This window comes from Rhinichthys klamathensis, unplaced genomic scaffold, assembly GCF_029890125.1.
Source record: "Rhinichthys klamathensis goyatoka isolate OS25496 unplaced genomic scaffold, OSU_Roscu_1.1 h1tg000111l_1, whole genome shotgun sequence".
Taxonomy (NCBI): domain Eukaryota; kingdom Metazoa; phylum Chordata; class Actinopteri; order Cypriniformes; family Leuciscidae; genus Rhinichthys; species Rhinichthys klamathensis.
The window spans coordinates 12,251,118-12,369,830 of NW_026606649.1; the positions used below are offsets into that span (position 1 = coordinate 12,251,118).

The 118,713-nt window shown below is 39.3% G+C and overlaps 2 protein-coding genes, 2 long non-coding RNA genes and 1 pseudogene across 5 annotated transcripts in view; 3 read left to right on the top strand and 2 right to left on the bottom strand.

The window, feature by feature from the left end:
- LOC130087763 (uncharacterized) overlaps nt 1-491 on the top strand; it is a 3,249-nt gene extending 2,758 nt beyond the window's left edge. Inside the window, exon 3 of the long non-coding RNA XR_008807386.1 lies at nt 318-491. This is a non-coding gene — a long non-coding RNA (uncharacterized LOC130087763). The remainder of the gene's footprint in view (nt 1-317) is intronic.
- A 21,474-nt stretch (nt 492-21,965) lies between these two features.
- Nucleotides 21,966-22,753, bottom strand: LOC130087764 (uncharacterized). The gene is made up of 2 exons (XR_008807387.1): nt 22,183-22,753; nt 21,966-22,141 (listed from the first exon to the last, which is right to left on the bottom strand). It is a non-coding gene; the product is annotated as an uncharacterized LOC130087764 (long non-coding RNA).
- A 22,597-nt stretch (nt 22,754-45,350) lies between these two features.
- pard6gb (par-6 family cell polarity regulator gamma b) lies at nt 45,351-96,699 on the top strand. The gene is made up of 3 exons (XM_056254515.1): nt 45,351-45,660; nt 52,674-52,896; nt 95,007-96,699. Exons 1-3 carry the CDS (start codon nt 45,586-45,588, stop codon nt 96,014-96,016), a joined length of 1,308 nt encoding a protein of 435 aa, XP_056110490.1. The 5' UTR covers nt 45,351-45,585; the 3' UTR covers nt 96,017-96,699.
- On the bottom strand, nt 88,748-88,863 carry LOC130088028 (5S ribosomal RNA; annotated as a pseudogene).
- Nucleotides 96,700-98,214: 1,515 nt separating the features above from the next.
- On the top strand, nt 98,215-105,638 carry bloc1s4 (biogenesis of lysosomal organelles complex-1, subunit 4, cappuccino). 2 transcript variants are annotated; one of them, XM_056254517.1, is made up of 5 exons: nt 98,215-98,569; nt 103,092-103,163; nt 104,401-104,502; nt 104,591-104,730; nt 104,828-105,638. In XM_056254517.1, exons 1-5 carry the CDS (start codon nt 98,264-98,266, stop codon nt 104,880-104,882), a joined length of 675 nt encoding a protein of 224 aa, XP_056110492.1. In that variant the 5' UTR covers nt 98,215-98,263; the 3' UTR covers nt 104,883-105,638. The 2 variants fall into 2 exon arrangements, with proteins under 2 accessions (XP_056110492.1, XP_056110491.1); XM_056254516.1 differs by having other exon boundaries at nt 104,591-104,725; nt 104,824-105,638.
- The last annotated feature ends 13,075 nt before the right edge of the window (nt 105,639-118,713 follow it).

A 118,713-nucleotide genomic window follows, 5' to 3' on the forward strand; every position in this document is an offset into this window, starting at 1 on the left:
ACTTAACAAAACAATACAAACAATAACAAAACAATATAGCAAAAAGCATGCATAATTATGGAAAAGAGATGATTACAAAACACTAACATTTTTTACAACGTTTTTAATGTTTGTAATTATCTTTTTCTAAGTTTGTAGTAATCTCTCGAAATATATTTGCCACACTGTGAGATTTGTCAACTTTTTGATCCTAATTGGTATGCCTCATTTTGTTATGCAAGTTATCTGTTGCTAAATATGACAATAAACGTGACATTTCAAAGTAAAATTAAGAAAAGCTATAATCTACTGTATAACAATGTATAGTTTTCTGTGAGGAAACCTCTGAAGCTGATCTCCTGACCGACTTCTCCAGTCCAGGCCTTGCGATGCAGTTAATGGAAACCAGACCCTTCTCGTCCATCTTCCACCACTGACACCTTGTAACACTCTCTGGAGGGGTGCGTGTGTGCACACGTTCACACCCATATGGTCCGGCAGGGGAGCTGTGGTCAGGAGAGTCGACCCATTTTCTGACTTTCTGCAGAGTCTGCAGGCTGTTGGCTTCTTTAGAGCAAGGGTAGACGGGGCCCTCGGCCATATGGGCAGCCCCCTGTTTACCCAGTGGACCGCCCCATGGTGTGACAGTGAGCTATGAAGGTACTCTCAGCACCACATCTGCACATGAATCAGGGGTTACCCTGAATCTGAATGCAGCACAAGAAAGCCTCACTATATTGATCATACCTTTGGGATATGTTCTAAACCACTAATTTCAAAATGTTACGCGTAACTCGTCCTGAACCATTACAATAACAAGTTATTGAACTAATGGCTTTCACCTGGAAAACAATAAAATGGAGACTGAAGGAGGGACCTGAATCATATCTAGATACCATGATTTCAAAACAACAATCTTTTTTTTTTCTTAGTTTCACTTTCAAGCTTTTTGTTTTTGAGTGATAATTTTTCAGATTCTCTGTGTTGTTTTTTATTAGTTGTTGCTTTTCATATATATTATATATAGTGTCCTGTGCCCTGTATTTACATTACCATTCAAATGTTTGGGGTCAGTAAGATTTATTTAAATGTTTAAATGTCTCTTGTGCTCACCAAAGCTGCATTTACATTTTTAAACAGTTTTGTAATGTTCAGCCAGAGTTTGAGTTTTCATGGCCTATAGTTGGCATGCTCCTGTTTTTCCTTTGTCTTTGGGGCCATTTACACAACATCATTTTTAACTAAAACCTTTTATGCGTTTTGGCGGTTCATTAACACGGCAACGCCGTTTTGGTGGCCTGAAAACTTTTGAAAACAAGATCCAAAGTGCAAGTTTTGAAAATGATACCGTTATTGTTTCCGTATAAACTACAAAAACGCAAATTTGTGAAAACGCTGAGTGTTCAGTATATAGGGACGTGGTCATAGGTGGAGCGTGGTTTAGCCACGTTTCAAAAATTAACGGGACTTGGGCCAAAAATGCACCTGCACCTTTAAACTAAATCTAGTAATAAAATGAAAATGTCGATTGCGGCATTAAATTTAGATCCGCTCATGTTGCAGCACACTTTTTACGCGTTTTACAGTGTTGCGCACTATAACCAAACACACATGACTCCGTTGAGCTTATGAATGCAATGGCCAATCAGAGGCATTAAGATTAGTAATTGCTGAAACGCTGGAGTTGTGTTCAGTGCGTGAGCTGAACTCTGAATTCTGACTGAATTCTGCTCTCTTGCAAATACTCTCATCATAAACGATGATAAACAGATTTAGTGGTTGTACTCTTGAGAGCGTTGAAACTAATATAAATAGTTATTTTCTATTTACAACGTATTTTTGCAGCGTTGAGCAATGTAGCCAATCACAAACATATTTGATGATTTCTTGAACGCAATGGCCAATCAGATTTAAGTTCGAATCCCCTCACCACTCAAAACGCCAGAGTTTTTGTCCAGCGCTGAGATCTGCACACTCAATTCCTCTCGTTATAATTTAACTGTAACAAAAAAAGTGTAGGCTAAATAAGATATTTATTGTACAGTCAGCTTGTGAGATCGCAATTAATTAAGATGAGTGATTGACAGCCTCGTGATTATGAAGCGAAGGCTTTTATGCATGCTTTCTAGGTGATAATCTATTCAGAATTTGAAGAATTTGTTTTTCAGCTTTAGGCAAGGCAATGGTTAGGCTATTTATTATTCGAACTGGCTGCCCTTCCAAATCATGCTTATGCTTGCCTGTTCAAATTATAGTGGTTTGTAAACATAACCATTTTAATAATGCTGGGACGTGTAGGTTGTTGATAGGCGACACGTAACTATTTCACCCTCCGCCTATGCACGTCGTGTTTCTTTTCAAATTGACATCGCCAACTACTGGCCTGTCAGCATAATACAGTCGTTGTTGTGGAGCCGTGTGAACGAGGATCATTTTGACAACGTTGTCATCTGTATGTGAAAAACGCAAAGGAAACACTTTTCCGTTTCTAGTAAACACCCACCCTTTTCCTTTGTTCCAGTGTCTAGTTGGTTTCCATGGTTTCTGATTGTTAATTGATCCATTTCACCTGTGTCTAGTTAATTTAGCTAATCTTTGTGTGTTTATTTGTTCTTTCAGTTCATTGTCTGGTATTATCTTTGTGTTATTTCCGCAGGAGCTTTTTGACCAAGCAACAATCAGGCAGCCTAAGTCATATCTGACAACTCTCATGTGTTGTTTTCAGAGTTTGAGTTACTGAACTCAGGAAAGAGGTACAGGGTTCCCCTGTGCAAATACAATAGGTATAAGCGCTAATTTGTTTCTCTTTCAATTAAGCTCATAAATGATCAGCGATGAACATGTGACCATGAATTTAATGTAATGTATTGTATATCTGTAATTGAATGTTATGTAGGGACATGATATGATGCTACTTTTGTACAAGCAGACTTTAGAAAATGGTGAATTGCAATTTACACAGCTCTTTGAGTAGCCTTAATGTTTTATGTACTTTTTGTCTTTTAACTGTTTTTAACCATGTATATACTGTATATCTGTGATATCTGTGATTGAATATTATGTATGGACATGATATGATATTACTTTTGCACAAGCAGATTTTAGAAAATAGTGATTTGCTATTTGCACAGCTCTTTGTGCAGCCTTAATGTTTTATGTACTTTTGTCTTTTGTGTTTGTACAATGTTTTAACACTGTACCTCTGTTCTGTCTTGTTGTAATCTGTTTGTAGCAATCTCTTTATATCCAAAACTAATTTCTCCTCGGGGAGACAAATAAAGATACTTTGACTTTGACTTATTTGTTATTTTAAATATTTAAAGAGGCATTTTGAAAAGTAGAAAATTAAAAATGGGTGTAATTTTACATCTATGGAAAAAACAAAGAGCGTGTGAGAGAGTAATGGAAACAGAGAGAGGGATTCTGGGAGGAGAAGGAGCAGACATGAGGGTTGTGTTTACCTCTGTCCTCACGGGGCCTCTGCTATGTGCTCTCTCTCTCTCTGGGAGCCACGAGGATTTCAGGGAGTTCTAGAGAAAGGTTGGTGGGGGAAAACGGGATGAACAATGTTCACTCGTCCACTGCACTCTTTCAGCTGTGCTACCCCTGGCCTGTTTTGTTCGCCGGAGGCCGCTGTGAAACCCATTAAGAAATGGCAAGTCAGGCCCCAGTGAGACAACAACACAAACCCCTTACCCCCACACCAGCTCCTCTGTACCCCAAAACCCCTGGCAACAAAGACGAGGGCAGGAGGGGAGCGAAGCGAGGGAGAAAAGAGGAGGAGCACTGAGAAAGAGGAGTGCACGCTTCAGTGGCTCCCGCATTCAGGCGCCGTGGCCCCGCGCTGCGTGAATGCGGCCGAGTGTTTTCAGTTCCCCAGCACACTTTCACCTCGACGTGTCAGAATAAACCGTACAAATGAGCGCAGGAAAGTGACAGGCTGTGAAAGACATCCTGAAAAGAGGGAGAAAGGAAACAACAGCACAGAGGACAAAACTGGAACGAACATTTTCAAAATGTACCCAGAGGAAAAGTGTATCGCTCAAAGTTTGCTCTTTCAGAGCTCAGGAGACTTAATGGAGTACTAAATTATCTCTTTTTCTTTTTCTGAGAAGCACGAAATTCTCATTTGATCTCTTTTAATCTATCATTGCTATCACTGAAGTTAAAATATATCTCAATTGGATTTCTTTATATGTAAAATCTGGCATATTTAAGCACAGTTTGAGACATTGTTGAGATTTTCCTTCTAATATTTTGAAAGAAAAGTATCAGAACAGATGTATTTTTCACAGGAGAAATACCTGAGAAGCATGGAAAGGTAAAAGTCTCAATTGTTCTCCATTTTATCTAACTGACTAGGAGAAACAATTGAGATGTTAAATATATCTCATTTTTGACTGATAATGTGTGAAATCTCTAACTTTGCAAACTTGGGTGTCTTGAACGAAATGAGCACAGTTTGATATGTTGAGATCTCTTCTGATACTTAAATGGAGACAGTTTTTTTCTTATAAGAAATAGAATAAGAAAAGTCTCCATTTGATCTGCATATAATCTCATTTATGTCTAGGAACAATAGAGATGTTAAAGAGAACACTTTTGATTGCAAACATTGGTATCTCGGTATGATCTGAGACACTGCTGAGATCTCCTACTTTAAAGGAGAAATTGAAGTAGGAAATGTCTCAATTTTTCTTCACATAATCTTAGCCCAGGAGCAACAATTGAGATAAAATAGAGTTAAAATCTGTCTTTTGATTTCAAGCATTCTGGCAGAGTTTCAGACATTGTTGAGATCTCCTCTGAAACTGTAAGAGACACATCTCACACAGAGGTCTTTTCCACAGAATAATGAGATGGTAGTTGAAGATTGATAAACAGACATGGCATGGATAGAGGAATTATGACCAGACTCCTGTGAACATATGGCAGAGGACTGACAGAGGAAAATGACCACATGGAAATGGCCACATGTTTGTGCAGGCCTAATGGAGAACACATGCAATAGGCTACTTTAATGAGCCCAAACAAGAAGCATTTAGAGACAGCATGGAAGTGATCAGAGCTACACAGTGTTTGGTGGTCTGTGTGTGATACAGTGGCTGTATTAAAGGGTTTGTAAAGTGCCTACGACTCTTGAGGCTGAGAGAATGAGGAGTTAAAGACTCTCTGGGAGTCTCTCTGTCTCTCTCTCTTCTTCCCTAAATAGCAGGGCACTTATTTACGGCCCTGAGCTTCTGGAGATTTATGTTGTTTTGTTGCAGTCAGACTGGCGGTGTGGGACGTGTTTCAGCTGGCTCAGACAAATACACAGACTGCTTAGATTAAACACTGCTCATTGGAATATGACTCAGGCCCACCTATACACACACTAGCCACGGTGTGAAAAATTAAGAAATGCTGGCAAAATATAAACTTAAAAGCATTTAATTTTTACATCTAAAAGGTTACATTTAGTTTATATAATGACTGCAGAATCAAACTCTCAAAATCAGCCCAAAATCTATATCTGATGAGCGACACTGGACGTGATGAATCTAAAAGATGAAAAGAACGTCTGATCCCCCCCCCCCCCCCTTTAAATTGTTTTACATTAATCTGCTATTCAACACCTTTACAACAATAGCTGCGTTTTCGTATTCCGATTATAGTCGGTTTTCAATCCGAATGAAAATCCACTATGTAAACAGCTCAATCAGAATACAAAATGCCCCAAAAGAGGGGTGGGATAAACCTTTCTAACCCATTTGATAGAACATGTAAACACTTGATTGAACTGAATTTCTAAAAAATTACAGTTAACTTACCATACTCTTGTGGCCTTTCATCTTCACGATGAGTCTGTCACAGATCCATTGCAAAAGGAGGTGTGTGGTAGTGTGGTTGTCATTTAGTACTGTATTTAGATTTACAGTAGGCTACTATTTCCCTAGCCTGGGAAAACCTAGACAACTTCCGGCAAATTTGCTCTGAAAGTTAGTCTGGCAAAGAGCTCATTCAAGCCCATTTCCAATCCGTCGAAATCGAGGCACCAATCAGAAACGTTGGGGCGGGCTTTACACGATGATGACAGCGCTGGGATTTTGAAGCAGATTTTGTAGCCCACATTACAAAGATGGATGCCGCCGTCGAACATCACTCGTTCGAATCAGCTATCGCGTCTGTTTTAAGCGATTTGAACGTTTCTTTTGGTTAAAAAATACGTCATCTCCTTCATCGCTCTGATTGGTTTTAGGTCTATCCGTGACGTCCGTTGGTGACGGCCCTCTGGAAATGATTTGTCTATGACGCGTTGCCAGACCATAACTCAGTTACAACTGAGAATGGTCTGGTTTTAACCAGGCTACTATTTCCCCAGAATGCATTGAAAATCTACAGTAAAATACTGTACACAGCTTATACAATAGGAAATTGTTGAGAATACAGTAACAATACTGTGAAAACAACTAAACGTACAGTAACATACTTAACGCAGATTCTACAGTATGGGAACTGTTATAGGATACAATAATATTACTGTGAAAACAACAAAAATCATTTACATTTGTATACATGTATACTCAGCAAAAAAAAAAAAGCAACATCCTTCCGCTTTTAAGATTTTTTTTCCAGCAAATTCTGTTTATTCCTTTATTTGGTGATAGTTGGATTATTGTTTATTTTGAAATATATTTTTGTTACTTTTATTTCTCTATTTGTTATTGACTGCCTAATTGGCGGAGTGTTTTTCGATCATTTTCTGCTGTCTGTTAACTTGATTGTCTACTCTTTAATTAGTGAACAAACAAGACTAAATTCATTCTGGCACTCTCACACACTTACATTCTCCTTTCACATACATATATTTCTACTTCACTTTGCAGTTGGAGAGTCCTCAGTTTACTGTGCACACAATTTTTTTTAACAATCAATAGCTCTCAGACACAGCAGAGAGCACAAAATAGCTATAACCCATGTGGGACTCCATCCTTGCAGCTCCCCTTCAAAAAAGAGGTAGGCTGGTGGGCAGGTCACTTCCTGTCCTTCGATCGACTTTCACGATCAGCTCTGCTGGATCCATGAGGTGAGTAATAATGTGTGTGCCAGCCGCGCCCTTGTCCTGCCATGAGTCTCTGCTGCTTACCTGTCTGACAGCAGGTCTGTCCCACTGAGAGCTCCCTCCTTCACATCTTTATTAGTCCTATAAATCTACCGCTTGGATCTGGGCTGCTTTAGGGGACTGATTACTGTGTGTGTGTGCATGCGTGTGTGCATGTGTGAGATCAGGTATACCCTACGTTATGGGCAGGGGCGTTTCCTCAGAGGAGGCAAGGGAGGCAGTGCCTCAAAAAATTGGATGAGAAAATAATCCATTTTACAAAAATAAAATAACACAAATATTACGAAATGTGACATTAAAAAGTATATAAATCACTAATTTTTCTATAGTAACACTGTCCAACAGTGACACCAGCAGGTAAAGGTACAGTGGGAGTCCGTCTCTCTCTCTCTCTCTCTCTCTCTTGCAATATTAGGAATTAAGGTTTGCACAACAGTACTTTACTGGGAATTGGGTATTGATTATTGATTTAAGAAAGGTGTTGGAGATTTATACTGGTAATAATGAATAACTGGGTATTGATGGGAAAGGGCAGAACTGCAAATTCAGTAGTATTGACAGCCAGCGCAACAGCAGTATTGATGAAGGCAAAGGCAGCAGGAGTGGGCCCTGTGCAAAAACGTATATCACATGAAAAGTTTCTGTATCTAAAAAATATTGTATCGATCAAAAGTTTGGAACAATTAAGATATTTTTTAAATAAGTCGCTTGGAGTCCTTGGCTCGACCGACTGAGTTGATGGCATGATCAGTAAAGACCTAAGCGGAGTCTGACGGCCCGAGAGGCAAGGCGACACGGAAGGACCCAGAGACCAAGGCAGAGCCGCGGTAATGAGCAGCCGAGGTGTAGCCAGGGTAGGTGAGGACTGGGGAAGGAGGAGCCAATGGAGCCGCAGGGGTGGAAGTCTGTGGTGAAGGTAAAGCGACAACGGGCCGAGGTGGAGCCAGAGGGACGAGGGAGTTCGGTGGAGTCGGAAGGACGAATAGGATCCTTACACCACGTTGGAGCTGAAGACCGGGAGGTTTAAAGTGCCCCTATTATGGAATTTTGAAAATGACCTTTTATGTAGTGTGTAACATAGCTCTAAGTGAATGAAAACATCCTGCAAAGTTTTAAATCTGAAAGTGCACCGTATATTAAGTTATTGTCTTTCAAAAAGTAAGAGTCAACTCTGAGTCAATGAAATGAATAGTTTTTTCAAACGAGTCAAAAGCCGTTTCGTTGTGACATCAAGACGAAACATTAGCATATTGCCCACCCACTTATTAACTTGAACCCCCTCAAACCAGCAGCTAATTCCTGTGGATACTGGACAGCATCATGTCCAGAAGACCCTGTGCTCTACAATGTGAAGGTAAACTGCCCAAGGACGAGCATCTGAAGAATCAGTGGTAGGGATGGGCGATATGGCCTAAAATCCATATTGCGATATACATTGCAGCCTCTTGCGATAACGATATATATCACGATATATAAATTATAATAGAACCATTTCAGAACAGGTTAGACAGACCATAAGGAAAGCCAAACTGCAAAATGTATTTGTTTTAAAAACATTTATTATGCAAAACTGTAATTATAGAACATAATGTTGCAGATGAATAAAATTCAAGTACACTAGCTGCAGAGACTTTAACAAAGAAAAAGCTTAAAGTATTGGGTTTATTTCCTGTAGTGCACGCCTGTTTCACACATACTCCGTGTGCGGTGGTGTGCGGCACAGGAGCAGCACGCGCTATTGTGCTTTCACATATGGTGCGTTTGCAGTGCGCAACTGATCTACGGCTGTACGACAAACAACATTAATCCTCTATTTTTTATTTCAAATCACTATTTATATTATTAGTGTCTTTTATAAAATAATATAAAAGAGTTTCAGCATTGTGATTCTATTTGTACACAGACAGTAGGCTAGTAATACGCACTCTTTCACAAGACTTAGACTATTCACGTTTAAATTTATAACACTTAAAAACGTATTATTACTTCTATATACACTCACCGGCCACTTTATTAGGTACACCTGTCCAACTGCTCGTTAACACTTAATTTCTAAGCAGCCAATCACATGGCGGCAACTCAGTGCATTTAGGCATGTAGACATGGTCAAGACAATCTCCTGCAGTTCAAACCGAGCATCAGTATGGGGAAGAAAGGTGATTTGAGTGACTTTGAACGTGGCATGATTGTTGGTGCCAGAAGGGCTGGTCTGAGTATTTCAGAAACTGCTAATCTACTGGGATTTTCACGCACAACCATCTCTAGGGTTTACAGAGAATGGTCCGAAAAAGAAAAAACATCCAGTGAGCGGCAGTTCTGTGGGCGGAAATGCCTTGTTGATGCCAGAGGTCAGAGGAGAATGGCCAGACTGGTTCGAGCTGATAGAAGGGCAACAGTGACTGAAATAACCACTCGTTACAACCGAGGTATGCAGCAAAGCATTTGTGAAGCCACAACACGCACAACCTTGAGGCGGATGGGCTACAACAGCAGAAGACCCCACCGGGTACCACTCATCTCCACTACAAATAGGAAAAAGAGGCTACAATTTGCAAGAGCTCACCAAAATTGAACAGTTGAAGACTGGAAAAATGTTGCCTGGTCTGATGAGTCTCGATTTCTGTTGAGACATTCAGATGTTAGAGTCAGAATTTGGCGTAAACAGAATGAGAACATGGAACCATCATGCCTTGTTACCACTGTGCAGGCTGGTGGTGGTGGTGTAATGGTGTGGGGGATGTTTTCCTGGCACACTTTAGGCCCCTTAGTGCCAATTGGGCATCGTTTAAATGCCACGGCCTACCTGAGCATTGTTTCTGACCATGTCCATCCCTTTATGGCCACCATGTACCCATCCTCTGATGGCTACTTCCACCATGTCACAAAGCTCGAATCATTTCAAATTGGTTTCTTGAACATGACAATGAGTTCACTGTACTAAAATGGCCTCCACAGTCACCAGATCTCAACCCAATAGAGCATCTTTGGGATGTGGTGGAACGGGAGATTCGCATCATGGATGTGCAGCCGACAAATCTGCGGCAACTGTGTGATGCCATCATGTCAATATGGACCAAACTCCCTGAGGAATGCTTCCAGCACCTTGTTGAATCTATGCCACGAAGAATTGAGGCAGTTCTGAAGGCAAAAGGGGGTCCAACCCGTTACTAGCATGGGGTACCTAATAAAGTGGCCGGTGAGTGTAGATTTATATATTAAGTTGCTCAAGCAAGTGGCAAAACATTTATACATTTATGTTAACATCGCAAACATTTTAAATTAAAACATACATAATTGACATAAACAGCTCTCTCATACCTTTTCTTTTGCATTTAAATCTTTTTTACAAGAAATATTGCAATCACAAAGAACTTGTTTCACGAAGAGACAAGTGCATCCATTATGTCGCGTTGTTGAGGTAATGTTACTGTGTAGTTTCCTTGCTTTAATTACCCCAAGCTTAAAGTTAAAAAGAAAATGATTGAAAAATAGTATATATATTTTTTTACTATATTAGTAAAAAGATTACTATATTTTCATATCAATCCGTGTTCATTTTGACCATGAACCATGCGCTGTCACTTTAATTCAGCACGTGCAGCACAGCAGAAATAGACTGTGTGGAAACGATCACTGCACTGCTGTATACACACCGCTCCTGGAACGCATTGCCGCACCGCATCCGCGTGCAGGCCGGTTAACATGGGTACGGAAAAAATATATAGCCTACATATGCACTGCAAACGGAATATGTGTGAAACAGGCGTTAGCCAGAACTGTTGCCCATACAGAGTATAGTTTGCTGCTGCTCGTCGGACGGCTTAAATCCGAACCAATGGATGTTGCACCGGTTTTTTTTACCAGCTCCTCCGTTTCGCTTTCAGCCATGTTTACTCAAGATGTCGAATACGATGATGCGTTGCAGCCGTTTGCAGCTCGTGGCTCTAAATTTTGCGGGTAGATTGCGTCAACATGCATTATCGCGATACTGCAATATAATTAAAATCCATATCGTAGACCAATTTTGTATCGTTTATATTGCATATCGTTTATATCGCCCATTACTAATCAGTGGTTAAAATTAATCTTTACCACAATACCACAGCAGTATAATCCAAAACTTTTGCGGTGTACCCTTTATTTTCCTGACGACTGTTTCTCAAATCTAGGAGTTCAATGCAGGATTCGCAAACCGCTTGCTCTTGAAAGATGGTGTTCAAAATACTTAGTTTTGAGTTTTATATTGTGTTGGTCTCCTGCTAACTGGTTAACTCACATTATTACTGAAATACTTCTGCTGATCATTTGTGGGCCACTATTACCTAAAACTATCTATTAATGCAGATTGTCGTTCTCATACTTTGAGGAAAGATTAAGCATGGAGCAAGATTTGGAGTAATGTTTTTTGTTACATCGGTCATTCATGCTAGAGCTCGGCTAATGTATGCACTGTTATTGATACAGTTTCCACATGTTCACCGCGATAAATTAGAAAAAATACTCAGCAAATAAATAAGTACAAGTAAAATAATCGGTTTGTTGATGGACATGCACTTGTTAATGCTGATGGTGAGGAATTATAGTTGCAACATCTCATAATGTACCTCAAACTAAGTAGTGTATCACTGAGAGAGACGTCCTCCTCGAGTCGTCCTTGCGATGGAGCTTTGGGTTGACTATTTCTTCCAATGTATCATCATCGGACTCGCGCTCGAATTGATATGGTAAAATGAGTCGGCAGAGGAGAAGGAGCCGAGGAGCTATACCGCACCAGCATAGCTGACACCGAAAAACTGGATGGCTTACATGGATGAGGAGGGAATTGGAGGCTGAGTGGGACGATGGAGGGAGGGAGACGATCAGCGACAATGGAGACTTGGCGCTGTGCAAAACCATCAGTGACAATGAAGACCTGGAGCTGGGCAGGACCAGTGGTGATTAAAAAGACTTTTGAGTTGGGCAGTACCAGCGTCGACGATGAAGCTTGTCAGACGATGAAGCTTGTCAAGACCAGCGGTGATGAAGAAGACGTGGAGCTAGGCAGTACCAGGGACAACAAAGGAAAAGACTGGAAATTTGACTGGACCATCGAAGAAGGAAGAAGTTCATGGGTGCGGAAGAGGGTGGGAAGTGGCTCTGCCGAATCCCAGTCAATCAAACACTCTTCATCATCCAATTCCACTAAAACTCCCACAGGCATAGATATATAAACCGGCTCGCACACCTGTGGCTGCAGGCTCTGGCTCAGTTGCAGGCATTGGCTCAGGCACAGGGTCCATGGGGGTAATTTTCTGCAGTGTCAGTGAATGATGACCTTAACATGGGGTGTGCACACTCCAGACACTAGAGAATGGCTTCTCTCCATGTCCTTCAAGTCTGGTAAGTCTGTTGGTCTGTAATAATTAGCTCCAACTCACTATATAGATTTAATAGTCTCATCATCAACATAAGAGCGCAGGGCAAGCTGGCAAATGCGAGTGGTGTTCTCCAAAATAAAGGAGCTCTTCACAGGAGAGGGCGATAAAGTCAGCTGCTTGATTTTATTAAGCCTCTTTTTTTTTGGAAACAAATTGTTTTATTTATTTTTTAACATTAAGGGTTTCCCGTGACACAAGCTGATGTTCGAAACCGCATCAGCAGTAAAATCAACTTGCATCTGATATGTTTTAGTAAAATTCGAGAGAAAACCAGCAAAGCATGTCATTACCTGATCGTCCTCTTTAACACTTCTTTCCTTGCTTTTGCCATCTGATAAGGACTTCTTCCAGGCGTAGTGTGGCTGCTTGTTTGTATCATTCATCCCTTGAGATGTTTGCCGCCTCTCATCTGCCATATTGACCCAGACTGGCTCGTAGTACAGCACACATTTTCTGCGAGAGCTTTGATGTTCTCTCTCTGAACAGTAAGCTGCACTCACAAACAGCGCCAGCTCGGCCTGCATGAGGGCGTCTGGAGACTGACGAGGTTGTCGTGATGATAATGAAAGCGGGCCGCACTGAACAGAAGATAATCTAGATGAGCCAGACGGAGCTCCTCAGAGAGTGGGGGAGAAAGTCCGAGAGGTAGAGAGAGAGAGAGAGTAAAAAAAAGGAAAAGAGAGGTATGTTTGTAATTTACAGGAGGGCAAAGAGAGAGCTAATTAACCCTGCTTCCTCACCATGTCACAGGCCCCTGGAGTATCAAACAAGAGGAAATGGTCCTCTACAGTGAATTAGACTACACTTAGGAAAAATAAACTCCTTTGAGTTTCAGAAATGAGTGACTATTTAAAACTAACAGGGAAGAGTCGTTTTGAATTTGAATGAATGTGCTTTGCTTATTGTTTTTGATTTCAGGTTGATAACACACTTTGTTTTGTGTGGTTATTATTGGCAGACTAGGAAATGTAAATCATTGAGGTTTTAGTGTTCATGTCACTAAATGACTCATAGTATCAATGGGCTTGGTCTACTTGGTCTTGGGCAACTAATGTCAGAGCTGAGGCCTGGTGGTTACTGCATGTGAGCAGTTGTGATTATGCTAGTAATGCAGGTTGGAAAGGATTTTGGATTGAAATAAAAACTATTGTGACTGATTTGGAATAATCACAAATGATTCTAATAGAGTTTGATGTTAGCATGTTGCTTAGCTAATAAACATAAAAAAATAAAATGCACAGACAAATATTGGGAAAAATTGTAATTGTCAATACTTGTTGGTATTTAATGAAATCCTTGTGAAAATGAAAGCACTTAATTGTATTGCATGTGCACTTGTGTACTTCATATCTTAAAAGTGTATGCTTAAAAAAACAGTACTTGCAGATAATATATAAAAGGCTGCTTAAAGGGACAGTTCACTCAAAAAAGAAAATCAAATTCTGTTATCATTTATTCACCCTCACAACATGACATCATGACTTTGCGTAAACATACATGTCACTTTCAAGTCAAGTGGCGTGTTATCTATACGCATTTTGAGCTATCCGCGTGTATGTCCACGCCGAAACGAACTGTCATCTTTTATGATGTCTACGCCATTAAATGTCCGAGTGATTCCGCGTGTATGTGTACGCCGTTAAATGTCCGAGCGAAACGAAGCAAAATCTATATCTACATCTGTGGAGCGATATTTTTTTTCCTAGGATGGTAGGAGAAGACTCATAAATGGTATTAACCCCAGTGACGGGTAGGTTTAGGGACGGGGTTGGGGTAGGTCATATATTTATATATACATAATACAGTAATGTAACGTTAAGTCAAAGGCGTTGATAAACACGCTGAAAAGCGATTATGCGTGTTGATAGCACGCCAAAAATGGAAATACGAATTGGCGTGTCATACATACGCCATTTCATGAGATCAGTCTGACCCTCAAGTTGTTCCAAACCTGTATAAATGTCTTTGTTCTGCTGAACACAGGAGGATATTTTGAAGAATCTCGACCCCCATTGACTACCATAGTAGGGGGAAAAAAATACTATGGTAGAATTTTTATTTTTGGGTGAACTATCCCTTTAAGTGAACTTTCATTACTTTTTTTAAGTCACTTTTAAAAAGTGTGCACTTTGAAATTAAATCATTATATTTTAATAATCTTTTGTAGTGCTTAAAAGTACAATTATTTTGATATCAACTAACATACTAAAGTACATGTAAAGTACTTGATTATTCTACTTTAGTGTCTTATTCAATTTTACATTAAAAAATGTATATTTAAATTATGTGTTAAATTGCAACTTAACAAATACAGTTCCAATAGAAATGACATTAAAGTCAATTTTAGTTTACCATAAATGCTTAGTACATTCGGCAGTACACTTTAACCATATTTATTTAGATTTTCAAAAAAAAAATGAAATTGCATATAATGATGTACTTAATTCATAAATGGGTCAAAAAGTTCAACTAAATGCATGTATTATACATTTAAACAATAATACATTTTCATTCAATTGCAATGTGAATTAAGTGTCTGAAAACATTACATTCATGCACATAGTATATTACTTCTATAATAAGTCTGCTAAACAATACAAAACATTGCTGAACAATACATTTACAGTATCTAATAATCTTGATTAATTTTCATTTCTATACAGTTGTAACATTTCACAAACAACATTATATTTATAAATTAACATTAACCTAGACTAATAAATGCTGTACAAGAAAAATGTTCATTGTTAGTTTATGATACCTGATGCATAACGTTAAAAAAACCCTCAACCTCATAACGTGTACCATTTCCCTCAACTCCTGGAGGAATTGTCACACTACATTGTAGGATTGCTTTCTCTATGCACTGCAGCATGCATGTGATTTTGCATTAGAATTTGACCTAAAGAGCGTGTCCGAGGCTCTCTTTGTACCCATCATGCCTTAATTGAAAGACGAGTACAGAGAGCAATGTGAAGGATACCTCAAGAGAAAGAGGAAGGCATATCTGAGATTGTGTAGTGCTGTTAGTGTTTAATGCTCACTCCAGTGGCAGACAGACCCACTGCTGTGTGTTCCACACATCCTCCAGCAACAAGCATCCTCATTACCATGCCTAAAATTACCCTTTGACCCCTGCTCCAGATGGCTTGTGTTTTCATTCTTCGGGAAAAAAAATGGAGAGTGTTTTGACACCATCAGGCTTCAGGCACGGGAACAAACCCTGACAACGGCAAGCTAGACGCGGCTTCTAGACATAATGTGCGCTGCCGCTTCTCTTGCCTGAGCGTGTGCATATCGTTACTGTTCATTAAGAGAACAACATCTGCATGCTGTTTGTTTGTTGGCAATATGTACAATTGGGAAAATATTCATAAATAATGACCTTGAGCTTGGGAAAGGTACTATACAAATAAAACATGTTGCTTAGGCAAACATCACAATTATTATTGTGCAAACAAACCTCTAACCCTAATTATTAAACTTTGACACATGACTCAACTTGCAATTTTTGTGCTAGGGACATGATACCTCAAATCATGTGACGTGTTGAGAAGTGCTGGTGCTGTTACTTTTCTAAGACTGTGATAATACCCTGATCTGGTGCTCAAGAAACATTTCTTGATTACCGATGCTAAAAACAGTTGTGCTGCTTAATATTTTTGTGGATTTTTTTTTTTTCCAGGATTATTTGATGAATAGAAAGTTAAAAAGAACAGCATTTTGTAAATATCTTCTCTGTCACGGATCAATTTAATACATTCTTGCGACATACAAAACCCAAATTAGGCCTATTGATCAGAAGTGTACATTTCTGTATATTTTTCTTATAATGATAAACGATTATGCCACATAACTCTTATCCTTAATGCTCACCAAGGTTGAATTTAATTGTTCTAAGAGACAGTAAAAACAGTAATATTGTTTTTGTTTGGTTTTTTTACAATTGAAATAACTGTTTTCTATTTAGAATGTAATTTATTCATGTCATTTTCAGCATCATTACTCACTCTTCAGTGTCACATGATCCTTCAGAAATCATTCTAATATGCTGATTGGCTGCTCAAGAAACATTTATTTATATTATCACAGTCAGGACATGTTTTATGAAGGATATGAATGTCAACAAGCAGGAATTTACTCTTAACTTTGCCATTCAATGATATAAAGCTGGACTTTTTGACTAAGCAAATACAACCAATGCTCCATTTGTTCTTCTACGTGTTGAGACAGTGAATGCTCTTCACAAAGGATTGTGCCAAAAACAAAGAGGTCCCATTCAAAAGTCTTCTCACGCCATCACCGCTTCTGTTTCATCCCTCCATCAGGACAGACCACGAGCGCCACGGTGAAGAAGAACTAAAGTCAGTGGAGCATCCGCTGAAATGTGGCCCTAATCACAGCGGCCTGTGTAAGAGTATGAAGACGCTGAGATCATCCATATGCTTTAAACAAACTCAAGGTTTTAATCAGGTTTTCAAAGAAAGGAAGACATTTTTCCTTCCTCTTTCGATTGTAATCATTCTCTCCCACTAACCCCTTTTTGCTTTTGCTGACGTTCAGGAATGTCTCTGTGTGTGTGAGTTTGAGGGGATATTTACTTCTGAAAAAAATGGTAAAGAACAGCGTCTTCTCTCTCTGACAGGAATTTCTCACAGAGGATCTTTCATTCTTCTCCTTTGGATACGCATTCATGTGTGCAGCTCAGGGCAGCTGGCCACAAGTTCCTTTAAAGTCGGCATGAAACAGAAGTTGAGATAGTCTTTTCTTCCCTATATGTGAAACGGCTTCTTGATCAAGAGAAATGAGGGCGGGGCTTGATTCGGTCCATTGGGAATTGATTGGTTTGCTACTGCTGTGATGTAATGTGATTGACAGGTTGTCCCGCCCTCACGCTATAAACACATCACCAGAGAAGAGAAGTGATGTTGTTGCAATAGGGAAGGGGAAGTTGTTTTGATAAAAGATAATTAATTGATTGATTGATTAAAGAAAATAATAATGTGCACAGATAAATCGTTTGTAATAAATACTTCAATATTCCACCCACTCCCCTCCAAAAAAAGAAGAAGAATGATTTCATGGTGACTTTAAAGCGGCGTGTGTAAACTATCAGCTTGTGCAGCTGGCTGGACGAATCACATCAACACAAACAATAAAACACAACTCACTGCGACACATCATCAAATTTAAAGTAAAGTCTTCTGACATGACCAGTTATCAAAATATGACTCATTACATGCAAATTGGTCTGCGTACTGTAATCCGGTCTCTCTATGCCCTAGATACCTGCACGTGAGGAGTAACTAAATATTGTAGAGGAATCTAATTGTTTCAGAGGAAAGTGAATGCTAAACATCGCTCATGGCGCATGTCCCGTTCCTGTCAAGGATTATTTTGGTCTACTAGCATCAGAGGCACCAAGCCAGAGGAAAATGTTATTGCTCTGTTATTGCTTTGTGATGCTCTTCCACATGAGGCATATTGGAGTTTCATTGAGGTTTCTTAGTTTCAGATGTTTGTCTTTAAATTTCTTAGAAATTAAAAAACAAGAGACAGTTGTTGACATAGTAAGTATACAGAACTAGGCCTATACATTTAATTTGATTTGCACAGCTCAAAATTTGGTCTCGGGAGATTTTGATAGGATACTTGGGAGGTTGGGATACTTCTTTCTAAACTCCAGAGGACACAGATGTGAAATTCCTGGGGTCTTTTTTTATGATAAAAAAGTGTAGACTATATATACACACTACAGTTCAAAGATTTGAAATGATTAAAATGATTTAATTTGTTTTTTTGTTTTTAAATTTGAGGGAAGTTTTATTCTTTTTGGGAAATTAATACTTTTATAGCAAGGACGCATTAAATAAAAAGCGACAGTCCTAAAGACATTTATGCTTTTACAAAATATTTGTATTTCCAATAAACGCTGTTGTTTTGAACTTTTTATTAATATTTTATATTCTATTTAAATAATCCTGAAAAAAATCTCGGCCTATCATGTTTTCCACCAAAATTTTAAGACGCACAACTGCTTTTAACATTGATAATAATAATAAGAAATGTTTCAATAAGCAAATCAGCTCATTAGAATGATTTCTGACTGGAGTAAATGACTGCTGAAAATATATATTGGCACCCAAACTCGCAATTTGACAAGATTGTTCTTACCCAAAATATAACAGTATTTCACATTAGTTTAGTAGTTTAGTTTAGCATATATCAGTAGGCCTACTTATTTCCAAGATCAAAGGGATTTTTTTTTTTTTTACCAGGCTAGTAACTTTAAATAAAAACTTCAGACCATGTATTCCTATGTAGATTATATTCCAAAGGTCTCTAAAAATATGCCAGAAAGCCATCTCCTGGTTTTATGTGGAGTTTTTTGTCTGATATGTGCTTCATCTTATAGGATCTGTCTCCCCCTAGTGGCGCGTAAGTGGTTCTTAAGTTTCTCAAACAATCACATGAGGAAAGAATATAAATATTTAATATTTGATTAAAACAGTGCTTCAATTTCATGGTTCATCAGGGTAAAAAATAAGTTCCTCAAAATAACACTAGTTCTTCTGTGTGCTGTCCAACACAAGCGGTAATCTGAACCCTCATTTCAAACATTATCTATACGACAGTCCAGTATAACGTAATGGCATATTTGTATGGATTTTGTAGGCACTAAAATCAATTATGGAGCCACAGCCTTCAAGACGAGCTCCTAAACGCTGATATCCCTAATGATGAGCTTCCCGTCGCTGTTTACAGAGTCCAGCAAATGCCTATTAGGGCATGACTGCAGGGGTCGAAGCCCCTTAAACTTGTTTAATCACTCTCTGAGACCAGTCAAAACAAAAGTGGGATGCAGATCCCAGATCAGCCCTGGTCTTATAACTATTACTTAGTGACAAGCCTGACTGACCCTAAGACAGTTCAAAAGTCTCGACATCAGCAATGGCAATCAGAGCATTTCACTCTGATCTCTGTCTTACATCTCGAGTTACACATAAAACGTGTATGTGAGCCTCTGTTTTGGCCTGCGTTTTAAAGGAACACTCCGACTTTTTGGGACTTTAGCCTATTCACCTTATCCCCCAGAGTTAGAAAAGTCCATACATACCTTTTTCATCTCCGTGCGTGCTATAAGTCTGTTTGACGCACCCACCGCTAGCCTAGCTTAGCACAAAGACTGGATGTAAATGGTTGCAGCTAGCATACTAATCCAAATAAGTGACAAAATAACGCAAACATTTTCCTATTTACCTGTTGTGATTTGTATAGTCACAGAGTGTACAAAAAACGAAGTCACATGAGACAGACATATTTTAACCGTATAAATACTGGGAACTATATTCTCTGAAGGCGAAGCACTGCTACTTGGGCGGAGTGATAACCGCAGCACCTGAGACGCGCCGTGGTGAGGAGCAGAGAGCGCGTCTCGGGTGCTGCGGTTATCACTCCGCCCAAGTAGCAGTGCTTCGCCTTCAGAGAATATAGTTCCCAGTATTTATACGGTTAAAATATGTCTGTGTCTCATGTGACTTCGTTTTTTGTACACTCTGTGACTAAACAAATCACAACATGTAAATAGGAAAATGTTTGCGCTATTTTGTCACTTATTTGGATTAGTATGCTAGCTGCAACCATTTACATCCAGTCTTTGTGCTAAGCTAGGCTAGCGGTGGGTGCGTCAGATAGAGTTACAGCACGCACGGAGATGAAAAAGGTATGTATGGACTTATCTAACTCTGGGGGATAAGGTGAATAGGCTAAAGTCCCAAAAAGTCGGAGTGTTCCTTTAACACAGCCCTCTGGGGTTATAAGGGGCCCCTGCAGCAGTGTAGCAGAAGGCCAGAAAAATACATTACGCAAGTATGCAAGTGCAAATGCAAATGTTTCTTTGACCAACGCATTGTAAGCATGGGGCTCTGTTAAACATCCTATAATTTACTCACCCTGAAGCCATCCTATAGGTGTATCTTTCTTCTTTCATCTATGTCAGCTTTATAACGGGAGTGAATGGTGTCTTGTTTTTTGAAGCCCAAAAAAGGGCATCCATCCATCATAAAAGTAATCCATACTGCTCCAGGGGGTTAGGCCTTCTGAAGCTGATGCGTTTTTGTAAGAAAGATATCCATTTATATAACTTTAATCACTAGCTTCCGATAACGTCCGTCCGCGCGTTCAAGAGAGTCAAGTTCCGGCGTATGACCTATAGGTGAGAATAGACGCTTGCGGTCAAACAAATAGGGCTGGGTAACAAACTCAAGCTCCTCTGACATTTCTCTTTAAAAATTCTCGTTTTAGACTTGTAATTTGTGACCTGTGTTTTGTTTTGCTCTGTCCTTTGCACTTCCAAGTTCGTCAATACGTTATGTGTCGGGCTAGAGTTCACTCTTTCGCTGGAACTAGACTCGCATATAGCTACAGCTCAGAGGTTGGGTCATAAAAATTACACCATAATCTATTATTAGCCTACGTACCAGTCATTTAAAAAATAATAATATTTTTTTAAGGATAATAGCCTAAGCCTTTTAATAGGCTTTGTTTTTGTTCACATTTCCATTTTTATTCACAAAATTACAGGACAAGCATGAATTTATTTATTTATGAAGAGACTGGTCACTTTTCAGGTTACATCATAAAGGTTTGTCCAAAAAATTGCAATAAGCTTTGTGCTTTGTTACTTTTGATAAGAAACAAAGTCTCAGCTTTCAAATTCTGTATACATTTTAAGACAAATTTCAAACAAAAATAGCCTACCGTTTAATATGGCGCGCGAGATACTGCCGAGTGAACAGATCATCCCTTCCTCTTTACTATGTTACAGAACAAAATAAACATACATGGACATTAGAAAATATGTTGAAAGATACAGTCCAGCTTACCAAAATCCGTGTCTCATGTAATTGCTCAATCAGTGTTTACTCCAATATTATGAAGCTGCAGACTCGGAGCCTGCATCTACAGTCCCCCACCGAGAGTCCCGCATTCTCAGACCCCTCGTTTTTCGAACACAGCGCCTCCTGCTGTTCGAAAGATCGTATAACACCCGCACACAGAGTACAGCGCACGCTTATCCAAATGCAATTAAAAACAATAGGATGCAATATTACGGTCTCCAAATAAATGATCCAATAAATATTTGCGTTCCCTGCAATATTACGGTCTCCAAATAAATGATCCAATAAATATTTGCGTTCCCTGCTTAATGCATGTGCCAAAAAAAACAACTCATTGCGATGGAAGGGATACAATTACAGATTGAACTATCTTCTAAAAAATAGTATGTGATATTATATTGCTACAATGTTTTTTTTTTATATTTTTTTTATTCAAATTCCAATTTTTCTTTCAGTTCAACCTATAATGGTCTAATTAGCATTACCATGCTAACATTACAAAATCTGTTTTTTTGATATTTTGAATGCGAAGCAAAATAAATCAGAATAGACAAAACACCAATAATAAACAATTCTGTACTTTATTTAATGATCACCTAAACATCATCTTGCTGTAAAGAAAAAAGGAAGAAAAAACTGTGTTCGTGACTTTACTTTTCGTCTTCAATTGCATTAAAAAAACTAATTTATAAGTCGCTTTGCATAATCATAAAATGATATGTTGCTGGGTTCGGCAGGGGCGACTCCATCGATGTATGGTGTAGCCTACCCTGGAATAGCCTACAACAGTAGGCCCGATAGCACATGTCTTATGATGTTTCAAAAAGAAAGAAAGAAAAAAAAGAAAAAAGATGTTTGCAAATGTTACCTTCATGTTGCACTGCTCTGTTGAAGTGAGATGTTTTTGAACTTTGGACAACTTTGTGGGTTTGAAATATATGGGGGCACAAAATGGGCAGTGAAAATCACTGCAGCATTTATGACATATCTACAAAAAGTCCAAGGTTAAAGGCTAACGTTAACTATCAAAATATTGTCGGGGGGAAGAGGGCGAAAAACCATACATTAACGGCTCAAATCTTGTTACAAACTATCTTTACAAATATTAAATGGACTATTCATATGTTGTATCGATGAGCTAAATTAGTTTTATTAAAAAATAAATCAGGCTACTACGATTCGCTAAATAAAATTGAAGATAGCCTATACGCACGTTTTGGCTTAAGTTCTTCACATGTTTATCCGATACAATTTGATAGGAGGCGCTGTCTCTAAAAACGAGGGGTCTGAGAATGCGGGACTCTAGGTGCAGGGGGACTGTAGATGCAGGTCTCCGAGTCTGCAGCTTCATACTACTCGTTTTAACCGCAGAAAGACGTCAATCAGCTTGTAGAAAAGCCATTCGCTGCGTCCCAATTCGCCTACTTATACTACGCCCTAAAAGTATGTACTCTTTTTGTGAAGAAAAAGTACATACTTTTGAGTGTGTAGCAAAAGAGTAGGCAAGCTTTGGGACATACTACTTCGTCATCTTTAACGGACAGATCTGTCGCGTGAATCATATCACCGTAAACTGCCCTGTCAATCATCTCGTCACAGTTAAAATCCTCCATTCAATCTAATATAACTTCTTACCATTTCGGAGATAATTGTTGTCGCACGTTCATCTGCCAGTCATGGGTCTTTCATGCGGAGACTCTCCTCATGTGTTTGGAATTTGAATATAATAATGCATTTAAAAGTTAATGGCTAAACGTATCTTTGCAAAAGTTCACAATGCTGCTGCAGATGCAATATAATGTGGACAACATTGAATAAATACATTTTCGTCAGGTTAGATACTGATAATTAATCACTCAACCCCCTTTATCTAAACCTCTCTACATAACGTCTCTGGTTACTCACGTAACCGTAGTTCCCTGAGAGGAGGGAACGAGACATTACGTATGGGGAAATCCATTTTCCTTGAATCATGAAGTCTGATGGAATAACTCTTTTGCTTGCAAATAGCCAATGGCGGTCCCGCCATCACCTGATTGGCTGACACTGCTCAATATAGGTGACGGCAGGCGCCAAAAACCTCAGAATCTTAGCTGAACGAGAGTAAGGAGACTGAGAGTCCCTCCCACACGGCAGGTTACGTAATGTCTCGTTCCCTCCTCTCAGGGAACTACGGTTACGTGAGTAACCAGAGACGTTCCCTTATCGAGTCGGTCTCTCGACATTACGTATGGGGAACAATAAAACCCCCGCCGCGTGGGAGAAACCCCGCCCAGCTCTCAGGAACAGACACTGGACCTGGTTGAAACATCTATTGGCACAGAGCCAACTCGGCATCTGCACCAACGAAGGCCCCTCCCATCAAGCTAAGCACGCTGAACTGAATGGAGGGAGATTGCAGCAAGTGATTGGTGCTTAGGAAAATACTGCCGGCTATGAATGCGGACATAACAAAGGGCACAATATAGTGAACATGATAGCTATGCTAATAATAACTCGCACTGTCTGACGACTAGTCGAACCGTGGCTAGAGCGCGCGCCATCGGGGCAGTCTAGCCTAGTCCAACGACAGCTCAGCTTTCTCTCCCTGCACTGACAGACATGTGGTGCGAATGAAGGGATATCCAAGTTATAGAATCTCGCGAAGGTATTACGAGACGACCAACCTGCCGCGAAACAAATGTCTTGAATAGACATGCCTTTCGCCCACGCCCATGATGACGCCAAACTCCTAGTGGAGTGGGCGTGCACTCCTATAGGGAAACGGCTTCCCGTGAAGCGTAAGCCAGCCAGTGCACAGCCTCCAGTATCCAGTGAGATAGCCTCCGTTTCGACAGCGCGCCGCTTCTTAGCACCCGCGTAGCAGACGAAGAGCTGCTCTGAAGTTCGAAACTGGCTAGTTCTGTTCACATAAGCACGCAGGGCACGCATGGGGCACAAGCGTACTTCTGAGACTCTGAAACACTGACCTCATCCGGGCAAAATGCTGGAATTGCAACCACCTGGGCTCTGATGAATATACGCAGTAGATAATAGCCCCATAATAGCATAGCACCTCAGTAAACAACAAACACATAGCCGTAGCTACAACTGTGAGTAGACGAGTTAGCACAGAATAGCCAGTTGTACTGAAGGAAACGGGGCAACATAACAGCATAGCACATGTACGTAACAGCATCGGTCGCTGTAGCGCATCCATGCATGTACATAACGCAGCATAAGTCGCCGTAGCGACAGAACTGCGTAGAGACAGAAACTGAGATGTACAGTTCGATCAGGATGGCTAGCTGCACGGAAACGGGGCAGCATTACAGCATAACACATGGTAAATTGCACATCCGTGTACGTACATTAGGGGTGAAACGGTACATGTATTCGTACCGAACCGAAACGGTACGGGCGTCACGGTTCGGTGCACGAATTTACACGGAGAATACACGGTATAAAAATAAATAAAACTCGCGTGAAAATTAATTAATGTAATGCGGAACTACCGTTAGATACGCGGGTTCTTTAGGGACACATAATCTGTACCATCGGCTTAGCTCTGACGCGCGTTCACTTCAAACGTTGGCTTTATACGCGCGTCCTATTCGCTTTGGACTAGCGTCGAACTAGACGCGAATTTGACGCTCTATTCGTGTTTGGTGTGACCGCATAATGAACAGGCTGCGATGTCAAGATTGCAATGCTGGAGTGTGTGTTGTGTGTGTGTGTGTGTGTGTGTGTGTGTGTGTGTGTGTGTGTGTGTGTGTGTGTGAGAGAGAGAGGCGCGGCCGCGATCGAACAGTGGAAACATAAAAAACATACTCCGTCATTTTGTTCATATAGATCATTAAACCTGCAAAGTGTTTACTTATATTTGTGTACACTCGCAATAAAACACAACATTGTGCTTTTGTCACACTGTAAACTCTTGTCAAACTGTAACCTACAACTGTCACCCAACCAAAATCTCTCTCTCACACACACACACACACACAAAAGTTTTAAAAGCAAAACATATTTATCCAACTCCATTTCAAAACAGTCTGTGGGTCCCATCTTTTGGACATTCATCATATCGCATTGGTTTTCATTTCTTGTCCTCGGAGCACTAATCTTACACATTCTACATTGATTAAAAAAGAAAATCGAATGCGTTTTTAAATGGTAGTTTTATTTTATACAGAAATCAATTATTTATAATTCAGATGAGAATAATGTTAAATTGTTAATTAATAATGTTAACTAAAATTAAGGAAAACAAATATATTGATCTGAAATATAGCAAATTAATTTTAAATTAATTCAGGTACAATTACCAAACATATCGCAAGGTATTTTTGTCTTTTTATTAATTTAATTAATAAACGAATTATATAAAACTATTGTCAGTGCACTACAAATAAACTGGTTCTATGCCTTTATTAATAAAACTTATTTAAAAAATACAATGCCTTCTGCATTTTTGTTTTGCTTTTCCCTCCATTGTACCGAAATCGTACCGAACCGTGATGTTTGAACCGAGGTATGAACCGAACCGTGACTTCTGTGTACCGTTCCACCCCTAACGTACATACATTCAGAAACTGTGAGTATGCACAGTAGATTAAGATAGCTAGTTTTGCACTGAAAGAAACAGAGCAACAAAATAGCAACACGCGTCCTTATACGTACATAAGTGCAGTGTAGTCGCTGTAGCGACAAACTGAATATGCAGTTAGATAGGATAGCTGGTTGTTGCACTGAATGATAGAGGGCAACATAACAGCATAACACATCAGTGTGCACATTTTAAACATCTGTGTGTATAATGCAGCTCAAGTTGCTGAAGCGACCGAAACTGCATGAATATGCGTACACAATGGTCCATTACATTGAAGGGCAGCATAACGCTTCAATATCTACACAGATGCAATGCAAGTCGCCGTAGCGACGACTGAGACTATGCACAAGCATAGTTACATTTTTGTGTACAAAAAACACAGCGTCAGAGGCATAGCGAAATCGACTGTAAATACGTAGTTAATCGGAATAGCCGGCTGCACTGAGGATACAGGGCAACATATAACGGCATAAATCATAGACACATATCAATGTACATAACACAGCGTCTGTGGCATCGCGCAACAACTGTGACTACACAGTAAAAGAGTAGCCAGTTGCACTGAAGGATACAGGGCAATATATAGCGGCGTAATAGTTACACATATCAGTGCGTTGTGTGTACACAGCGTCAGTTGCATCGTACAACAATTGTGAATACGTAGTGATCAGAATAGCCATTTGCACTGAAGGATAGGGCAAAATATGACGGCATAGATCATAACACATATCAGTGTGTAGTGTGCACAAACACAGCGTCAGTTGCATCGCACGACAACTATGAATACGCACTGCGTAGTAATCAGGATAGCCATTTGCACTGAATGACACAGGGCAATATATAATGGCATAAATCATTACACATAACAGAGTGCGGTGTGCACAAACACAGCGTCAGTTGCATCGCACGACAACTATGAATACGTAGTGATCAGAATAGCCATTTGCACTGAATGACACAGGGCAATATATAAGGCATAAATCATAACACATATCAGTGTGTAGTGTGCACAAACACAACGTTAGTTGCATCGCACGACAACTATAAATACGCACTGCGTAGTAATCAGGATAGCCATTTGCACTGAATGACACAGGGCAATATATAATGGCATAAAACATTACACATAACAGAGTGCGGTGTGTACGTAACACAGCGTCAGATGCATCGCGCACGAACTGTGAATACGTAGTAATCAGAATAGCCATTTGCACTGAATGACACAGGGCAATATATAAGGCATAAATCATTACACATAACAGTGTGCAGTGTGTACAGCGTCATTTGCATCGCACGACAACTGTGAATACGTACTGCGTAGTAATCAGAATAGCCATTCCACTGAAGGATACAGGGCAATATACAACAGCAAATTCATACAGTGTGCAGTGTGTACATAAACACAGTGTCAGTTGCATCGCGCAACAACTGTGAATACGTACTGCGTAGTAACTAGAATAGCCATTGCACTGAAGGATACAGGGCAATATATAAGGCATAAATCATTACACATAACAGTGTGCAGTGTGTACAGCGTCATTTGCATCGCACGACAACTGTGAATACGTACTGCGTAGTAATCAGAATAGCCATTCCACTGAAGGATACAGGGCAATATACAACAGCAAATTCATATAGTGTGCAGTGTGTACATAAACACAGTGTCAGTTGCATCGCGCAACAACTGTGAATACGTACTGCGTAGTAACCAGAATAGCCATTGCACTGAAGGACACAGGGCAATATATGGCATAAATCATTACACACAACAGTGTGTAGTGAGTACGTAACTGTTGTATCGTTCACAATAATCACTCGAGAGAGAATTCGACGTTGTCTTTCTGCTCTTTATTATCAACTTCCTTTCTAACACTTCTTCGTGACCATTCTGTTCAACTAGGCAACTGGTACCTTAGTGACACCTAGTGTTCACACATGTATTTCAATATACCACATATTCCCTTTTTGTTAAAGAACAAGATTTGCATTAAACAAAACAATAAAGCACAGAACTCAAGAAAACTGTTCTAAATGTCAACATGCATAACATTATATCACTGCATATATTTCAATTGACTATTTCACTGAATTCGTTTTACTGAAAAGTATGCAATTAAATAACTCAAATGTTTAACCTGCTTCCAATCTATGGAAAAGAACGAACACTTTTCTTCTCTCTAATTCTTATTTCTTTCACTTTTTTTTTCCATAAAACAAAATTTAACATCATGCATATCTCCAATACATTTTCTAGACTACGTTCAATATTCAATACCTTGTATCTTTCCCCTTTTCTAAGTTACTGAATACTTCTATGTACTGTAGTCCTTAAACCACACTGGGGCACGACACACTCTACGAGGACGTGAAGCACCAGGAGGAGAGATTGGCATTTGTGATGTTTGAGGTGCTTGAAAAGGCCTAAAGGAGTCTTCTGCTAACGGTGGTGTTCCAGAAGTGGTAACACAGAATGAAGACGGAGCCAGGTGTATAGAATTCCAAGCTTTTCCATCGGAGAGGAGATATGTTGCAGGGCCTTTCTGAGCTACAACTTTAAAAGGCTGTGAAAACTTGGAATGTCCTTTCTTGACGATTCCAGGCCTCCTAATGCGCACAAACGAACCAACTTGAATCTTTGAAGGTTGTGCGCTGCGTTGCCGATCTGTGTACTCTTTCATCTTGCTTTGTGCCTGTTGGATGATTTGTTTCAAGTTCTTTTTGTCCTTTGGCGGTCCCACAATTGGAAGACCAGACACATGCAATTTTGTCTTAATTTGACGACCATGCAAAAGTTCAGCAGGTGACAGTTTTGTCACAGCATGAGGAGTTGCTCTGTATGTATGTAGAAACTCTGTCACAAAAGCTTTCCACTCTTTACCTTCAATGCTAGCAGTTTGCAAACAGTCTTTGAACACTCGATTGAATCGTTCAATCTCACCATTCGCTTGCGGATAATAGACAGAGCTACGGTAGTGTTTGATATCTCTGTCTGCAAGAAATGCCTCAAACTCAGCCGAAACAAATTGTGAACCATTATCAGTCACAAGTTCAAGTGGATTTCCTTCACGGCTAAACACAGCAGACAAAAACTTCACAACAGTCGCAGAAGTAACATCAGGTGCAAACGCAATCTCTGGCCATTTACTGTAGTAATCAATGAGTGTCATTGCAAAACGACAACCTTGGGGAGCATTATTCAAAGGCCCAACTACATCAATAGCCAGTTTCTCCCAAGCAGTTGTTGGAGTAGGCACAGGACAGAGTGGAGCTGCATGGGTAATGGCAGTTTTGTCATGCTGGAGACAGGTGGAACAGGATTTGATGGCATTTTCCACTTGACAGTCCATGCCAGGCCACCAGTACAATTCCCTCAGTCTCTGCTTTGTGCGCACGATCCCTTGATGAGTGGCATGCGCCAGCTGGATGAACTTTGATCGCAAAGCTTCCGGAATGATCACTCGGTGTGTGCCACGAATTACATATCCGTCTTGTACAGCCAGCTCATTCCTGATACGATGATAAGGAGCTATAGCAGAATTCAAGCTTTTTGCACTACGAGGCCACCCCTTTGCAATGGAGGTCTTTACCTGTTGAAGGATAGGACAGGTATCACAAGTAAACCTCAGCTCCTGTACAGTAACAGCTGCAAATTCCGGAGACAGTAGAGCCACCATTTCAGGCTCCTGGTATTGGCTGTCTTCTGTTGATGGAAGTGGAAGTCTGGACAAACAATCAGCAGTAACATTATCTCGGCCAGGTTTGTATTTCACGCTGTATGTAAAACACAGAAGACGTGCAGACCATCGGGCAATTCTCATGCCTGCTCGTCCAAGGCCTTTTGTGGAAAGCAGTGTAGATAAAGGACTGTGGTCAGTGCAAAGAGTGAAATGGCGGCCCCATAGATAGGTGCGCCATTTTTCTGTCGCCCAAACACATGCCAAAGCCTCTTTTTCAGTTGTAGAATACTTCCTTTCACAGTCAGACAATGTTCTAGATGCAAAAGCAACTGTTCTTTCAGTACTGCCATGACACTGGGTAAGCACAGCACCAATGCCATAATCTGAAGCATCCGTTGTGACTGTCGTCGGTAAAGAAGGATCAAATAATGCAAGAGCTGGGCTAGCAGTGATCAGATTTTTCACACGGCTGAACTGTTCCTGAGCCTCCTCTGTCCAGCAAAAGCCAGTAGACCGTCGGAGCAGTGCACGGAGAGGTTCAACCAATGTCGCAAAATTGGGAATGAATTTTGAATACCAGCCTGCAAGACCCAGAAAAGAACGCAAGGTCTGTGCATCATGAGGAGCTGGTGCTTGTTGTATAGCCAGAACATGATCTGGATCTGGATGCAAACCTGAGGCTGAAATAACATGGCCAAGAAAAGGTAACTCCGTTTTCCTGAAGTGACACTTTTCCTCATTAAGCTTCAACCCACTGCTTTGTAAACGCTGAAGTACAGCTTGAAGTCGTTTCTCATGGACTTCCGGATTCTCACCATAGACAATGATGTCATCTAGATAACATTGCACACCATCCTGACCAGCCAAAATTTGAGACATCATTCTTTGAAAAGCACTTGGTGCTGAGGCCAGACCGTAAGGGACCCGTGTGAAACGATAGAGTCCATCATGGGTAACGAAAGCTGTGAGATCCCTACTATCTTGATGCAAAGTCACTTGGTGGTATGCATTCTGGAGATCTATTGTAGAGAACATAGAAGCCCCACGTAGCTCTGTAAAAACTTCCTCAATATGTGGCAACGGGTGACTATCTATGATGACAGCTTTGTTTGGCTCTCTTAAATCAACACAAAGTCGAATTCCTCCAGATTTCTTTTGGATGACCACCACCGGCGACACCCAAGGTGATGATGGCACTTTTTCAATGATCCCTTCAGATTCTAGCCTCTGTAGCTCTTGTGAGACTGCCTCTCTCACTGCAAATGGCAACCTGCGCAGTTTCTGTTGTACTGGCGGCACATTTGAACGCACATTTACTTTATGTACAAAACCAGCAGCAACACCCAATGGCTCAGTGAAGTTAACAGTAGTTTGACCGTCCTCTGCGAAAGATGCAATCGATCCATTCCTTATCTCAAGATGCAAAGCAGTAAAGAGATCCATGCCAAGCAATGGTGTTCCGCCGGGTACAATGTAGAAAGAAGCCTGCGTATGGTGACCCTCATATGTAACTGTAGTGGCAAGGCACCCTAAAACTGGAATAGTCTTTTTCAAATACGTCACCAAACGAACATTAGGCACAGCAAGAGGGCTATCTGCAAAGTGTTGGTGGTACAGATGTTCTGGGAGAATGGAAACAGCTGAGCCAGTATCCACCAGTAATTCAGCATCGACTGATTTCCCACACGCAGTGTGCAAAGAAACATTACATGTAAGATTTTGTTTCTGTTTCATCGGCAGTGGCGTTTCAATGCTTAAGACAGTTAACTCAGGTGCAGAAACTTCTTGCACATTGCACGTGGATGCAGAACTGCGACAAACTCTGGCAAAATGTCCAACTTTACCACACTGTCTGCATTTAGACTGTTTGGCTGGGCATTTGGAATAGTTTGCAAGATGTGAAGTAACTCCGCAACGGAAGCATGTTTTTGCATCCATTAGCTTTTTCTGTGATTCATTCGATGGCATCGGATGAGAAATTGTGAACTTACGTGAAGTAGGTCTCTGTCGCCACCGCGGTTTTGCACAGTCACGTGAGCCAGTATGCACCACTTTAACTGAAGCTTCAGTGTGCTCCATAGCTTTAGCTTCCGCAACTGCAGACTCAATTTGTCCGGCGATAGTAATTGCCTTTTGAAGAGTGAGGTCCGTTTCCAAAAGCAGACGTTCCCGAATACGTGGAGTGCATGTCTTCTCTACGATCTGATCTCTAATCATGTCATCCGTGAGCGCGCCGAAGTCACAGTTCACAAGCAATTCACGCAGAGCAGCCACATATTGCACGATAGGTTCACCGAGTCTCTGAGCGCGCTGGCGGAATTTATTCCTCTCAGCAACCACGTTCACCTTCTGAACAAAAAATCCTCGTAAAGCAACCAGCGCAGTCTCATATTTATCATCGGCCACAGTGAGTGTATAAAAAATTCTCTGTCCCTCCGTACCCAAGCAATGAATAAGCAAAGCACGCTTTCTCTTCTCCGGTATGTCCTCTGCCGACAGTGCAATCACGTAATTATCAAACATACGAATCCATGAATTAAACGGTATCGTCGGCTCACCCGGAGTTTCCAGAAATGCAGGAGGGGGTGAGAGAGCAAGTAGGGCCATCCTCGTCGCCAATATGTTGTATCGTTCACAATAATCACTCGAGAGAGAATTCGACGTTGTCTTTCTGCTCTTTATTATCAACTTCCTTTCTAACACTTCTTCGTGACCATTCTGTTCAACTAGGCAACTGGTACCTTAGTGACACCTAGTGTTCACACATGTATTTCAATATACCACAGTAACGCAGCGTCAGTTACATCGCGCAACAACTGTGAATACTTACGGTGTAGTAATCAGAATAGCCATTGCACTGAAGGACACAGGGCAATATATAATGGCATAAGTCCTTACACATAACAGTGTGTAGTGAGTACGTAACACAGCGTCAGTTGCATCGCACAACAACTGTGAACACGTACTTGCAGTAATCAGAATAGCCATTGCACTGAAGGACACAGGGCAATATATGGCATACATCATTACACATAACAGTGTGGTGTGTACGTAACACAGCGTCAGTTGCATCGCGCAACAACTGTGAACACGTACTTGTAGTAATCAGCATAGCCATTGCACTGAAGGACACAGGGCAATATATAATGGCATAAATCCTTACACATAACAGTGTGGTGTGTACGTAACACAGCGTCAGTTGCATCGCGCACCAACTGTGAACACGTACTTGCAGTAGTCAGAATAGCCATTGCACTGAAGGACACAGGGCAATAATGGCATAAATCCTTACACATAACAGTGTGGTGTGTACGTAACACAGCGTCAGTTGCATCGCGCAACAACCGTGAATACACACTGTGTAGTAATCAGAATCGCCATACAGGGCAATGAATGCTGCGGCGGGGGCTGGGCGCCAGCCACCGGGAAAGCATTGACTGCTATATGAAATGGAATGAAATGAAATCTCCTCGGGTTTCCCCGAGCTTCCGCTCTGCGATGCGTCTCCCGTCTATGAGGCGGGTAATAATGTTGGGGAGAGAAGCTCTTTTGCTGAGACATGTAGCTGCTAATGTAACTTACCTTGTTATTGAAACAGAACACAGCGGTTTCAGAAACACATTCTCGTCGAACTCTGGGCGGGAACACGCCCTCTTCGCACCGGTCCGACGAACACGTCCCGCGCTCTTTCCTCCCTGACACGCACATCAGGAGCGCTGTTTTTTTTTTTTTTTTTTTTTAGCGACTTCCTGAACTGCCTCTCGCTTCAGCTTTACGGCCCGCGCCGAGGCCACCTTTCCGACGGCAGCTCCTTGGGCGCTGTCCACTCCAGCACCATATCTGCCACCGCCTCAGTGAGAATGGCCATAAGCTCCGCATCCAAAGAGGCGAGGGCGCCTTCAGACGGAGACTCGGACCATTGGCGTCGTCATCGTCGTAACCGAACGAGATAATTCCCGTGCTTCCTCAAGAGGGCGGTAAATGGCCTCAAGAGTAACTCACGGGCTCTGCCACGTGAGGATGGCGTGGACCTTGGGCCGACGTCAGCGCCTCAACAGAACACGCGAATGGAGATCTCTGCCGTCTCCCGGTCCGCGGCTCGAAGGCGGCAGACTGGGGAGAGGCAGGAGACACAAGGTCGTCGCTACGTGTAACGGCCAGCCTTGCACGAAGGATCTGATGGGAAGCTCCTCACAGGCGGGACATCCCGATCCCTCGAGTGCCGCCTCTGCGTGGTCCCGACCCAGGCACAGCACACAAGTTGTGTGCGTCCGGGGATTCAATGGGTCCACCACACGGGCGACAAAGAGACATAATATAATCCACCGGAACGCGAGAGGGGAATTAAAACTCCTTAATATACTCCGCTCTGAATGCGTACATCAACGGTGAAAACAGACTCGAGTGAAGAAAAAAGATTCTGAGGTTTTTGGCGCCCGCCGTCACCTATATTGAGCAGTGTCAGCCAATAGGGAATGCGGAGGTACGTCACGCCGTGTTGCATTATGGGACGTGGGCGCCATCTTTACAGGCACGATCTCTGTTTACCTTTGGTATAATAGTGGGTGTTTGGCTAAAACGAGGTAAAATTGAAGAAGAACGGAAGAAATGGAAATGTTTAAAGAAAAAGAGAAGGGACCCTACCGGGATAAACTAAATGCCACTGCCAAAAAAACGTTATTTGGACAAACTATCCGCGATAAACAACGTTGATACATCTGATTTAGTTTTGGTGTTCAAAGCCTATGCTAAGTTGATGACTATTGTACATAAAGGTCAAGCTATTTACCCGAAAAGCAGCTCTCATAGTTAATGTTAGCTTGCTATTTTCAGCATATGTTAAGTTTTCATAGGTTGTGCAAGAAAAAAAATTGTACATTACTTTATAATGCCACAAGATGTGGTAACTTGTTAAATACAACTGTGCCTTATTGTCATCATTCAATGTTGCCACGTGTAAAAATGAGGGTATTTGGTAGTTTATTTTAAAATAGTTTGATGCATCTTTGCCCATTTATGTGTACTTAAAGGGTCTTTGTGGATGCATTCAGTACAGAAACATAGAAGTCACTTAATGTATTTATTAAGCAGTTATATAAAAACAAGATTCACAAACATTTTGTAAAAAGATGTACAGAATATCAAAGCAAATTGTTAATTTAAAACAAAATAAATATAATTTGATTCATGCAATGTGTCCTGGCTTTATCATCTGCTAACATGAACCACAAATTCAACATCATTCATCAACTATCCTCCTAACTGTTAGTCATCGAGGAATATAGAATACACAACCTATTGCTTTGTACAATTTTTAACAAACGTAGTATGCAGTGGAGGACAGTAAAGTCAAGTTTTTCCTCATGATTGCGGCACCCCACGCGATCCGGCGTCTTCTCGTCAGCTCCACGACCTGCTTCCCTTGTTGTTTTTTCCCAGAAAGAAAGGTGAAAAAACGTATTCCGTTGTTCAGTTTCCTCCCTGAACGATCGTGTGACCTGCTACGGCAGTTGAACTTAACAACCATATCGACGTTTATTAAAATCTCGACAGAAAATCCAAACACAGCTTCCAACACATGCATTTAAATACAGCGGTATTGGGCGCGATCCTGTAAATATGGCCGCGGACCCATAATGCAACACGGCGTGACGTCAGCTCCGCATTCCCTATCAGGTGATGGCGGGACCGCCATTGGCTATTTGCAAGCAAAAGAGTTATTCTATCAGACTTCATGATTCGAGGAAAATGGATTTCCCCATACGTAATGTCGAGAGACCGACTCGATAAGGGAACCGTCGGACTCGCGCGTCCTCCATGTCTGTAGTTTTTGAACACTTTTCATTCGTGTTTGTAGTTCTAACCGAACCCTCGTCCAACGCGCAATGGGTTGTGGGCAATATCAGCCGTTAGAGTGCGCATCGATCTGCACTTCGGATTCTGACCGGATATAGTAGACCATCCGGGTCTCTTTGGGACACTCATTTCAACATACTACGATTTGGGACGTACTAATTCTATTTTCGAATACTATTTAGGACGGATAGTATGCGAATTGGGCCGCAGCATGACTTGTTAGTCAGAAGTGCGAACTCGCCACCGAGTGGACGGGAGTGAGAATTACAGTTACAAGATCACCTCAGTGAATGAGTTAAAATGACGGACAGCTTTCAGATTTTTAAAAAACAAAACAATAATCCGTAAATATTCGTTTAACGCGACCCATGGTACAGCCATAACCCGGAAGCCATGATTGTTATATAGCCTAATAATAATAATAATAATAATTAAAGCTGCAAGCAGCATTTTAGCGGTGTTCAAGCAGTTAAGGCCTTTCAGGCCGTTAAGCACAAAAGCATCAAAATACATTAAGTTTTATGTAGCAAGCATGATTTACCATGATATACTACATTTCAGTGTGATTTTTCATGATTTACCATGTTCCAGTATGATTTACCATGAATCTAACATGATTTTTCCATAGTTTACCTTGATATACCATGTTATAGGATGATTTACCATGATATAGCACATTCTAGAATAATTTACCAGGATTCTAACATGATTTACCTTTTTTACTATGATTTACCATGTTTCTGGCGTTATTTACCATGATTTACCATGTTGATAGCAATTATGTGAAGCATAAGAACAATTGAAGTGATAAACGCTGACAAAATAAGAATGTGTTATAATAGTAATTGTTATATAAGTGATTTTATAGTGTCTATATACAAAAAAAGACTATTAATAAGAAGAGTGGCCAGCAGAGGGCAGTAGAAGACCACTTATTGGCTCACTTTCATTTTAAACTACTTTGTTTCTCCAGTATTCTCCACTGAAGCAAACCATTTTTTTCATGTTAACTCCATAATGCCTGCTTACACACACACACACACACACACACATTTTTGGGATATGTTATTGTGAAAATCATATAAAAAAAGATTAAAAATATCTAATGCTGCTGCTTCATCTAGTGGACAACAGTGCTATTACAGCCTACTTATACAATAGGCCATGTTTTTCATATAATTTAATCTACACACGCTCATTCTGATGTAGATAGAGACATTTGGAACTTCAGGAGCCAATGTGACTCAATTGTCACTTCAATAGACGATTTTTGACTAAATGTTATTGTAAATGTTAAAATAGTGAATTTATAAAGTCTAAATATTAATTATAGTTGAGTAGTGTGACAAAATGACTTTTTTTAAACAGCAGGGGGCAGTAAAATACCACTTATTGGCTGTTAGCCTTTTTTCAAGCAGTTATAGCTGTTCTTGACCTTTTTTTAAGAAGCTATGAGCATTTATTGAAAAGATATTGCCTTTCGGTCAAGGTTACATATTGAATTGACCCTATTATAGTCATACAAATGAAGAAGTTATACATTTTTCTATAATTATTGTTCTAGAGAGTACAGAGCAATAGATGAATTTTGACAAAATGTGATTGTAAATGTTAAAATAATGATTTAATAAAGTCTAAATATCAATTATATATAAAAATATTAGAGAGTAGTATGATGAAATGACAGCAGGGGGCAGTAAAATACCACTTATTGGCTGTTATAGCCATCCAAGCTGTTATAGCTGTTATAGCCATCCGATTTACACTCTATTATAGCCATCCAAATGAAGTAATTATACCTTTTCTGATAATTATTGATCTAGAGAGTCCAGATAATTGTACTGCACTGGTTTTAAACATTAAGATATGAAAATTATACGATCATAGATGGAAAAGACCATTTACAGCCAATACAGGCAATTTACCATAGGAAATACATGGTTTTAAAGCTTTTCAACAGTTATAGCGCCACCTATTGTCCGATCTCCATGAAACTTTGCATGCTTCTTCACCATGGTATGACACATATGCTCATCAATTTTTGTGAAGTTCTGAGTTTTTATTTATGATTTATAGGCTTTTGAGTGTGTTTTGACACACCCCTTTTATAAATGACCCTGTTATAGCGAAGCAAAGGGCAAAGTTCAACTTTTTTTCGATAATTATTGATCTAAAGTGTCCAGAGAATTGTCCTAGACTGGTCTGGTTCCAATCGGGCGAAAAACCAGGGACTAGTTCGCAAAAGTAGGTTTTTAACATATTCGTGAATATTTAATGAACGGTTTGATTGACAGCAATGGTTCTAGAGGCAAAGTTGTTCAACATGAGGAGATCTATCAAATGATATGCATATTGTGGGGATGTGTGCAACACCACGTGATTACAGAGCCGTAAAACTCGTTAGCGCCAACTAGTGGCCGATTTCTTTCAAAACTCTTACAGACCTCTTGGGCCATGAGTCGAACATGCCCATAGAGTTTCGTTCCGATTGGCCTCCGTTAACCTCGTCTCACAGGTGCTCAAACTTCATTGGCCGATGGCGGCCATGTTTTTTGAGATACGCCAATATCCTTTTACACATACATGGCACCTTGGACCAAGACACTGCATACCAATTTTCAAGTCAATCGGACAAACGGTCAGGTGGCCACACCCCCTTTTATGTTTTTTTAATGTTATAGCGCCACCTAGTGTTAGATCGACGCAGTTTTTTTACTGTGACCCCAAACTGTCCTCATACACAAGTGTGTCAAGTTTGGTGAAGATATCTCATTTACTTCTTGAGTTATAGACGTTTTAGTAAAATAGGCTCCTCCCACAACGTTCATTTTGCGCCCCCTAGCAACCGGAAATCGAAATTTCAACTTTTTTTTGATAATTATTGATATTCAGACTCCAGAGAACATTTCTGCACTGGTTTGGTTCCGATCGGGCGAAAAACCAGGGACTAGTTCGCAAAAGTAGGTTTTGGACAAAACCGGAAATAGCGGAAAAATTTGCATACCGGAAATGAAATCGGAGATATACGTTTTTTAAGTCAAGAGTCCAGCTTTCCAATGATATACGACACTTGAGTCTACGACATAGGGTCTAGGAGTTATGATCACTTTCGCGTTTTTGTTGCTATAGCGCCACCTATGGGCCAATCGGGCTCATACTCTCTCAACCTCTCCTCGATTTCTGTGCTACCTTAATCCCAAATATCAAGTCTCTAGCTCTAACGGTTTGGTCTGCACGATGCGTTTTAGGGCGGAATAATAATAATAATAAAAATCCTTACAATTACAATAGGTTTTCAGCACTTCGTGCTTGAACACCTAATAATTTATTGTCATTGCAGTATAGTTTATAAAGTTATAATTATGGATATTTTTCTCACAAAAAACGCATCTTCTCTTCAGAATGCCTTTATTAACCCCCTGGAGCCGTATAGATTACTTTTATGGATGGCCTTTTTGGGCTTCAAAAAACAAGGTACCATTCACTCCCATTATAAAACTTGCACAGCTAGGATATATTTGTTTTTTATATCCCAGCTAACAATTATTGGTTCCCAGAACGTTAGATTTTGGTTCCCAGAACGTTATTTTTTGGTTCTCAGAACGTTATTTTTTATAGTTTGTTTTTGGTTAGCCAGGAAAGTTTTCTTAACGTTCTCAGAACGTTAGTTTTTGGTTCCCAGAACGTTCTCATAACGTTAGTTTTTGGTTCTCAGAAAGTTAGTTTTTGGTTCCCAGACCGTTAGTTTTTGGTCCCCAGAACGTTAGTTTTTAGTTCCCAGAACGTTATTTTTGGGTTCCCAGAACGTTAGTTTTTGGTTCCCAGAACGTTAATTTTTGGTTTCCAAACCGTTAGTTTTTGGTTCCCAGTTAGTTTTTGGTTCCCAGACCGTTCGTTTTTGGTTCCCAGAACATTTTTTTTATGGTTTGTTTTAGTTAGCCCGTAAAGTTTTCTTTACGTTCAACAACAATTCATCTTTTTTTTTTACTTTAATAAAATACAACAGTAAATCTATATAAATAATCAACCTATACAGTCCATGTTTTTGTCGATTCATTGTTTATAGGGTGTGGCAGATGACTGTATCTATAGGAGGATTAAAAACACACACACACACACACACACAAAAACACAATCATATAGGCTATGCATCACATTCAAACAATGCGCAAAAGGCGAAACGAAAACAAAGTAACTACGCAAACATTTTTATTAGTAGTCTAATTGTAGATCCTGCACTTGAAAGCCTCTTCCATCTTCACCACAGTCATCTGTAAATATAACAAATAGTAACATTATTATATTATGTTTCTCATGGGATCGTACAGTATTTTCAACATTTACGGGGGTTAGTTGGTGATTTTATATATATCTATCTATATTTGACATATTCATAATCAATGCTTTTGTCGGTTCTTTGTGACAGCTTTTAGGTGCATGCTTTATCGGCAGCACCGCCGCCACCCACATGTTACACGAACGCGTCACCACCGCACCAAAAACATGATTGCGTGATGAAAACATGAAAAATACCACCTAAACATAGCCTAACTGTTTAGAAAGAAAACACAGAACGATTAGCCTAATGCGCATACATCCATCTCGTGAATGTATAGTCTTCTTCATTCCATTGCCATCTTCATCCATTAGCCGCTTTTCCACTGGCCAGCGCGAGCACAGAGGCCGAAATCATGCCTCACAGCACTCCTGTAAAAAATAAATCGCTATACAAATATATCAGACGCTGCCATTTAGTCTTTATTTACAAACTTGGACACCACACGCGGCTACTGACTGACCACGAACAGGTAACTTAACCTACTTGCATTTTTCATTCGTTAATGTCTCGTGGTCTTGCTGTTTTTTTTGTTTGTTATACAATTATATAAAATAAAATATTGTGACAAAATGGGAGTTATTTAATGAGCTTCCTCGGTTCACCTGTGTTTCCTACATCTCTGGCAGCAGCTTTCTTCAGAAATGTTGAAACCGTGGAGCTTCCACTCTGTTTTAGAGGGGTTATTTTGTTGCTGCTGAAATCACAGAATTTTTTTTTTATCAATATTTGTTTACCACTGAGCAGCTAGTTTCAGCCAATGTTCAAGTCCATGTAAGTGATGTCACCGATTAACAGTAGGCTACATACCTTTGTTTACATTTATGTAAAATAAATTAGCTCACTTCCAAGTTAAACCTTTCCAAAAACTCTCATCTACACATAAGAGATGATTAAAAGCCCAAACTTTCATAAACAAAAGCTCAACCGAGCTAACGTTAGCTTAACGATAAAGTTACCTCTTCTGAAAACGGTTGAGATGCTAACGGACTTTTTCCGAAGACACTAAACCATGTGTATAAAGTAAATATTCAACAAAAGTGTGTCAATTACAAGTAAGAGAAGTGTCAAGAACAGTTGTGTGTATTATTTGTGTGATTTTAGAGACAAATCTCACCTGAAAGCAGTGAAAACAACAGCGAGAGAGGGAGTTTTACTGCTTGTCAGCAGTAGTCCTGCGCCGTTTCCATGGCAACTCTGCGCCGCTCCAATGTTTGAAAGCGACTCGAAAGTTCACGCGCACGGCCATTGATTAAAGCACGTCAAAAGCATGCATTGCAGCATTTACAAATATAAATATCTAGAATTAGAACATTACTTAAAAAAAATCTCATAAATATTAAATTATGAATTTAAAACTAATTTTGGAGATCTATGGCCCGTTCTATAATAGTTTAACAAATATGAAACTAAATGTAGCCATTAAATAAGCACATTTAGTTTCATATTTGTTAAACTAATATAATGTTATTTTTTTCCCCATCTGCTGATTATGAAAATTGAACAGCATGAGTAAGATGAGCAATATATCGGGAGACATGGGTCAGACATGATTTTGACCACTTCATTAAGTTTTGTTTTGTGGAAATCCTTTCTTTAAAGTGAATTTCGTTTTGTATAAATTGTATCTTAATTTTAATAAAATTTCCATCAACCAATTGCTATAATAAATAAGAATCAAACATATGCATGATCACATTATGGAAGGTTACAACTTATTTTTTCCTTCTCAATAGAACCTTCCAGCAACGTTCTGGGAACAAAACAATAACTTAAAAAATAATCATTAAGCAACGTTCTTTATAAGTTGTTTTGAGGTTATTAAAAAAAACCTTCCAGTAACGTTCTGGGAACGTTGTTTTATGGTTGCAAAACAATAACTTAAAAATAACCATTAGGGAACGTTCTTTATAAGTTGTTTTGAGGTTATTCAAAAAAAAACCTTCCAGTAACGTTCTGGGAACGTTGTTTTATGGTTGCAAAACAATAACTTAAAAATAACCATTAGGGAACGTTCTCTATAAGTTGTTTTGAGGTTATTAAAAAAAAAAACCTTCCAGTAACGTTCTGGGAACGTTGTTTTATGGTTGCAAAACAATAACTTAAAAATAACCATTAGGGAACGTTCTCTATAAGTTGTTTTGAGGTTATTAAAAAAAGAACCTTCCAGCAACGTTCTGGGAATGTTGTTTTATGGTTACAAAAAAATAACTTAAATATAACCATTAGGGAACGTTCTTTATAAGTTATTTTTGGGTTGTTTAAAAGTAACCACCCTGCATCGTTCTGGGAACGTTGTTTTATGGTTACATAAAAATAAAACCTAAAAAGAACGTTCCCCTAACGTTAGTATTTGGTTCCCAAAAAAATAACCAAACGGGAACCAAAAACTAACGTTAGGGGAACGTTATGTGTTAACTGGGATGACTCTGATTGTGTCTGGCTGAAAGAAGAAAGTCATATACACCTAGGATGGCTTGAGGCTGAGTAAATTATGGGATAATTCAATTTTTTGGGTGAACTAACCCTTTAATATGAGTTCTTGTGTTACTGTGGCATTAACAACCCCAGTACTCAAGGGGGAGATCGAGTTACATTTAAAACTATCTGCTATTAAATAAATCGTTCATGCAAAAATGCAAATTCTGTCAACAATTGCTAACCATCATGTCATTGCAAATGACTTGGAATATGGTGCTCAAGTCAAGGACTATAGTACTGTGGTGCATTTTGTGTAGGCTACTTTGTTAAGGCCCGTTCACAACAAGAGCCATAAATGATAACTAAGTAAGTGTCCATATTCGGCAGTTATTGTCTGCAGCTTTAAAGTCTATTTTATAAATCCACGTTATAGATCTAATTGTGAACAATTATTTTGACCCAATATGTAATCAAAATGTCATAACTGGATTTTTTTTGGTTTAAATGACAGACTAAATACAATTGCCAGAAGTAAGCTAATCGTCTGCTAAACAAAACAAACCATGGTCGCATGACTTCAACATATCCACCATTAAGCTTACAACAATTCTTTCAGTCTTTATTTAAAACAACATTTCCCTGAAAGTTTGTAATGAGGCTGTAAAAGCAGACCAGTGATTAAATGAGTTTTCCTGTTTGGCTGACGATGTTTAATATCCCTGACCACCTCTGTAGTCCCATTTAGACACTTGTTAACAACCACCTTTTTCAAGACAGGTAAAAGCTTTAAAATAATCACAATGAGGTATTTCTAATGTATTTTATGTTGTAGAATTAAACATGAAAATATATTTTGCAAGTTAACAACAGACCTTAATTATTTCAGGCATTTAAACAAAACCCCATTTAAAAAACTCAAAGACTTTAGAACCAGAATCAGAAGTACTAAAATGCTAACCCATTTCCAGGGTTTGGTCTACAACAATATTTCATTCTTGCATCACTCTATAGCATGGAAAGGTCACCCAAAAATGAAAATGTTATCATCACTTACCCCCAAGTTGTTCCAAACCTGTATGAGTTTCTTTTTTTCATGTTGAGTATGTTGGTAACCAGACGGCACCCATTGGCTTCCATGAAAACAAATAGCCTACTATTTGTCAATGGGTGCCATCAACTGTCTGGTTACCAACATTCTTTAAAATATCTTCTTTTGTGTTCAACAGAAGAAAGAGACTCATACAGGTTGGGAAAAACATGAGGGTGAGTAAATGATCGCAATTTTTGGGGGCGAACTATCCCTTCAAAAGGTTTCTAGCAGCCCCTATACCCCGGCTTCCATTTCAGATTTGTATTTATTAATCACTGTTAACACCATGCCATAAACTTTAGTTACACTATATGCGCTAAAAATTCACAACGCTTATAAAAAACAAAAACAAAGAACATATAGGCCTATACATTTCTTTTAAATGATGTAAACGTAAATTGAACTGTTCTAAATATATGGACCACATGAAACAGGCTTATTCATAAGAGATGCACTGACATAATAAACTAACAGAACATAACTGAAACTGTATGATCCTTGTGTAGTTGCCTTAATGTAAACATAACTTGCCTGAGGGGACAGGGACAACTAACTAGGCTATACCAGAACCACCTCTGAGCTAAAACAGACGCATTGCATCAGTGATTTAGCTGGGTGAAGGAGGACATCTCCCGCAAAAACACAACAAAGATAAGGATGGAGTATAAATAGCATAGCGCTAATGTGTGTACTTAGGGGGTATGTCTGAACCAATTTAATTCAGTGCACTTCAACTGCATGGTTTAACGCAAGGCACATTCTTTTTATTGTGTAGTAGTGACATCTAGCGGTCAATGTGAGAACAACCAGTAAGGCCACCACAGTTGACGTCTGATCGATCGCACGTAGGCTACACGGTAACCCTCACTTATTAGATAACTTGTTGTCGAAGATATTTTTAAGTATATGTGTAGGCCAACCAAACAGTTGATGGACCCCATTGACTTCCATCATAAAAAATAAAAATAAAAAAATACAATGGAAGTCAATGGTTCTACAGACATCAAAATATTATCTTCTTTTGTGTTCAACAGAAGACATTCTCGTACCGTTTGGAACAACTTGAGGGTGAGTAAATGATGACATAAATTTCATTTTTGGGTGAACATTTGAATTTACCATAAGAGACCATTTAATTTAATTAAACATGCAAATCAAAATATATAGGCCCTAGTTTATCTGGTATAGGCTATCAAAGTTTGAGTAAGCTAGTAAACTCCTACAGTCACATGTTTTAGGTAGCTTTGAGATCACGGACAAGCATAAATATATGTTGTTTTTTATTGGCAATGGGAATGTTTGCCGGAGAAGTTACTAAAAAAACATTCTTGGCCAGAGCAGCTGTCGGGAATCGGCGCCTGAGAGCCGCTTCCCTGCAATGATGCACATCCAGACAATCGGTATGAATGTCCGTAATATTAACATCGCCTTCTAAAAAGAGTGCGCTTATATAGTCCCTTTTGTGTGTAATTTTGTAATCCACATTCATATGTGATGTGTTAGTGAGGAGATGTAACAAATCCTACTATGGCTAAGGAAAGGCTCATTAATAATAATAACGTCACGCTAAAGTTGCTTGGTAACCTTCCTGGAGCGTCCAGTCACGTGAAGCTATTAATATTCATAAGCCAGCCTTCGCTGGAAAGAACCGCCCTGTTTTCTGAGGAAAAAACGGGTCCCGACCTATTTATTTCTTGGAATGAGGTTGTTATTTTGAACAATGAAGAGCAATTTCCATTTTAGGATTTCTAATTTCAAAAAGGAAAAACAATTAATCCTTAAAATTGTTGTGTTTAACCGAACATTCACTTTGCCAGCTAATTCCCGCCCACTTACTAATGTTCGCTTTTAAGCCAATCGTTACCCATACCGGACTAGCGTCACGTTACTCATTTAATATTCATAAGAAACGCCTTCACCATAGTAGGACTGCTAAACTCGTCGGATTCGTTGTGAGAGGGAGCGATGATGTCATATGTGAAAACTTAACCCACTCCCCCTAGTGAGAGGCGCTGATTTGCCTTTCACATAATTTTCTGCAGAAGTTTTGTGAAGTGACCGAGGCACCGTGCGACCTCAAGTTACGAAAAACTGTCACACATCCTCCGAGGACTAACTTTTCCGCATCTGGAACGTGGATATTGGACGTTCAATAACGGGGCAGGCTTATAAATCGAGCCCATCATCCTGGACGGGCTGAAAAGTTTCAAGCGAGCGAAATGAATCGGAGCTTTAGTAATAAATCGCAATCTTTGCGTAGCTTGAACATGAACGCCGTGGAAGTGAAAAGCAAGGTGAGTTGTTTGAAATGCATAACGTACTGGAAAACTATTTTACGAGAATAGTTTCGTTGCATAGTTACACGATGTTGTATATTTTTAGATGGTAAAAATAGGGATGGCTAACTTTGGTTAGCCCATGTCAAATCATATTATAGCATATGAAGTAGTGTGGTCTTTGCATAGTACTCATTTACTTACGGCAATTGAAAATAACGTTTCCCTCTGCTTTTGAGAATTGCGTTTTGTTTCATCAGAGTTTTTCTGCTTACCTTTTAGTCGGCTCCTGTAAAATGAGTTGCAACACAACCGTTTTGGCGCTTGAACTGTCACAATAATGTATAATGTTTATGATTTTCGTGACTTTAGATCTCCAAAATGATATAAAACCTTCAAATGATCAAGCACAAATCCCGTTTCAGTCTTTCTGTAGTCTGGCTGCAGCATGTGGCTTTCAGATGGGAGCTTTCTGCTCTTGTGCATTCTAGCTGCTCTCTGAAGTTTTGTGTGTTTGTAATCTTCACATCAGGTCATTTCCAGCTGTCCGAAAATAGTATTCTAACAACACAAGGACATATTTACTCATTTGACAAGAGCAAACACGAGAGCTGATTCATTGGGATGGGCTCTTTTATTTGTCAGTTGGACAAAGTTAAACTTTTTAGTTTCTTCTCCTCACTTACAGCACATACTTAAACCACTGTTAACATTGATACTTTAATAATCTCATGCGGGAAATGGGATTAAAGGGATAGTTCACCCAAAAAGGAAAATTCTGTCATTTAGCTACTCACCCTCATGTTGTTCCAAACCTGTATGAGTTTCTTTATTTGGTTGAACACAAAAGACGATATTTTGAAGAATGTTGGTAACCAGATAGTTGGCTGCATTCATTGACTTCCATAGTAGGAAATACATATTATGAAACTCAATGTGTGCCGTCAACTGTCTAGTTACAACATTCTTCAAAATATCTTCGTTTATGTTCAACAGAATAAAGAAACGCATACATGAGTGTGAGTAAATGATGACAGAATTTTCATTTTTGGGGTGAACTATCCATTTAAGATGTCTGTCTGTCTGTGTTTTTCTGTCTATCATTCTATTTTAATAGTTCCCTTGAAGAATAGCATGATTTTCATTTATATCATGATGATAGATGTATCATCACTCAAAGCGGAGCCATAAAGACCTTTCATATACAGTAATTGTTCAATTTGCCTGGGGAAATATCTGACAAAGCTTCAACCAAGCCTTCACAGAAATAATTCTATATCTGTTACCGCTCGTACTAATGGTGGTGTGGAGCTGTGGACTAGCCTACATCTGTTGCAGCCAAGCTGATGGAGACAGTATCTATCAAGGCGCTGTCATTGAGACCCATTGGAACTAGATGATTCATTACATGTCTCTGCTTTCCCATTTGAGATGTCTGTCACTTATTCACTCTAAATATTCAAAAATAAATGAGAGTGGCTGAAAAAACTCAGTTGTCTGTTGAACTAGACTTTGGCTAGACAAACTTTTATAATGTGGTTATGGATGTGATGGTCCTAATTGTTGGAATGTGTGGGCGACGTGCCCAGATCCAGACTCCGTTGCCATTGTCTGATTATTATTCGCCTCTATTATTCAGTCGTGCTCTAATTCATAACGGGCTGAAAATCCCTGCTACTGTTGTCAATGAAAGGAGCCACTGTTTGGGGTCTGTAAAGACAAGAGGGCCCCATTACATTTCTCTTTTCTTGGAAGATACCTATGAATGTTGGAATGGTGTCTGTGGATCAACCCGCTTTCCCACTGAAACCTGGAAGAACCAATACTCGCCCCTCAAACAAAAGTATCAATGGATGGATTTGTTAAACTTAAACCTGCGAGGCAAGAATGTTTATGGAATTGTTATCTTCCTGCTATGATGTTTGGAACACTGTTTATCAACCATATCAACATCACAAAGGATGTGTTACTCTACAGTGATGCAACGTTGTGATCATGTCACTAATCTCTCGGTATCACACGTAGTGTTCTTTATGATGTCACCACCCAGTTCCGGTACATCACAATCAAGGAAGGGTTGTTCGGAGAGGAACTCTGCTGGTGATAAGAGTGCATGAGGGGGTTTCTGAAATGAACCATGAGCCAATGTTCTTTTGTGAGGAGCTGTTTTTCCCCCCCTCCCACCACTTTATATCTAACGTGTCTAGGGCTTTGTACATCTTCCAGAAACACTCCTCCAACTGCTCTTTCAATTCCGTTTTCCACTGACCAAGCTGGATCTCAATTAGAAATGTACTCTTTGGAACGCTATTCTGACATATGATACGATTGGGTTTTGGGTACTGTTGAATGTCACACAAGTATTTAACACAAAGAGCTGTGTATCTGGCTGTAGTGCCGTGTTTTGACTTGCCTGAACCTGTCAGGGTTTGAGGTCTGATAAAGTGTTTTCGCTGTTCTCCTATTACTCAGGATTTCGATGTTGGAAATTGGGTATTTTATGCTCTGTGTAGGCCCGTATACTCAATTATCTGAGGTCATGTTATTGTTTTTAGGCTTGAGTTTGCACATGGATAACAACAAAATTAAGATAGATTCAGATTTACACTGTGTCCTAACCAGATGCGATAAGATTCCAGTGACAAGCAATTTGTACACCAGACGTGACAAGGGTACTACATGACGTGTCAAAATGAATCACATAACACAAAATAGTGAAGAGCACGTGGCTCATTTGCAACGAAATTAATAATCAAATTACTAAAAATTAAACCATTTTAACATTATCAAAAAAGAACATCACAATTTATGCTACAATTTATTATATTTAAGCAAGGGGAAATATCAAGAAAAATCTAATTAGTAATTTATTGGGTTTTTATGATACCAGAATGTAGTGTTTGGTATTAATAACATTTCATCTTGATACCACAGCAAAAACAAATATATGTTATTAAATATATATGTTATTAAATGAAGGTCTGGTTTCACAGACAGGGTTTAGATTAAGCCAGGATTAGACCTTAGTTCAATTAGGATATTTAAATAGCTAGCTTTTATAAATGTGCCTTCGAAAAAACATTACTGGTATGCATCTTGAGACAAAACAATGGCACTGATTATATTTCAAGATATGTCGGTGCAAGTTGCTTTCAGAACTTAAAACCGCTCAAACATTAATTTTAGTCTGGGACTACTAGACTTAATTAAGCCTTGTCTGTGGAACTGGGGATAAATTCTTTTTTTTTTACCTTTAATTAATTATTTCTCAATAAAAGAAATATTATGCAACATTATGCAAGTTTTTCATGTTATTATTCAAGTAAACGGTAAGAAACAAAGAAATAATGTTGTCCTTGGCCTACAACCCTGTCATATAACTCCCAATAACAGTAAGAAGTGGCCAAGCCATTAGTGTTGTGTTAGCAAAATAAAACATTGTCCGAATGTTTCAGGCTCCCAGTGGGGTTATCTATGTTTAAATAACCCTAACCTGATCATTTTACCCTGACTTTAACAATTTGAGCAGCGTATTCAATAAGGCTAAATTACAACTGTTTGCTGAAGAAACCATGACTAACATTATCAGTGACTCTCAGGGAAAGAACAACAACAAAAGTATGTCACCATTTAATGTCAATTTAAAACAATTAGTTCTCCACATTAGAAACAGAAAGACTGTATCAATGAAACATGTACTTTATTTATTTAGTCAGTGCAGCAGCAGCTCTGATGTCTTGCTGATAAATGGGTTAAATTCTCACTCTTACTGTAGGCGGTGGGATGGATGTATTCGTAATTCATATGTGTCTGCAACTGGGCACATTGTCACATGCAGTCAACTTGATCACACACCTGCCACCCCAGAGACCCTCCGAGTGTATATCTGCTGCTTCACATTTATATTTCATGTGCTAATGACAGGCTGCCAGCGGTTAATGTAGGACTCTGGTTCTTGGGGCATAATTACATAGAGCAGCACAGTCCACGAGTGAATGCTGGGATTCTGCAGACTCAACCGCTGCTGTGAAAGACAAAGTGAGGCCTGTGTTTTTCAGGCTGGATGGGACGACCCACGCATTGAATCAAGACTCGCATCTGCGTGACAGTCACGTGATTTGAGACATAGGCCTAAACTCAGCTTGACCCCTTTGGTGAAGGGGACAGACAATTGCCTCTTCCGAATATAGGCAAAGCTATACTTACCGGCCATAGCCTGATGTTCAGAGCTAGTAACCAAAGGTTTGTAGGGTTGAATCCCACACAACAAGGGATGCTTGAACATATTTGATCTTGGTCATGGCACTTCAAACCAGGTGACTTTAAATGCTTCCATTATGTGATGGTGTTGTTTAAAAGTTTGTGTGGAGATAAAGAGCACTGATTGGGATGTGGTCTAACAGATCTATTTTAGTATTATTGATATACTATAATAGTTTATTAATATTTTAGATTTTTAGTTTTTATTTTAATTACATTTTTTAGTAAATTTATGTTTTTGTTTTATGTAGTTTTTATTTGTTTAAAAATATTTCAACATTTTTAGTTGTAATTTTCAGTTTTAGTTTTTAGAAAATTGTAATACTTCAGCTTAAATTATTTCAAATTTTTATTTAATTTAAAGGTCCCGTTCTTCATGTTTTTTTGAAGCTTTGATTGTATTTACAGTGTGCAATATAACATGTGTTCATGTTTCGGGTGTAAAAAAACACTGTTTTTTTCACACAATTTACTTATCTGTATACCGCTGTTTTCACTGTCCAAAAAACAGCCTGATGACTTCCTTGTTCTATGAAGTCCCTCCTTCAGAAATACGTAACGAGTTCTGATTGTGCCAGCGGTTCCTGTGTTGTGATTCGACAGCAGCTTATCGCACGTTGCCCGGAAAGGTCACCCTTCTTACCATAAATTGGAGATGCATGCGCAGCTGAAGTGCTTCTTCTCCGTGGGAGCGCAACAAGACCACGCCCCCTTTTTTTGTGTATTCCTGTGGGTGGAGATTAGTCAAAAAACTGTTCTAGTTACGTCATTAAAAAAGGAAGTAAAGGGATGTAGTCCAAACCGGCCGTTCGCTGTATGCTTTGAAAGGGGACTTCTGTTAAATAAAATATCTCGCTAGGCATTGAACATTGAGCTTTATAATTTTACAGGTATTATTTATGCTCTAACAGCAACATTACACACTAATTCAAGTTTGAAAAATGGAATCGCGAAGAACGGGACCTTTAAGATTTTCCATCTTATAGCCTACTATTTGTTTTATTTCATCTTTATTTCAATAAATAAATGTTTTTGTAATAGTTTTAGTTAATAATACTAACAGAGTGATCCCAATTTGCATAATATCTGTCCTGTAGAGTAGGATTATTACTTTCCAAATCATAGTACATTAATTGTTTGTTAATGGCATAGCAAAACACTTAAAAAGCAGAGCAGAGGAAAAGTAATGACGTGTCCTGTCATTGTGTGCACGGCCCTGAGTGTGTGTTCTGAGAAGATTGGTTGGGTTTGTTCACCTGTGCAGGGGTGACATCCGCTAGTGTGTGTTGTGGAAGTTCGCTCTGCTTACTCATCATCCAGCATTGTGCTTCACTCTATTGTGTCTCTGGCCCTGTTTGACTCCATTTCCTCATTACAAACAGCAGAGCTGCAAAGACAGCCGAGCAGTCTGTTAGAGGCCTGGCCAAAACACTCTTTATCTCTCAATGTCAGTGTTTTGTGATTTCTGACATGTCTGAAGGCTAAATAGATTTAATTCGAAGGCCAGTAAGTATGTAACAGAAATAAGTGTCTTCAGTTTTAGTTAGGTAGTGTCAAAACAAACATTAGGTCTACCTTTAGTTTGAAATTGAATAAAATGAGGTTGGTGAGTGTGATTTAACCTTGAAAATTCCAACTGTGGTTCTCATGGTGTTGGAGGATGTGACAATTGTAAACCTTTATTTTAAATCTTTGTTTGGCTGGAAGGTGGGCTGCTTTCATTGAAGCACAGACACATATACAGACAGTTACTCGCACACAGAGATCACACAGCACACTTACTCTGGAGCATAAAATCGCTTTGATACTGAAAAGATGCTTTATATATCTCAGCAACGAGGTGGAATCATCTCTTTTTTTTAAAGTAATTAAACTCACAGCTTCACTATTAGTAGAGAGATACAATTTACACACGCACAATCTGTCTCTCACTCTTAATTGATTCAAATACGCAATATTACTGCAATGCTTTGTCTCTGTGTCTGATTTAAAGTGGGAAGAAAGCTAAATCTAATGACCTTTAACTTGTCAATTCTGGCAAGTGGCAAATGACCAATACCGATGATAGTCCATGTACGCAGAGTACGCATTCTGCGTAAGGCACCAACTACCAAGGGGGATGTAAGCAGAGCAGATTGCATAAAATTTCAGAATGAGATCGTATGAATTAATACGAATTGGCAACCAATTCGCCAAAGCATAAACTACGAGAGTGCGTTCGGTCGATCGATAGACTTTTTTCACATTTTTTTTATGCAGGCTACAAATGCACACTTTAGAGAATCTAACAGCAGGATTTGCAAAAGTTTGCGAGGTGCATGTTATACAATAATTATAAGATATTCAAAGACTTTTGAATGATATGAATGCATATTTGCAGAGTGAGAAAGTATTATAGCCTTTTTTCTCCTTTCTATAACTACTAATACAAATGCAAATGCTTTAATACTTTTTCATATATCGTTTACTTTCTTCTTTACTGTTTACTTTTATGTTGATAGACCGTACACTGATGAAGAACAATAGGCTACTGTCAAAATAAAAGTCCTACTACTGTCCAAATAAATGTCTGCCTCTAACATGTATCGGCTTATCAATAAGTATGTAACTTATTGATTATTAGAAAATGCCAAACATTGGCCAGTGTATCGGGTGACCAGTAATCCATATCCCCTAATCACAAACGACTGGAAAGATCCCTCAAAAGCCCTATAAATATCAATGTAGTGATGTTTTGTGACAGCATGCTGACTTCTGCATTTCTTTTGCAGTATGGAGCAGAGTTCCGCAGGTTTTCAGTGGATCGACTAAAACCCGGCAAATTTGAGGAATTCTACAAACTCATCATGACAATCCACCGGATTGCAAACATGGAGGTGATGATCGGATACGCCGATGTTCACGGAGACCTCCTCCCCATCAATAACGATGAGAACTTCTGCAAGGCCGTGTCCACCGCACACCCCCTGCTGCGACTCTTTATCCAGAGACAAGGTACGAGCTCTCTCACTTCCCTCCCACATCCCTTTATTCAAGGTGGATTTTCCTGCTTCATTTGAAGCATTGTCTGGTGACTCGTCTTGCCTGAAGATCTGGTTGACTAATCAGTCTTAAGGACGCCTTGCATAGTTATATTGGTTTCAAGTTCTTCTGACCCCAATTGGGAATCGGTCAGTTAGGGGTTAAAAATCCTGCAGAATGTAGAGTATGAATTAAGTAAATACTTTCAGAGTGATTCAGCCCACAATTTCTGTGGTCCTGTGGTCAAGCGGAAATACTGGGTAAATAGGTTCATGTAATCTGTGATTTGTATGCTGTGTTTTGAAGCACACAGAGACACGTTCCCAAACGTGGCCCCGTGTGCAGTTATTATGTTGTCACCAGCACACATGTGTGTGTGATAGAACCGCTGTGGTCTGGAGATAACTTTCTACAGGAAAGGCTGCTGGTTTTGATGGCAGGGAAGAGAGTGACAGTTCTTTCCTGTGGAGAGACTCTGACTCTTCCTGTAAATCCCAATGCACCCTTAAAGACAAATCAGCATCCTGTAGCTCAACTGTTACAATGTGTGTTAGATACTTTGGCCAGTCCTTTTAACATCAGAGAATTTGTGTCCAATTGTAGTGACTGCTTTCCAAAATGGTTGGTACTAATGATAGGGCCGATATATTTGGACATTTTGAGATTATTGGTATTGGATACATGTAGCTTGGTTAAATAAAATTAGTATTAGTTTGCCTTTTTGTCAATTGCAAAATCGGTCCAAACTTGTGAATAATGCATGGTTTCTGTGTTTAAAGTCAGCATTATTTGCTATTTGCAACCCCATAATTTGACACATTTCCAAATGTGAAACCAGATATTCAACAAGAAAAAATATAGGACATGACTTTATCAACTGGGCATTGATTGATTGATTGGTGAAAAGTGGGTGGTTCATTTTAAAATAGTGTTTTGTTAAAACAATTTAGCTATTTGCTAACATTAGTTGTGTGATGTCATTCACTAAAAAAGTTGTAGCTGGACTTGTTTTAAGTCGCTATCACAAAATGTAGATATTGATTGTCAGGGATACATACATTACCTTTCAAAAGTTTGGGGTCAGTAAGTTTATTTATTAGAGTTGAATACTTCTATTTAGGAAGGGCGTATTAAATTGAAAGTGAAATTAAATGTTTTTCTTAAAGACCCACTCCGATGAAAATAATGTTTTTCTAGGTGTTAACATGTTCTTGTGGCATTTTTCTGATGTTAGAGGACAAATCTTGAGAAAAATCAGCTCAAAGTTGTATTTCTGAGTATTTCTACATTCAAATGGCTGTGAATCAGTAGCAGACGCTAAAATGCTGGCTAAAATCGACTGGAGTTGTGACGTAGTAACTCCACTGGGCGTCTCCACACGCGACGTCTTGGAGTGAAATAATGATCGGTGATCGGTGATAACTTTGATTAACTTCGGATAATAATAATTAACGTGTATATAATACTGTTGCCCCACCGGTATTGGGGATGTAAGCTAGCGGGAGAGACAGAGCTCTCAGCAACGGGCAGGGGGAGGGTCGTCTCCGTGCCAACGGCTCCGCCCACAACGCAGAGGCGAATTGCTAATGAGCTACTGCCGCTCTGCTGAAGCGAAGTCCCAGAAAACGGCACAGGTTTTGTGATTTTGGCTAAAAATGGCATAATCATAATTTAAAGACCACTGGGAATGTTTAAAAATAGCTCAAAATATGATCGGAGTGGGACTTTAAAGAATAAAAATAAAAATAAAAAACAGTTGTCACAAAAATATTCAAGGGGTGAAATAATGCCATTTTCACAAGATGTAAAATAAGTATTTGATGTCCCCAGAGTGTGTATGTGAAGTTTTAGCTCAAAATACCCCACAGATATGTTTATATAGCATGTTAAAATTGTCACTTTTTGAGGGTGAGCAAAAACGCACCGTTTTTGAGTCTGTCCCTTTAAATGCAAGTGAGCTGCTGCTCCCGGCACAGAGGGCGGAGCTTCAACAGCTTGTGTCCTTTTACCTCACACAGACATGCACTGAAAATTTCAAAAACTTTTAGCCTTTTATGTTCAAAACAGAGTCAGACAATGATGGAGAGACTCAAGAAGTGACAACATGTTGAATGCAACAGCACATTTCTGAATGGTTAGTTGATGAATTTATGTAGCTTGTAGTTATCTTCTAGTCATTGATTAGCATATTCTGTCATGATAGTCTATAAATCGGAGGGGTTTATGTAAAATTTAGGGTTAGTGTGATGTCACTAACCCGGGAGGAATGTCTTGTAGTCCCTGCCAGCCGTTTGTTGTAGTCAATTTCTTTAAAATAAAATATCTCCCTTTGCTTTGAACTTTGAGCATCGTAACTTTGCAGATGTTGTTTATGCTCAAACAGCAACATTACACTACACACTAACTAAAGTTAGAAAAGTGAAATCATAATCAACCACTCCTTTAAGCAGTAAAACTGTTTTCAGCATTGACAATAATGAGAAATGTTTCTTGAGCACCAAATCAGCATATTAGAATAATGTTCCTGAAGATCATGTGACACTGACGACTGGAGTAGTGGCTGCTGAAAATTCAGCTTTGCATTACAAGAATTAATTATGTTTTAAATTATACTTAACTAGAAAACCACTATTGTAAAATTGTAATAAAATTCATCAAATAAAGTAAAATTGTAATAATATTCATCAAATAAATGCAGGCTTGGTAATGGACATCTTTCAGAAACATTACATAATCTTACTGACCCTAAACTTTATATAGTAGTGTGTTTGTGTGTAGTATGTATAGGTTTTTTTTTTTTTTTTTTTGGTGAACTGGGCTTTGCTGTTCATTTGAGGGTTCAGATCGCTCTGTTCTCAAAGAAACTGCAGCCTTTAGAAATCAGGTCACAGTCTACTGGTATGGCGGGCATTTCACACAGACAAAAGAGCCACGTGAAAAGAGACAAAAAAGAGAGAGAGAGGCACCTCAGCAGGCTGGGCTGTGCTCATCTTTCCACATCCACAGATAGGACGCTTCTCTTACCGTGCTTTAAAGGTATGAACGCTGCTCTGCAATTATTTGCATACTTCCCATCTCAGCAGTTACACAACCGTAGTCCAGTAATGCCTTCAAGGAAGACACAATGCATACCCACACTCCAAGAACAAGCTGTTTTTAGTAGGGATGCTCCGATCGATCGGCCAGAGATCGGTATCGGCCGATATTCACATTTTATGACTCGATCGGGACTCACTAAACTTGGCCGATCTCACAAACCGATCACAATTTGATTAGGCCTACATCAAAACGTGAGAAGGTACATGATGCGTGGGGACTTAAATGATTTGGCAGTCATGTCATCGTCGGTGTGGAATTGCTATGATGTGTCGAGAAACAGCTATTTGCCATGTATGTTTCAAAGGAATCTCATGTGGAGGAGCATTGTCCTCCAGAGAGATCAGCTTTCTGAAGAGTAGCTTCGCTCGCTCAGTCCACACAGCGCCGCTCGCTCAGAACGCCCGCAGTGACGCGCTGGTTAGGAAATATGTGAAATAAATTGGGCTGCCCGTGCACGAGTCACGACTAAAGTTTTTTTCTAGTTGACTAGTAGTAGCCTAGTTCATTTAAGCCATTAGTCTAATTGTATATTTATATTAATTTAATTAAATATATATGGGACAAAATACTAAACCATAATGAGCATTATCGTAATATTGCCTATATTCCGCATATCAAGCGCATGCATAAAGCTTGCCACAAAGAACCGGTAAAAGTAATGTTTAAGCAGCATGGTACATTTGAATTGTTTATTAATAAACTAGTGTTTTCTGGCTGCAAAGATACAGTTGGCGATGTTGACGCCATCTTCGCATGTAGTGAACGCGCCTATAGAGAGAAATGCACACTTCATACGGATAGACTACATAAGCAGAGAGTAGGCTACCCCATTTCTTATCGATTTGAATGTTTTTTTTTTAAAGCATTTCAAGCTTTCTATACGTTCTCAGGTCTGTGAGCCAAGTCATTTATACGCTGAGTTTCGGTTCATTTATAAGACGCGCTCCAGTTCACGCGCGGGCGCCTCCGTATCCTATATTGTCTGCTATATTTCGCTTCTTATTTATTAAATCCAGCCAATTGGTTGATGAAACATTGATTGAAATTAAGTTACAATTTTTACAAAACGAAATTCACTTTAAAAAATGGCTTTCTACAAAACAAAACTTAATTAAGTGGTCAAAATCATGTCTGACCCACTCCAAATGTCTCCTGATATATTGGGCATCTTATGATCCTATCTTACCCATCTCATGCGGTTCCTTTTTCATATAATCAACATAGATGAAATTAAAAAAAGAACATTATATTATATAAAACAAATATAAAATGTATATTTACGTTTTTAAGTTATATTTAAACGTCAGACCACTCCGCTTTTCTCACTTTTGTGGCCTATGCATGTGTGCGTGCATATGGGGAGGGGTGCGATTTTCGAATAATAGCCAGCTACAGTATCTTCGAATATTATTTTTGCTCGAAATGCCCATCCCTTCTAATGAGTAGCATCAAACTACTCCAATTTGTTCTTTTAGGAGTTTAAATTATTTATTTAATTTTTGTTAGGGATGGCCCGATACCGATACTGGCATCGGGGATCGGGCCGATACTGTCCTAATATACTCGTACTCGTACTCATAAAAATTCGCCGATACCACGCACCGATACCACGTACATTTTGCAAAACGAAACTGGCCGCCGCGAGTGCTTTGTCGAGGTGAACTGAGGCATAGGAAAGTATAATGTCGGTGGTTTGGGCTCATTTCAAGATAAGGGATGAAGACAACAGCAAGGCAGACTGTGAGTTATGTTCAGCTAAGGTGTCGAGAGGAGGGAAAGAAAGTACATCGTTTAACACCAGCAATCTAATTAAACATCTGAAGACGCATCATAGATCTGATGGCCGAGCGTGCGCGCGGGCGGTAATGCACTCACTCTGTGTGTGCGGGTTACGGGAGAATAAAACGATTCGCGGGACTCCCGCAAACTAGAAATATCTATGAATAAAACATAAAAACTAAAAGATTTTTATCCATCTCTTGCAGAAAAGCAACAAGAACAACTACAACAAAATAGAAACGATTTACAGGACAGAGTTTCTATTCATAACATGGTTACAGCGTTGAGCGATGTAGCCAATCACAGACATATGTGTTGATTTCTTGAACGCAATGGCCAATCAGAAGCATTTAAGATAGACTCCCCTCACCGCTCAAAACGGACTTTTTTGTTCAGTGCTGAATTCTGTATGCTGGCAAATCCTCTAATTATAACAAACAAAGTGTGGATATTATGAAAGATTGATTGTGCAGTCAGCTTCATTGATAATAACAGAGATGTGTGAGATCGCGATGAACTGTCAGCTTTTAGGATTTATTAAGGGAGCGCACTTTGCGCGCATTCAGTCATGCCAGACCATGCACGCAGTAGCCTAGCCTGCTTGCTTTTATGTTAAATTAACAGTGGTTTGTGTGTTAATACATTTATTATTTTACTAATTTTTATTTATTTTTAGACTTGTTAAAACAAGCAGAGAAGAAAATAAAAACAGTCTTCTAACCTGTGTTCTAAAATAGTCGTCTTCTTTTCTGGGAGCCTATTACTTTTGCGGTAGAAATATCGGTATCGGTACTCGGTATCGGCAAGTACACAAATGCAAATACTCGTACTCGTATCGGTTTGAAAAAAAATGGTATCGGGCCATCCCTAATTTTTGTCCTGCTCAGATTTGTATTGGACAAGGTTTAAGTTATGACTTCTCTATTTTAGGTGATTAAATGTTTATGTTGTCCTCCAAAGTTTACTATTGGACAATGTTTAATTTAAGCCTGTAGGCTGCATCAGACTGATCCATTTTGTTTGTATTTATCATTGTCTTATATTAAGTATATTAAGCATCGGTATCGGGATCGGTATCGGCCGATCACCATGACAAGAAATCGGCTATCGGTATCGGCTGCAAAAATCCTGATCGGAGCATCCCTAGTTTTTAGTCTTTGACATCTTTTGCTAAAGCAGCCCTTCTGGTTCCTCACACTTAGTGTGTTGATTTATTTATAGTGATCAGATTTACAAGTTTCACCTGGCAGCAAAAACAAAACCAAAACAACAAAAGTAGAAAAATGTCACAGACTTGCATTGAAGTTTCTATGTTGTATTATATTTGTTATTATTAACTGCAGAATTCAGTTTTTGACACCGTATACAAAATTAGATCTCTGCATTAACGGTGGTTAAAAGCATTGGAGGATTTAAATTTAGCTTTTCTAGTTTTGATAAAAAATCCCAAATGTGGTCAAACCGTTCATGCATGTTAAGTTTTACTCCTCTTGACGGCTTGGCTTCCAGTCGTGGATTACGTAAGTCGTGTTTTCTTGCGCCAGCACAAGCTTTTGAGTGGTCAGCAGGATTTGTACTATTATGCTAATTAGTTTCTTTGCTCGTAGCTGTGAGTGCCATTCAGCGCTCATAGTGACCATTGTGAATGCTGAACAATGAGGTGCTTTCTCACGATTTGGCTCTCTCTTAACCTGAGCATGAGTAAGCCCGTAACAGGCAACGCTCGCTGGGCGGTACCGAAGAGTCCAAGCATTCCCGTCAATCACGAGTTCCTGACATAGACATGACTGTGTGTGAGTCAGTGTGAATGAGAGATCATTCCAAAAGCAGAGATACTCATCTTCAGGAGCCAGAAAAGCCACATTGGTTAGGACCACAGATGGATAGGACTGCAGTTTATACATGTAAGCGCATTCCATAAAAAAAAATCAGGGACATTTAGACTAGAGTCTGGTTTATTCTTGACGCATTCCACAGCAGTGCTTGTGCCCCAAAATATATTGCAAATCTGACCTCCACATCCACTTTTCGAATGTTTGTCGGCATCCTTTATAAAAATGTTCCAAACCTATAAGACTTGTGTTAATCTTCGACACACAAATTAAGATATTTTTAATGACTTGGGTTAAACTTGATGAACTTTTTCAAGCATCAAAGTGTTTGTTTAATTGACTTTCAGTGGAGGGACAGAAACCTCTCAGGTTTCATTCAAAATATCATCATTCGTGTTTCCGAATATGAATGAAAGTCTTATGGGTTTTGGAACGACTTGAGGGTAAATGACAAAATCTTTATTTTTGGGTGAACTAACCCTAGTGATTCTGCTTCCAGTTCCTTTAGACACTTCTGGTTATTTAATGGTTCCGTTAATGATTCTTTTAGTACTTTTTGAGAAAAATAAATATTTTTGGGAAAAGAAATTCATTGCCAGATGATGAGAATTTCATTAATACGTTTAAATCAGTTATTTCAAAAGGTATTCAAATTGTTTTAGAGATAACAATCACATTCCAATAATTGATTTTGATTGAAAATAATTGAAAAATACTAAACAAAAATGGTAGTAACGTTTATTAACTTTCTTAAGATATTACTGACAGAATAACATGTTTCTTTAATTACATTTTGTCATATAAACAACAGGTTTTAGTCTCATAAACCTTCAGAACAACAATACTGTTAGTTTTGAGCTGTATAATCAGCTAACTGTTTAATTTCACTAAAAATGGTAATTAAGAGTAGGAATGCACGAAAAAAAAAAAAATTCTGGCCAATACGATGTTAAAAAGCAACTAGTTACCGATATTTAATGTCACTTGCTCACTTTTGTCATTAAAATAGATTTCTGTTTTAATCAAGTTTTTAGTTATCACATTCAAAAACACATGCATTAAGGTATACTAGCTAGTTTATTGCTGCATCATCAAATCATTTTTACTGAACATGGATTAAATCCATTTAACATTCAACCGGCCTATTTGGAATCAAACTTCACTGGTTGTGCAAGGCATGTTGCAGTGTAAAACATTTAAAAATGGAACCGTTCTTAACTATTTTCTCTCATGTCGCAAAATAAAGGTTGATGAGCCGCTTGAAGTGCCTACAAGGTTCTACTACAGCAACAGTCTTAACACACATGGACAAAACAGTTTCTTTAAATGCCCCCTGGTGCCAACAAAGCTCTAAAAACTCACAAAACTTTATATTTCTCTTTTCTTTTTCTTCCTTTCTTTTTCCGCTCCCTTTAACTCCCTCAGAGAGGTCACCAGTGGAGACTTCCTTTATTTAAATGCACTATAAAGATGAGAAAAAATATAACAGCCCAGGCAGTCTGGGTTAATTTCCTTTTCTTGAGTTCAGCCAGACATGGACTTGATCTCATGTAGCAGACACTGACTCAGGGCTTTCTAATGCCCAGAACCAGAAGCAGATCTCACCCCTGCAGAGACAGACACTGGGGACTTCCACACCAGAGCATTGTGGGAAAGACCCACCTGATGTGCACCTGTCCTGGCCTGTGGTTGGCCAGATGCACAGTAACGCCCCCTAGATCTCTGGGTAATGACTAATCTAGGGTCAGAGGAAATGAATGTAACTGATTCTTGCACATATTCAATGATGAGGACAATGCAATGCTACTTATTTAACTACATTTTTCAGTAGTGTGAGTGACTGTGTCTACGGTGTTTCAAATCAGCATTAAGCAGTGATGGAGTACTCGAGTCCTGGACTCGGACTCGAGTTTGGCTGTTTTCAAAATGACTTAAGATTTCCAGTAACAAATAACTTGTATTTTTTCCCCCCGTCACATTATATTGTGTACACGGCCGTCCAATCAATCAAGCTGATCAAAGGATCATGTGACACTGAAGACTGTTGTAGTGGCTGGTGAAAAAAAGGCTTTAACATAAAAATCTTACTGACCCCAAACTTTTGAACAGTAGTGTATGACTCCGTACAATTAACGAGTGTAAATATAAGTTAATTGTTTATTGTTTCTTAGTTACTTGAAGTGCATCTAACTACTTTTTTTTCTCTCTATCTCTTTTCTCTCATCGGAAGTATATAAGATTAGAGGATTGTTTTGAATTTGCATGTATAGTAATTACAGAAGGGAAATGAACAAGATTCATAGGTCTGGGAACATGACCCAGAAGTTTTGTTTTCCTTATGTAATTCGCTCCATCATGTCTTTGTTTGTGACAATAATAAACCAAAGACAAATCTGCTGTCCTGTTTTGAAGCTTCAGACTGTTCATCTTTGTCATGCAGCATCTGTTGCCTAAAAATGAACATTTGAGTCATAAGTGTTTTTTTTTTTTTGTCCCTTACTGTGAAAGTTTAGAGGGTAAAAACACAGACATGTGTTCTTAGTTTTTTTCATGCCCAAATTAGAAATGAAGTTGATTGAGAACACATGTCCTGTCCTTTCGGAAGTCTTCATAGCGTGTTAGAGGGGTGGCCACAGCTTTATGGTCGATGTAAAATAAGGTTATGTATCATAATTTACTCTGTTGTTCTTAACTTGTCGTTTGGCAGTATATGTTATTTTTGTGGCCTTTGTTACTGCTGGTCAATCATAATCATGTAAAAAGGTTCTTGTTAAAAGAAAGTTAAAGGTTAAACAAGTTAAGGTTTGTCTGTCTAAATCTGTTCTGGGCGGATGAGCTTCTGGTTGTGGGTCACAGACGTTATTCCTGTGGGTGGATGTTTCTCTATGTAAACAACTTCTTTCTGGTATTTTTGTGTATGTTATTATTAATGCTCAAATGTCACTCCAAGTCTTTTACATCACTCATATATTGTATCAAAACCCTTGTAATTTGATACTACTGGTCAGTTTGCTAACGGTTTATTTAAAAGTTGCTGCTGTATCAAATTGTCCATTCAAATTTATATGAAAATCATTACATTCACAGCACTGTAATTGTGCAAATTGGAGCATTAGAAAGTTTGGTGTCTTCAAACTCACTAGTGATCAAGCATAAAGGTTTTTTTATGTCAGGATAGTATAAAATCATTTAAAAAAAAATTCAAATTCCATGTTTTCTGCACAACAGGTTACTATTGAAATTAAAATATGGATGAAAAATTGTGATATTGTTTAATAGGCTATTCCTTAAAATGGTAATTGTTTAACTATTATTATTACTTTGAGAAGTAAATTCTAAACAATAGTAATATATTTCTGTCAAAATTTCATGAAATGCTTGAGTGAAGTGAAGGTCATGCGTTCATGTCCTCATATAGTGAGACTGCAGATGCTAAAAAAACACCACGAGCGCCATGTATGCTTGAGTATAGTAGACAAAACTGCATTATTCATTCACACTAAGACATGCAGAACATGCAGACTTTGTATTTTAAAAAAAGTCAAATACTAGTTCAAGTCACCATTTGATCTTGATTTATTATTCCCAATTCTGTGACATTTTACATTATACAGTAGATTCTATTTTTATGGCTGGATTGATTCTGTGATTTTCACATTGCGGAAATCATATGGCCCTGTGATTTAGATGTAAAAGTCGTATAAGTCTGTATGAATGAGGTTATTTAAGTTCACAGTGACCTACTGTATACATCAGGGCTGAGACTAAATACAGGACGCACAGAACATCAACAAACATGAAGGTTTCCTATCTGTGGCTTGTTGCTGCGGTTTTTGGAGACACATAGGCTAAATTAAACTGATAAACCCCTCTCTGACAAAAGATGAAAAGTTTAGAATAGATTAGGTAAATGTAGATGTGGGTCAAGGTCTCTTAAACAGGGTTTGTGTCCCACATATGTGTTTTGACTGTGTTTCACTAATGCCAACATTATCACTTGAGCAAACTGACCTCGGGTTAGAAACCACTTACCTCCTACATTTAGCTTCTAAATTTGGCTACTTTTTCCTGTTTTTTTTTTCTTCTCAAAATTGCTTGCAATGTGGCACAAAACACCAATTTTAAATCTGTTATTCGCAATATAGACTGACATTAGCATTTCTGTTAATAGCGTTAAGTCACTTTCTGACTCGTAAAAATCTAAAACAATGAGCTATTGTGTGGTATTCTTTCATGCTTAAAAAATGAACGGCATTTTGACAGCATGGCATTCGGCCGTGCTTGTTAAAGGGGCTAAACGTCTTTCTTTGCATGCACTTGTAAATGTGCCTTTTAATCTATACTGAATGATCTTCAAAGTCTGCCTGCTAAAACTGCAGGAAATTGCTTTTCAAGGCATTCTCTGGCATTGCTAGTTTTGGGCACTTTTAATAGCTAATTTTAGAAGAGTAGCACTCTTAGTTTCTTCCAAAGAGGAAGACAGAAAGGGGGAAGTCTGAAAACAGTCAATGAGGGATGTCTTAGACCGTGACGTGAATAGTACAGAGGTGTCAGGGAATCAAACAGTGAGAAGCTGGAGTAGCATTTGAGATAGGGTTTCTTTTGAAAATTAGTCATTGACTATATTTATGATTGGTCTTCATTTTGATAGTCATTGACTGTTTATGATTGGTCTTCATTTTGATGACCTGATATTGATTCTTAAAATGATTCTTCTGTTAATGTGTGAACAAAATTTCACTAAACAATATGTGTAGCATGACTACCATCCAACAATTGCATAAAGCTTTGAGTTTTGTTACTTTTGAAATGTGGCTTTCAAATTCTGTCTCTTTCTCTTTACTACTAGTTATAGCATGAAATAAACATCAATGAACATCAGAAGGTATGTTTAAAGATACAGTACATTTTATCAAAATGTATCAAGTTTAATGTAATCGCTCAATCAGTTTACAGTAGGGGTGTGCCGGTTTCAGAATTGGTGATGACGGTTATGACGTGAGTCAAATGTGACGGTTCGTAACATAACCGTCGTCGTGGTTTTGATACATTTCCATTAAATGTATCACACAGTAAACAAATCCTTAACAAACAAAACAAACAAACAAACAAACGTTGCAATGAACGTGCTTTGTTTTAAATAAATCACACACAGTAAACAAAACCTTAACGAAAAAACTTTGGAATGAACTTTGCAATTTGGACGCGCAAACTGCGTGCCGGTGCGGTGAGACGTGCATGCTCGGGCAGATTCGGCTTGAAGTCGGTCATCCTTGGACGCGGCGCCGCGCGCTGTTACAAAAAAAGCCGTGCACACAGCCAAGCCAAATGGGGTCTTGCCGGTCTTGCGCACCGAACGCGTCATTTTTGCCGCGCTCACCTTCGCGCTCGTGCGGACGCGTCGAGTTTAAACAAGGCTTTACTCCGTGTCAGCGCGCGCTCTGATCGGTAAAGTACAGACAGACCTCTCCCGAATCATCTCCAGCAGTAGCAGCCTCCGTTTCCCTCTTAAGCTGATATTAGTATTTAAACATTCTCTATGATAAAAAATGTTTGTAAAAAATATTTTAATAGCACGGTTTTGGCGGTTATAGAGTTCTAATGACGGTGTTCAACTATAACCGTCGGTCTCACGGTTATATAATAACCGTCACACCCCTAGTTTACAGTTGTCACGTAACTTTACATACATGTCCTTAGCCTTTTTTTTTTTTTTACATTTTGAGTTTATGCACCATTTTATATATTAACCTGTTAGTGATGTCTTCATTATTTGATGTATGTTTGAATAAATCTGTCATGAATGCAAATTTTTATTACAGCCACTGTTTAGATGTCAAACGAATTGGAAACATAATTATATTAGGGTTGCTGCGGTAGTCTGTGTTACCGGAGTTCATCCGCAACACCGGTTACATCACTTGCCCACCCGCCACAACCCCCACTGTCGTTTAATTATTTTTATTACTATAAAAAAAATCTAGAGAACAGACTCTACAATTAAAAACCGAACGTGTCTGCTCAATGCAGCGTGAGCTGAACGACAGTCGCAGCACAGATCAGCAGCAGGAGTCAGATTTAATTTATCTCGAGAGTAAGGAGCTGACTGACAAGTCGATGGCGGAAGATTTGGTTTCAAAGTGCCTATTTGGCAATATTTGGGATTTAAGCCCATTGCTAAAAGGGGAACCTGTAAAAGGATTAGTTGTGTTTTTCTAGTTGTTGTGTTTTTCATTAAGGATAATGAACCCACCATTCAAGCAATTACCACCCCCAAATTGGTGCTATTTTGTGCATTCATAACGGTGCGTGTCCACTGGTGCGGAGCAGAGCAAGCTTTTTCAGTTAATTCCTATGAATGCTCAACTTTCATTGGAATTAATTTAGGGATGCACCGATATGAACATTTTGGCCGATACCGATAACCGATAATTCTTTACATTTGAAAGCCGATAACCGATATATTGGCCGATAAATCTAAATTAAAATTTTTATATACTTTGATAGCCTGTATAACAAAAGGCTCACCATTAAAAGCCTCGTCTCAAACACTTTTAACATAAATCAAACCTATACAATACAGTATAGCCTAGTTTGAACCAGTGTAAGATTCCTTATCTTTTAAAATTAATTTTACACTCATATGGACAACTTTCTTTATTAAAATATGGTACTTTATAATAAGGTTTAATTTTGTTAGCATTAGTTAGCATGACCCAACAATTTTATAAAACATTTTTAAGAAAGTTGTATCTGTTAACATTAGTCAATGCACTGTGAACTAACATGAACACACATATTTTATTAACTAACAATAACAAAGGCTATTGCTCTCTGTTAGTTAATGCATTAACAAATGAGACCTTATTGTAAAGTGTTATCAAAAAATCTATTGCCTAACAAAAAATTAAATACATAAATAATGCAAACAAGTCAAGAAACAAAATGCATATCCCATGGATCAATAAAATGGAATCGCCTCCGCACGGACAATAAGAAAAAAATATTTTAATCAAACCATATCGTTGATGAAAATAATACGAGAACAAAATAATGTCAGTTATTAATTATAACGCAATGTTTTTGAAAAAAATTAAACATTTGTAATATTACATTGATAGTAAACATCTTTAATAGCTTACTGTTTCAAGTCATTGCTGTGTGAGCTGCGCGTGCTGAAGCTGAAGAGAAGGTTGATTGCTAGAAGGTTAATCAACTCAACGGTTGCTGAAGAATGCAAACCCAAAGAATTTACAAATGTATTACAATAGTGAATACAATTATAATTGTATGACAGTCCCAATCATAGCTTTTAATGTTTTGCATTGTTGTTTAATCTGCACGCGCTGAAGCTGAAGAGAAAGAGCACCGGCAAAAACTGAAGAACTTTTCTAGCAGGTTGTTTAAATCCACGAACGAAACGCATCATATGTGAGATTAATCAGATATTTATATTACATCAACTTTATATTACGACTTATCTGCGCAAAATGACGTGAATGCATAATTGAACTTGTCATAATGTGGTCACATTGGTCATAATGTGTAGGCTAATCCCTGTTTTGGACGCGCTATTCTCACAACAACGCGCTGAAACGGCAACTAAACAGAGAATTCACAACGTTTTATTACAATAGTGTTCTCATTATAATGGCATGTATATGACAGTCCCAATTATAGTTATAAATGTGCATTGCTGTTTGAGCTGCGCAACGCTAAAATGATCAAAGATGATCACAGCAAAGATGATCACTGGTACAATGAAGCGCTACTGCATCGTTCATTAACTCAACCAAACGCATCCTATATTAGATTAATCATATATATATATACACAAAATAAACATATTACAACTTACAATGGCGCAGAATGCTGCGAATGCTCAAGAGAACTTGACTGTGCTTGTCATGAAGGCTAAACTCCATAGACGCGCTCTTTCCGCCACAACGCGCTGAAACACTGGCAAACAACAATTCAAAACATTCTTTTGCGTGTTTTTATTATAATGTTATGAAGCCTATGTGACAGATTTGTGCTGCACATGTTGCACTGAACTGTATCTTCCTTTTCGAAGTGAATCCAATCATTCAGAACCATCATGGCGAACAGTGCGCATCTCTCAACTGAAGTAAATAATCTATTATCTATCGGCTTTGATATATCGGCCCAATTTTCTTATCGGACCGATAACGATAACATCAAAAAAGATCATTTATCGGCCGATATCGATATGTGGTCGATATATCGTGCATCCCTAAATTAATTGAAAACGCTCGCTCTGCTCCACACCGTTATGAATGCACAACTCAGAGCTCTGTAAGTTGTTTACGTTCATTATTGTAATGTCATGTGCTTTGAGACATGAGGTAATTTAACGCAGTCTCTCATGATGCTTTGCAGACTCTGCTGTGTGCGTTCTGTTTTGAAGGAGGCGTGGCTTTGTAAAACATTCTGAAGGGAGGGTGGGATCTCATGCTTTTAAAGCTAGCTTGCTATTGCTAGCCTCTCTGAAATTGCCTACCCTACCTTTAAAGTGAGCGTTAGTTGATGGAAAAGGTATTCTAAATGTAAAAATAGGGGAAATTAGCATGATAAAATAATATCTGATTTTGGCAGAGAACCAATATGGTTCTGATGAATTAATAAATAATGGACATCCATCTGATTAAGGAGTACAGAGATTTTATTTGGTTTCACAAATCTGTAACAAAAGGCAATATCTTTGTAGCTGTTCAGAATTTCACTATAATGTGTTTAAATCCTCCATGACATTAGTTTTCATACAGTCTAAACTGTTCCTTCATCCTCCCTTTTCTAAGTGTGCTTGTTATTTTTGGGGGAGAACGACAGGCGTCCCAAACTAATTTCGGTAGCATTTTGATTTTCATTGTTTTGCACACGTGTCTCGAATCTCCACCACAAATTGTTCGTTTTAATGTCTTTTGTACAATGCTTGTGCCCTTAAATGAGTTAGTCCTCCTGATGTTTCATAAGTGAATCACTTAAATAGCGGTGCTTTTTACAGCATAAATCCTTCTAGAAGGTTCTGTCGTGTTTTCTTCTGTTTCCCCGTCTGTCTGTCTGCAGCGGCAGCCAACCACAGGGAACCGTTTGCACATCTGGCTGGTCGAGGCAGCAGAGCCCAGGGGCTTCTGGGAAATCTGTAATGGGAGAATGCCTGGCCTTCCACACATACAGCTTACCCACAGCTGTTTGTTCTCACCATGTGCCGCCACCACGAGCAGGCCTGAAAAATCACTGAACTCGGAATTCAGGAGCAGAAAATTAATCTGCCCTCACTGTGAGATTATTATATCCATGATTGTTTGATATGGTGTTTATTTGTGCCAAAAAGCTGTGTTCCTTTCTGTGCTGCTGTGACTCTTATGTAAGGACAGCAGTGGATTATGCAATTCACGTGCTGCTGGCGAGCAAAGTCGCGTTTGGTAGAGTCCCGGGACAGAGGGCCGGTCCTGCTGAGATTATTTTTGGCACTCATGGAGCTAGAGCAGGACTATGTGTTGCCTCTTTCATATGGGGGAAAATAAATAATAAAATGACACTAGAGGTTGAGTTCTTCGTATTCTGGCTGAGTTTAAAGCGTTAGTCACAGTAGCGCGGCTTCACTCCTTTTGTTAGCGGTTACTCTGGATAACGTGCTGCTTTTGTCTGCACAGTGGAGACGAGCCTGAGGCGGTGCCATTAACAGCAACGATTCTCGGAAACATCATAAACGTTATTCATAGATTGCCTTTATTTATTAGTTTTTTTTAGGGGAGATGGCAGCTGTCAGGCCATCTTTGATACAGCAGTGTCTCTGTCTGTCTTTCCAGTATAAGTGCTGATCTCTCCAAAACAGTGGGGCATAGCAGTCATTTTAAAGGGATAGTTCACCCAAAAATTTCAATTAGCCCATGATTTACTCACCCTGAAGCCATCCTAGGTGTATATGACATTGTTCTTTCAGACGAATACAGTCAGAGTTATATTATAAAATGTCCTGACTCTTCCAAACTTTATAATGGGAGTCAATGGATATATTTTTTTGAAAGTCCATCAAGTGCATCCATCCATGATAAAAGTGCTCAAAAAGGCTCTGGCGGGTTAATAAAGGTCTCATTAAGTGAAGCGATGCGTTCGTGTAAGAAAAATATCCATATTTAAAACTTTATCGACTAAAATTAGACCCTCATTAACCCGCCAACATTTAACCTCGAGGTCTGGCCCCCCAGTTCTATTCACGCTCAGCATGAATAAAATGTTGTTGGGCCTTGCAAAAAGTTGCAATTAATAGCCATTGTGAGAAGAAAAATTGCAGTAATTTTTTTCTCATGTTTGATAAAAAAATAATTATTTATAAAAATATTAATTTGATCTATTTATGCATATCATTTTATTTGAATTAAAAAATTAAAGTGTGTGATTTTGTCGCCATTATAAGCAGCACACACAATGTGATTTTACAGGGATGTAACGATTCACTCGCAACCGGTTGAAAATCGATAAAAATGTGTGACGATTCAAGTCGGTTGAAATGTTAAACGAATCGCGATACACGTTTTAAACAGCAGGGCGCGTTTACTGAATAGCCGACTGTGAACTTGTGAACCTCGCTTTACAGGCACAATAGCAGCGAGCACACACTGGCGTGAAGCTAGCGAGTGTTTTCACTTCATTCATGGAACTTGATCTTGTGTGAGCCAAGCTCAATTTCCATAGGAATGAACTGAAAACGCTCGGTTTGCTCCGCTCGCGCCGCACCAGTGTGTGCCATAGACCGGGGTGTGCACGTGCCGTCAAACAGTAGACATGGCGACGGCAAGCGTAGATGTTGACGTTGACTCACTCAAATCGGAGGTGTGGCGGCATTTTGACTTTCCGTAGACTAATAATAATCACCACCGTGAGAAGCACCAGTCACCTCCGTTTTCATGTAAAAGTCATTAATAGCCTACGACAATTGCGAGAGCCACGGAGCTCACAAGGTGCATCAGTGTTTTCGTGGCAACCAGGTGTTGTATTTATTTTACTATCTCTTTCTCTAAATGTGTTTTTTTTTAACTCTTACTAGTGTAATGATACAAATTATAACAAAATTAGAAATCTGCCTTTATTACAATGTAAAACCCCTGTCAATCTGGTACTAATTTTACACAGTTTTTTACATAGAGTGCGAAGGTACCAGTGTCCAGCCTCTTGACCAAACAGACAGAAAGACTGAGTTGAAACAACCTTAAAGGGAATTTAATGTAGTTTTATTATTTGACAAATATTTTTTTAAATTAAAAAGAAATGTGCAGCATTTTGTCTGAGAAATAATAAAAGGGACACTTTTGTCTTAAATCTCATTTGTTAAAAAAATCGTGAGACAATCGTATCGTGAAACCAGTATCGTGAATCGTATCGCATCGTCAGATGAGTGTATCGTTACATCCCTAAATGGAAGTAATATAATGTAAAGTAAATGGGGCCAATTCTTGGAGGATTTAATAACAGAAATGTGACAGCTGTTACGCTACTAATGATTAGTGGGCATGGCCAGTGTTGGGCAAGTTACTTTTAAAAAGTAATTAGTTACAGTTACTAGTTACTTCTTCCAAAAAGTAACTAAATTAGTAACTCAGTTACAAATTTTAAAAGTAACTAGTTACTTAAGAAAGTAACTATTGCGTTACTTTCAAGTAAAATTAAATTTTAAATGCTCAAATGTGACCCCACCTCTACCCCTATTTAACGGATTTTAACACATGTGCATGTTCAATTATTTATGATAAATCTGAATTTTATAATGAAATGGACACTTAATACAATACATTATTAACAGAAACATGAAACATTGTACACACATCTAAAAAAAAATGTTGCCGGTGGACAAAGTGAGACTAGCCTCCAATCAAATGCCATGTATGTAGATATTATGTTTATATAGTGGATCAATGCAAATAACACAATAGATGTTTTGGAACTTTTGATATTTATTGCCCCTCAACAGGCCACAACTGGGCAAAATTAAATTAAGCTTGTTAAGCTGTGGAGTTATATATTCTCATTAACTATATTATTTTATGTTTCTTACTGTTATTTTGTTTTTACTTTATGCTATTGACGGTTGTATACTAAAAATGTGCAAGAGTTCATTGTGCGCATGTGTGAACAAATGGGGACTTTTATTTTGACTCAGCTTGTGTTCCTTCCTTGAGATGAATGTCGTGCTGCTGCTCCCTCGTGCACTGATGTTATGTCAGCGCATTGAGATGAAAACTAACAAATAAATAACACTGAGAAATTGTATCTGGATTGTTCTTTAGTGGATGGATGATCGCAACATATTGTGCATGGACATGACGGACGGAAATGAAAACTTAACATAAGCAATATACCATTTAGAGAAGGCTACTTTTGGATTATTTGGGCTCGTCGGCATACCTGTCTCTCGTTGACTGACTGGCTTGTGTTGTTCGTTGTGTGTCCTGTCCTGTCCGACTATGCGTTATGATGGGTCGTTCGCAATTCATGAGCGTTAGCTGTTAGTGATGATGGGTCGTTCGCGAATGAGCGTTAGTGATGATGGATCGACTCGTTCGCGATTCGCGAATGAGCCGACTCTTTTAGGTGAACGTCGGTAGCTGGCTCGCATATCTGAAGAGCCGACTCTTACAAATTTAGCCTATAGAAATTAAATAATTATGTAATAAAAATTGAAATATTATAGTCAAAGTAATTTAAAGAGCCGTTTGTGAGCCAAAAGAGCCGGCTCTTTTCAGTGAGCTGAGTCAAAAGAGCGAATGCCCATCACTACTATGCGTGCTTTAGAACACCCGCCCAACTCTACCTCTGATTGGCTTACAATGACATTTTACTCTACCTCAGCCAATCGTCAGCATGTATGCGCTTGTCTCGTGCTCCCTCTGCCCACTAACCAAGGAAGAACAGTAAAAAAATTATTTGCCTCTCGCTCGGAGATCTAGTTGGTCTGATGAAAAAAAACAGCTTCATCAGTTATAGTAACGCGCCGCATTTTTTGGCAGTAACGGTAACGGCGTTATTAAGATGAGAAGAGTAATCAATTAGATTACTCGTTACTGGAAAAAGTAATGCCGTTAGTAACGCCGTTATTCCCATCACTGGGCATGGCCTATGGTGCGATTGATGTAGAACCATTCATTTGTTTGTCTTTCTCTAGAGGCAGATGTGACGTCACAGATCCCAGACTATCTAAACAAGCAATTTTTTGGAGCTTGATTAATTAAATGCTCTGCTTATAAGGAGGGGTTTGGTTTTAAGCTATGAAACTTTCTGAATGTTTTAATGGTACAAAAATGTCTTGTATGTCAAAAGGAACCCTTTAAATGACCCCTTTAAAACCCGTGTATGTTTTCTTTCACACTAAAATCATGATATTGAACACTGATATTTTTCCCCTGGCTATACTTTTGAAATCGTGAGTATTTTAACATGTACAAATTGTAAAATTTATTTAAAAGTTCCTTACTATAACAAAGGTTTTTTTTTTTTTTGAGCCCAGGTGGACCACTCATACTTGGTCAATCAAAAATGACAACAAGCAATCTTCAATCTGCATCTCCAGACTATTTTATAACATCAGGCATGAGGACTTTCCTCTGGACTAAGATATGAACACAAACCTTTCCACAATTGTTCATCCAGTGTACAGTTATCGGCATAGGCGGAGGGTGAACCAACTCTAGGATACGGCTAGAAGCGATTGCACCTTAAAAACACTTTAAAATACAATGTCATGAAATAGTTACGTGTCGCATATCTACAACCTACACATCCCAGTAAATTGAACAGGCAAGCATATGTGTGATTTGGCAGGGCAGCCAGCTCGAATAATAAATAGCCTAACCATTGCCTTACCTAATGCAGTACAATATAAATTTTTTTCAAATTCTAAATGGATTATATATTTCCTAGAAAGCGTGCATAAAAGCTCTCGCTTCATAATCATCAAAATCATCAAACATTCATCGCAATCTCACAAAGCTCTGCAAATTGATTAAGCTGACTGTACAATGAATATCTTATTTAGCCTTCACAAGTTAAATTATAACCAGAGGATTTGAGTGTGCAGATCTCAGCGCTGGACAAAAACTTGTGTTTTGAGTGGTGAGTAGATTCTAACTTAAACACATCTTATTGGCCATTGCGTTCAAGAAATCATCAGATATGTTTGTGATTGGCTGCATTGCTCAACGCTGCAAAAATACGTTGTAAATCGTAAAACCTATTTATATTACTGTCAACAATCTCTAAATCTGTTTATCAGTTTATGATGCGAGTATTCGCGAGAGTGTTCAGAGTTCAGCTTGCGCACTGAGAAACAAAAAATTCTGGCTTTTCAGCGATTACTAATCTTGACGCCTCTGATTGGCCATTGCATTCATAAGCTCAACTGAGTCGTGTATGATTGGTTAGCCTATAGTGCGCAACACTGTAAAACGCATAAAGTGTGATGCAACATGAGCAGATCTAAATTGAATGCCGCAATCGACGCTTCATTTAATTTTAATTTTAATTTCATTACTAGATCTAGTTTAAATGTGCAGGTGCATTTTTGGCCCAAGCCCCCTTTTATTTTTTGACCCGTTGCTAGGCCTTCCCCAGCCTTACACACACTCCACTTATGGTTATTGGGCTGTAACCTGGCTGATTCTTCGGTAGTCTCATTTTGTGCTGGTTACAGTTGCTCTGTGTTCTTCTGCCAAGTGTAGCCTACACTGAAGCCACTGGATGACTGCTGTAAAATGTAGTTGATGTTGTGTGGTCCAGTGTGTGTGGCACATGTAAAGAAAGCTGTAAAAGAAAAAAAGAGGGCAGACGCTGTGTGAGCTCTTTGTGTCACACAGGTGGATTTTAACGGAAACTCTGACACACGTTTTCCTGGTGGAATTTCTGAACAGCGACTAGCATAGCTGACATTTCGGATTCACCTTTTTGTTGTTTGTTCTTTCGGTTTCCGTTTTAAAGAATAGATTATATTCTTTCCCTTATAAAGTCCCTTTGTTTTAGTAGGCTTTTTTTTCCAGCGTTCTGTAAACCATCCAAAATCAAAATAGTTTTAAACAGGTTTTAATTCCTGGATTCTTCCGTCTTGCGGCCTATAATGTCTCTGTTTTACCACAAAGCTCCCTTCTTACAAAAAAACAACAACTTTTCCAGCCTTAAAGGAATATTGCTGGTTCAAAACAGTTTAAGTTCAGTCGACACAGTTGTGGCATAATGTTGATTATCACAAGAAATAATTGACATGTTCCTCATTTTCATAATTTTTTTTAACCATTTACATCAATTATAAATGCCTCGGAATAATCTTGATTTTTGAAGTATTTAAAAACAACCTAATAATTTTATAAAGCACTTCAGTTATTTGTTCTGTTCAATTACAACTTGTGTATTTTATCTGTGAAGTTGTTGGGTTGTTTTAGGCATTATGTTGTTGTATATAATGACAGAAAAGGTTTTAAAGTGATTGTTTTCCACAATAAAATTAGCACTTATATTATTCACATTGTGTGGCTATGCTATAAAAACGTAGTATTTTTAGCGTTTACAAATTGGTCCCAGGGACAAGTCGAAATTACGAGTGTCACGAGTGCTGTCAATTTATTGTTAATTAGTATTGAATCCAGAAAATTCCTTTAAAATCAAGATGATTCTGAAGTAGCAACAGATGTTTTCTTACATATTATATTATCGAAAAAGAAAAAAAATGAATGCAAGCTTCCTGTCGATTGTGGAGTGGCAGGTTTAATTAATTGGAGAAGTCTGGCATGCATCACCAAAGATAAATCTTACATTTTCACAGTAAAAAAGGTTAAAAGGTTTCACAAGATAAAAAAAAAAAAGAGATGTATACCTGGTTGAATCTTTCACAATAAAAACTAAACTAAAACATGCATTTACAAAGTAGATTTCAATTTCATCTCGAGTTTTAACCGATTGTTTTTGCCCAGTTCTTGATTCTTCAGGTCAAGGGATTCATTGCTTTAAGAAGTAATGCTTTTGAATCACCAGCCTTGCCTGTAACTGTTTACAATAAGAACCCATTTTTGGGTAAGTTCAGCCTGCTGAGAAGAACTTGCGCTGGTTTCTAAGTGACCTTTCAGCTCACATTGTTCTTCTCCAATAGGGTGGTGTCGAGTGATGCCAAATCTAAGTGAATTCACACAGTCATAAAATACACATCCCCACTCACCAAATCAGAAAGTGACTCTGAAAGAATGAAACTTGTGTGTCGTCCGGTGTCTAGGTTCTCTGGTTGTTGTTGCAGGGAGGAAGGAAGTGGCGTTCAGTAGGATTCTGGAGGCTATAGTTGTTTATCGCCTGGAGCAGAAGTTTGTGGCTTCTGGATTCGGCCCAGTGCCGTGCGGTTGGACTGAGATTTGAGGCCTCAGCCCTGTTCAGGGTGTGTGCACCCGGAGAGGTGCATTCTGGGTGACGGTGGTTTAGCCAGTCTTCTGAAATTTAATTCTAGGCGCCTGGCTGAGCAAGAGTAGCTGGTTTTCACAAAGCTTATTCCTGTTCCTTGCTAATTAAGGCTGCTCTCTGGGACGAGACCAGACATGTAGAGCACATGGGCTGTTTATCCTACCACAGTGCTGCTCTTCAAGGGATCTACTCACTTTGATTCAGAGTTTTAAAGGCGTGTGTGTGCTTGTTTATCTGAGATTACGCTACACTATTTGAAAAGCAAATGGGTCAGTTTTGAATCATGCAGATGGAAAAAAGTACCTGATGTTACTCTTAAACTGACTGCGTAATCGGATCCGTCTAACAGCTGTCTGTAAGCGACATTTAGACGCATGACTAAAATGTTATTTAATTACTGCCTCAAAGACGCCTTTGTGCCCTTTTTTTTATTCTATCAAGTCAACAACTCCTGTGTCATTAGTGTTTTCCCTCCCCACATTCAAAAACTTCAACCTGATTCTTAAAATTCTCCTTTGCAGACAGGCCGTCTAGACCATTTCAGACTATATTTTTGGTAACAAGATGTGGATGTCTCTTTCGCATATTCTTTCTGACACAGTCTTCTCTTCCGTTCTCTTTTGCAAAGGTTTTCTCATCTCTCAGTCAAGACAGAAGTCTGAAATCTGCACCTGATATAATACTGTGTTCTAGAGCAGTTCATTTTTACACTTTTTCTTTTTGTCCTTAGATGAAAATATCCTTAGTTTAGTCAGTATTTCATCATGACATAGTCATTCATTATATTCATTCATTTACTCTGACTAAAAAGCTATCTTAATATTTTCAGTTTAAATAAACATAAAATGTTATTTTGTCTATCAACAGTTGATGTGAAACTATCCTTGAAAACTAACAACTAATAGGCTACCATTAAGTTTAGTATTCAATGTCTGTGTTTTAGTGAATTGTTACAGTATTTATATATATATATATATATATATATATATATATATATATATATATATATATAAATAATTTTATTTATTTATATATATATGATTATGATTAACCTCATATAAGATGGCTGTATGGACGTTTGTTTCCACCACAGACTAAAAAAGGTAATTGTGACTTTCTATCTCACAATTCTGACTTTTTTTTTCTCTCGTAATTTAGAGTTTACATCTTCTGACTTTTATTTTATTATAAACGACGCGTTTTAATTTAAAATCCTTTAATTATCATAATGAGACCCATTTTTTGTTTTATCTTCATTGTTGACAAAAACAACTTCATAAATGAATAATTTTGGTTGTTCATTTATATTAGTACCTGCCTGGCTGATTTTCTTTGCTTCTCAGACTGTTGTCTATTGACAGTGGTGAAGTCTTCTTTGTAATTAAGTCCTCCAAAATTAGCTCAGTGGTAGAGGTGGAGGGGGGTCACGCCTACAGCTTTAATAGCCTAAGGATATCGCTGGCTTTGATATCTTTTTTTTTCTCAATTATTAGAGATAAATGGAGATTGCTGTGAAGAGTTGAAGATCTTAACTAAAAGATTCTAGGTTTGTTGCCCCACCAGGACAATCCATTCCAATCCTGTGCCCTTTGCGACGTTCTTAAACACAGACCTGGTGATTGTCCTGGTAACAATTTAGTGTCTGCTAAATGACTACTTACTAAGTCAAATCAGAAGGTCACCGTTAACAACCTGTGACAAGGGAACCGTACACATCCTACTGGAATTCCTTATGGGAAAAAAAAGACAGGGACCCGGAAAACCTGTATTCCCTCTATTCCAGTGGATGAGTAACAGCTAGTGACCAGTCACTCAACAGTGAAGGAGGAAAGGCCTCGATAAACTTCGGGTAAAGTCAAAGAACGAACTGGGGTTTTGAACAAAATCAGGCCCAAACAAAGTTGTCTTGCAGTTTATTTCTGCCGCCTTTGACATTGAAATCTTCTCCAATTCATTTCTTCTGTTCAGTCCGTTGAGGTCAGACGCGAGTGAAGCATGGACACACTGGAAAGCTGCTTTAAATGAAGAAATTAAGTGACACTTGCACTGTTTTTTCATGTTAAATAATGAAGTGCCAGTATCACACAGAACTCCTTTTTGCTGTTAAAGGGATAGTTCACTTTGAAATTAATTTTTGGTATGTTTTAGCTTACCTCAAGGGCATCCAAGATGTAGGTGTCTTTGTTTCCGCAGTAGTTTAAATTTTGATATTTTTAGGTCAAACCGGTCTTGTCTGTCAGTCATAGAATGCAGGTCTATGGTAACTTCCTCAAAGAGCATGCACAGAGAAGTCCAAATTAAACATGATTTAATGACTCGTAAATGTAAGTACACATTGATGGCCTAAGACCCGAAACGAGCGGTTTGTGTGAGAAAATGAACAGTGATTATATCGTTTTTACCTCTTGTAAACATAGCCACGTCCAAGTGATCTGATGGCGCCGGCGCTTCGGTCTTTTCCGGCAAGCGCCGGAAGTGATCTCGCGCGCGTGTACGTCACTCATTGTTTACAGAACAGAGATTGTAGGTAAGACGGCTAATTAAAATGGTACTAATTTGCGCTTATCCGGGATGTTTAAACCGTCGTAAAAGAAAACAATAAAAAAAAAAGAATAAAAAAAAAAATTTATATGAGTGACGTACACGCGCGAGAGATCACTTCCGGCGCTTGCCGGAAAAGACCGAAGCTAAAACATACCAAAAATTAATTCCAAGGTGAACTATCCCTTTAAAAGCGCTAGACGCAAGAAAAAAAGTGCAAGGTCTAGAGACGTCTTTTTAAAAAACTTCTTTTAACTTGAGCAGCACCCTAACCTAACCCTAAGTGAAGAACAAAAATAAACTTCGCTGTGAGTTTATTGGGGCCCCTTTTCCACCAAGGTTCTGGACCTACAACCTTCTGGTAACCAGCAAAGATCTTAAACAACTGTGCCACATCACCCCCTGATTTCAGCTGCAAACCTTACCATCTCCATTTCTGTCTAATAAATTAGCTGAATCTCTGAGCCACCGGTACACACGAGGTCATGAGAACTGCAGGAATGACCCTGTCACCCAGCTCATTTGGGTGGACTTAATTACAAAGAAGACTACACCCCCACAGTTACACAGACACACCCTGTCAGTGAGAGGGCTGTTTATGGATCGTTCACAGACCGGTCGTACTCCTGCCTCTTATGTTTTTGGGAGGCTGAGGGCCAAATTTGTATTAATTTCTGACCGCACCGTCTGGCTACGCATCCCACCCACAGCAGTTGCCTCAGATCCCCCCGTCCCTCCGTCACCCTCTACCTCCCTCTGTCCATTCCTGCATGCATGGGATGAAATGGCTGGAATACTCCCCATCTTCCTGTTGTCTGTGTAAGAAGAGCACACATGAATCTTGAGTGAGTTCACAGAAGTTCACGTGGACTATACTGTCATCCATTTCTGCAAAGCTTAGTAAGATTAGGATCTCTATATTTCTGCTTTTAAAGGATTAGTTCACCCCAAAATAAGTTCTGTCATCATTTACCATCAAACTATCTGGCTTTATTTTGTGGAACACAAAAATAGTTTTTTTTTTTTTTTTTATGTATTATGCTCACTTTTAGATGCACTCATAATTAAGCTTAGATTAGGACACCAAAAGCACCATAAAAGCATCATAAAGTCTCGTGCGCTATATCGCAAATCTGTTTATGTCATATGATATGATTTGTGTGACGAGCAGATTAAAAATAAGTTATTAAACCCTGACGATTTTTGCTTGTAGTGGGCTGTTTATCATTGCGAACAGATTGAGTCAGTAATTTGATCTTGAGAAGCGGATAATTTCGCTTTGTGAAGTAATCATTCAGGAAGGGTTTTAAACTGGATCAACTGATTCATTGAATAGACTGCCATTGAATCGAGAATTGTCCAATTTTACTGGTATTTGAACCAGTTACCTTTTTTGTGGTGGGGCCACAAAGTAAAAATTGAACCACTGGCTAATCCGGCCAGTAGAAAAATATCCTCGGCGTTGAGGCCTGAATTATAGTTTTAATCATAATGTGCCAATGAGATCTGGTGAAAAAATGTGGAATCTTCACCAATTTTATGTAATAATTTTGTGCGCGTTCACATATTACATATGAAGCCCTATTCAGAAACTCGGCCCGCTATGATCACAAATGTATAGTTTAGCCAGTCATAACAGGTCATTTGCATAGTCTTAAAGGTACAGTAAAAATATAATTAAAAATTCAAGCAGTGGTTCTCAACCTTTTTTGGGCCAGTGCCCCCTATCCAATATCCAGGTCCCCGACCGCCCCCCACCCCCAAACTAATGAGCGAGCAGGAACGAGTAACAGATGAAATAAGTACAAAATTGTCATTTATTAATACAATCGAACTATACTCCACAGCGATTAATCCAAAAAACAAGCTATAAACTGCATTGAATAGCAATAGCAGTGTTTCTCACAGGATTTTTGGTAAATCTGTGGTGGGTGAACCTCGGGCCTTCTAGGGGGGTTCGGGGGGCAAGCCCCCCGTAAGAAAAATGTGTGCATTTTAATGTTAAATGCATCAATCTGGTGCACTTTGAGAGTTCAAAATTAAAAGCTCCAACCCATATTCAGTGTGCAAATTAAACAAAGAAAAATTCAAACCTCTTTTAGTTGTGTTTGTCTACATTACACTACTACATAATAATAGTTATATTATATTAATCCCATGACATAAATAGCCATATATTATAAAACAAATGCACTGAAAAATAAAGGACAGTCATTAAAGCGGTAATGTTTGCACGTAGGTTTTATTAGCATTTAGGAGAGTATTGCAAGAAGCTGCTTACATTAACCTTACTTAAAAATAAATATACAATCATGATTTTTCATGAAAAATTATGTTAAAATTGTAGGCCTAAAATACCTTGGTATCAGGTATAATTAATACAATTACAATTAATTTGGTTTGTCGTGATTAATTTGTTTTCATAATCAGTAAAAAGAAAAATCTTCTAACAAGAATAAACACACGAACAATTCAATTATTATTGTATTATTAATTGTTTTTATATCTTGAAACTAACGTTACCCAAGCAGCGTTTCGCTCTCAGATGTGATGGCGGAATGAATAGCCTACATTACCAAAATGTGATTGCAGAATATATTTAAATATTAATATAATATAAAAATTATCCATCAAATTGTCATTTTCAAATTGAGTTAACAATAATGCCTGACCAGTAAATTACTTGGTGAACAAAGAAAACATTTTGGCATTAGGCATTGGAATTAGTTAATGCCTAAAAAATTTAAAGTTTTACCTTATAAATAGAATTTAGTTTAATTTTGAAATTCGTCGCCGGAGTAAATGGGAACATGATTTATTGAAAATATTTGAAAAAATAGAAGTGTTTCAATACTTAAGTCAATACTTTTTAATGGCATGTCAACTTTCCATTCCTCCGCTGCGTGACTCTAGCCAGCGCTGGATTGTTGTCAGCGCGAAACACATGTTTGAGCGCGTGAATGCAGATTCTAGCCAGCGCTGGATTCTAGTCAGAGCGCTGGTCTATAACTGGAAAAATAATATAGTCGTTGCAAAAGTAACGATACATAGCTTAGGCTACATGTACATTAAACTGGAAGAAGAATCACAACAAGCGTGTCGGTGAGAACACTCATTTAAACAGCATTCACACCCGAACTTGACTGCACATTATATTTTTGACATTATTGATACTGCTTTCAATCGTAATGCAATAGAAATGAACACAAAAAACCTGCTAGTATACTGACGGTGGACTTGCGGTCAGGAGTAGGCTAGAACGGCCGCGGACGAATGATTTTCTTTTTTTTATTTGAGCGCTGCTGACGTTTTCTTTCACGCGCACCATAGGCGTGCGCGCACACACAATATGACATCACAATCTACGCATATGTTTTACAACATAATTTAACATATATGGTCCTAACACTTTTTTAATAGCCCACTTAAAGTGTTTATTACAAATAAATTACTAAATGCTTAAAATGAATCACAGTAAATGAACACAAATTTCCGTTACTCGTGAACGCCCCCCATTAACACCTGAACGCCCCCCTTTCAAGACTCTTGCGTCTAACGCCCCCCGTTGTTCTCTGAACGCCCCCTGGGGGGCAGTACCGCCCCCGTTGAGAACCACTAAGGGGTGGAAAATGGTCACGTAAAAATGTACGCAGTAAGAAACCTTGACTAAAGGCCCGTTGACACTTAGACAAATGTTCAGTGTGAAATTTGGTGCAATTAACATTTTAATTTGAATGAACGGCTACGTCTGTTCAGACTGACACAAACATTTGCATGCAGTCAATGTGACATTTTTTTTTCTGTGAAAAAAAAAGAAGTGCTTTTGGTCAAAAGAAACCGTGAATAGGAACCAGCTTTTATCTCTGTACTCTTCTATTTGATGTTGTTTGGGACACCATAGTGAATACAAAAAATCTGAACGGCTGTTAAACATATGAATACTGTTTGACTTCCTTTATTCTTCATGATAAGTGGGTGTCAGAAATGAAAAGTTGCACTGCGCTTTGTGTGGAGTAGACAGGATAACCAAGGCAAGGCAAGTTTATTTATATAGCACATTTCATACACAATGGTAATTCAAAGTGCTTTACATAGAAGAAATTAAAAGAAACCAGAGTATTTCTTTTTGTTTTTGCACTTTCATTAAGTCTCTTTTCTTTTTATTTTTTTTCATTGGTCTGAACAGACTAACCGAATACAAAAATCATGCAGAATATTTTACTTTGGTGTGAACAGGCTTTAACAGGTTAATGTTACAAAAATGTAGACTGGCCCCTTAAAGTTTTCACTTTCTCTCATTATATTGTTAACATTAAGCGCATCAAAAAGTAAACACACTTGACCGCTGATAGATTTACTGCAGCCTTTAGCTGTCACGTATAAGAGCCAAAGTTGGCTCAGGAGACAACTTAATCTGTCATCTCTCTTACTCAGTCTCTCACATATGAATACATACAAACATATGACAGCTTAAAGAACGCAGTTTAAATTGGCTTTGTCTGTATGTGTCATGCTTCACAGGCAGTATCCCTCATGTGAGCAAAGAAGGGAAAATAATCTGAACTCTTTGTTTTGTGTTTGGTTTGTCTTTTTTTGTGTGTAGGGGGATGGGGAATGGCTTTTTGGAAATCCTCCTTGAATCCTTTCATCTGTAGTGGTTGGACAGACCACATTCCTCATGCCTTTCCTGCCTCTTTCATTGCAGTCTATTGTTTAAGCCGTCGTACAATATTTAATTCTGAAATCATACTGGCCTATTAGTGGTTTGTAGTTGGATTTCTGTAAGCCAATTTGGCTTAAGCATGCTAAAAGAGGGGTGCGGGGGTGGACGCATTGTGGACGTTCATTTAAAAAAACAATTAGACTCTGTGAATGGTGGGGCACCAATGGAAGCCACATATATAGGTCAGAGACCTTTAAAACAATGAGCTCCCCCTCACTGTGAGGGCAGGGCACCTGACAAATAATGGCACTGGAGCAGAGGCGTTATTTCATTGGTTGCTGGGAGACTGGTGAGCTGTCATTTAGGTTGATCTGATTGGCGGGTCCCAGTTCCACTCCCAGCTGCTGACAACCAAATGTGACGAGGGAGGGAAATGTACCGGACTGCATCCCATTACATATACCTTGTATCAAAAGTTCAAAAAGTTTTGGGATTGGTAAGATGACCCCTCCCCCCGTGGGCAGTAGTAGACACAAACAGCATGCACTGATGTTTACACTGTAATTCCCCTAGAAACAGCACTGCATCAGGGCTCATACATCTTAATTTCAACATGCTCGGATTTGGTACATAATAATTACTACTACATAATGCAGTATGCACATTGGGACACTGCACTGGTTTCAGTACTTGTATAGAGTGGTGCTAGCCTGGCAAGCCAGACCTACATCAAGATGTTAGGTCTGGGAACTCACAATTGGCATACCTCAATCCGAGGGGCGGGATAAACGGTTGTCTTTCAATATCCCTCGGCACGCAATAGAATAGCGCTACGACCAACCAGAGCAACGAACGGCTGTGGCTGAGTGAGTCCCATGCGTTTTTCCACCAGTGAACCAGCTAGTTGGTATATTAAACTTTTGCCGTATCCGGTCGTCAAAACTCTGAACATATCTTCCTGTTTTAGGAATGACTTAAGTGACGTTATCTTAACTCCAAGTCATCCAGAGTCGCGGCCAAAGCCGATTCGAAAGACCGCTGTTCGCCAGCAGCATCTTGTTTGTTTTCAAGCAGAGGGAAATCACCTATGGAAATCACGCGGAACCGTCACAACTCTGTCGTCATTATGTTAAGCCCGCCCGCCGACTCTATACACGATGTGATTGGCCGGACCAGTTTTTGGTTTTTCTAGCTCAAAAGTCTATGGAGAGTTGCTAGACCAGACTTTGCTGCAAAATAATTTTTGCTGCCGCTAGGGTGCGTCTAGATTTCTAGGCTAGAGTGGTGGAGGTATGACGTCACTTTGTAAGCCAAAATGCAGAGGCGAGTTAGCATTTTAGCACATCCAGTTCAATCGTCCCGAAATCAATGGGTTTTTTGAATGGGGTTTTGGTTAAATGGCTGAAATAAGGAATGTGGTGAACACAAGCTCAAGACACTTTCACATATATGTGACATAAATTACATCAATATTACCACACTCGTGATTTTTTTGAAGATGTTACGTACTTTGAAAAAGGCGGTTGCTAACAAGTGGCTAAATGGGACTACAGAGGGTGTCAAGGAGATTAAACGTCATCACGCCAAAACTCCGTCCGCTTTTACAGCATTGTTATGCTTATAATTGTGCTCTTACAAACTATTCTAACGTTCTGGGAAAATATTTTTAGATAAAGACTGAAAGAGTTGTCGGAAGCTTAGTGATGGTGACGTTGAATTTGTGGCGCCGTGGTGTAGTTTGTTTATAGCCTACCTTTAGCTTTTTACTTCTGGCGACTGCATTTAGGCTTCAAGAGTTTGTTTTTAGCGATAATCCAAAAGCCTCTTGGAAAATCCTATTGGGTTTTTTTTGTCGAGGTAACCAGTGTGATGCTAACTGACGGTTGGCCTACAAAATGTCATACATGCACCACTCTATTATCTGCCTTAATGAGAAATCAGAGAAGAAGAAAGACTAAATTCCTGCTTGGATTTACAAATAGGATCCATGGATAGAGGTCTTTTCTGTTTGGCCACTGAGTCTGAAATACTTAGCCAAATCTGTTGGTTGTTGCTTGCCAATTAGTAGTGACTTTTATCTATAGTTACTACTTTACAGTCCACTGACTAGAGTGGCAGCGAAGTAACAAAGTAACCTTAGGTTAAGTGGTTTGTGTAAGGGCACACTAACAACTGAGCACTATTGTGATTCTAGTAATTCTTTCTTGTGATAGAACCTGCATCTTTAACCATTAGGATTCAGAAGTGTGTCATGGATCTGTCTTTCATCTAATGACTTTGATTCAGGGTGTAAATCCTTAGTAGATAAGATTCAGTTGCCCAGCTTTGAAAACAAAACAGATTAATATCTCTGTAGAAATCTGTGGGCCACCTGCAAATCTCTGCTGCCATGCAGTTCAGGAGTTCAGCTGTGAATGTGGGAGAAGCCAGTTAAACCAGATGCAGTTCAGGCTGAAAAATTGACAGCTTGAAGCGTTTGATAGGACCTTTGGCTGAACCTGCTGTAACAAAACTGTGGCCATGACGTGTCATTATATTTTTATTATAGAACATGAAATGCAATTTTACGCAAGTTTCTTAGTTCATATTTTGGTGCTCTTATTTCAAAATATTTGATAATAAGACCACTTTCTGATAGTATCTTGCTTTTAATACATTTGGACCTTATCTGTGTGAGCTATTGAGTGTGTGTTTCGTGTTATATGTGTCTACACGTGAGGGTCATCACGGCAAACAGAGGCAGTGGAGTGAGGTGGAATCTGAGATCTTGGCACACGATTTTAGCAGGTCTGATTCAGGAAGTGGGTTGTGAAAGGGAGTGTGTTGAGTACAGGTGTGGAAGACCAGCCTGAACCTGCCCAGACCTTGAGATGACTCTCAATAACAGCAGGGAGAAAGAGGCTCGTCCTGACAAGAGACGATGCATGACTGCCTCATGTGGCCAAGACTCCTGGCATCAGCCATAAATCTATTTTATGTAGTTGTACTTTTAAAAACTCTTGTTGTTAAATCTTTTACTTAGACTGCTGATAATTTACCTGCAAGTCTGTTTTTGTGTGGGAATGTGACTCAGGACCCTCACCAAAAGTAAACATGATTCTTCCCAGAGTTTGAACTTGCGCTGAGTGCAGTATGTTTTAATTATTTATGTGAAGAATGCAGCATCATTTTCACTCATAAACCGCAGTATAATTCAAGGCTTAGACTCTGCAGAAGAGCAAATCGCAGTGAAAGCATTTTTTTGCTGTGGTTTGGAATCATTTTCATTGTTGGTTTCGCAACATTGTTTTTTGCCTTGCATTTCGAATAGTTAATCTTTAATGGAAGATAATACAGTATAGCTATGTAGTTACTGTTTCCAAACCAACATATCCCTTTTCTTCTGCAATTTTCCATTGTTTCAGCTGTTTTTTAATGTTTCAAATTTGGTTGTTATTACTTGCTTAAGTACTTGCTTGATATAACATCTAATCATAGTATTTTTAATATTGTAGCAACACTTTGTGGATTGCCTGCACCAGCAGAATGTACAAAATCTTTAAAAAAAGTTATAAAATAATTACAGTGTACGTGATATTTGAATGATTGAAAAGGCTACTATACACTTATGGGGAATTGTTCTGCAATATGACGTATTTCAGAGTGAAACGGTCTTCAATGAAAATTCAGGATGCACTTGGCTGAAAACTGAAGCGTGACACTGTGAAAGTGACACTGTTGCTTATTAAAAGTAGCAAAGCACAAAGCTCATTGCATTTATTGGATGTCTTGTACGCTACAACAGAAAACCGCATAGACTAAAAGATCGATCTTGAGATTTAAGAATACCTATTAGTATCGATTAAAACTGAGAAATCCATATTGTCAACCCAGCCAACACGTTTAACTGCTGTAGTTTATCCACATTGTGTGCACAAAATGGATGCTGAACAGTAAAAAAAGCGCTAATTAAACAAACTATTTCAGTCAAAGATTTAGGCCCTTCAAAACACTTCTGGCCCTAAACCAAAAGATTGCTGTTACTGCCAAAGATTTCCTAGTAGTTTAGCTTGTTTTGGGTGCTATGAAACTTTTCACCCCATTTATCTGATTAGCCTAGTTTTTCTTTCCTCCACAAACAGCTTTAAAGGGACAGATTGCGAGTGCCATTAACACCTTAATCCTCTCTAAATCCTGCACCCCCTCTAAACTCGTTGCTGTTTGGTGTCACCCGTGACAGTGAGAGATTAGAGAGCAGATCTGGAACGTCTCACTTAGCAGCTTGTTTGGGGGTTGGGGATCATCTCAAAAGCAGGATGATGTCAGAGCCAGATGAGGACTCACCCCCTCATCACTGATGTCTCAAACTCACCGCTTGACTTCTGTGAGCACCGCAGGAGTACTGTACAGCAGATAGCAAATCAGTGGGTTAAAGGGAGTAAAAGGACTAAAGGAGGATATCATTGCGCTGTCCACTTGCACTGTATCTGCATATGTTTTTTGTTTTTTTTGCATGATTTGTGAAATTAATTTATTTAAAGTGTCGCCTTACCACAGTTAAGTGATATGAAATAATATAAGACTTAGATTTTATTTTTAAAAAAAAAGTGGTGAAAAGATGCTAGGGTGTTGTGGGGCATTGCCAGGGTGTTGCCATGCAGTTTCTTTGGTGTTCTGACTCTGAGTGGATGCTTAGTTACAAAAGCATCACCACCCCCTCGCAAAAGTATATTTTTATGCAAATGGATTCCTCTTTTAATCTTTTTTTTTTTTTTTGCCTGTTTTAGTTTAATAATTGCTATGTAATAGTGAATTTTTTTTTACAAATATTTTGAAATTGCATATCAGTAATTATATTGACTTATCAATGTTATATCACAATGGAGGGCACATCTTTCAGGCAATTTTTATTATAAATCTTGCTGGATGATTTCCAAATGCAGTTTTATTTCTTATATTACCTGTTTTCTTCTTGATTTGATTATTTCAGCTAATCGTAACTATTAATAATAATATAGTAATAATAATAATTCATTACATTTATATAGCGCTTTTCTTGGCACTCAAAGCGCTTTACATAGAAGGGGGGATCTCCTCAACCACCACCAATGTGCAGCATCCACCTGGATGATGCGACGGCAGCCATATTGCGCCAGAACGCCCACCACACACCAGCTAACTGGTGGAGAAGAGACATAGTGATGAAGCCAATTGGTATATATATATATGGGGATGATTAGGAGGCCATGATGGACAGAGGCCACTGGGCAAATTTGGCCAGGATGCCAGGGTTACACCCCTACTCTTTCGAAAGACATCCTGGGATTTTTTGTGACCACAGAGAGTCAGGGCCTCGGTTTAACGTCTCATCCGAAGGACGGTGCTCTTTGACAGTATAGTGTCCCCATTACTATACTGGGGCGTTAGGACCCACACAGACCACAGGGTGAGCACCCCCTGCTGGCCTCACTAACACCTCTTCCAGCAGCAACCTGGTTTTCTCAGAAGGTCTCCCATCCAGGTACTAACCAGGCTCAGCCCTGCTTAGCTTCAGTGGGAACCAGTCTTGGGTTACAGGGTGATATGGCTGCTGGCTGCAATTTGCTATTCCCTTGCTTGTCTTGGCAACAGATGAATACGAACACAAGGATTACACTGCCAAGCATAGTAGTAATCTATTTCTCTTTTATTATTGCCTTTAGGGTCACACCAGCATCAGGCTGCACAAGCTTTGATGAGCCTGGTATCAGGTCCAGAGACCCCAGCAAAAGTTATAGTATGGTTTGCACACAGTCTTAATAGTTTCTACTTTTTTCTTTGTTCATCAGGGCTGAAACTGGTCAGTTTCGTCTTGCTCATGTGAATGAGGTCATAAAAGCACCATAGCGTGAAGAGGGCAGCCAGTGCATCCTGAACCATGTTCTGCTTCCTGACAGTCATCCTCAGTTCCCTATCCTCAGTCTCTTGTCAGCTCCACACACACACTTCATAACCAAACATTTACTTTAAGCCTCAGAGCTTTGTGTGATTTCTTTTAATAATCTTTATTTACATTTCTGTGGACTTTATGTACTGGCAGCTGCAGTGATTATGTAATGTAATGATAGGACATGCTTAGTTATGTGTTGGGCCTAAAGGACTCTTGGCATTCATGTCCCAAACTTGGCCACACTTGCAGAACGTATGGGGAGTGGAGAACAAGGTTAAACACTAAGCATATGTTTCCATGTAGAGATGGCTTATGTGTAAAGCTACATTGAGAAGCATGTGAATGGCACAGTAGACGTACTACCTGTACATTTGAGCTGAAATCCTCTCCAGACCAGAGTAGAGTTGGTGGAATGTCTAAAATAACTTTCGTAGTTTGTCTACCTGTTAAAAGCAGTCCTTATGCAACATTGCAAAAAGATGGCAAGGGAGTTTAATCTCCCGACACAGTCTCCACCCCTCACCGCTGCTGCTAACTTCTCCCAGATGTGTTCGCCAGTGCACCGTTGGTAACACGAGTTAAAACCCATAGGGGTGTGTAGGAGCCTGCATAGAGAGCTCTGCTGAGTATGCACTAGTAAAGGAGGGGCTTCCTCCTTTAATCTCTCTCAGGGCTACAGAGAGAAGCCAAAAAAGCCATCGCTCCATTCAGCCAGGGAAATTTGAGTGCGACGGTTTAAAGTAAACACAGACGGACTCTCCCAGGGGGCTCTGTCTGAGAGGACATTACCCTGATCCTGCACTGCGGTGAACCCTCGGGTACCTGTGTCTGCTATATATGTATATGATCAGATAATGCAATTCACACTAGAGTTCCCGAATTCACCAGGCATGTAGTTTGGTGATGTTATGGAAATCGACATTCTGTTTGTCTGGGTGCTATATAGCCTCTCAAGCAGGGTATTGTTATGCACAATTGCTTTAGCACTATCTGCCACTCCATGCTAATGCACATCATTTTATTCACTCATGTCATCGGCAGATGACTCCTACCAAGAGCATTATTCAGCAGCAATGCAAATAATAGACCCCAGACAGGAATTTGTGCAGGGTGTCATGGAAATAGGAATGAAATTTGAATTGGCAGTTTCTCCAGAACACACAGTAGGAAATGCAGGAGAAAATGGGAAAATAAACCCTGTTGGGTGGCATAATGATTGGCCATAAAACTCTTTTGAGGCCTGCTTTTATGAGCGTTAGTAAAAATCCAAAAGAACTTGAAAAAGACCCTTTCAGTGTGGAAGTTAACGAGAGGTGGGACAACATAACAAAGGCCTGAGACCTCGCCCACTCCTCTTTCCCACACCCACCCATGGGTGACTGATGGGGACCATACCGCTTTACCGTCAACTGATGAATTATGCTTCAAATATGTTGTAGGTCATCTCGGTTAAGTTGTGAAACAACTTCTGCATTCCTAGTTGAGGCACTGTGTGGTGGAATGTAGGGTCTATTCCTTTCTGACCAGGCTCACCCACCACATCTCCAGTGACCTCTGCCCTGACACTGGGGCCGGACCCCTCCCCATGGAGTCCAGTCAGGTGACTGCAGTGCCAGGGACAGCACTTAAGCGTTACTTCATTCACTTGAGCTGTCTATTTCTGATTGACAGCATATGATAATTTTTTTACTGGTTTCTTTGTGCTGAGTTAACTGTTTGCAGCCTTTGTTTACTTTATTTCTGCCTTCATCTCAACAATTCTGTTATTTTAATGCATGTTTTATGTTGTTTTCTGGTTGTGATTCCGTGAGGCTGAATATCCCAAATATTCTGTTGTATTAACTAGGGATGGGCATTATTAATCGACGATCGATAATTGATCATTAAGAATTTCGTCGATCATGTTAATTTGTTATCGATAAAAAAAAAAAAAAAAAAAAAAAAAAAAAAAAAAAAAATCCTTTCCTCTAAATCCTCACTTGCCTGGCTTATGCTACTCCGAGCTATGTCTGAACTTTGTATTTTGAGCACTTCTTGCGTTGCTTTTGCCTCTTCACGATGACTCGCTTGGTTTAGTCCTCAGTTGTAAGTCGCTTTGGATAAAAGCGTCTGCTAAATGACTAAATGTAAATGTAATATGGTTGCGTTGCGTAATGTGAGCCTTGAAGCAATGAACCGCTGGATTGCACCACTGCAGACGGGTGGAAAGTGAACGGAATAAGTTGTTTCCCGGGCTGGTCAAGTTAGCGCAGAGGTACCTGTGCATCCCGGCAACGTCAGTCCCCTCAGAGCGGGTGTTTTCGGCGGCTGGACTGAAGAGTTTGTTTACACTCGACCTCGACGCGTCCGCACAAGCACGAGCAAAGGTGCGCGAGGCAAAAATGACGTCATTGCGGTATTCGGCGTTTTACAGGTGAGCGCGTGGAGTATAAACGCCTCGTCCGTTTGCGGAGACTCACGCTGCAGAGCCAGGCAAAAGTATAAACGAGGCTTGACGGTCACCATGTTGCGGTCGCGTCTGACCCCAGGCCCAGTCCATGTCATCAACATGCTTATCTTTCTCAACAAAAATCAGTAGACTGGTGCAGAAGTTTTATGTGAGTTAATAGATATTTTTTTTGAGGCTTTGTTAAGTAGCCTAATTTGTTGCTAGGTAGGCTAATCTCTCACACTCTTTCTCGACTTCGTACCTTGGATAGTTTTGAGTTACATTGAGTATTATTATGTTTTTGGTTAAGTTATTGTTTAACATGATTTTTTTTATTATTATTTTGGAACAAACGATCGGGTCTCTGTTTGAGGACGCCAACTCGCAGCTGCAGGTTTTGTTGCTTTTTAGAGCACCGCAGCGCATATTTCAAGTTTAGCCGAATGTCCAGTTTAACTGCCGCAAGTTGATTATCTTGTAATAAAGATCTCATCGAGGAAAAACACGCTGTATTTTTGTATTTTCATTGCATTTTTAATTTATAAAAAGTTAAATAAATAATAAATTTTAATATATAAAAAATATTAATGATTAATCGATAGTCGATCGTTAATTCTCCCGACGATCGACTAAGAAAATTTAATCGAATGCCCATCCCTAGTATTAACATTGGAATAGAATTTTAGAATTGGATTATACACACATTTATATAATTATATAATGCCTGCAATAATAAAATGATAAAACAAGGGAGGACTGTCTCTCTCGCTGTGTGTGTCCGTGCGCCATTCACAGATGGTTTCGTTCTTAATTTAAAGGTCAAAATAGCTGTTGATTAATGTGTAGACCTATTATAAAAAATAAACTATAAATTGAGTGTTTAAGTTATTGTGCCTTCAAGCAGTCAGGACATTTCCATCAAAATTGGGAGTTTTGTAGGCAAGGCTGCTTTAATCTAAATACTTTTTTTCTTGGACTTTGCAACCTCAAGACAAATTAGGGTTTGGAAATCAATGTTTTCCAAAAAAGAAAAGAAAAATAGTTTGCCCTTGAGTTGGTATTGTGGATGTCCATAACCTCAAATATCAAAGAATCCGCCATTTAGTGCCTAAACCTTTAAATAAATAAAATATTAATGTGGCTTGCTGTTGTTTGTACAAAAGAATGTATGGAATGATTTAGGCACATTGTTAATCACCATTGAATCACCATCCCTCTCTTTTATGAAAACTTCCATTTAATGAAACTTTCTTGGGCAACATCGTTGGCTTCCTTGAATCTGTAGTCTTTGTTTTCTGTCTGGTAGGCACTGTGCCATTCACTTTCCCCTGGAAATGTCTGGAAACTGTCCTTTGATCACTGAGCTGAATTTATTTTCCCATCATCCCATCATGTAGTTTAGGCTTGGTGACTTAGTGGCTTGCCCTCACTCTCAGTCCCTTTGGAGGTTAAAGAATCCACACTGGGTCAATGCCGATACCAGTCTGGACTGGACACCAGGAGTCATAATGAAAAATCCAGTGGATATTTATTTTTTTACTAGTAGAAACTAGTAAATCTAGTGCTCTAGCTCTCAACTCCCAGGCTCCAGACTTTAGGATTAACTTATGCGCTTTGTCTTTGCTTACTCACAAAGTAAGTCCTCCATTAGTCCTTAAGTTCCTACATGTTCTGCTAGGTGTTCACAGTTTTTCTCAGAAGAAGACAGTTGAGGGTGTACATTTGGAGAGAACAGTACCCTTCTTAATGAAGGCCAGAAGCAGAAACACTTCAATGTGTTTCCTATCAAGAGATTTGCAGTTGTGGCTAAAATTCCAGGACATAATAAAAGTCTGTCTGGACTCAATCAAAATAATCAAAGAGCCAAACTAAGAACAACTGCATCTGGATGCTTTGATGAACATTCGGAAGCTTTGTATAAGCATTTTAAAAAAATTATTTTAGAGTAATTGAACAGAAGGTGGGTGTTTTCTTTTCTGTCTTTCTTGAGAACTCATGCTGGGAAGTCAGATAAACTTGCACTGGAAACTATGCCTTATATCCAAAGCGAACAGTCCAGGTGTGGTTGATGGCTGTCTGATGTAGCACAGAGAGGGTATTGTTGGACTAAGTTATGTTACGGTTTAAAGAGAAGCCTTATTAAAACACTGTAACTTGGTAAGCATGTCCTTGGTCTTATGGGGCATTTCAATATTGCACTTCTGTTTTAAGATGTGTTGTCTTTCAGTAGGACTTTGAGAAGACCTTGTGATCACACTTGATCTCTTAATCTAGGTGTTTAAGTATTATTACTGTTCTTACCGCACTTTTCGGCATATATCAGATAATGCAGATAACTTAATCTCTGCTAAATACTTTCAACAGAGATCTTTGTGTTCTGTCAGTAGTTAAGGTTACATTTTTGTAATGATGCGATAAGGTAGCCTCATGTTTTGGTTTAGCATGCCAGAAAAATCCTGTTACATCATAATACATGTAGTATCTGAGAGGTATAAACCGTCCAGCAGGTCTGATTAGATTTGCATGCTTGTCCTCATCCACAACTTCATATGAAGCTTTACCTTTTAAGTTTTAACAGTACTAAGGCTGAAGTTTATCAAACTAATCCGAGCTACCTTTACCACAGGGGGTGTCCAATCCTGCTCCTGGAGAGCCATTGTCCTGCAAAGTTTAGCTCCAACCCCAATTAAACGCACCTGAACCAGCTAATCAGTGTCTAACTAGGCATACTAGAAACTTCCAGGCAAGTGTGTTTTAGGAAAGTTGGAGCTAAACTTTGCAGGACCGTGGCCCTCCAGGACTGACTTTGATGTTGATGTACATTTCCATATTTGTGGCTTAAAGGGATAGTTCACCCCAAAATTATGTCATCAGTTACTCACCCTCATGTTGTTCCAAACCTGTAAGACTTTCATCTTCGGAACACAAATTAAGATATTTTTGATGAAATCTGTGAGATTTCTGTTCCTCCATTGACAGCTATGCAACTACTACCTTGATGCTTCAAAAAGTTAATAACGATATTGTAAAACTAATCCATATGGATTGAGTGGTTTAGTCCAAATTTTCTGTAAAGACATTTAGGCTTTTTATTCACATATAAACATTGATCAGCAAACATAAACAGAAGCTCAGATTTCATTAAAAATATCTTCATTTGTGTTCCGAAGATGAACGAAAGTCTTGCGGGCTTGTAACGACATGAGGGTGAGTAAACGATGACAAAATTTTCATTTTTGGGTGAACTATGCCTTTATGGAAATCGTCCTTCTTTGTACTTATGAGACATGTTATGTCACTAGATTCAGTTGTAATGAATCATAATTTGCATCTTTAATCCACTTAAGCATTAACAGTCATCATTTTCGTTTACTCTTGCAGAAGAGGTTGACTACAGCAACTTCGGCACCAGCACTCTGACTCGGAAAAAGAAGGCAGTGGTCACTCTTCGAAATGACCTGAACCGCAAACGGCCCCACATCCGCATTGGCATGCCTCAAGACTTCCGTCCTGTATCGTCCATTATTGATGTGGACATCCTTCCTGAATCTCACCGAAGAGTGCGACTCTACCGGCATGGCTCGGACAAGCCCCTTGGATTCTACATCCGTGATGGCACCAGTGTTCGTGTTACACCCCACGGTTTAGAAAAAGTCCCGGGTATCTTCATTTCCCGCCTGGTACCTGGAGGCCTGGCCGAGAGCACAGGCCTGCTGGCCGTCAATGATGAGGTCCTGGAAGTCAATGGTATTGAGGTGACAGGAAAGACATTGGACCAGGTGACTGACATGATGATCGCAAACAGCCACAACCTTATTGTGACCGTGAAGCCGGTGAACCAACGCAACAATGTGGTACGCAGCAGTCGTATCTCGGGCAGCTCGGGTCAGTCATCCGACAGCAGCGGTTCGGTGGGATATCCCGCCATCACCGCTCCCACTGGTGCCACCGCCATCTCTCATGGCTACAGCCCAGAAGATCTGGAGAGTGATGAGGAGTCGGACATCGTAATTGAAAGCAACATCAAGCGGCCATCACGACGCTCCAATGCCTCAGTGGCTTCAACTGCGTCCCGGTCCCAGACGCAAACAACCACCGTAACCCCACCCAGCCCCCCTACGCGACCCCAAACGAGACCTCCATCCACTGTGTCCACGGCCTCTTTCCACTCTCAACCGAGCTTTAATGGCACAGTGCACAATAGTTTGAGTTACAAGTTGCACAAGGACCTTACCCTACAAAACAACCCCTACCACAGCAGCAACCCCGTTATGCGGGAAAGCAATGGCAGCCTACACAAAATCCTCAGTAGCCTGAGGACAGACCCCCGTCACAGCCTGGCTTTACCCAGAGGAGGGGTTGAGGAGGATGGCACAGTCATCACTTTATAATACAGTCACATATAAAATCCAGCCCACCCAGAGACATCGGCTTTTCAGCCTGGGACATCAGACTCAACTTTGAACCTCACCCAACTTTAAGGGTTTTGTAAAATGAATAATTTAACAGAAACAATATCTGGAATTTTACTCTTTTAAATGTTTTTTTTTTTTTTTTTTTTATGTGTTCTAATGTCTTTTGTAAAAAAAATTGTGTCCAATTTAGTGGTATGTCTCTTTTTCCAAGCAGAGACACTTTTTTTATCTTGTCTATCAGTGTTTCTCAGTTCTTGTTTAGAGGTTAATTTTAATCATGTTATCTAAATGTGTCTTGGGACCAGAAATTGGGTTTAGACCTGTGTGTGCGTACTGTTGTCTTCTGTTTACGGTTTGTACCTGAAAACAAACATTTGTTCCTGGTATAATGAAAAAGCTGAGTATATTATGCAAATGCAAAAATGAATTTACTCTTAATCAACAACCCTACCCTTTTTTTTTTTTGCCCTGTCTAATTAAGTTAATAACTGAATAGAATTAATAATCATTATTATTAACTTTCAGTAATGAATGTCTGCTGTATGCGTTTAATGCCTTTATTTGCAGTAATTCACAATTTGGCGGATTCCCTCAGAATGTTTGTTTCCGAATATTTAAATATCACTTGTTTCAGCGTTACAAAATTACCTTTTTGGAAATTGTGGATGTTTTTATTTAGACAAGAATAACATCTTAAAACATCATTTTTTATGAGACATTTACTACTACAGTATGTTGATTTTGGCCTTGTGGGATTTAATTTGACTTTGTTTCTGGTCTATTTGACTGCAGTGGAGTGTAATTGGTCATCACATATAGGTATTTCACACTTGTATGTCCTCTTGAAGCCCTCTTGACTTCAGGAGTCCAGTGGAATGTAAGTTGGTTCCTTCTGTTTTATTCTGTACACATATTTGCTGTCACCTCACTGTTAATGAATCCTCACCTCTGACCTCCACTCAAATCGCCACAGCTGAACAGACTGCTGTCTCATACTAGTCAAATGGCTTTAATGTTAATGCTGCCACTGAGCATACGGTCCAATCAAACTTCAGGTATAAAATTAAGTCTTATATCATTCTTTTTTATATTGGGAACACACCAGTTCATTCTTAATGTTGTTTTATAGAGAGAGAGTCTGTGGATTACATTTGTATATAATTTAAAACCACTGTGGTGTGGATGTACCTTCCTTTTGCTTTTAGGTTGACTGCATTGTATTTGTCTTCTTGAACAAAGACTTACCTTCATATCCACCATTTCTGTGCCTTACTGCCCCTCCTACAGACATAGTTCACTCAAACAGACTTAAGTATTTGGATCTGACCACTGGAAATATTTTCATTTTGGTAAAAGCAAGGGCATGGTATAAAATGTGGGAGTCAAAAAAACATTTGTTCTGTGTCGCCATCCGTTGGTCACTGCCTGAACTGCGTCTCTTGCTAAGAATCACTTTCTTTATATTTTGCATTAATTATTTGCCATTCTTATCATTGTTCTTGTCTTGGATCATCTGTATGTCTGTGTATCATCAACACTGAATAAATTGAACAGAAATTCAAAACAGGACGAGCTAAAAAGGAGATTACTTTAAAAACAAAACGTACGACAGATTGTGTCTTCGGCCAGTCGTGTTAGGACCGTTTCAGTGTGCCGGACTGCAGGTTAGCTTAATTTACCTACAGTAAAGTTCAGTGTCTAAATATATTAGTCAGGCAGTCAAACCACACTTAAAATGGTAGTTACAATACAAAATACATGTAAATAATGAGATGGTTTTTACAGATGTCAGTTTTTTTCTTTTCTTTTCTTTTTTAAACAAAATAAAATTATGAGATGGACAAAACACATTCTGTAGTGTTCTTTACATTCATAGTTTTTGTTAAGATCAACGACCAGGCTTAAGATTGAATTGCACAGCAATTTCCTGTATCCTTCATGAACCATTTTTTATCTGATCTATCTATCTATCTATCTATCTATCTATCTATCTGTCTATCTGTCTATCTGTCTATCTGTCTGTCTGTCTGTCTGTCTGTCTTATTGTCGTGTCAAATATTCACCATTTTTAAAATCAAATCTATCCGTTTCTTTGACCCTTATTATCACATGACCAACATGCGGCCAACCCGTTCTTTGATTGGCTATTAAACTAACGCATGCGCACACGCTGCTCTGCGTTCACTTCCACATAAACAAGAGCAGTGTAGTGGATAGCGAAACATGGAGCATCGCTTTGACAGGGCAGCAGCGGTGCTGTCACCCCTGGAGGAGTCCAGCGCAGAGGTGAGCAGAGACAGCGGTATTGTGTCGCAAAGCGCCAGCAGTTTGTCTATGGTGAGTGAGGCCCTCAGCAGCGGTACCGTGTCTCAGAGCCCGAGCTTCGGCGCTGCAGTGGCCCAGAGCCCGATCTCAGCAGCCGGAGAAACCCAGGACCAGAGCGAGCCGGAGCAGACACAAGACGACGAGCTACTGAGACACACGGCCATCACATACTCCTCTTATATCAGAGCCAACGCTGAAGAAGAGGTAAGGACACATAGATGCAAAGTCGTTCTTTGGCACGCCTGTTTAACATGATAATGCTTAAACTTCCCATACACACAATAAAAGCAAGATAGAAAAAAATTTCTTGTCAGTATATCATCATCATCATCCTCTTTATTATTATTAGCCTATATCACATATAAGCAAGCATGTTGTTCTTCTGAATATTTGTACTGCTCTGATTCTGCCATACTGCCGTGTGAATATGATCTTGATACAACAGTTATTTAAACAAGAAATAGTTATTGATATTAACTTGTATTTTCAAAACAGTATTGCCAGTTCCCTATCTATATTTTGTCTCCACCAAGGAAAATAAAAGAAGTTCTAAAAGAAACCACAGCATAATCAACTTCTGAGTAACACCCAGTAGTGATGTTTCATTCCTGCATGAATCGGAATGAAGGATTCAATTACTCACTCATAAACACACTAGGCCTAGTCCTGCGTCCGATTATGCCTACTTCTATACTAGTAGGTGAAAACCCGTATGTTAGCTGAGTAGCATGTCCGAATTCATAATATTCATAAAACAGTTGGTGAAAAATACCTGGATGACCTACTAGGCTACTTTTTGAGATTCTGAAGTTCGCATCCATTGGACAGTGGACACTTTACTATCCCATCAGGCCACGGAGAAGTGAAGTTTTTTTTTTTTTTTTTTTTTTTTTTATAGAAGTGAAGTAATGCAACTGACACAGTAGGTCAGATGACAGTGACAACATGGATGTTGTTGCATGTATAGCAGTTGTGCCCTTTCAGTCGGATTGCGGTGCCCCCGGAAGCAATTTCAACATGCATACTATATTGAAGAAACATGTTTCAAAAGTAGTACCTACTATATGGTTTCTGGAAGCAGCACGGGTCTTAAAGGTGCTCTAAGCGATGTCACGCGTTTTTTAGGCCAAAACATTTTTTGTCACATACAGCAAACATCTCCTCACTATCCGCTGGCTGCCTGTCCCCTGAACACACTGTAAAGAAACGCGATCTCTGACAGCCAGGCTCCACAAACAGCAACAAAAACAAACTGCAGCGACCCGCTCCCCTAAACATAACAAACTGTTCCAGCCAATGACTGACAAGAAGGGTTTGGGGGTGTGGTTTGGGGGGTTAGTGTGCGGATGAGGAGGGAGTGTCTAGCTAGCCTCCGTTTTGTTCGAACGTCAACAAGAATTGACGTCACCCAGGATCGCTTAAGCCTGGCTCACACTACAGGAGTTTTAGGCCGATTTATGCCCGATTTTCCCCTCCCGAGAATCGGAGAAAAAATCTTGTCGAGGACCTCGATCGGTTCCGATGTTCGGCACAGATTATCTGGTAATGTGAGGCATTCACAGATCGAATCTTGCACCTCCCGATCTGCTCTTACACAAATCGGGCTCGCCCCGATCATATCAAACATGTTTGATATTTATCGGGATGAGCAAGATTGTGATTACGTCAGTACTGTCACAATAGCCAATAAGTAGGGCTGTCATGGTGAAGGAATTTCCATTGAGGTAATTTTGAGTGACTCATCAGCGCGATGCGCGCATTATCTCCATTTATCCAGTTATTGCTAAATAAATAAGCATAATACAGTATAATAAATAATAATAAAATACTAAATGCATAATAAAGGCATCTGAAATAATAAACTAAGTAGCCTACAATCTAGTGTTGTCAAAAATATAGATTTTTCGATATCGATCCTGAACCATCTGCAACTCTTCCGTCTTCCGCAGGATGCACGCGAGAAATGCACATTTCATACGGATTACATAAGCAGAGAGCAGTCTGTAGTCTGTTTTCTTTCGTTTTGAATTGTTCTGTTTAAAAGTAGACATGTATGTGAGGCAAGTAGGCTATCTTATACGCTGAGTTTCGGTTCATTTATGAAGTATCGCCGACGCCTCCGTTTCGTGATTATCTATCGTCTGCTATATTTACTTCTTATTTATAAAAATCCAGGCAATTGGTTGATGAAACATTGTTTAAAATTAAGATACAATTAATACAAAACGAAATTCGATTTAAAGAAAGGTTTTGTGCTTTCTGTTTGATGTCTTTGTGAAAGTTTTAAAGCATATTTTAAAGTCGCTTAGAGCGGTCATGTCCGTAACATTGTTTTTTCCTCAAATGCCAACACGAAAAATAAAATAATATGAATATTTTATGTTCTGTGGAGACTGAGAGCCCTTTCTTCATCCGGTGGGTAGTAGCTACTGTAGGCTATTACTTTGGTTTGCACAGTGTAATTCACAGAACTAGGCCTAGGCCTACACAAAAATATTTTCATTATAAAATATTTATATTCATTATAAAGTTATATTCATTCAAAGATAGGTTAAATGAAACAAGCTGTTAATTATTTTAATTTTAACTTTGAGCTCCACTTTACAATGCTCAGCTGAGCAGCAATGGGCATTGAGCAACGCTGCTGATCATTGTATTGAACAGAGCTGACGCCATTCATTAGAAATATCCTTATTAAAAGGATGATTTTTTTTAAAGATTTCGCTTTCCTTGGTCACACGGCAACCTTTTCACGAATATGACTTGATATGAAGGACAGATATTTTGTTTACATCCACCTTTCCGCTTCCGATCTGTTGCGTGAGATCACGTGAGGCGCTTTCTCTGGCACGAATCTTAATAACATTGTGTAGTGTGTGATGCGCCACGATTTTCAAATCTTGTAGTGTGAGCATGTTTAAGATTTGAGGTAAGAAAATCTGCAAAGATTCTCCTTAAGTGTGAGCTGCAACCAGATTTCAAAATCGGTTAGGATTTTAAAACTCCTGTAGTGTGAGCGAGGCTTTAGAGAACCTTTAATACTCGTACGTAAACAATAGTTTGTGCATGATGTGTGTAAGCATGTGTGAATTAGGATGATTTGGTGATTTTATTTATTTTTTCATGAGAAGTTTTGTGTACAAAAAAAAATCTACGTGATTATTAGCGAGTCAAGCAGATTCGGTTGACCTTTAGTTTATGTTTGCTGATGAATGTTTATGTGAATAAAATCCAAAATTCAATCGGTTTATCATATAAAGCAATTGTCTCTTCAGAAAATGTGGACTAAACTGTTATGGATTAGTTTATGATCTCTGAACTTTTTGAAGCATCAAAGTGATAGTTGTGGATTAGTACGTAGTAGCTGTCAATGGAGGAAAAGAAAGCTCTCTGATTTCAGCAAAAAGATTTTCATTAGTGTTCTGAAGATGAACGAAAGTCTGACGCGTTTGGAACGACATAAGGGGGTGACAAATTAATGACAGAAAACGTACATTTTTGGGTGAACTTTCCCTTAATGTTTGCCTTGTGGATATGCAGAAGACTGTTGAAAATGTTTGGTGGGTGGAAGTGTACAAAATACAACTTTTTGTTTGTTTTAGTGTGAGAAGCATTTATTTGGTTAAAAACCAAACAATGCCTTCCATAATAGGAGCCCTCATGACGACTATAAAAGATACAATGGGATAATTGTTTGTGGCTGATTCATCATTGATGAAACTATGAATTCTATTACAATAGTGACCAGAAAATTTTAGTGGAGAAGGGCCCAAGTCCTGAATGTATAATAAGCTGAACAAATTCAGGGTTAGTTTTAGTTTGACCGAACCCAACAAATTAATTAAGTCTCAATCAGTAGAATATAGATTATAAACTTTCTCTGTCAACTCAGGATTTAATTAAATGTGTGTGTGTGCACATGAAAATGTCACAATAGCTGTGAACAGCCAATCACATGGCTGTGTGAATCCACAGCAGCTCAACCATGTAAACTTTAAGCAATGTGTATATACTTATTCTGAAACGTATTTATAATACACATTATTTCTATATATTTATATTCATTTTAACTAAAAGCTTAATATTACTTGTCAAACTTTAATTGTTCCCATACAATGGATTAAAGGGATAGTTCACATTAGTCATTTACTCACTTTTGTCATTCCAAACTTCTATGACTTTCTTAACACAAAAGACATTTTGAAGAATGTTTCATTGAATGAACAAAAAAACGCTTTTCTAAAAATATCTTCCCCCTCGGAGTCTCTTCAATGCATCTGTATACTCGTCCTTTTGAAACACAGTGTAGTTATCAAGCCTAATTTGCAGTGGCGTAGGTTTGATTTTGAAATTGGTGGGGACGGGGACATCAATATATAACTAAATTTTAAGTTTTGATCGAAATTATTGCTAGGGATATATCAGTGTCACTGGATATTGGTAGGGACACGTCCCTAGCGTCCCTACTAAATTCTACGCCCCTGCTAATTTGTCAAGCATGATATGGGTTAAATAAAGACTGACTTGTTCTCTGTGCTACTGACTGAATTATGTTCCTAACACCAGACTGCTTTTTAAATTCTTAATGGTCCTCTGTTATTTATTTACAAGGCAGTGAAGCGAGCGACTGTTTATCCCTGTAGCATTTCTATCACATGCACACTGAGTATGTACAGTCTATCATGTGTTTTGTTTTCTTACCGTTTATCACATATTTGCTGTGCAGGTCCTGTGCTTGGAGAAAAGCCTGGAAGAAATGCTTACAAGAGTTGACGAGTTTGTTGGTATGCTTGATATGGTAAGATCAATGTCTTTTTCCCCCATTTGTGAAGTTGCTATTAAAATAATTAAAACTAAACTGAAATATAAAAAATAAATTAAAGCTTACTAGAACAATAGAAAACTAATAAAAATGAAAAAACTCTTAGCTAAATTAACTAAATATAAAAGCTAATTCAAATGATAAATAAATTATTTAATAATCAAGACGACCTCCCTAAAATACTGTATAGGCTTCTATATTTTGTATGTATAAAGACCCATTAATTGCGTGGGGGTCAAAAAAACATATTTTATTAAATTGTAATAAATGTGCTTGTATATTGTTACTGTACTAAACCTAAAGCAAATTATTAAAATGTTATCTATAAAATACTGAGCTTTGTGTGAAGTATCCACTGTCCACTAGTAAAATATCAATAGATAAATAAACCTAAAGAAAAAAAAATACATAATTTGTATGATGCATTGACGTAATATCCACTGAAACAGGAAGCTAAGGCGGGGCATATTAAATGGCTCCTACCCCTTTTCAAATAGCCAATTAGGTTACCTCACAGACTGCAAGTCGTACTTGACAGCACCATGAAAGCCGAAATCCGAGTGCTGATTATACGTTGGATTCAATAGTAGAGGTGTGAATAAATTCTAGCCATTTCATTCTTAACCAATGTACAGTTGGAAAACGGAATAAAACTTGAGAGTTTGAGCAACCGAACACGCATCTCCAACCCATATTGCTCTGTGATGTGTCAACAGTCTCTTTGACCAGGTGGTATTTATAGCATAGGGGACGGGACACTTTAGATAAATTCATAAAAATCCGTGATCCATTTTAGCGGAAGTGAGAGACTCAGTTTTGAATGCTTATATCTCCTAAATGCGAATTTTGTCATTGTTCTGGAACACACCAGCTTATTCATAACCTTAAGGCTAACATATTCATACTAAAAGCTAAAAAAAAAAACCTGTTTACACCTGGTATTAATGCATTTTAATCGATCTGATCTCAAGTAAATGAGGGAGACACATACCCGTTTACACCTGGTATTTTAATCCGTCTCTTTTGTCTAATTTCAACCACTTCTGTCCTGATTTCTTCGAGGGGCGGGTAAATGTATGTATGTATGTATGTATCTTCCCTCAAATTTTCCACAGACTCTGTTGTGTTTAACTGACCAATCTGCAAATACTTTAACTGAAAAAGCATGCTAGACTTTGATAATGTTTTTTTTGTTTTTTGTTTTTTTTTATAGATTCGAAATGACACCTCACAGGTGGTCAATGAGAACCTACCACAGATACAAAGAAAATCGGAAGAGATGAGAGAGATTTACCGAAAAATTGACAAATTGGAGGTACTAACTTTAAACAATGCCTGAACCATGGTGATGGATTGACACTTTTGTTGTTGTTGTTGCTTCAAGTGTAGCTTCTAATTCTCAGGGCTTTGTCAAAATGGTTGGAGCCAATGTCAATGCAATGGAAGAACAAGTAACTCAAGTTGAAGGTGAAGTTGGAACCCTACCAGGCGCCTTCAAAAAGATCTTTCGCACAATGGCCGTGCCAGGTTTTTTAAACGTGAGCTCTTTACATGTATATATGCATGCTTGCCATAGTATTTGGCATAGAACTGTCACCAATTGTTTACTGCCTCCTCTTTTTTTTTTCTTCTTCAGAAACCTGCAAGCCCAAGAAGGCAATCACAAAGACATCAAGAGCTTCCCAGTGTATTTAAAACAGAAGATTACTTTAAACCTCAGTCTGAGCAGTAACGGAGAGATTATCGTATTGACTTTAGAAAGTACCGACCTAGACCAGGGTTCTCCAACATCAGCAGTGCTGCCTGCTTTCAGGTGCAAACACCTGCTGGGATTGCTAACACAAACATTTCACAGTCACTCTATCTGCAATTTAGAATCCTGATCAAAGCCAAGTGTTATTTTAGTAGGCAGTCTAATGGCAGCTAGTTTTATAACCAACAGAAGCTTTGGTTTTAAATAACTTATTTTTTCTGAAGTGCCTCTCCAGGAAGTCTGACACTGTTTCTTATAATTGGGAAAGCATGCTTGGAAAATGTCAGAACATTAGTTCAAACGTTTATATGATTTTTATTCGAACTTGTACATAGTTTTACAGCTTTATAATTGTTTTGCCCTTTGTCTTTTCTTCCAGTGCTTGAGATCTTTTTGCACTATTTTCACTATTGGTATTTATCACTGATATATCTTATTAAGGTCTAAAGTTCGATGTCTGGCACATGTTGACAATTAATATTTAATTAATTCATAAAACCAGTGTAATTGACTCTGGGTTATTATGTAGCATTGAGTGCCGCACTCAGCCAAACAATCGCCACAACAAATATTGTTTTTCATGGACCATTTACTTTTATACTAATATGTCCATGGACAGTTGTTATGTTAATTGTTACATGATGATAAATGTGACTAATGATTGTCTGTTTGTAATAAATTTCCAAATATAGCCTATAGCATAACGTGACTACATTTCATTACTGATCAATTGTTGTTTTTGGTCAGTTGAACAGCTTTGTATTCTGTATTCCACAGAAATTATGAGAGTTTGCTTTCATCTGTTAGTGTTGTGAAATTGAAGTGGGATTTACAAAAGTATTTGTTAGAAGGATATTGAACCAGTGTTGAGCCAAACCTACAACCATAAAATTGGATGACAAAGTTGTATTTTATAGGAAAAGAATACAAGGCTGATGAAGAATGCACTCATTTTTAATACAATGGGGAAAAGGTCTATTTCTTTCTGTGATTTACATTATATTACATGTAGATCTGAACCAAGACACAAGAAATCACTTAAAGAATAGTTCAGAATTTGGTCATATTATATCTGTTAAAATAAATTGTTTTTCTAAACTCCACGTGATTACTCCAAACTAACACCGATTACATTTCTCGTGTGAGTAAATAAATAGTCCGTTTCACCAACAACGAATCGTTCTTTTGAACAGATTAATGTAATTCAGTCAAAACCTGCTGTTCACAAAGCGTTAGTCAATTACTAGACTAAAAGCCTTGTCATTACTTTTTCAAGAGTACAGCGGGGATAAGAACAGTTAACAATTCGCCATACAAATAAAATGCCTTTAAAAAAGCAATAACCCAAAATAATCAGTGGGTCGAATCTTTAAACCGGTTCATTTAAATAAATCGATATGATCAAATCTCAAATGCTACCAGGAGGTGTGTTCGTGTGATCGGCTGCGGCTGGATGTAACCGATCGGTGAGAGTTGCCCCTTGCCTTTGGAGAGGAGCTGAAAACGGAGACGTGAAGTCGGACACTTTCTGCTTCCCGTAGTGACCGCTCACGTGGTGTTTTCATACTTTTATTTTATTTTTTTATTCAACAATTGCACAGTTTACATGAACGTTCATCTCCATTGTAAAAGTAAAACATTGTGCAGTTTCCAACATTGCGGGTGTTTTAACATAAACAAAACATAAAAGACTCATATCTAGGGCCGGGACTCGATTAAAAAAATTCATCTAATTAATTAATCGAAATTAATCGCATTTTAATTGCATAAATATTTGACCTGAGAACAGGGAGAAGTAATTATTTTCACATGGATTTTTAGCATACCATTGAATAATGACTGAATACATAAGCTTAAGCAACAAAATATTGTTTATTTTTGTTCAACCAAGTCCAGCAGACCAGTGCAATTTTTACCATTAAGTGTAGCAATAGCATATTGCTACACCAAGTTACACTAATAGCAATAGCGAATTATTCTTTGTTGCATAGCTTGCACACAGCATGCTCTTATCAGACTGATCTCATGAAATGGCGTATGTATTTCCATTTTTGGCGTGCTATCAACACGCATAATCGCTTTTCAGCGTGTTTATCAACGCCGTTGACTTAACGTACATTACTATATAAAAAATATATGACCTACCCCAAACCCGTCCCTAAACCTACCCGTCACTGGGGTTAATACCATTTATGAATCTTCCCCTACCATCCTAGGGAAAAAATATCGCTCCCCAGATGTAGATCTACATTTTGCTTCGTTTCGCTCGGACATTTAACGGCGTACACATACACGCAAAAGATGACGGTTCGTTTCGGCGTGGACATACACGCGGATAGCTCAAAATGCGTATAGATAACCCGCCACTTGACTTGAAAGTGTCAAGTGGCGGTTTTGTTATAAATGAAGTCTGCTTCATTTATAACAAAATGTCCCATCCACGGGGCCAACCAAAGCGGTTTCGTCAGCTTCTTCGTTCATGTTCACTGTGGTTTGTTGGATAGACTGTAAAAGGTTTGTTGTTGTCTGAAGTCATCATGAACGCTAGTTGGTGCTCCAGTATAATCGGTCCGCCGAAACTCATCCAGTGAGAAACGTTCCGCGGTGCAAAAATAAGTGTTTAACGTGTTATTTTTTGTGTAATTAATTAACGCGTTAAAGTCTGTAATTAATTAATCTTAATTAACGCGTTAAAGTCCCGGCCCTACTCATATCATCACATTTTGCCAGGGGAAGTACAGATTTACAAAAATATATCAAATTGTTCACACATTCACAGTTTTTGTTGCCTTGTAGAGGCAGATACAAGCTCACACATCATGGATCTGCTGACATAATTCACTCATCACCGACACACATGTATATTGGACATGTCCCCTTTAAGAAGACGTTCATGAGAGTTTGGGGGTGGTTTAATGCGCGTTTTTTCTGACGCATGAGTTCATTGAAAAACACAACTGTTGTTGTTCTGACACCGCAATCCTGTATTTTTGAATACAGGAATACAAAAATCCGTGTATTTTTGATAGCACAAAAGCTACATTGGTGACCCCGATACAGAACAATTAACGTACGATGTCGACGAATGCTGTATCTCTGAAGCTGCCGGAGTTTTGGGAGCAACAAGCGGTCGTGTGGTTCGCTCAAGCCGAAGCTCAGTTCGCATTGCGGGACATAACCGCGGACGTCACGAGATATTACTATGTTGTTGCAGCCCTCGACAACTCCACGGCCGCACGAGCGATCAGCATTCTGGAAAACCCCCCGGATCTGCATAAATATGATACTCTAAAGGCATATCTGTTAAAGACTTTCAGTTTATCAGAGACTGAAAGAGCACGTCGTTTGCTCTCACTGCCAGGCCTCGGAGATTCCCGGCCATCAGAGTTAATGGATCACATGCTAGCGCTGCTGGGTGAGCACAAACCATGTTTTCTGTTTAAAGAGTTGTTCTTACAACAGTTACCACAGAGCGTTCGTACCCCTTTGGCAAATAGTACAGTGACTGACTACAGAGAACTAGCACAACTGGCAGATGTTTATCAGGCAGCATCACACAAGTGTACAACTACTGAGTCAGTGGCTGCGTCTGTATACCCGGTTATGAGAGCTGCAGCACAACGGGCAGATGAACGACCAGCTTTTGCCGCGCGGCAATCACCGGACCAAGGACTATGTTATTTTCACGCCCGTTTTGGGGCGAAAGCCAAAAGGTGCCGTCCACCATGCACGTTCAAGGGGAGCCATAATACCACACCTACAGTCAGTAGCATAGTAGCTAACGACAACGCTTACCTACTGTTCGTCACTGACTCATTATCTGGCCGACATTTCCTGTGTGATACAGGGGCGCAGGTCAGTGTTCTCCCCGCATCCCCGGTGGACAGACGCTTGGGTGAAGCTGGCTCACCGCTCGAGGCGGCCAACCAAGGCAAGATACGCACCTATGGGAAACGGCTAATACCACTGTGCTTCAATGGACAACGCTTTACATGGGAGTTTGTCTTAGCGGATGTGAGTAGGCCTCTCCTGGGCGCAGACTTCCTGTGCACTAATGGACTGTTGGTTGATGTCAAAAATTGCTGTTTAGTCACGGCGGAAGGTTTTAATGTCTTACCCTGTTCGAGGAGCACTTTCCCCACAACCACCCTGTCTAGTGCATTGACAGGCGAGTGCGGGTTCGCCCAGCTGCTCAATGAATTTCCCAATCTCACCAAGCCCACTTTCTCCTCAGCACTGGCCAGTCATGGGGTCGTTCATCATATCTCTACATCCGGGCCGCCAGTTTATGCCCGGCCCCGTCGACTAGATCCAGTGAAGCTAGCAGTTGCCGAGGCGGAGTTCACAAACATGGAAAAACTGGGTATAGTACAGCGCTCCAACAGTCCTTGGGCCTCACCCCTTCACATGGTTCCCAAAGCAGACGGCGGTTGCCGCCCTTGTGGAGATTATCGTCGACTCAATGACATCACCACACCTGATCGATACCCGGTTCCACACATTCAGGATTTTTCAGCCCGCCTGGCTGGGAAAACTATTTTCTCAAAGGTAGACCTGGTTCGTGGATACCATCAAGTGCCAGTATTCCATGAAGACATCCCAAAAACAGCAGTGATAACACCATTTGGCCTTTTTGAATTTTTGCGGATGCCTTTTGGCCTCAAAAATGCGGCACAAACCTTTCAGCGCATGATGGACTCAATCCTACGAGATCTGGATTTTTTATTTGTATACTTGGATGACATTTTAGTCGCTAGTACCTCTAGAGCAGAGCACCTGGCGCATCTGCGATTGATGTTCGCTCGCCTCAGCCAGCATGGCTTGATAATTAACCCCACTAAGTGTCAGTTTGGCCTGACTGCCATCGACTTTCTTGGTCATCGAATCACCGGCGAAGGGGCAGTTCCCCTACCGGACAAAGTCGACATCATTACACAGTTCCCTGTTCCCCAGACAACCAAAGGACTACAGGAATTTGTGGGGATGGTGAATTTCTATCACCGTTTCATTCCTCGGGCAGCCGAGCTCATGCATCCTTTGTACAGAGCCCTCAAAGGACATGGCAAGAACAAAACGATTTCCTGGTCAGAGGAGATGTCTAAGTCATTCGAAGGCGCTAAACTCGCTTTGGCGCAAGCCACCTTGCTGTCCCATCCTGTTCCAGGTGCCCCCATTGCCCTCACTTCAGATGCTTCAGACCGCGCTGTCGGCGCAGTACATGAACAGCTGGTTGGCGGTGTTTGGCAACCCCTGGCATTTTTTAGTCGCCAGCTACGCCCAAATGAGCAGAGGTACAGCACATTTGACAGAGAGTTGCTTGCACTGTACCTTGCAGTAAGACACTTCCGTTTCTTTTTGGAGGGCCGTGTTTTCACAGCATTTGTAGATCACAAACCCTTGGTTCATGCCATGTCTAAAGTTTCAGAACCCTGGTCGACACGACAACAACGCCACCTGGCTTTCATATCTGAGTTCACGACAGATATTAAGCACATCGAAGGAAAAAGCAACGTTGTGGCAGATTGCCTTTCCAGGGCCACAGTGCAAGCAGTACACTTGGGCATGGACTTTGTTCGTTTAGCAGCTGACCAGCACTCTGATCCCGAGGTACAGGCGTACAGAACAGCTGTCTCAAGTTTGAAAATAGCAGATGTCCGCTTTACAGAGGCAGGAGTTACACTGATGTGTGATGTCTCCAGGGGCTACCCTCCCCCAGTGGTACCTGGACAGTGGAGGCGAGCTGTTTTTGACAGAGCCCACGGTTTGTCACACCCTGGACGGAAAGCTTCACAGAAACTGGTCTCTTCAAAGTTTGTGTGGCATGGATTGAAGAAGGACATCCGAAACTGGGTCTCGGCTTGTGTAGCATGTCAGCGAGCTAAAGTACAAAGACACATCAAGGCACCACTGGAAATTTTCAAGGTACCAGAGCGACGTTTTGACCACGTCAACGTCGACCTGGTGGGACCACTGCCACCATCCTGGGGGTTTACTCATCTTCTGACAATGGTGGATCGAACCAGCAGGTGGCCGGAGGTGGTACCTTTGACCTCAACGACAACAGCGGATGTAGCACGGGCCTTCATTGACACTTGGGTTGCACGTTTCGGCACACCATCAGACATCTCTTCAGACCGCGGCCCCCAATTTACATCTGATTTGTGGACAGAGGTGGCTCGGATTCTGGGAGTGCAGCTGCACCGTACTACAGCATTCCATCCACAGGCAAATGGCCTCTGCGAACGCTTTCATCGCTCTCTGAAAGCTGAGCTAAGGGCCAGTTTGACAGATGACAGATGGACCGAGCGGCTACCCTGGGTTCTGCTGGGCCTGCGGACGGCTCCCAAGGAGGATCTACAAACTTCTTCAGCAGAATTGGTATACGGTCAGTGTCTGCGGGTCCCGGGAGATTTCATTCTAGACAGCACAAAGCCCTGGAGTCCATCTTCTGAACGCACTGCCCTCTTAGACAGGATCAAGGCTTTCAAACCTCTACCTACATCTCAACATGGACTGGCTGTGGCTTGGGTTCCCAAAGACCTTTCTGAGGCTAAGTTTGTATTCATTCGTCATGATGCTCATCGGAATTCTCTGCGACCCCCCTACGATGGACCGTTTCGGGTTCTGGACGCTGGAGCCAAAACCTTTCTAGTCGATATAGGAGGACGCCCAGAGCGCGTGACTGTTGATCGACTCAAAGCAGCTCATGGGGAGCCAGGTCAACCGATGGTTCCGGCGCAGGCTCCAAGGAGGGGTCGTCCAGCCACCAACAAGGAAGCAGCCTCCAAAGCGGAATCTCAGACTGCGCGAGAGGTTCAAGATGCTGCCGATTCGCGGCATTTCACACGTTCAGGGAGACAAATTCGAGCTCCTAGCAAGCTGCTGTTGCCGGTGTTGGTGAATTCTGGGGGACCTGTGTAGAGGCAGATACAAGCTCACACATCATGGATCTGCTGACATAATTCACTCATCACCGACACACATGTATATTGGACATGACCCCTTTAAGAAGACGTTCATGAGAGTTTGGGGGTGGTTTAATGCGCGTTTTTTCTGACGCATGAGTTCATTAAAAAACACAACTGTTGTTGTTCTGACACCGCAATCCTGCCTCCGTGTATTTTTGATAGCACAAAAGCTACAGCCTTTTGATTAAGAGAAAACTTAATCGTGTTGACATATTGCTTGACCTCATTGTTAAAAGCAATAAAAGATGTTTTGGAATGCGTAAACTTACATTTATGTAAAATTTTGCCAAGAGAATAATGAGATTAATAATGAAAGTTTCATTAGGCCTAGTCCTGTTGAGGTCATAAAGGCCAAAAAGAACATCTTTCTAAAACAACTTGAAATCTTTCTCAATTTTTTCTGCAATAAAATTACAAATATCAGACCAGAAACTTTGGACAAAAGGGCATTGCCAAAACAGATGGGTAACTGTTTCAATACTCATAGAGCAGAAAGTGCACATTACATCAATGTCTTTTTAAATTTTTTTAACAATATGATCATTAGATGGGTAAAACTTATGAATTATTTTAAATGATATTTCTCTAATTTTGTTGGTCAGCAAATATCGGTTGGGTAAGAGCCAGACCTTCTTCCAGTCAATGTTTTGCACAAATTTATTCCAATATGGAACCACATATGGGACTGTGATAATATCTGTTTTGAACAGGGATCTAATTAGTTTATTGTTCTTACCATTGTTACAAGAAAAACAAATCTTACCAACTGAGGTGTCAGTCAGCGATAACAAAGTTAGTTGTTGTTTGTCCACTCTTGGTTGAGATCTATATAACATGCAAACACCAGAAGAAATTGCTCCAAAGACTTTGGCATAATCTCCAGGAGACACAGGAATTTTGTATTCTTCTAGAAACTCATTATAAGAGTAAAGACAACCATCCCTGTTAAATAATTGGTCAACAAAAATAATGTTATTATTAAACCAGTAATCAATAAATAAAGATTTGTGTTTAAACAATATGTCTTTGTTGTTCCATATGTAATATTTGTTGGGTGAAAAGTTGTGTTTTAAAATAAGGCAAGGCAAGGCAAGTTTATTTATATAGCACATTTCATACACAATGGTAATTCAAAGTGCTTTACATTGAAGAAATTAAAATAATCAAAACAAATAAGAATAATTAAAACAGTTTAGAATAAAAAATAAAGTACAGTAAAAACAGTCGGACGAACAGTGGCACAGTGCTCATTCAGTAAATGCTTAGCTAAACAGATGTGTTTTGAGTCTGGATTTGAATGTGACTACTGTAGGAGCACATCTGATCTCCTCTGGAAGCTGGTTCCAGCTGCGGCTGGCATGATAGCTAAAAGCAGACTCTCCTTGCTTTGAGTGAACCCTTGGTATTTCTAGCTGATGTGATCCTAATGATCTGAGTGATCTGTTGGGTTTATATTCAGTGAGCATATCTGCAATATATTGAGGTCCTAGGCCATTGAATGATTTATATACCAGTAATAATACTTTAAAATCAATCCTAAATGTAACTGGGAGCCAGTGTAGAGACCTGAGGACTGGTGTGATGTGTTCATATTTTCTGGTCCTGCTCAGAATCCTGGCAGCAGTGTTCTGTATGAGCTGCAACTGTCTTATGGTCTTTTTAGGAAGGCCAGTGAGGAGTCCATTACAATAATCCACCCTGCTGGTGATGAAAGCATGCACAAGTTTATCTAAGTCTTGATTGGAAACAAAGCATCTAATTCTTGCAATATTTTTCAGATGATAGTATGCTGATTTAGTTATTGCTTTGACATGACTACTGAAACTAAGATCTGACTCTAGAGACACTCCAAGATTCCTGACTTGATTTTTAGTTGTTAGACCCCTAGCGTCAAGGTATGCGTTCACCTTGAGAACTTCATCTTTGTTTCCAAACGCAATGACTTCAGTTTTGTCTTTGTTTAACTGAAGAAAGTTTTGGCACATCCAACTGTTTACTTCATCAATGGATTGGCACAGGGAGTCAATGGGGCTGTAATCGTTAGGCGATAGGGCTAAGTAGAGCTGTGTGTCGTCTGCATACAGCTCTACTTAGCCCTAACAGCTCTAAATAAGAGACCATGAAAGGAAGGCCTGGCGGTGGAAGGCTGACATTTTTATCTGAACTTTATCAATATTATAGTTACAGGTTAAGAAATAGCTCAACCCACCCAGTTTTGACAGCAAATGACCGGTGTGACATTCCAAATAGAATTAGGGTTTTTAAAGAAATGTTTCAACCAATTTACTTTAAAAGTATTATTAAGAGTACAAGGGAGTATCGAGTATCGAGTACTAAGGGAGAGATCCCGTAACAGCCACTGGTTCAGCTTTTTTCTGGTTCTCTGAATAATAGGGTTGAAGTTCAATAAAGTCCTTTTTTGTTGGTCCTTGGTAATTGTGATACCTAAGTGCACAAGTTCACTTTTGACTGGGATACAAATGGAAGGATTCATGCAGTCCTTAATAGACATGATTTCACACTTATTGATATTCAGCCTTAAGCCAGAGGCCATGGAAAATTGTTCTATGGTATTTATCGCAACAGAGACTTGATATTCATCTCTAAGAAAGAGAGTGGTATCGTCCGCCAGTTGAGATATAATAAGCTCTCTACCTAATATATTGATGCCGTTTATCTCACTTGATTTAATATGATCAGACAAAAGCTGAACTACCAATAGGAAAAGGTAAGGCGAAGCCGGGCACCCTTGTCTGATACCTCTAGAGACACTGAACCTGGGAGACATACCACCTGTTAGTCTAATTGAGCTATTACTATTGTTATATAGACTTATAATAGCTGAGGAAAAAAACTCACCAAAACCGAATTTTTTAAGGGACTGTAAAATGAATGGATGTTCAACGGTGTCAAATGCTTTGTAAACATCTACAAACAGCATGAGCCCACCCTCCTCTACCATTTCTGGGTAATCTAAAATATCTAAAATGAGCCTAATGTTATTTCCTATATGCCTTTTGTTCATGAAGCCTGATTGTGTTTCGTCCATGATGGAGTCCAGAACAGACCGTAAACTTCTAGCCAATAAGAGAGCTAAGATTTTATAATCTTTGTTAAGTAAACAAATTGGGCGCCAATTATCTAAAAATAATTTGTCCTTGTTTGGTTTAGGAATTAGGACTGTTATTCCCTGGGTCAGAGAAGTGGGGAGGCATTCATTTTCAATGGATTCTATAAAGACTTTAAATAAAAAAGGGGACAGTTCAGCGATAAAAGATTTATAAAATTCTGAGGGTAGCCCATCACACCCCGGCGATTTGTTATTTTTTAGTTGGTTTAGAGCTTGCTGTACTTCTTCAAGTGATATAGGCATGTCACAGTGCTCTCTATCCGTTTCGCTTATCGTCTTCACTGAAAGGGAGTTAAAAAAATTATCAGACGCAGTTGGGCTAAATTGAGAGCTATAAGTCTTTATAAAATTTTGAACAAAACTCTGATATTTTACGATGATCTTCAGTGATAGCTCCATTAATATTCAACTTACTGATACTGCTGTTGGTGGAACGATATTTCTCTAGATTAAAGAAATAATGAGAGTTTTGTTCACCTTCTTCTAGCCACTTAGAGCGAGACCTGATAAAGGCACCCTTTGCCGATACATTTCATCAAGTTTGATTTGTGAGTAAGATAACCCTTCTTTTTCCTCCTTTGTTAGGGAGTCAAATTCTCTGCAGGATAATTTTGTTATATTAGAGACAATCTTTAACTCCTCCGCTTTCCTGGCTTTGACTGTTTCAGCACCAAACTTTCTTAAATATTTCCCTATCTCAAATTTGAGCAGGTCCCAGTTGAGCCCAAAACAGTTTTCTTTGTTTGCTTTAGACCAATAAAGTGAAATCATATCCTTAATCTTATATTGGACTACCTCATTTTGTAGTGCAGAACTGTTAAGCTTCCAGTAGCTTGAGCGTGTGGCAAGTGTAGAGCCAGCTGAGATATGAAGAGATATGCATATGGCTTTATGATCAGTTAAGGGAGTAGGGCAGATGCTAACATCAACATAATCCTTGTTTAAACTGTCAGATATAAGCCAATAGTCCAGTCGTGATTGCCTAGAGCCTGATTTATTGCTCCAGGTATACAATCTGCTATTAGGATTCTTCTCTCTCCATATATCTATCAATTTAAATCTTCTTATAAAGTCAGTCAAGTATAAGTCTGAACTGTTATGCTGAGAAGGTGGACTTTTATCTATAGACCCGTCTAGAATAATATTAAAATCACCTCCTAACAATGAACGCATTTGGGAATCTAACCAACCAACCTGAAAAAATGTTTTCAATTGACAACAAAAGGTTCACATTTTCTTTCTTGGTATTGTACCCGTAAATATTAGAAACTAAGTAGGTTGAGTCATTGTGTTCAATAACTTGGCAAATAAAGTGACCGTGTGGGTCACAATGTGTGGTCAAGACATTTCCATTAAACCTGTTATTTAAAGAGGCTACCCCAGCTGACCGCTCTGTTCCATGGGAGAGCCATATAGTATTTCCCCATTGAGACCTCCAAAAGTTAGAATCATCCTCATTCGAGTGAGATTCTTGAAAATAAGTAAAGTCTGACTTGAATTGTTTTGCGAACAAAAATAAAGCTTTTCTCTTAACACTATTACGAAGACCCCTGGCATTTAGTGAGAGAATTGACAACATTAATAAGGACAAAAAATAAGAACTATGAAAGATAAAGAACTTAACCTTAGAAAAATCTTGGTTAAATACTACTAGTGTTGATAAGTAACAGTGAGCTGTCGAGATCGGCACCATATTTGGCATTATAACTCAGCACCATAATATAACCTTGACATCACTCACGTAAAAGAAGAATAATATTCTATCATATAACCGTAGAAGTAAGAAACGTATAAATATTATACCCTTTTTTTTTTTCCTCTTTGAACCAGCAGGAACTTCACCTGCTATCTAAGTAACACACAATTTTACCCTGAGATAAAACAATTCAGAGTAATCAACCTGGAATGACCTGAACACGAGGCACTTCTTAGGCAAACCTTCTGATCTAAGCTTGACAGATCACAGATGAATTTCCGAACCGTTCACGAATCCTTTTCCTCCCACGAAATAGGCCGTTTTTCCTTCATCCCGAGCTTTCTTTATGTGCGGCCACAGTTTTTGTCTGTTCTCTCTGTCCTCTTGGGTTAAGTCCTCTGAGAACCAAAGACCGTTGTTTTGGAGATAAGAATTGTTTTTTGCTGCTTTCCAAACTGCATCCCTCTATCTTCGAGAGATAAATCTCTCGAAGATACAACGCCTCTAGGTTTCGTCTGATCTTGTCGAAGTTTTCCCGCCCGGTGCGCGACGTCTATAGCAGCAGGGAGCCTTTCCTTTTCCTCCGGTAGAATCGCCTGACAAACACTGGTTACTCAAGCCCGCACATCCTCCTCCCTGTCCTCTGTCAGCCCTTGGAGCCGCAGATTCCACCGGCGGCTGTATCGTTCCAGCTCACTAACCCGGTTCATGGTTTTCAAAGCAGAATCCTTGTTCCTTTGCACCCTCTTCTCAATGTAAACCACCTTTGCATTTAAGACTTTAATGTCGCCGCGAACAGATTCCACCATTTTTTCAATGGTGTCGCTCCTGTTGTTAATAAGATCAGCCAAGGAGCGCACTGCATCGTCTGAGCCGAGCCCGGCTTCTCTAGTAAAAGTTGGTTTCTTATGGAGCGGAGGCTTACTTGGCGTTATGGGCAAGGGCGGGAATTCTTCTACGAGGCTTGTTTGCTGGTTGCACTCCATTCCGTCGTTGGTATAGTCGTGGTCGCTAACGTTAGCTGAGCAGCTTGCCCCCTCCTCGTTGGACAAGGAATCGTTAGGACGCTTCTGTCCGGACTTTCTAGGCATTATAGTCGTGTTCGTTTAGTCTTTCGCTGAGAGTTTGTGTTAATCTTTTCTTGTAAATTATTTCAGCTGCATTTGCAGAGGCTGGCGGCCAATATGTACTTTAAACCCGGTTAGATGCCGAGAGCTTGTAACGTTGCGGCTATTCACTCCGCCATCTTGCGCGGAACCCGTGTTTTCATACTTTATCACAGCTGAAGTGAAATAAATGCAATATTTGTTAAATACACAGACATTTCGGATAGGTTTTCATGTAATACTTTATGTATGCTTACACAGCAACAGTGTCGGCCCAGATGCGGGCCATATCTGGTACATGTGGATTCCAGGCATACCAGATGTGGGCCGGATCTGGGCGACACTATGTTGCTGTCTGGTACGTGTCTGTTTGTACAAGAATAAAGTTAAGCATAACCCTATACTATGAAATAATTAGGGTCTACATTTTTTTATCAGTTTTATTTTGATTAACCTGACACAATATAACATTGTGACAATATGAAAAGAGGTTTTACTGTAAAAAAAAAAAAACAGATTTGTGAGCATTAGTGGAACTGAAGGTTTTAGAATAAAAATGAAACACGTGATCGCTGTCATGTGGTGAATCAATGCCCATGCAGCCGCTCTGGAGAAGCTGTGCTGAATGAGCCAGCCGGCTGCTCTCGAATCGCTCTTGCGGTATTTTTATGGCATACGTATCAGTCATGTGGTGTCGGCGCTGTCTCAAGTCGGACAACATTTCTAACCAGCATGCACTGCTTCAAGTCAGCCGCCGATCGGTCTGCGCAGCGCTGTATGAAGTGGAAAACACCTCAGGTCTCTGCGGTACAAAAAGGGGGCGTTTCCAAATTTTGGTGCATTTTCAAACCGGGAGAAGAGTTTTTTTTAACT

Excerpts from the sequence above, each read along its gene's own strand:
- bloc1s4 (XM_056254516.1), top strand. The coding sequence starts at position 98,264 with ATGGAGCATCGCTTTGACAGGGCAGCAGCGGTGCTGTCACCCCTGGAG. Across the intron at positions 98,570-103,091 it reads GAGCCAACGCTGAAGAAGAG|GTCCTGTGCTTGGAGAAAAG; the intron begins GTAAGGACACAT and ends TTTGCTGTGCAG. Across the intron at positions 104,503-104,590 it reads GAAAAATTGACAAATTGGAG|GGCTTTGTCAAAATGGTTGG; the intron begins GTACTAACTTTA and ends TCTAATTCTCAG.
- pard6gb (XM_056254515.1), top strand. The coding sequence starts at position 45,586 with ATGAATCGGAGCTTTAGTAATAAATCGCAATCTTTGCGTAGCTTGAAC. Across the intron at positions 45,661-52,673 it reads CCGTGGAAGTGAAAAGCAAG|TATGGAGCAGAGTTCCGCAG; the intron begins GTGAGTTGTTTG and ends TTTCTTTTGCAG. Across the intron at positions 52,897-95,006 it reads ACTCTTTATCCAGAGACAAG|AAGAGGTTGACTACAGCAAC; the intron begins GTACGAGCTCTC and ends TTACTCTTGCAG.